This window comes from Quercus lobata, chromosome 7, assembly GCF_001633185.2.
Source record: "Quercus lobata isolate SW786 chromosome 7, ValleyOak3.0 Primary Assembly, whole genome shotgun sequence".
In the NCBI taxonomy this organism is placed as follows: Eukaryota; Viridiplantae; Streptophyta; class Magnoliopsida; order Fagales; family Fagaceae; genus Quercus; species Quercus lobata.
This window is the reverse complement of record NC_044910.1, coordinates 29,343,215-29,469,834: the sequence shown is the minus strand read 5'-3', so window position 1 is coordinate 29,469,834 and position 126,620 is coordinate 29,343,215. Positions and strand designations below refer to the sequence as shown.

The 126,620-nt window shown below is 35.4% G+C and overlaps 6 protein-coding genes and 2 long non-coding RNA genes across 47 annotated transcripts; all 8 read right to left on the bottom strand.

Annotated features, from left to right (window-relative positions):
• Positions 1 to 11,166: 11,166 nt before the first annotated feature.
• Positions 11,167 to 12,521, bottom strand: LOC115952781. The gene is made up of 2 exons (XR_004083572.1): positions 12,357 to 12,521; positions 11,167 to 12,106 (listed from the first exon to the last, which is right to left on the bottom strand). It is a non-coding gene; the product is annotated as an uncharacterized LOC115952781 (long non-coding RNA).
• Positions 12,522 to 14,412: 1,891 nt separating this feature from the next.
• On the bottom strand, positions 14,413 to 15,027 carry LOC115952779. 2 transcript variants are annotated; one of them, XR_004083569.1, is made up of 3 exons: positions 14,798 to 15,027; positions 14,619 to 14,688; positions 14,413 to 14,493 (listed from the first exon to the last, which is right to left on the bottom strand). It is a non-coding gene; the product is annotated as an uncharacterized LOC115952779 (long non-coding RNA). The 2 variants fall into 2 exon arrangements; XR_004083570.1 differs by having other exon boundaries at positions 14,790 to 14,867.
• Positions 15,028 to 15,081: 54 nt separating this feature from the next.
• Positions 15,082 to 125,989, bottom strand: LOC115952777 (putative disease resistance protein RGA4). Of its 33 annotated transcripts, XR_004083556.1 has the most exons (18): positions 122,953 to 125,989; positions 34,152 to 34,210; positions 33,325 to 33,525; positions 32,922 to 33,007; positions 32,363 to 32,434; positions 32,167 to 32,238; positions 31,911 to 31,990; positions 31,448 to 31,530; positions 31,151 to 31,234; positions 30,090 to 30,763; positions 29,583 to 29,672; positions 29,015 to 29,212; positions 27,984 to 28,897; positions 27,777 to 27,854; positions 27,265 to 27,387; positions 27,058 to 27,168; positions 26,829 to 26,879; positions 26,335 to 26,611 (listed from the first exon to the last, which is right to left on the bottom strand). XR_004083556.1 is itself a non-coding variant. In XM_031070045.1 (2 exons), exon 1 carries the CDS (start codon positions 125,779 to 125,781, stop codon positions 122,980 to 122,982), a length of 2,802 nt encoding a protein of 933 aa, XP_030925905.1. In that variant the 5' UTR covers positions 125,782 to 125,989; the 3' UTR covers positions 121,276 to 121,330; positions 122,953 to 122,979. The 33 variants fall into 33 exon arrangements, 4 of the variants coding, with proteins under 4 accessions (XP_030925905.1, XP_030925903.1, XP_030925902.1 ...); XR_004083548.1 differs by lacking the exons at positions 26,335 to 26,611; positions 26,829 to 26,879 and having other exon boundaries at positions 27,090 to 27,168; positions 27,984 to 28,054; positions 28,803 to 28,897; positions 32,152 to 32,238; XR_004083557.1 differs by lacking the exons at positions 26,335 to 26,611; positions 26,829 to 26,879 and having other exon boundaries at positions 27,090 to 27,168; positions 31,903 to 31,990; positions 32,152 to 32,238.
• LOC115952775 (putative disease resistance protein RGA1) lies at positions 17,092 to 25,016 on the bottom strand. 6 transcript variants are annotated; one of them, XM_031070037.1, is made up of 8 exons: positions 21,635 to 25,016; positions 21,146 to 21,235; positions 20,766 to 20,898; positions 20,104 to 20,200; positions 18,287 to 18,367; positions 18,140 to 18,209; positions 17,931 to 18,057; positions 17,092 to 17,611 (listed from the first exon to the last, which is right to left on the bottom strand). In XM_031070037.1, the coding sequence occupies exons 1-2, from the start codon at positions 24,970 to 24,972 to the stop codon at positions 21,211 to 21,213; spliced, it is 3,363 nt and encodes a 1,120-aa protein (XP_030925897.1). In that variant the 5' UTR covers positions 24,973 to 25,016; the 3' UTR covers positions 17,092 to 17,611; positions 17,931 to 18,057; positions 18,140 to 18,209; positions 18,287 to 18,367; positions 20,104 to 20,200; positions 20,766 to 20,898; positions 21,146 to 21,210. The 6 variants fall into 6 exon arrangements, with proteins under 6 accessions (XP_030925897.1, XP_030925898.1, XP_030925895.1 ...); XM_031070038.1 differs by lacking the exon at positions 20,104 to 20,200 and having other exon boundaries at positions 20,766 to 20,977; XM_031070035.1 differs by lacking the exon at positions 20,104 to 20,200.
• Positions 35,404 to 38,041, bottom strand: LOC115952778 (disease resistance protein RGA2-like). 2 transcript variants are annotated; one of them, XM_031070047.1, is made up of 2 exons: positions 37,127 to 38,038; positions 35,404 to 35,487 (listed from the first exon to the last, which is right to left on the bottom strand). In XM_031070047.1, exons 1-2 carry the CDS (start codon positions 37,427 to 37,429, stop codon positions 35,470 to 35,472), a joined length of 321 nt encoding a protein of 106 aa, XP_030925907.1. In that variant the 5' UTR covers positions 37,430 to 38,038; the 3' UTR covers positions 35,404 to 35,469. The 2 variants fall into 2 exon arrangements, with proteins under 2 accessions (XP_030925907.1, XP_030925906.1); XM_031070046.1 differs by lacking the exon at positions 35,404 to 35,487 and adding an exon at positions 36,533 to 36,609 and having other exon boundaries at positions 37,127 to 38,041.
• Positions 65,093 to 66,202, bottom strand: LOC115951866. The gene has a single exon (XM_031068997.1). The coding sequence runs from the start codon at positions 66,200 to 66,202 to the stop codon at positions 65,093 to 65,095; it is 1,110 nt and encodes a 369-aa protein (XP_030924857.1).
• LOC115951865 lies at positions 66,300 to 67,217 on the bottom strand. The gene has a single exon (XM_031068996.1). The coding sequence runs from the start codon at positions 67,215 to 67,217 to the stop codon at positions 66,300 to 66,302; it is 918 nt and encodes a 305-aa protein (XP_030924856.1).
• LOC115951864 (putative disease resistance protein RGA1) lies at positions 89,710 to 92,391 on the bottom strand. The gene is made up of 3 exons (XM_031068994.1): positions 92,145 to 92,391; positions 90,787 to 92,042; positions 89,710 to 90,042 (listed from the first exon to the last, which is right to left on the bottom strand). The coding sequence occupies exons 1-3, from the start codon at positions 92,389 to 92,391 to the stop codon at positions 89,710 to 89,712; spliced, it is 1,836 nt and encodes a 611-aa protein (XP_030924854.1).
• Positions 125,990 to 126,620: the final 631 nt, after the last annotated feature.

Below are 126,620 nucleotides of genomic sequence, written 5' to 3'. Positions count from 1 at the left end.
GTCAATACAAATGCTCTTAGAGATAGGGGTCAATCAAGTTAGGATTGAGTTGGGGTTGACTCGTATTTTTCCACATGAAATTTTTTGTGTAGAAAATATGTATTTGTCACTCGGTAAGAGCACTTATATCTCAATGTATAATTACATAAATGGTAAATTTTGCATATTCAATTCCAAAAATCAACCATGTTAGTTAATGTAAATTTTAATTATTGTTACAATAATCGTATAAATATACATGGTTACTATAATACTATTTACCCTCAAATATATTTTTTAATACTTCTTTACTCATACACACCGATAAGATAATAATAAACTAATAAATATAATATTTTAAAAAAATATAATATAAAATAAATAATTTTATATATATAAGTATTTTTAAAAAGTGACTGTATAAAATAGGAAAAATATATCCTTATATTTACATAAGACATACAAATGCTCTAAATTTTATTTCTTTCTTTTTCAAAAACACATGTTCTAAGTCATATAGCAAATTATTTGGTACCAAATTCATTAGTATGAATTCATTCGTGTCAAGAAAAAAGTGTGAACTATGAAACAACAATTCTAAATTCCAAAAGCACAAAGGTAGTTAAAACCTTTTTTTTTCTTTTTATGGGAAGTTAAAACTTTTTAACCAATTGCTACGCAATTGCTCCTTCCGCCACATATATATATATGTCATGTCATGTCACATCTATATATTTCATAGACTAGCTTTATTTTGGACTTAATCGTTCCTTGTTCTATATAATTTATCATCACTCTAGAACTGTGACTAATGACCCAGTCTCTGTAACTGAAAAAGGCCCAGCCCACTCGTCAGTAATGGGGCCCACTGAGGTTGGTTTTTTTTCTTCATGTGTCATTTTTTTTTACTTGAAAAGCGTGGTGATTTGATGAGACCAACCGCACTGATTTACCGTGAACTTCATTGCTGTTTAAGTAAACAAGTGTTATTCTCTCTTTCTGTCCCTTTTTATCTACAACTTTAGCGTGCTAGGAATTTTTCTAAATAAATATAAGAATCTCTTTGAAATATTATATAATTTGTGTTACGAGGGATCTTCAACCCAAAAAAAAAAGGTAATGATTTATGAGTCATCCTCAAATTGCTCAGCTACTTCAATTCACTTAGCCCACCGCCAGACCTAGCCTTTTGCCTCACAAAAAACAGAGGTGGTATCTAAAGAGAAATAAGATGCCCAAGTCCAAGGGGCATATGTGTCAATTTGACACAATTACTAACGCCTAAATGCCTAAAATTGACCAACTTCTTAAGTCCCCGCAGCAATTCTTTAAGTGAGCGACAACCACCGAGTTTTAAGGTCAATAAATTTAGCACCTCGGTAATAGAATTAGGAAGAAATTTAATTATTTAATATCTTAATTTTAAAAAAAATCAAGATATCTTAAATGTTTTAATTTTTCAATTGAATGTGACATTACACTTAGATTTAACTTACTCAAATCTAATGTTCGTAAATAATTGAGATTTGAAATAAGTGCATCACAAGTGAAGTTACTCAAATTCCCTCCTACACTAGCTATAAGAATTTTTCATATCTTCATTCTTTTAATCTTGAAAATTGAAAGTTTTCTTAATGAATCTTCAAGATCAAATGAGACATGGAAAAAAAAAAAGGGTGGGGGAAGCTGGAAACCAGTACAATCTATTTTTTAAATTTAAAGAAGCCCACCAATATTGAAACTTTTACAATGAGTGTATAGTATATAAGAGTGTGGCTATTATTACTGGATGCTCTCACACTATTTTTTTTTATTAATTCTACTGTTTTTTACTTTCACTCTTTTTTTTTTTTTTTTTTACTCAATGATTGAGATTTAAAATTGTAACTTTAAATCTTAGTCATTCACACCAATTATATTAGGTATAATATTTATTGCAACTGATCTCAATCTCTCTCATCACACACAATAAAAGAAAAAAAGAAAAAAAGAATAAGAAAAAGGAAGAACAGGTATATGTGGTCTGGTTAGTATCAACAAAGCACAAAACCAAGAATTTCACAACAGCTGGCCTCAATGATTGTGCCCAAAGAAAACTTTGTTTTTTATTCCAAAACTTTACACTGCTTTTTCTCTTTTCCTCTTGCTGTGGTCGTGTCAATACTATAGTGTTTAGTATTTACAAGTCACGGTGACTAACGCCCCAGTCTCTGTAACTAAAAAAGGCCAAGCCCACTCGTCAGCAATAGAGGCCCACTGGGATTGGTGTTTTTTCACCATATGCCGTTTTTTGTGGGCTTGGAAAATGGAAAGAGCGGTGATTTGATGAGACCGACTGCACCGATTTGCTGTGAACTTCATTATTGTTTAAGTAAATAAGTGTTATTCTTTCTTTCTGTCCTATTTTACTTGCAACTTTAGTGTTCTAGGAATTTTTCTAAATAAATATAAGGATCTTTTTGAAATATGATATAATTTATATTATAAGTGATATTCAACCAAAATAATAAAAAAAAAATAATGATTTATGAGTGATCTATGGATTTTATTATTATTATTTTGTTGAGAAAATCATGAATTTTAATTAGATGTAAAGTCTATTTTCATTGTTAATTCGTTACCATCGAAGAAACTTCATAAATTTAAATTTATCATATGTAACCAAAACCAATTATGAGTGATAAAGTTTGAATAAAACTTTATTTCATTGTAAAAGAATTATTTTTTTAAATAATTAATAAATTATTATTATTAAATAAAAGATAATTAATGAAAATATATCAGACAAATATAAATTAAATAAACTGATTCAAATATAAAAAATTAAAAATAGGTACAAATTGAAAAGTCATACAACTAATTAAAACATATAAAAAAATTATAACATTTTTGGATAATAAAAATTATAACATTAATAACAAAAGTGGGGTTTTTTTTTATTTATGGGACAGAAGTGATATCACATCAACCCACGTGATTGTTGCAGAGTATGTTGGAATCTAAAAAAGCTATGGACATTATTCTTGATAACACAACAAGATAGGTACGGGTTATGTAGACTGGGTAGTGTAAATGCATGTCAGTGTGTGGACCACTGAGGTGTTGGTATTTGAGAGAGAAAGAGAGAGTCATGGATCTGAAAAGAAAGAAGAAAAACAAAGATACAAACACAAATTGAGCAAGTAATGGATCTGGAAAGAACGAAGAAAAGGAAGTATAAAATGAGTGTGAGAGTGCTGTGCTAGTTTTATTTTAATTTTTTGGGTTTGTGTATTGTGTTTGTTTTCATGTTTAATTCTTTGGTCAGGTTTAATTTTATGTTCTTATTTTTTGGGTTTGTGATTTTTGGATTTTAATTTTGTGTTCTTAGATCTGAGTTTATATTCTTGTTGTTCTTGCTTAAGACACACTTCGATCTCAATTAATGTGATTTTTTTATTTTTATTTATGTTTTTTATTTAGTTAAAATTAATAAATTATTTTTTAAAATTTAAATGCTGACTTGGCATTTTTTAATCAGAAAATAAAATTTTTTATTATTATTTTAATAATTCCGTTTGCCACGTAGGTCAGTGCCCTAACGGCATTAACAGAAATGACTAAAATAGAATGCGTTTTTCTAAATAGGAACTAAAAGCGATGAAAATAAAATATTGGGACCAAAGTGGGAATCATGTGAAAATGTAAAGACAAAAATGTGTTTTTCGCCATAATAAAATTATACAAATCCCAAGATTGCTAACCAAAACAAAATGGCTCAGTCACAAACAAGCCTAGTCTACCATTTGAATTTATAATTAAAACAATCACACAGCTTCCATTTTAACAAAATATCAACATTCTGAATCTAAAAACAACATTACAAATGCCCTATTGGATTACTAATTTGACAAAAGATAAAAACATATAAAAATTTACAATTTTGAAAACTTATTTTAGATTCACGGTCTAATTCTGGATATACTTATTTTAGAGGTATATTGGTTGACACTTAGTTTTATTTTCAAAAATATGCATTAATATTTAGTTGTTTACTTATTTATAAATGATGTAGTAGTTCCATATGAATCAATAAGGGGTATCAGTAAAATTGTTGTTTAATTGATTTTTTTTTTTTTCATTTTTTGAGAAGATTGTTAAAGAGACTATTCATATTAAATAAACTTATATTATCATCATTAAATGGAAAATATTAGGATGGCAACTTTTGCCATAACTCGTAAAAAATGGATTGCTTTATGATTCGACCCACTTTAACTGAGTTAAAAAAAAAAAAAAAAAGATTTGGATTAGGTTGTCAAGTCGGGTTAAACTTTACCATGTCTAAGTAAACGTCCATGGATATTAAAAAAAAAAAAAAAAAAAGGAAATAGAGAGATAAAGTCGCAGATGAGATTGCTATCACAGTTTTACTCTTTTGCATTTAAGAAAAAGAAGGAAGGGAGAATAAATTTAAAGTTAATTATTAGTCATCTGAAGATTGAACCAAGACACACATTGTCCCCCCTAGATGAGCATCTACCACAAGGAAAGCTTAAAAAAAGGAAAAAAGAAAAAGAAAAAAAAAAAAGACTAAGATAAAGAACAATAAGGTCAGCAGTGAGAAAAAAAAACAGGGATTTAATTTTTTTTAATAATTAAGATGAAGTAAGTCTTTTTGTTTTTTCTCTTTTGTTCTTAGAAATATATAGTCTATCTTTTGGCATATTTCTAGATATAATAAATATAGGGATAAAGGCTCAGAATAATATGTTGGGCCTTGATCTTTTGTCTGAGGACGCTGAATGGTCCGAGGAGGGGTGAATAGTTATCAAGGGTTCCCAGCTAAAGTTTCATAAGTAAGAAATGAATGGAAGATGGTCCGAGGAGGAGCTCCTCCTCGGATATGATGAATGCAGCTCAAGTATGTATTCCAGCAACTAGGGTAACCCTCCAAGAGGTTCCAGTGAGAGGGATGTGTCTCATGAACGTGCGAGAATGAAGGAAATTCAAAAATATCTAAGGAAAAACTGCCACCGCCGCATTAAATGAGGGCTCAGATGATCAACAAGTGTAGGATCAAGATGGCCCAAAGAGGACTGTATAATGTGAGAGACCCTTCATGAGGAAGGGGAGAGAGCAAAAAAAAAAACACCATTGCAAACTGGGAACTAGACTTATAACAAAGCTTTAAAAACAAATATTTAAGATCAGTATCCTCGGACCAATCCGAGGATGTTGTTCTTTAATAAACTTCTGTTATCTTTCTCTTTTTGCAATCAAAATTTATTTTTCTGTTATTTGATTCACTAAAACCCAGTTTTCCAACCCATTCTCTACAAATTTATTACTTTGGGCTTTTTTGGGCTTAAGTCCATATACCCGTTGGGCTAGAAGTCTAAATCAAATCCTTACAATAAATTTGTCTACTATTAATTTATATTTTAACAAAATTTAAGAGATAAATGTTAAATTTTATTAATGAATTAGTATTATGCCCGTACAATGCATGACTTAATTAAAAATATATATGTAAAAAATCAAAACTATATTAATAATTAGTAAGTCACATGATCTAAAACCCATTAATATTACGATGTATAATACATATATACATATATTAAGTCATTTTGTATAAACATGGTTTGTAATATATAAATTTTACATATTAAAACATAAAATAATGATATATAATCAAAACAATTAAAATAAATATTATATTTATTTTATATTACTTGAAACTCTTGCTAATCTAATTTTAGGTGAAGTAGAATTTTAAATTTCTTATAATTTAGGATATATATATTTATAGTAAATTATCGGTGAAAGAGTTTGATTAACGGTTACTAATTTAATAATTAACTAGTCGCTAATTCGTGCTATGCATAATAACTTATATATTTGTGAGGTAAACCAAAATAATTTTATAAAATATTAAATTGATTAAGAAACTACGTACACCATTGCATAATTAGCTCTCTTATGACTTCAATTTGTGTTATAATTTGATAAAGAAACTATTACTTGAATGTGTAATAGTTCACAAAAAATTTGGCAGACAATTTTAGATACTGCAAAAAAATAACTCAAAAATTCATATATTAAAACTTTTGAAAAACCAAAAAATATTAAAGATTAGAAATTAGTGAAAAAAAAATATGACTAAACAATTGAGAAATAGAAGAGAAAGATGAGTTACATTCAAAAGAATAATCCATGGCTATAACTATTGAAATGAATCAAAAGATTCAGCGCCTACAAATTATAAATAATATATATGTGTGTGTGTGTATGTTATTACACAAATTCAAATGTTAAAACTTCAAAAATGCCAAAAAATTATATAATTAAGGAGTAAGTTATTGAAACAATTTAAAAAATATATGACTATTAAAAAGAGAAATATAAGAAAAAGAAAAAAGTACACAAACTCATAAAGTAATAAGTTTTAGATTTTAATGGGTCTAAACTTCAAACAAACCTTATCAACATATGACTCACACTAAAAAAATGTTGAGCATGAGCTAACGTTGAAATAATGAAAACCATACCTCCCCTTAATATATCATTTATAAGCTTTCTACCCAATAAATTAATATACTTTCATATCGTATGATAAAAACAAAAACATATGTAGTAACAGCAACCTTAAATTTCAATTATTGCAAACTTTTTTATTTTGTAAAAAACGATTAAAGAGAGTTTGGTAGTTCATATACGAAAATTACTTTTTAAAAAATACATGAAAAACCATAAAATAAATTTATTTATTTATTTATCTATAGTGTTCATGATTAACCTCACAAATTTGGAGATAAATTATCAATATTTTAGTTTGAGTTTAAATTAGATTTAGTAGAGAAATAGTGTTTCACTCCTTGTTAAGTTTGGATTATATAAAAATAATTTTATTTAAAAAAATAATAATAATGTAATGAGCTCCGAAAAAAAAAAAAAAAAAATTAAAAATTTCGATTATATATATATATTTCCTCAACAACCGCGTGACAAAAAAAAAAAAAAAAAAAAAAAGGCTGGCAGTCCACACCCCTACCACATAGGCTACACTACTACTTTCTATCTTCGTATTATTCCAACTACTATGGGTCCCATGCCAATACTAATCCTATTCATAATAAAAATACCGAAATGTTTTTTTTTTTTTTTTCATTCATCAAAAAACATTTCGGTATTTTTCTCAACTCTCAACTTAAAAAAAAAAAAACTATAACCATAAATCACGAAAACTAATCCTAATCCATGCCAATCCTAATCCTATTCACGTACACGTCATGATGTTTGAAACATCAAACCACGGAATCTATCTTTTTTTACCTTTAACCATAAAAAATACATGAAAAATCATAAGATTTTTTTTTTTTAAATAAAATAGTGAAGAAGAAAATAATATAAAAAGAATTCATATCTCTATTCAACTTAAAAAAAAAATATATTGAAATTTTTTTTGCTTTTATAGTGTTTATAATTAATCTTGTAAATTTTGGAATAAATTATCAAAGTTTGAGTTTAACTTTGATTTGCTAGAGGGATAGAGTTTAATTTATTGTTAAGTTTGGATTAAACAAAAATAATTTTATTTTAAAAAAATAATAATAAATTTGAGATTAAGTTAAACTTATAAGAAAATAAAATTTTATTCATTGTTAAGTTTAATTTAAATAAAAATAATTTTATTTAAATATTATGTTGAAAAATTTTGAGACTTTATTAGTTTGATGTTTTGATGAGAGAGAGAGAGAGTCCTAACTATTCTCCATATTTCCGTGTCAGCACCAGATTTGATTTTTGTACCAACCCCGTATTTGCTTTCAGCAAAAGTGATTAGACCCGTGAATCAATCGCTACTAGGACAAACATTATCATCTCAACCTCATCTCTTTGTACTAGAATTATTGAAGCTTTTCAATATTTCATATTCGTCCTACTTTTGACAAATTGGATTCGATCCACTTGCGGGTTAGAATGAATCAGACAACTTAGCACTTATCCCTGTGGGCGGTATTAGGAAATTATTGCCGACATGTCACTATATCAAGAATGACTCAAGTTACAGTTCATCAAACACTATTTTGGATGTATCAGGAAATAATTCATAAATACCAACAGTCATTGTCCAGTCATGGATTGAGATGCAATTAACAATTTAACTCCCTCTCTCACACACTATTTTTTAATTAATTCTACTGTTTTTTTTTTTTTTTTTTACTCAATGGTTGAAATTTAAAATTGCAACTTTAAATATTAGTCATTCACACCAATTGTACCAGCTACAGTATTTATTGTTACTGATCTCAATCCATCTAATCACATAAAATAAAAGAAAAAAGAAAAGAAAAGAAAAAAAAAAACAGTTATATGTGGTTTGGTCAGTATCCACGAAAGCACAAAATCAAGAATTCCACAACAGCTAACCTCAATAATTATGCCCAAAGAAAACGTTGTTTTTTTATTGTAAAACTTTAGACAGCTTTTCCTCTTGCTGGGGTCGTGTCAATATTATAGTATTTACAAAGTGGAAGTGGGAAACTGAGTGTGTCAATATTATAGTGTTTAGTTTTTACAAGTCACGGTGACTAACGGCCCAGTCTCTGTAACTGAAAAGGCCCAGCCCACTCGTCAACTATGGGGGCCACTGGGGTTGGTGTTTTTTCTCCCTATGCCGTTTTTTGTGGGCTTGGAAAGAGCGGTGATTTGATGAGACCAACTACACTGAGCTGCTGTGAATTTCATTGTTATTTAAGTAAACAAGTGTTATTCTCTCTTTCTGTTCCTTTTTATTTGCAATTTTAGCGTGCTAGGAATTTTTCTAAATAAATATAAGGATCTTTTTGAAATATTATATAATTTGTGTTATGAGTGATCTTCAACCAAAAAAATAAAAAAGTAATGATTTATGAGTCATTTGTGGGTTTTAATTTTAATTGAAAAAACTGTGGGTTTTAATTTACTCAGCAATTTAAAATCTATTATCATTGATAATTCGTTATCATTGAAGGAACATCATAAATTCAAATCTATCATGTCTAACCAAAAACAATTACGGGTGATAAAGTTTGATTAAAATTTTATTTCATTTTAAAAAATAATAATAATAGGTAACATAAGGAATTAAATTTTATACTACGGTCCATTTTGGTTCATTAGATCTATATATAAAAAGATGGGTTACACCAAAGTCAGGAAGCCTATTCAGAATCAATACACCCCACCCACCCACCAGGTAAAATTTACTATTGGCGTTGACGATTGGCTGAAAATGGATTGTGTAGTGTGCAAGACAATGAGACAGTCCTTCCCACCTAGTGGCAATGTCGGCCATCAAGGGGAGCATAGGCAGTTGGCCCGAAAAGTATACAGAAGACGCCAAAATACCCAGAAATATTTTTTAATGGTGTTTGAAAACAAGGTTGGGAACTGCAGCCAAGAAGAGTTGGAGAAGTTTGTTGTTCTTGCAAGGCAGCTTTGGTAGTTGATACCCATTGAAACACACGTACACATGAGGTTAGTGAAGTGCCAACGTCTACCATTCTATAGGATTCAACCAGATTCTGTGAGAATTACAGAGCTCACTCCTCAAAGACAAACTAGATACATAGTGATTCTCAAGAAAATGGGTTCCAGTGCAGCCTAACTACTAGTACAAGATCAATTTTGACAAAATTGTGTTCATTAGAAGGATTGATTACCCCAAATTTTGCTTTCTATTGTCAGATGTCCAATAATTTATAGAATAAAAAGCAATTATGCAATTTTTCAAACATAATTTAGATAGATGGATTGCTAGAAACGTCATTGGCAAGATGTTTCACTAGATGGAACAAGAGCTCACAGAATTTGAAAAACAAATACCAAAAACAGAATAAAAATGATTGATTTGCTTAAATTTCTTATGCTTGTAGACATGTAGAATTTCTTTCCAATGTTCATCCCCACAAGAAAAAAAATATATTCAAAACCTTAATTGGCAATGGCATACATGTACAAAGAGCACCTTAGTTATAATCGTAAAGGGAACCCAATAAGTTGATCCACCAAAACCTCACACAAAGTTGACCACCAAATGGGCCAAATCATGAAATTTGAAGACGAAATTATATATTTGATAATCTAGCTGACAAAAGTTTTCAATATGTTGAAAATTGCAAATTCAGCATTTTGGATGAAATGACCTGATCCACTCAATTGTCCTCATTTCTCTACCAAAACATTTGAAGATGACTAATACTTCTTCAACAGGACAAAACTGACCAATCGACATCATTATGTGATCTTAGATATCTTCCTTATTATAGCTAGATCAGGACAAATGTAAATTTCCCTTCGTCAGCTTAGTGTTGTATAGTCTCCACTCGATAACCCTTCTATGGGGAACTACATGTCCATATAATGGCCGACATCCCTAACGAACAATAAGAAAGGAGACTGAGAAATATGTTATTGTCTTCAATTACCTACAGTCTATAGATAGGATTATGCATTAAACCAAAATTTCACTCCACAATGTAAGGAGACATGATAATTAAAAAAATCTAAACGAAAAAACCCAGATACTAAAAAATATAAAGGAATTGCTAAATTTACCACAAAGAAACATGTAGGCTCACCTCTCACAGAAAAAGGAGTTATGAGATGGGTTGTATGCTTAGTGGAACTGTCATTTGCAAAGGAAACAATAGCTAAAATATCACATTAAATATTGACCAATTTTCATATACTTTTATCATTTTGCTCAAAAATATTATAGCCTACCTCTATTTGCCACTCTATTAGTCCAAAACAATGGCTCTCCTTTAGACATTGTGGAAAATAGTCTGAAAAATGAGGATAGAGGCTCTTACTATCTTAACTAAAAAACAAAATGCAGTGGTCATCAACAATGAAGAAAAAGAAATAAAACAACAAGAGCTTCATGAGATAATATATGACTATACTGACCAAAACAAAAACAGTTAAACAGAACCATTCTAATAGTTGAACAACTCCAGTAAAAATATTGCAAAGGAAGAAGCTCTTGCCGTCAAAGTAATGGAAAGTTCAAGAGGGTAAGGTCAGGAGATGAGACAGGCAAGAAAGGAAAAGGAGAGAATTATTCAACACAATTAAATCTCAATGGTAGCAGTAGAGTAAATAGAGAGGAAAATAAGAGGGAATTGTATTGTGGTGATTTCCCTCTTCTCGTTAGATTTCTTTTTTTTTTTTTTTTTAATGGAAGTACACATTTGACATTTCAGAGTTGCACTTGTGAATTTTTCCAGCCTTCTTCAAGGATGTATGAAATAAAACTACTTCAATCTGACAAAAAATAAAGAAGAAGTAAATTTTGCTCTAAAGACAAGGTATCAGTAATTTAGAAATACTATAAACTTAGCAGGTAGGACATTACCAGAAGAATTGCTAACGTTTATATCAAGCTTTAAAATATATAAAATTTGTGAATATTATGCTCTAGGGCCAAATAAATACGTAAAAAAGAATATTTTGAATATAAGAATAAATAACTAAACACAAAGTTGACCTTAAGTGAAGCAGTTAAAACCATACATGGGACAATGGACAACCTACCCTTCAGAAATTTTGAAGGAATACACTCATACTTCAAGTAGTAAGGATCTAAAATTTAGGAAGGGCATAACATCCTAACTAAATGCAGAGTAAAATTCATATGACCCTAGAACATAAGCATTCTCATCAATATAAACAGAGGGGAATAGGGGAGGGAAGTTGAGCTCTTTTGGAATTCTTTTCCTACAGTTGACTTTAACTTCAATTGCTGCGAGGAATATGTAAGTTCTCATGGCTTCTAAAAATTTTCTTTTACAGGGCATATGGAAGGAAGAAGCTTTGGTCACCAACTCTTCATTGATTGATAATTTCACCAAGCGGCTATATCAGCTATAAGGAAATTCCAACGTTCTCCAATAGGAACAAAATTTGATAGGAGAATTCAGGTAAAAAAACAAGGTATTTCATTTGAATGGAAGTCAACTAGGGATGTAATCTCTCTCTCCCTAATTCTAGTCCCTTCCAGAAAATGCTCACTTTCCCTTATCTCCAAAATACACAAAGATATGGATCATCTTCATATTTCACACTTACTTCAAAGACGACACAGTGGCCTCCATCCAAACTACAAAAGAGAACAAATATTATTGGGAAACTGATACTAGAACATGAAACACACCTAGCATCAGCACAAAAGGGAATCCATTGCATGTGTATAAAAGTTTCGGGTTCATGTAAGTGTTTGTGAGTCTCATGTATGTAATTTCCATGGCTTAGAATATTGTGGTATCCTAAGCAGCCTTAAGAAGAATTGAAAGACCACTTCAAAGATGACTAAAACCATGCTAATGTAGAGATAACAGAACTTGTAATACCGAAGAGGTTATTTGTTGTGGAAGTCTCAAACTCCATCAATGGAGCAAGCACGAGTTTTCCCTGCACTTGAAATTATCAACTGAAAACAATTATAAAAATTTGTAAAGACTTTTGCAAATTATGTCAAATGCTCATTCTTTTAATGTAAGATTAAATAGGTTTAGTCACTGACTTCTACACAGCAATGAGCTCCAGACTGCACCAAAAGAGAAAACCACAAAATTAAGAATTCACAAGTTAAAAAATATAATAGTTACAAAAATAATTTTGCAAGCAAATTTTTGAAAAGACAAAAATTATCATAAATATGAAACTAAATTAAGGAAGTGTGAGGCGTATTACTCAATCTGTAGAAAGATGATGCCTGACTTTTGTAGAACCATCTTTGAAAATCCTTTTGGTTTCAATGCCACACTCTCCTCTGTTTTATATACAAAAACACATAATTTAGAAATTCAACATAATTGAAAGCTCTTGAAAGATGTTTATGATAGTTTGAGAAAGAAAAATTGGCAAAGTATTCATCACACATTTTAGAAACATGAAATTCCCACATGATTTGAACTAAATAATTGAATTAAGAATATTAAATCTCTTTTACACATCTGGTGTACCAGGGTTGTGCCCTTTCTTGTGTTTTTTTTTAACAAAATGCGTACTTATTAAAAAAAAATGTAAAAAGCCAAATCAAGTAGTTTTGTCTACCAAATACCAAATGATGTCAAAACCCTCTTTGCCATATTGCTCTTTCTCGCCTATCAAATGCATAAAGTAAAAGTCGTCCCTCTAATTTTGCAACTTTTAACTCTAAAGCATATTGGTGTTTTTGATGCACATTAAGCTTTAGAAAATGAAATTGAGAAAAAGGCATTATTCTATGAAATCTTCTCATGGACTACATACAAGGTGATAATTAGTGACCTTTTTTTAGTAAAATATTAAGATAGTTTACATGGATAATAGCTCCAAGCCATTTCCTCGTGCATTGTAGTTAGGATTCGCCCTCTTGAACAATTGTAACTCATGGTCAAGAAGTGCCAGATTTCACCTGGTCAATGTATTGCTTGATACTGAAACCAAATGCAAAAGCCTGTCAAATAAGTATGAGACACAGTTCAGTAGAAAAGAAGCAAATAAAAGGACATGGAGATATTAGAGAAAAGAACATGTGCAATGTTGCCCAATATTCAAACAGAGTCTGCACAACAAAAAGTAAAGAACCAAAGGGGCTTAGGAGGTAGGCAAATAGAGAAAAAACCAACCACAGAAAATGAAAAGTTCCTAAGCTTGGATGCTGCTTTGTGCATTAATAACCCACCATAAAATAATACATAAAGGAGTAAGAAAAAGAGGGCATTCTAAAATTTGTAAGATAATTTACCATTGGATTTGTGCATGTCCAAACACACTATACAAAATAAACCAACTAGACTCTATCTCATTTTATACTTTTGACTTAAATAAATTCTCCAGAAACATTTGGAAAAAGAAAAAAATATTCAGCCTTATTGTCTCAGCCCATGAACTACATAATTCGTTAGTTGCTTACCAATTACCCAATGACATTGTGGAAATCAATTTCTAGTATGTATAAGAACATGTTTTAACCTTATATATAAAGAAAATAATTGACCAAACAGAATCCCTTAATAAGATAACTCCTGCATTGTTAGTTGGCATGGTAGACACTCCCCTCAAGTAGTAAAAGTTTCTCTATTTCTGCAATTGTCAGCAAAGCAACCAAGTACATCACCATTTAGTCAATTGTAGGTACAAAGATATAAACTCTATCTGTTCTGTGCAACAGCAGGCCTTTGAACATACAGAAAGGAAACAAAACAGAAAGAGATTTGCCTACATTTTAAAGACAGAGAGAAGATGATTACCATTGAGTACACTACTTGTTACACAATTTCAGGGTCAGAAAGTTTTGAACAGGGCAGGTTCTTGAATTTTGTCTCCACAGCCAAAATTCAAGAAGCAAGGGCCACGGCTTTAGCAGAGAGAGAGAGAGAGAGAGAGAGAGAGAGAGAGAGAGAGAGAGAGAGAGAGAGAGAGAGAGAGAGAGTGCCAAATTACCAACCGATGGAAAAACCAAAAGTTCTTAAACTTGGGTTTTGTTTTGAGCAGAACAACCTATTATATAAAAATGGACAGAGTAAGAAAAATAACAGCATCCTCTAATCTTAATTGGTAGTCAAGCAAAAAGAAAAATCTTAATTGGTAATTTTCAATTGAGTAACAAATAAAAATTCAATCACCTTTGAATTTGTGCATGAATGAACAAATTAGACTCATTCAGTCATTCCCTAGTTCTTCTCTGACTTCAAACTTCACATCAACGATTCGACATGTGAGGAAGCAAATAAAGTATTAGTAAGCAAATATACGTTGGAAACTTTTATACCCAAAAAAAAAAAAAATTTAACCACCAAAATACCAGTTTAGTAAGCTCATTCCTGCCATGTTAGCTGCCTGGTCAAGTGCTCCCTTCAAAGCTCTAAAAAATTTGCTATGATTTTGCAATTATGAACAAGCAACAATATATGTCATTTCATTAACACAAGTTTAGATGAAAAAATATAAATCGTTAGAATAAAAGAACAAATGATAGAATAGTTATCCTTTTTTATTCTCCTAATAACTTGAAGAAATCATGTTTCTTATTAAAGTTTTGACCAAAAAAAAGGGAAACAAATGATTGCCACTGAGTTCTTGACCTCAATCTTGTGCCAACACAGATAAATATTATCTCCAGATTTGTGAATGTCTACATCGGTAGACCTCAATCTTTGTTCTGCTTCTGACTAAAACAAAGTCTCCAAAATAAAAAATGAAAAAAATTTAAATAATTCTGAGAAAAGAAAGAATTCATTCAACAATTATCCCATCAAAAACAGTAATTAAACTCTTAGTTATTTTGAAATGAAAAAATAACTATCCTACTTCAGAATGAGTGGTTACAACATTAAAAAGAATTCATTCTCATCAATATATCAATAGTTCAAATGAGAATTTTAAAATTAATCTTAATAGATATATAAACCCCCAAAAAAGAAAAAATAAAAAATAAAAGAGAGTGAAACAACGAAATACCTACAAAATAAGCTAATTCCTGCCATGGTAGTTGCTAGATTAAGGCTTCGCTTGGGAGTTCATAAGGGAATGGAATGAAATGAAATGGAATGAGATGATCATAAGGGAATGGAAAGGAATGAAACGTATTTAAGTAAGGGAAAGGAATGGAAAAGAATGGAATGAGATGGAATTAAGTAACCTTGATTTGATGTTTTAAAATAAAGGAATGGAAATGAATGAAAATGAATGGAATGTAAGGCTCTGCTTAGGAGGAGGAAATGGAATGGAATGGAAAGGAATAAAAAGAATAATTTTAGAATATTCTTCATTTCTCTTGTTTGGGAGTTTTAATGGAGGGAATGGAAAGCTCATTCTCTTATTTAAAAGTTTAAGGGGGAGGGAATGGAATGGGTAGGAAGGAACACTCATTCCTCTCTATTTCCTTAAAACCTCAAATTTTCATTTCTCTCGAAATTGGGAGGAATGGGAGGGAATAGAATTAGATTTAATGATTTTTTTACTAAAACTCCTAAAATACCCCTATATATTCAACCATTTATTTTAAAATAGGGGTCTAATAGTAATATTGTCATGAAACGATTCCATTCAATTCCCTCCATGTTACTCCCAAACAAAATTACTTATGGCTTGTTTGAAAGTTTAGAGAGGGAGGAGAGTAAAGAGGAGTAGAGGGAAGGAAAGTAGTGGAGAGGAGAGTACAGGAGAATGGTTATTCTCCACCTTGTTTGGATGTTTTTAAAATTAGTAAGTGGGAAGGGAGTAATTAGTCATTCCTCTTATTTGGATGTTTTAAAAATTAGAAGAGAGAGGAGAGGAAATGATTTAAATAGAAAAATTTACCCCTATTTGAAAATGGACTTACAATATTGGTCTATGATTAACTTGTTAGATTAAATAATTATGACTATAGCATGCAATATTTTTTTTTATTATTTTTTTTTTCTGATGTGAATTAAATAATCAACATTGGTTTACGATTAAATATTTTTTCTCATTTTTTATTATACTAAAAAAAACCATCCTTAATTGATACTAATTAAAATAAGAAAAATATGTTTGGTTTGTTTGTTTACTGAAAAAACCAACAAAATATTGAATTTTGAGTGTTTCTTTCATTTAAGTGTTTGCCCACTTACTATTCAAAAAAGAAAGCAACTCAAAATTATCAAGAGAATATCCCTGCTAACTACTAAGCAATAGCACACAAATTTCAACCAAAACAAATGACAATAATTTCTCAAAAAAATGCAGAATTTCACACACTGAAACTTTTTTTTTTCATGACCATAGTTATCCGTTTAGGAACCAATGCCACTTTGAATCATGACTTGAGATACTGGAATTTGCCAAACATAGAGCCCATTGAGAATGCCTTGTCCATCTAATTAATAAAGCAAAATCTCACTCAAACCGTTCATAAAAAAAAAAAGCTCACTTGAACCAAGGCAAGTCAAGACAAAACCAGAAAAAATAGCACCAATGAGGTCAACATAGCTTCACTCGGATGTGAAAAGCATAAAAGATGAACGTAAGCAGACAAAGTATAATATTTCCCATTCTATGAACTGAGTTAGGAGAATAATTTACTTTAAAATCAGAGGTTTTTTTTTAATTTTTTATTTATTTTTTATACCAATAAAACAAAGTCAATACACAAGTTCTGGAGTAATCCAGCTATGATTTCCTGGGATGGTAGTAGCTAGATCAGCTATACAATAAACTGAGTTCAAAATGGATTTAGGAACATGCAAGGCTTTACAACTAACACCCTGCTGTTTTAAAGATCTAAGATCTGCAACCATCACTATATCCTGCTAGCTATTAGAGCATAAACAGTTACAAGCCTGTACTACCCTACTGTTGCTACACGAAAACAAAATTCTGCAGAAACCCAATCTCTTAGCTTTTAAGGCTGCCTCCACAAGTGCTTTCTGCAATGCTGCATAAGTATTGACTGCTGCACAACTAATACCACCCTAGAAAATGGCAATTCCTTGGAGATTAATGGCTTCATGGCAACTCTTCTGGATTTCTTTTCCTGATGCTAGCAATTCTGATCAACAAATCCCAAGGTCCTTCAAGGTTCTGGTATGCACAAGGATGCTGTACAGGTCTTCTTCTCTGCATGCTTGAGCTGCTAAAAGCCACCTGAAACCTGCATATGAAATTTTGAACAGTTAGAATAACTTCCATCGGATTAGGATCCTTGCCCTCATGTAAAACAAGGTTCCTGTGATTCCAGATAGTCCAAAGGTAGGTGAAAATAGCTTAGACATAGTTCATCATGTCTTGATCCAAATTCTTGTGACAACTCAGAACATTACAAATCTAGGGCTGCACTGATAAATCTCTTACATCAGAGATTCTTTATAATAATAAAAAAATCCAGAATGATATCTGCCATTATTTATTCTTGCAATATAGAAACATAACCATTTAGGAAAAGTAATTTAGAAAATGAACAAGAAAGTTACACAAAAAAAGGCATTTTGTCATGAGAATCAAGTTCAAATTAGTAGCGTAGCTCCTCAAACACAGGATCAACATTTTTTTCCCACTTTTCATTATACATCTGCACAAGCTTCTCAGCTGGTGTCACACCTACATTAATTAAGAAAATCATGCACGTATAGCGTATTTTCAAACTAGAAAAGAATACATGAATGCTTTACAGATTAGTTACCTGTTGTAACATCCTCTGCTAGCTCATTCAAGTACATTAATTCCCCAATGCCTCTCCTTTCCAAGCCATCCTATAGAATAATAGATTGGTTTTAAGATAGTCAACTACAAGACGGCAATGACATTGATCTTATCTTGCGTAGATTACCTTCGCCCACTTTATAACACTTTCAGCTACATCCTTTAACAAGCCACCTTGAAATGGTGTGTTTAGACCTGTCTTAGGAACCTAGCAAAAAAAAACCCTTAATTTAGATTTGCCATCTTAGCTCCATAGAAAGATGTAATTAAACTAAATCAGCACTGGAACTAAAATCAGCAAAAGACATTGAACTTTTCCTTGCCTACAGCCCCCCATGCTTGGCTCTATCTTTACATTCTTCTCAATACTCCAACATCAACATTTGCAATACAATCCAAACTTTCCAACATGCCAAAAGTATACACACATCATACAAGTGTTAGTTTGTGCTTGGACACGATCCTTTTTGCCAAAATTTGGGATTAGAAGGAGATATTTAAAAATTTCACGAAACTTTTAGGTAGAAATTTTGATGAATAATTTTTTTTTTTTTTTTGACTTTATTTGGAAGAATACTTTAATGTAAAAAAGAAATAATTTTTTCCCTTTTTATTTTTGAAAAGATTGGAAATATACTAACCCTTCCCAGCTGTTGACATTAATTAAAGCCAAAAAGTGAATGACATAATTCAGAAACAGCAGGAATGATATTAGTGTGTGCTAACATAGTCTTAACAAAACTATTTCCCTAATATGTTAGCATCTACCAGTAAAACAAATTGGAGAAACATGGCTAACTTTTGATTTGGTAATTGCTCCTATTAGAACAACACCATATACTAATAGATGACCACAAAATAATCAAAATGTGTATACGCACCAAAACGGTACTATCATCCAAACAAGAACTCTCACAAACAGAAACAGTAGTTGCAAAACAGTAGTACCAATATATACTACTTTCAAAGACAGCCCGATAAGCTAGCAGTTGAAATGCAAACAAAAATATTAATCCACAAAATAATTTGCATATCCTATCAATCAAACAACAGCATAATTATCTCCATAATATATAAAGCCAAAAAGCGAGTAGGAAATGCTGAACCTGGAAGTAAACAGAGTAAGGAACAAAAGAAATTGAATAAGCCTGGCAGATCTCAGGTTGTGTTTTATATGCCATTAATTATATAGAGCAGGGCACAATCTAACCATACGAAAATCTTTCATGATGTTGAGTGAATCCCGACAACTCATTGTTTAGTTTCAATCATTAGATTCCTTCACGATGACATATAAAAAAAATAAAAATAAAAATAAAAAGCAAAGAAAGAGACAAGTACATAGTGAGATGCTGCACAAACTCATATGAGTTTGATCATACACAATCAAACAAGCAATTTATCAAACACATTGTGAGCAACTCTTTGAAACTTTAAAATTCTAGTTAAAAAAAAAAAAGAAAGAAAACCCCCAAATCAGAAACTCATTCACAAAAAACAAGAAATTACCCAATAAAAATCACAAACACAAACCAATAATAAAAAAACTGTCCATCAAATCAAACTTACACAAAATAAACAATCACAAAGCCTAGGTTTAACCATAGTTCATCCATATATCACAAACTAAAAGGATTGCAAGTGTTTAGATAAAAATAAACAAGAAACACAGATCCATATATAGCTACAATATACAAATTTATGCAAGTTCATAATCTAGACTCACTCAAGCACTTTATCAAACACGTTATGAGTAATACTTTGAAACTTTAAAATTTAAGAAAAAAAGCCCTCAGATCTGAAACCCACCCACAAATAACATGTTATTACCCTATAAAATCACAATTAATAAGAAATTACCCAATAAAATCACAATTTTAAGAACATAGTTATTTGATTCAACTTAAAAGAAACCCATGAAATAGAAATTAAAACAGAGTTTACCTCTATGAGAGAATGCAAGGCGTGAGAGAGAAGGGTGAAAGATAGTCCAAGAGTGAAGAAGTCGTAAGAGAGAGAGAGCCAGCGTAAGCTGAGAGAGCTGAGAGAGCTTGAGAGAAATTTGTGGGTTACAGAGCTGAGAGAGCTTGTGGATTACAGATTTTTTTTTTTTTTTTCACGATACAAAACATTGTAATTTTTTTAATATAATAAGGGTAAATTAGGTAATTTACATTTTTAATAATTTATGTGCTCTACTCTCTCTCTAAATCTCTCCAATTTGAAGCAATTAAAAATGAGAGGTTAGAAGTAGTTGAAATCCCTCCAAACCCCTCCCCCTCCTTCCTTAAAAAACTTCAAAATAAGATAATTGAATTACTCTCCCTCCCTCTACTCTACTTCCCCTCCTTTTTTTAACATCCAAATAGGCCATAGGTATCTTCCCTACAATGTAGTAGTCTTACAACAAGGAAAACAATTGAAGAACAAGAATCTATTTTGTCTTATGTCCATCAGAAATAGATTCATGAGAGGCATATTGTATTTAATTCACTATCTAGATGATCTAGAGGAAGATTGTTGATATTGGTTCCTACATAATCTTTTGGCAATTAGCACAAAAATGATAAGGTAAGAATAATTAAATGGCCTGAATTTTCTTTTACCTCTGCATTACTTTGCAGCAAATTACTCCACTTTTGGGACATTTAATCAAACTGCTTCTCTTTGGCCTAAAAACTTTATACACTTCATTCATCCATCACACAATCCTCCATACCCTGTGTGTGCTGGCCCCCTCTGCATTGTTGCCCAATTTTCGTAGAGACAGCACAACCAAATGTTAAGAACCAGCCACATAAAATTGAAGCATCAGAGACTGCATACAATGGAAGTTATGAAGCATCCACCATAAAATGGAACATTTCAACACAAGAACAAAATTTGTGTTATTGTGTTTGCCAAAGAAAGAAAAAGGAACTTTTCTTTTTGGCCAGAAAACAATATATATGAAGCTAAGCACAATAAAATCATGAGAATATTTTACCTCTGATGTATTTGGAGATGAGGTAGAGGCTGCAGCAGTAGAAGGTGCAACTAGGTCCAAAAGATTCAACCATTGGAAAATAAGAAGTTCCTACAGTCATGTTTAAGCATTAGCAACCTGACTTATAAATTCAGTCCAATCTACCTTTGAAATTGTGCATGTACGAACAAATTGTACTCATTCAATCACTCTCTTTCTTATTTGACTATTAAAGTAAGTCTTCACACCAACATGTAGATTCATAAAATAATAAAAAAAAGTACTTAACAGAAATATGTTTGAAACTTTTATAAATGAATGAATTTAAATATCCTTTTTCTTCTAGTATTTTGAAGAAATCATGTATCTAATTAAAGTTTTGATGGATAAAAATGCAAAGAAATTATATATATATATATATATTTAAAAATGATTTACCACTGAGTTCTTGACCCACGATTGCAGTTTTGAATAGGGTTCAAATTTTGGGGTTAAAAGATAGATCCATACCTTAAGAAGCTTTGTGTTGCTTTATTATCCACATACACATATGGGACATGAGCAATGTTGGGCCAATCTTCTCCTGTTTGCCTCTGGCATCTTTGTTGTAAGAGGGGACACTCAGTAATTATTATTTCTTGTAAGACAGTGAGCTTGTGAATCCCTTGAGGTAGTGATGCTAATTCCGGACATTTGTCAATTTCAAGTTTTGTTAGTGATGTGAGGTTGCCTATCCACACTGGTAAAGCCATCAAATTAGGACAATTAATAATTTTGAGATATTTTAGAGTGGTAACATGTTGAAGCCCATCTGGCAGAGACACAAATTTTGGAATTCTCTCTAAATGAAGAAAACGGAGGCTCCTAAGGCCTTGCCATTGCATGCCATCATCTTCATCGTTTAGTAGCGCAAGCTCATTGCAGTACATGATTTCCATCTCTTGAAGTGAGGTGAGATGTTGAATACCTTTACAAGGGAGAGACCTGAGTCCATTACAGTTGTAAATGAAGAGTTTTCGGAGAGAAACGAGGTTCCGTAAACACTTCTCCTCTGGAAGAGATTCTAAATCGTTAACCTCTTCTAATGTTGCGGAGGTTGATGTCGTTGCTGTTGTTGATGGACTCTGTGTTGCTCCCATATTCATTGTCTGCTGAAATGCCTTCAAGCTAGTTGTATCTAATACAAGCCCTTCATTGAGATATGGAAACAGGGGCATGGAACACATGTGAGGGCATTCGGTAATCTTTAAAAAAGAAAGACGAGGAAATGAGGGTAGTAAAAGATGGCCTGGCTCATTACCATCAACTTTCCTCCACCAACCCTTCAAATTTGGGCATTCATACATTATGAGAGAAGATAAGGATGGGAAGAATGTTGTTTTTGAGGAACCAAGTGCTTTACTAATAGTATCTTTTGATATGTATTCAAGTGCTTCCATATACTTAAGGATGACGGACTTTAGAAAAGGTAGTTGATATAATGGTGGGAGGTGTTGCAAGTTTCTGTTTCTATAGAATTCCAAATCAACAATATTAGTGAGCGAAGAAACCCAACTTGGAATTATCACACCCATATAAAACCACAACTTCAAAGCTTTAAGATTTGGATGTGGTTGGAGCTTTTCTAGTGACATTTCATCATAACTTACATTATTTTCAGCCCACCTCGAGTCCCACCATAATTTCAATTGTTGAAGTTGTTGTTTCTCCTTCAGTTTTGCAGCTTTACATTCCAGCTCCAGCATGTCATCTTTTCCATGTCCCAAATTGTTAATACTTAGGCTTCCTCCCAAATTACTTAACTCCTTCAATTCACTCAATCCACCACTACACTTAGCCTTGCTTACAACAAAAAGTGGTAGTATCTCAAGAGAAGTACAAAGTTCAAGTCCAAGGGGCATGTGAGTCAATCTTTGACATTCAAAAATATCTAGATGCCTGAGATTGACAAAATTTTTAATTTCCCTCGGTAATTCTCTAAGCGACTTACAATACTTGAGTTTTAATGTTTGCAAATTCAACAGTTTAGTAATGGAATTAGGGAGAAATTCAATATCTTCATTTTCAGAAAGATCAAGATATCGTAAATGCTTTAATTCTCCAATTGAATTTGGCACTACACATAGCTTTAATTTACTCAAATCTAATGTGCGTAAATAATTGAGATTTGAAATGAGTGCATCACAAGTTAATTTACCCAACTCTTGCCCTACACTAGCTCCAAGAATTGTTCGTATTTTCATTCCTTTAACCATGGGGATTGGGAATTGCCTCAATGAATACCTAAGATCAAATGATACATGACGAAGTTTTTCATCAATATTTTCCTCACTTAAAGTTAACATGGTACTTTCTGCCCCAGCCACAAGATTTGCTAGATCATGCATGAGATCGTGCATTTTGCAAAATACTATATTGCCCAATTCATCTTTTATTACATCCTTAAAAAAAGACCTCCAAAATAACACTATAAAATACTCTTTGCCAACATCCTCAATACGTTGCTTTGAATTTGATAACTTAATAAAACCTTGCGCTGCCCAAAGATGAATAAGTGTTTTTACATCAATTTTGGAATCTTTTGGAAACAATTTACAATAAGCAAAGCATTGCTTTAAATGTGATGGTAGATGATCATAACTCAACTTAAGTGTTAATGAAATATCATATTCTTCTTGTTGTGTTATTTTTGAGAGTTCATAGTTTTTGAAGGATTGCCATTCATTTTCTGAAGGTTTGGAACGTAGCAAGCTTGCTATCGTCCTTACGATGAGAGGTACCCCACCACACTTTTCCACAATCTCTTTTCCTATGCTTATAAAGGCTTGGTGTTCTAGCAATTGGCCTTGTTCAAATGCCATTTTTACAAACAAGCTCCAACTCTTTTCTATAGGTAGGCCTTTTAGAGCATACCATGAAATTGACCCAATTATACATGCTACCCTTTTTGAGCGTGTGGTCACGATTATCCTACTTCCCCTTGCACCAACCATTAGCAAATTTCTCAAGAGAAGCCATTTCTTTTTATCCTCAATCCACAAATTGTCCAGGACAAGCAAGTATTTTTTTCCATTAAATCCTTCTCGAAACTGTTTTTCCAAGATCTCAAAGCTTCCTTCATGCTTCCTCTTTGTCAATTGTTCTAAACTTTCTTTAACAATTCGTTTTACATCAAAGATATCAGAGATAGAAATCCAAAGCTTTAGCTCAAAATTTTTGTCCACATTTTCATCATTATATACTAGCTGAGCTAAGGTTGTCTTCCCCAATCCTCCAATGCCAACTATTGGAATGATAGAAATATTCTCTACAACATTATCATTAAAAAGACGTTCTATTATCACTTCCTTATCATTCTCTCTCCCAACAACTTCTTCAAATACAAAAGAATAAGCTCCCCTTTCCCTATTCATGACTTGTGGCTCAACGAAGCTTTGACTAAAATGAAAATCCTCCTTATCTTTTGCAATGGCATTTAGTCTCTCCCTAATTGCTTTTATTTCATGACCCATCTTAGGACTAAAAGTAAGCCGGTTAGAACTTGAACAGAAAATGCGTACCTTCTTTGTCATCACTTTCTGTCGCAAAACATCAGTGGAGAAATCATCCAGCAAGTCATCTGCATCATGGAGAACATCCTTAAGCTTTCTGAGCCAATCTTTGATCTGATGGTCTTGAGAACTCTGCTTTTCTGCATCTAGAATCACTGCTTGGATTGTGGTAACAGTGTTTGTTAGTTTTTCAATCTCTGTTTTGACACTAGAGGCCAGTTTGACCTCTTGGAGAGTTAAGGAACGCAGCAGTTCAAGGACTTTTTCTGCAAGGTGGAACAAAGCTCCTTCAGCCATTGTTTTTCTTACAGGAGTATTAGATGAGCTTAGAGTAGCCACACACACATTTATCTTCTAATCCAAAATCTTGTAGCTTGTCTTTGAATGGTTGATGGTGGCACACGGTTCTGTTGATGCTGACACTAGGAGAAAAGTTGTGTAAAAGTACAACTATATATCAAGAAAATATAAATAAAAATTAAAAAAACTATATTTATCTAAAATAGACTAAATAAATAAATAAATAAAAATAAGTTGAAACAAGCATTACTGGAATAGAGTCTCATTTAGAGCAAAGGAGTTCATAATGTATTTGTGTTACATAAAGTATAAATCCCAATTTTTATTATTAAACAACAACAAAAAAAAGATGGTAGATGATTCACGCACTTTTTTAAAAAGTAAGCAAACTTCTTATATAATTCTTAAGAGAAATTTAGTATTAGGATTATAATTGCACTTGTGTAGACAAGGGCATAATGTTTTATTAGTATACTTAAAAGTGTGCTATATAAAAAACATGTCCTAAAAAATGTATCACTTATGTGGAAGCATATATTCTTAAGACGTGATTCTCAAAAAAAATTCCAAGTTGAAAAATAATCCTGCTCTCTGTCCTATACTATTGGCCTTATTTGAAAAATCCAACTTTTTAGAAGATTGTTATTTAATACATTATCTTTCAAATGGAAATGTACAAATTTCAAGTCATCATTTTCTTAAGTTTGGTATCATTAAATAATATAGGTTAAAAAAGAAAATAGTACACAACAAAAAATTTTAGGCTAAAATCCAAATAACATTTTAATTGCTCAATTGATATTCTCATCATTCATTTTTATAATTCAGTCCATAAAATTTACATGTTTTGTCACCATTAATCCTACCGTCCAAAAGTGCCTCCATTTCCATTAAAAAAAAAAAAAAACTTTTTCTTAATGCTAATATACTATTAAATTCTCTTTTAAAAAATTTCATAAAAATCCTTTAAAAAAATAAATAAAAAAGTTGAAACAAGGATTGCTACAATAAGGTATCACTTTCAGACGTATAATAGTCTCATTTACAGTGAAGGTGTTCATACATATGTAAAACTTGAGTCATACATGATACAACACATTGTATAAATCTGAATTTTTATTATTAAAAAAAAAAAAAATTCTTTCTGGAATATTCCTTCACCATATAAAAATATTAATACAAAACATAAATTGACATACAAGTATGGACTATGGAGAGCAGCCTAGCTATAATCAAATCCAGGTAGCAAAGAACAGCCTGATAAACTGGTTCACACGAAAGTGCAGAACAAAGCTGGCCACCCAAATCATACAATTTGAAAAAGAAATGAAATATTTGATACTCTAACCAACAGCAACATTAAACAAGTTGAGAATTGCAAAATCAGCATTCCTAATGAAATGAATGAATCTGTTCAACTGTTCTCATTCTCTGGCGCTACTGTTGAAGATGACTAATACTTTTCCAAAGAAGGACAAATGACCAATCCACATTATCATGAGCGATCTTAACCATCTTCCTTGTAATAGGTCAAATTCTAGACTTAATACAAAATTTGCTCTGTATTAATGTTGAATAATCCCCTTTTGATGACCCTCCAATGGTTAACTTTACAACCATATAATGGCTGATATCCCTGACAAAGAATAAGGGAGTTAGAGAAACATTTTGTTTTCTTCAAATAGCTAGAGATATGATCATGCATGCAAACAACTTTCACCCCACAATGAAAGGAAACAAGGGAGTTTTTCCATAATAAACTGGTTAAAGAATAGAGTCTAAAATTTGAATATTAGATATTTAAAAATATAAAGGAACTGTCAATTTTACAAAAAAGAAACATGTAGGCTCACCTCTCATGGAAAAGGAGCTGAGACAAGTTGTGTGCTCAATGGAACCGCCATCTACAGAGGAAACAATGGTTAAAATATCATATTAAATACTAATCAATAACAGCATACTTGTATCATTTACTTAAAATTTTATAGCTACCTCTATTTTGCACTCTAATAACCCAAAAGAACAGCTATCCAACATTGAAACAATTAGTCTGCAAAATGAGAAATATGTAAAGTTGCATACCAGCTTTTATTTGAACTCAAATTTGCCTTTTCTGAAGGCTTCTCAAAACTTGCTTCTAGAGAGAATACAATAGGACAAAGCTTCAATCACCAATTCTTCCTTGATTAATAACTTCACCAAGCAGCAATATTTGTATAAGGAAAATTCCAAGATTATAACTTACAACAACAAAATGTAACAGGAGAATTCAGGTGAAAGACAACGTACTCCTCAAAGTGGAATTCAACCAAAATTCTCCCTTTTCTTTACTCTCTATAGTACACAAAGATAGGATCAACTTCACACTTTGCACTTACTTCAAAGAAATTGTTGAAGTGACCTTCATCCCAACTGCAAAAGAGGGAATATTATTAGAAAACTGAAACTATAACATGAAACAGACACTCCTATCATTAGCACAACTCCAATTAATTGTGTTCTTAGTGGAAAATCGATTTTTTCTAATACGCTTGATGATACTTTTCTGCCCCTTTTTGTTCTTTCTTTGAGTTATTTCTCTTTCAGCTTGAAATCTTCCTAGACTAGACGAACAGGATTCTAGTGCATGTGAATACAAGTTTTCGAGTTCAAGTTTTCAGCATTAATAAACCATCATAAAATAGTAGGTAAAGAAGTAAGAAAAAAGAGGATATTCTACCATTCTGTTTGAAATTTTGGAGAAAAATTTAAACATAAATACATAACAGGGAACACACCCAAAAAAAAATCTGAAAGCATACCTGGAATAACAAGCTAATTCCTACAAGGTAATTGGATGCTCAGTTTTCATTCATACAATAATGGAAGTTATGAAGTATCTGCAAAAATAAAACATTTTCAGCACAAGAACAACAAAAACAATTATTGAATTTACCAAAGAAATAACTTTTTTTGGGAGGACAACAATAAGAAGCTTAGGCACAATAAAAATGATAAGAATATTTTACCTTGATATATTTGGAGATGAGGTAGAGGCTGTAGCAGTGGCAGGTGCCACAAGATCCAAAAGATTAAACCACTAGGGAAAAAAAATTTTAAAGTGACTTGGCTTATAAAAGTATGAAAATAAAAATAAAAAAAAGTAACAAAGTTGACAGATTACCAAGGTTTTATCTGGAATGTTAGAACATGTCCAGAATATAATTGGAAATTTTATATTTTTTCAAATAAAGAGATAAGAAATGGAATGATGGAGAATTGTTTTGTTACATATACCGTAGGATTTGTGAGCATGTATAGGCACGCTAGACTAAATAAACCTATTGGACTCGATCTCATTTTATGCTTTTGACAAAAAACAAATTCTCCAAAAACATTTGGGAAAAGAAGATATTATTCAGCCTTATTATCTCACTGCATAAACTACATAAGTCATTAGTTAGTTACTATTACTAATTACCCAAATGACCATGTGCAAATCAATATTTAGCAAATACAAGAACATGTCAAAAGCTTATAATATAAAGGAAAAAACTTGACCAAACTGAATACATTATAATAAGTTAATTCCTGCAGTCTTAGTTGGCAGGGTAGATACTCCCTTAAAGTGTCAAAAGATTTTCTTCATTTCTACAGTTGTCAGAAATGAAACAAAGAACATCACCTCATGACATCAAAGAAGTTTTACGTACAACGATATAGATGTTATCCTTTCTTCTCCGTTTATGTGATGAGATCATATAAGTAGCAACAGTCCTTTGCACATACAAAAGGGAAACAAAACAGAAAGAAATTTCCCAAATAATATAAAGCAAATAGATGATAACCATTGAGTCCATGACTTGTTGCACAATTTCAGGGCCAGAAAGTTATGAATAGAGTCCAAATTTTGCGCCAGGTTAGTTGTTGCCTTTAATTTGTTCTGCATGAGATATCAATTGATTGAGAAGCTTCAAAATATCAAAACTGAAAATGCAAAGATGAAGAAGAAACAAGAACAAGAAAATTGGTGTTTGGTTCTTCATAAAAAAACAAATACCTGAAGTAGTTAAAGACACCATCAGATTCAACTCTTTCCCTCCAATAATCATGTTTGCTGCCTCATGTTCACATAGGACTCCACGGCCAAATTCAAAACCAAGGGCCACAGCTTTAGAAGAGAGAGAAAGTGCCAAATTACCAACCACTGGAAAAACCAAAAGTTCTAAAACCTGGGTGTTGTTTTGAGCGTGACAACCTATTATATAAAAATGGGTAAAGTAACAGTATCCTCTAATCTTAATTGGGATTCAAGCAAAAAGGAAAACCTTCATTGGTAAATTTTAATCGAGTATCATATAAAATCCAATCCAATCTACATTTGAATTTGTGCATGAATGAACAAATTAGACTCATTCAGTCATTCTCTCATTCTTCTTTGACTTCAAAGTTAGTCTTACATTAACAATTCGACATGTGATTAAGCAAACAAAAATTTTTCATTTAATCACCTCATTAAAATAAAATATGTTACTTCCTCAACAAAAGAGAGAATTTAAGAAACCAAAGAATCGAAGAACAAATGACAGACTTTTAAATGAACAAAAGAGAATCAACCAACGAAATACCTGCAAAATAAGCTAATTCCTACAATGGTAGACCTAGATTATGTCCTCTCTCTAAGCGTTAACAAACTGACTTTGACTTTGATTCTGATTCTGCAATTATTAAGAAGCAACCATACACACACCATATTATGGTCTTATGTACAAAGATACAAATAATTAAAATTTTGACATACATACATACATACACACACACACACACACACACACACACACACACACACATATATATATGTATGTATGTATGTATGAAGGGAAGGATTACATTATCCTAATCTTTCTTGTTCAAATAACTTTGTGAAGAAATCAAGTGTCTAATTAACATTTTATAGATAGGAAAAAGAAAAAGAAGAAAAGAGAGAGTTTTAAAATGGTTTAGTTCTGCATAAGAAAGAAGTTGAATAGTTTTAGAAGTAGTCCAAAATATCAAAACCCTCAAAAACCAGTGGTTGGTTTTTAATTTGGGATGAAAAGATAGATACATAGATAGATAGATAGATAGATGCATACCTAAAGAAATTGTTTCTTCTTGGTTGATTAGACCATCCACATACACGTATGGGACATGAGCTATGATGGCCAATCTTCACCTGTTTGCCTCTCACATCTTTGCCGTAAGAGGGGACAATCAAGAATTTACAACTTTTTTAAAGGTGAGATTGCGACTCCCTCGAGGAAGTGACGTCAGATTGGGACAATTATCAATTCCTAGTTCTTGTAAAGAGGTGAGATTGTGAATCCCTTGAGGAAGTGACGTTAGTTTGGGACATTCCCAAATGTTAAGGCTTAGTAGTGATGTGAGGATGCCTATCCAAGGGAGAGAACCCAGTCCATTGTACCTTTTTATATAGAGTTCCTAGAGAGAAATGAGGTTCTGCAGCCTCTCCTCTATAAGTGATTTTAAATCATTAATCTGATATAATTCTAAATCCTCTAATTGAAAGAGAGGAAAGTAGGTTGATGTGGTTGCTCTCATTTTCATTGTCTGCTCCAATACCTTCCAGTCTGGGACATTTAATCAAATTTCCTCTCTTACCCATCACAGCTTAGCCATCCTTCCTCCTACCTCTCTTTGGCCTAAAAACTCCGTACACTCTATCCATCCATTACACTGCTTGCCCCCTCTGCTTTCCAACGATTATAAAAAAGAAAATGCATCATGTTGCCCATTGTTTGAACAGAGACTGCACAACCAAAAGTTAAGAAGCAAAGGCCATGCTTTCGGAGGTAGTGAAATATACAAAATACCAACTAAAGAGAAATGAAAAGAAAAATGGTGTTATCCTCAAGTCTTAATTGGAATACAAGCAAGATGAAAAACCTTAATTAGTAATATTTAATTGAGTAATAGATAAAAATTCAATCCAATCTTCCTTCAAATTTGCGCACGTACGAAAAATTATACTCGATCAGTCATTCTTGTGCTCTTCTGACTTTAAAAAGTCAGTTTTCACACCAACATGTGAGGAATCAAACAAATATTGTTCTCAAAATATATATATATATATATATATATTAAACAACCCCCCCCCCCCAAAAAAAAAGAAAAAGGAAAGTAACCGCCAAAATACCTTTATAGTAAGCTGATTCCCCATTGAGTTATTGTTGCTTGGTCATGTTCCTCCCTTCAAAATTCTACCAAAGCTGCTACGATTCTGCAATTATTAAGAAGCAACCATATATGTCATTTCATCAACACAAGCTTAGATACAATGATATAAATCATTAAAATAATAGAACAAATGGAAGAATTTACAATTATCCCTTTTTATTATCCTAATAATTTAAAGAAATCAAGAATCTAATTAAAGTTTTGATGTTAAAAAAAAGTAAAGGGATTTATGAAAAAAACAAAAAGAGATAATTACCATTGAGTCCAAGACTGTACTTGGCATAATTTCTGGGGCATAAAGTTTTGAACAAGGTAAGCCAGGTTTGTCCTTAATTTGTTCTGCGTGAGAAGTCAGATGATTGAGGAATTCTTCAAAATATCAAAACCTCAAAAAGCAGAATGAATAAGAACAAAAAAATTGGCTTTCGGTTGAGCATAAAAAGCAAGATACTTGAAGTAGTTAAAACATAATTTGTAATTATATTCTATTAACAGATAAAAATTCAATTCAGACTATCTTTGAACTAGTGCATGTATGAATAGATTAGGCTCATTTAGTCATTCTCTTGTTCTTTTTTGGCTTTTTAAAGCAAGTATACACACAAACATGTGAGGAGTATTTTGGTTTAATCATCTCATGAAAAGCATTTAGTAAATATATGTTGGAAACTTTTATAACCCAAAAAAAATAAATAAATAAAATTTAACTACCAAAATACCGGTTTAGTAAGCTAATTCCTGCAGTGTTAGTTGCCTGGTCAAGTCCTCCCTTCAAAGTTCTAAGAAATTTGCTATGATTCTGGAATTATGAACAAGCAACCATATATGTCATTTCATTAACACAAGTTTAGAGGAAAAGACATAAATCATTAGAATAAAAGAACAAATGATAGAACAAGTTTGAAGAAATCGTGCATCTTATTAAAGTTTTGATGGGAAAAAAGGGAAACAAATGATTACCACCAAGTTCTTGACCTGTTGCACAATTGCAGTTTTTGAATAATGTCTGAATTTGGCACCCAAGCTTGTTCTTTGCCTGAGTTGGTTCTGCATAAGAAGTCAAATGACTAAGAAGTTCTCCAAAATATGACAAACCTCAAAAGGCATCAAGAAGAAGGGCATCTGTATATGATTGTCCATGAAAAATTGGAATTAAAAGATAGATGCATACCTGGAGAAATTGTTTTCGGCAGATTCTGACAATCCACTTGCAATTCTGGGACGTGTTACACAATTGCAAGGCCTGAAAGTTTAGTAAAAGGTCTGAATTTTAAGTTCTGCATGAAAACTGAAAAGTCCAATGCCTGATAAGTTCTCCAAAATTAGAACTTTTCCATTTCTGGCAGGTTGCAGGACAACAATGAGAAGGAAGAACTAAAAAAAAAAAAAAGTTAGAATTTTTCGTTTCAAAATACTTCAAGATGAAAGAAAGGCTGTAAGTGAGGCAGAGCAAGAGCCCAAAAATCACTAGGAAACCAAAAAAATATTATCTCTAGAATTGTGAATGTCTACATCTGTAATTGTTCTGCTTTTGACTAAAACAAAGTCTCTAAAATAAAAAAATTCAGAGAAAAGAAAGAATGCATTAAGCAATTATCCCATCAAACATAGTAACTAAACCATTAGTTATTTTTCTATAGATCAATAGTTCAAATGAGAATTTTAAAATAATCTTCGTAGATATATAGACCCCCCCCCAAAAAAAAAAAGAGGGTGAACCAACAAGATACCTGCAAAATAAGCTAATTCCTGCAATGGTAGTTGCTCGATTAAGTCCTCCTCTCAAATTGTTAACAAACTGAATCTGACTAAGATTCTGCAATTATTAAGAAGCAACCATACACACATCATATTATCAACATGCTCTTAGGTACAAAGACATAAATCATTAGAATTAAAAGAAAAAAAAAAAAAAAAAAGGATGGATTACATTATCCTAATTTTTCTTGTTCAAATAACTTTGTGAAGAAATCGTGCGTCTAATTAACACTTTATAGACAGGAAAAAGGAAAAATACTGAAAAGAAGGAAAGAGAGTTTTAAACTGGTTCAGTTCAGCATAAAAAAGAAGTTGAATAGTTTTAAAAGTTGATTTTTAATTTGGGATTAAAAGATAGATAGATGAGATGCATACCTGAAGAAAATGTTTCTTTTTGCTGGTTCTGCCTATCCGCTAGTACGCGTGGGACATGGGCAATGATGGGCCAATCTTCACCTATTTGCCTCTTGCATCTTTGCCCTAAGAGGGGACAACCAGCAATGTACAACTCTTTTAAAGAGGTGAGATTGCTAATCTCTTGAGGAAGTGACGTCAGATTGCGACATTCCTCAATTTCTTTACACACATGATGGAAGTGTTATGAATCATTTGTTTTAGTACAAGAACTAAAAAATAATGTACATGAAGTGTGCAACTATGCATTGAAAAATTAGAACTTTTCCATTTCTGGCAGATTGCAGGACAACAATGAGAAGGAAGAATTTTTTTTTTTTTTTTTTAAAATGTGTAGGATTTTTCGTTTTGAAATAATTGGAGATGAAAGAAAGGCTGCAAGGGGCTGTTGGAGGTAGAGAAAGAGCCAAAAATCACTAGGAAACCAAAAAAGTTATGATTGTGTGATGCTCTGGCCATTAGAAATCTAACATATAAAAACAAATTAAGAAGAAAGAAAATTGAAAGCACCAAAGGTTTTGTTCAAATGCACAACTTAGATAAATATTATCTCTAGATTTGTGAATGTCTACATTGGTAGACCTCAATCTTTTTTCTGCTTTTGACAAAAACAATGTCTCCAAAATAAATAAATAAAATAAAAAGTCTGAGAAAAGAAAGAATTCATTCAGCAATTATCCCATCAAAAACGGTAATTAAACCATTAGTTATTTTTTATAGATCAATAGTTCAAATGACTCAAAAAATAATAATAAGAAGAAGAAGAAGAGGGTAAACCAATGAAATACCTGCAAAACAAGCTAATTCCTCCTCTGGAAGTGAACAGACTCCGATTCTAAATCAGATTCTGCAACAATTAAGAAGCAACCATGCACTTAGGTACAAAGACATAAATCATTAGAATTAAAAGAAAGAAAGAAAAAAGGGATGGATCACATTATCCTAATTTTTCATGTTCAAATAACTCTGTGACCACTCAGATTCTAACTCAGACTCTGCAATAATTAAGAAGCAACCATACACACATCATATTATCAACATGCTCTTAGGTACAAATTTTTCTTGTTCAATTAACAGTTTATAGACAAGAAAAAGAAAAAAGATTGAAAAGAATGACGTTGAATAGTTTTAGAAGTTGTTCAAAATATAAAAACCCTAAAAAAACCAGTAGTTGAATTTGATTTGGGATTATAAAAGATAGATGGATAGATACATACCTGAAGAAATTGTTTTTTCTTGTTGGATTATTTGGGACAATCTTCCCTGTTTCCTTTGTGTAGCCGTAAGAGGGGATTACCAGAAATACGTCGCACTTTCAAAGAGGTGAGATCGGGAATCAGGGGCATGGAAGTCAGGTTAAGGCAACCCAGAATGTGTAATTCCTCAAGAGAAGGAGGAAATGATGGAAGTAAGAGATGGTGTGGCTCATTCCTCCACCATTCCTTCAGTTTTGGGCAATATCTTATTTCAAGAGAAGATAAGGATGGGAAGAATGGTGTTTTTGAAGAAGAAGAAGAGGAAGCACCCAACACGTTACTAACACTGTCTTCATCTATCCATATGTATTCAAGTGCTTCCATTTCAACAAGCCAAAAGAACTTGAGAAAAGGGAGTTGACTTAACGGTGGGAGGTGCTGCAATCTCCAATTATTATATAATTGAAAATGAACAAGATTAGTGAGAGAAGAGACCCAACTTGGAATTCTCACACCCGTATAATCCTGCAATTTCAACGCTTTAAGATTTGGATGTGGCTGGAGCCCTTCCAGTGACATTTCATCATAACATTCGCTTTCTGCATCCCATTCGGAGACATCCCACTTTAATACCAGATGTTGAAGATGTTGCTTATCCTTTAAATTTGCATCTTTACATTCCCGCACCTCATCTTTTCCATGTCCTAGATTTTCAATTCTTAATTCTCCCCCCAAGTTGTTGTGTAGTAACTTCAATTGACTTGGCCCACCATTGGACTCGGCCTTTTTTTCCTTACAGGAACCACAATGGCCTTTTTTCACTTGGCCCCGGGAACCTTCCATTCTCACAACAACACTAGGTAGTATTGTCTGAAGACAAGTAAGTGTCCAATTTCAAGGGGCATATCAGTCATTTGGCCGCCGCAACCTGTAATATCTAGAAACCTGAGATTGACCAACTTTTTAATGCCCCTAGGTAATTCTCTAAGCGAACCACAATTTCGTAGTATTAGTGTCTGCAAATTCAGCATCTTAGTAATGGAATTAGGGAGAATTTTAATATAATAATTTTTAGAAAGATCAAGGTATCTTAAATGCTTCAATTTACCAATTGAATGTAGCACTACAAGTAATCCTCGATTACTCAAATTCAATGCGCGTAGATACTTAAAATTTGAAATGAATGCATCACAATTTAAGTTACCCAAATTCCCCCATACACTCAATGCTAGAATTGTGTGTATCTTCCTTCCATTAAGCATGGGGATTAAAAGTTGTACTGATGAATCCACAAGATTAAATGATACATGACGTACTTTTTCAATATCATTTTCCCCACTTGAATTTAATATGGCACTTTCCAATCCAGACACAAGAGTTGCAAGATCATGCATGAGATCGTGCATTTTACATGATTTTATATTGCCCCATTCATCATTTCTTACATCTTGAAAAAATGACCTCCAAAGTAATTCCATAAAATATTTTCTACCAATATCTACAAAACATTGCCTTGGACCTTCTAACACAATAAAGCCTTGCGCTGCCCAAAGATTAATAAGTGTAACTACATCAATCAAATAATCTTTTGGAAACAATCTACAATAAGCAAAACATTGCTTCAAATGTGATGGAAGGTGATCATAACTCAACTTAAGAGTTAATGAAATTTTATTTTCTTGCTGGGCTAATTTTGAGAGTTCATCATCTAAAAAAGATTGCCACTCAATTTTAGAGGTTTTACCATACAATAAGCTTCCTATTGTTCTTATAGCCAGAGGCACCCCAATACATTTTCCCATAATCTCTTTTCCTAGGTCTATTATGCCTTGATTCTCTGGCTCTTTGCCTCCTTTAAATGCCATTTTTGTAAACAATGACCAAGCCTTTTCTGGATCTAGGCCTTTAAGCTCATGAGGTGGAGTTGTGCCCGTTATATCTGCTACCTTTATCAAGCGAGTAGTTACTACTATCCTGCTTCCCCTTGCACCACCCATTAGTAAATCTTTTAAGAGAAGCCACTTTTCAATGTCCTCATTCCACAAATCATCTAGGACAAGAAAGTATTTTTTTCCATTAAGTTTTTCTCGAAGGTGATTTTGTAAAATATCAAGACTTTCTTCATCTCTCCCATTTCCCAAAGATTCTAAGATTTGTTTCACAATATGTTTTATATCAAAGTTATCAGATAAACAAATCCAAAACTTCAGCTCAAAATTATTTTTGACAATTTCGTCATTGTATATGAGTTGAGCTAGTGTTGTTTTGCCTAAACCTCCAATCCCAACTATTGGAATAATTGACACATTCTCTACAGTGTTGGCATCCAAAAGAAGTTTTATAATTTCTTTCTTATCATCCTCTCTCCCAACCACATCTTCTTCCAATACAAAAGAATAAGTTTCCCTATCCCTATTCATGACTTGTGGCTCAACAGAGTTTTGAATAAAGTGGAAATTATCCTTATCTTTTGCAATGACATTTAGTCTCTCCCTAATTGCCTTTATTCTATGACCCATCTTAAGACTAAAAGCAAGCTGGTTTGAACTTGAAAAGAAAATGCGTACCACCTTCGTCATCTTACTTCCAGTCATCACTTTGTGCTGCAGAGCTTCAGTGGAGAAATCATCCAGCACGTCATCTGCATCAAGGAAGACATCTCTGAGCTTTTTGAGCCAGTCTTTGACCTCGTTGTTATGAGAGCCCTGCTTTTCTGCATCTAGAAGCACAGCTTGGATTGTTGAAACTGTGCTTTTCAGATTTTCAAGCTCAGCTTTGACACCACAGGCCAACTTGATCTCTTGGAGTGCTAAGGAACCCACCACTTCAAGGACTTTCATGCCAAGGTCGAAGAGAACTCCTTCCGCCATTGTTTTTTTTTTTTTTTTTTCTTTCTTTCAGGAATGCAATATGGGTTTGTGGGATGATGAAAGTGATGAGAGGCAGGTTGTTGTTGTGTCCAGCTTAGAATAACAACATCAATATTTATAAGCCTCAAGGATTATCTTGTTTAAGTACTACTTACCCTGTAACTGTCTTCTAACGATGCTTTGTAAAAGTGTGGTTGGTTCAATACTCTAATATTAATTAGTGGATTTTCAAAGATGACCATATTTTGCAGCATCACATAATTAATTTATTTGTGTATAATTCATGTATTTAATAATTATTTGCCAATGGTAAAATTGAAATTAAAATTGCTAAATAACGTAGCACTTAAACTTTGTCGTTCTGCATGTAATGTTTTAATTTCATTACCTAACAAGATGTCTACTTTTAAAGGCGCGGGTCAGAGCCTAGGGGGGGAAAGGACCAAGTCCTAATAGTCAACATATATGTGTCCTAAGGAAAGTTGGGGTGTCTGCTTATTGGTGGACTAGAGCCATCTGATTTGCAATCATGAATCCGATCAACGAGTGAAAAGTAAAGGAAACAGAAAATATATAGAAGACAGCCAAACAGGGACATTGATGCTCGAATTGTAAGAGCATCCGCACCTGGGCATGGATATGCCAAATGTAAGATGGGTTTAGCATAAAAACCCCAAAAACACCCAGTATTTGGACTTGTAAACATTTGGAATTGTAAAAATTTTTACAATTGTGCTACAGTAGAATCTTATTAGTAAGATGCTACTGTAGCACAATCTTATTTCTAAAAATTATTTTTTAATTGTCTCTTTCCTCTCTCTCTCTCTCTCTCTCTCTCTCTCATTATTTCCTTTTCTTTTCTCTATCTTCCTTCTCTCTCATTCAGCTCTCCTCTCTTCAGACTCAATCCTATAGCCACCACACCATGGCCTGACCCACTGTCACCGGCCATGGCAAGCCACCACCTAGTCATTATTTCTCTTCTCCCTCTCATTGCAGATCAGTGTGGTGGTGTGGAGATCGGCGTTTGGGGTTTGGCGCAGTGATCGGTGTTTGGGTGTGGTGTGGAGATCGGCGTTGGGCGTGGGATGTGGACATCGCCGTTGGGCGTGGGATGTGGACATCGTCGTTGGGCATGGAGATCGCCGTTGGGCGTGGGATGTGGACATCGCCGTTGGGCATGGAGGTCGTGGGATGTGGAGATTGGCGTTGGGCGTTGGGTGTGGAGATCGGCGCAGAGATCGGTTTATGGGTTTGTTCATTTGTGGTGCGAGTTGTTCATTTATGGGTTTGATTTTGCTGGATTTTTGTTGGTCATTTGTGGGTTTTGTTTTGGCGGTGGTGGGATGATGGCCAGTGAAGCAGGGGCAGTTTGTTTGAGTTTTGTAGCCTTTTTGGACGGTGGAGGTGCTGGTGGTTTCAATGGAAGAGAGACAGAGGCCTTTTTGGACGGTGGAGGTGCTGGTGGTTTCAATGGAAGAAAGACAGAGGCCTTTTTGGACGGTGGAGGTGGTGGTTTCAGTGGAAGAGAGACGGAGGAAGAGAATTAAAAATCAAAGAGAGGAGAGAGAAGGGAGAGAATAGATATGGATTTGGGATATATTATTTTATTGGGTAGATATATTATTTTAAAGTGTAGAATAGAAAAATAGAAGTTGGAATGTTGGGTATGTTGTAAAATTGTATGGTATAATTGATAAAGTTGCTTTTTGGAATGATAAAATAGGATAGGATGGGATTTTCGGCTGCGGATGCTCTAATGTATGCTACACTCAAGACGATAAGGATCATTGTTTAAAAACGAAGACTTGATTAGAGCTCAAGAGGATAGGGATCACTATTATAAATTAGGTTTTTTTTTGGGTACTATTAAATACGGATCATATAAATAGTTGCCCTTAGGGAATTTGTTAATGAACGATTTTAGGAAAGTTTTTATATCACTTTTATGAAAAATATAAAAATTTATATAAAAAAATAAAAAATCAATTACTTTTTTTCTTTTCCAATAAAAAATTTCTAAAAATAGTACATAAATCAAAACTTTTAGGACATCCATTTATTTTTCTCATATTAAAAATTAGTACGATCATGGGAACAAATGAATATATATATATATATATATATATATTTATTTATTTATGGGTTGTGTAAGGGGCACCTTACGGTGCCCATTAACAACAATCTTTTGCAGCTTTTTGCTGTATTTATTTTACTTTTTCAACTTTTTGATAATTTTTTAGTAATTTTTTATCTTTTTGACAAATTTTTTAATAATTTTTTATCATTTTTATTAACAAGCACCAATTTGAGAAATCTTAACAAGCACCAATTTGAGAAATCTTAACAAGCACCGCATAGTATTTGTTAACATTTCCCTTTATTTATTTATCTTCTTGCTAATGATAATATATAAAAAAAGAGAATTTTTGCATCCTGCAATTCACTTAATGATGGATTTCACTTATGATTAATTAATAAAAAATACAATTGATGTTCCACTCAATATGCTTTTTAAAATTTATTTTAATTAGTAATTTAGACATGTTATTTTTTTTTTCTAATTACATATTAATTTTATGTATTTTCAAACTTATTTATATATATTTTAAAATTCTCATTTAACCCTACAATTCAGCTGGGAATCCACAAGTTGAACTAGTAATCCAATAACGCGATTTTTACATTAAGTTAAGGTTCAATCTAGATTTAATAATATATGCCTATTGTTAAGAGTATTGTAATTTAATCATCACTTCTTCTTTTTTGTATTTTTAACAAAATCATCTTTCAAAACCTTACTTAAACTTAAACTATGATATTTTTTATAAAAAAAAATCCAAAATCCATTCAGCATTCTTTATTTTTTCCCCTTTAACTGATGGCAAGCCGAATAAATTGGGTAGGTGAAATCAGAAATGCGTACCCAGCGAGGGCAATTAATGTAGTGGGGTGGAAAAACAGTTGCCATTACTTGAGTTAGGTGAAGATTTTATTATGCATTAAATTTTGCATTAAACCCCTTCGTAGACGATTAAACAATTCTGCATTAACTTTTATTATGCATGACAACAAAACGTATTATATACTTTCTTCTTCTTCTTTTTTAGGGGGAACTTTATTCTTTTTAAATGAATTTTTATAGGGATAGTATGTTAAACTTCTTGAAATTAAGAAAAGGGACAAGGTTCAAGTTATCAGGAGAGAGATTCACATACATATATATTTAAATTAAGTTAGAGTAGAATTTTATCTCGTAAAAAAAAAAATCTTGAAATTGGATAAGGTCTATTTAATTAGCTTATTTTTGTTGGGTATTTAAAAAAAAAAAATTTAAAATTTTACAAGAACAAAAAGTCACTTCATTTTGCAATACATCATGTTACGATAATCTAAACGAACAATTTTTATCGTACTATTCTTTTACCCCCTATGATGGTACTATTCTTTTACCCTCTATAATAGCAAACACATTAATTTAAAACACTGGATGAGAGTGCACTAAGTTATAAAAAAAAATACAGATGTACTTTTTTTTTTTTTAGGATCATGTTAACGAGTGTCTTTAGGGCATTTGTTAATAATCCATTTTAAGAAAGTTTTGACATCACTTTTATGGAAAATAAAAAAAGTTGTCAAAACATTAATTGTTTTTTTTTTCTTTTCCGATAAAAAACTTTTTTTAATTGGATTTTTAACAAGTACCCTAAGGACACTCATTAACATTTTCTTTTTTTTTAAATCAGGTTTATTTGATACTAAAGAATCTATAAAAAAAAAAAAAAAAAAAAAATCAGATTTTATATAAAAAATCTAAATCCATTCGGAACTCTTTATATTTCCCCTTAAACCAATGGCAGGCTGAATAAATTGGGTAGGTAAAATCACAAATGCGTACCCATGGCAATAAATGTAGTGGGTGGAAAAACGATTGCCATTGCTTCGGTTTCGTTAAGACTTTAAGTATTCGTTTGGATTCAACTGAATGTGGCATTTATGTTTTGTGTTTTTAGATTTTTTTTTCCATGCTCGTGAACAATAATATCACATGATTTTACTGTGCAAGGGACAAAAAAACATTGTTCACGCACTGTTCATGGGTCCCACGATAGTATTTTCAGTTTCAACAAAAATAAGTTCAATCCAAACAGACCCTAAGAGTCTAAAAGTACCCTTACATAAGGAGAAATTATTATTTACACTTATAGGATTGTTGATGTGGTCTTTTTTGACTAATGAGATAATGTCATTTATGCAAATGTATGTGTGAGCTTCCTAATTAGCATAAAGAATAAAATATAAAAATTATCAGATGATGTCACATTTTCATAAATAACAGCATTTTATTAGTTTTTTTTTTTTTTTTTTTTAGAAGGGACAGCATTCTATTAGTTGGCAAGTCGAGGAGAACCACGTCAACAATCCTTCTGATGGACCTAATAATTTCTCTTTACATAGACGAAACAATTCTACATTAAATTTTGTTATGCATGATAACTAAACATTTTATATACTTTATTCTTTTTAAATGACTTTTTATAGGGATAGTATGTTAAATATCTTAAAATTGGGTCAGGTCTATTTAATTAGCTTATTTTCATTGGATATTTTTAAAAAAAATTAAATAAAAAATTGTTTTTAGAAGAACAAAAAGTCACTTCATCTTGCAATACATCATGTTACAATAATCTAAATAAACAATTTTTATCGTACCATTCTTTTACCCTCTATAATGGTACCATTATTTTACCCTTTATAATAGCATAAACTTTAATTTAGAACACCAGATAAGAGTGCACTAAGTTATATAAAAAATACAGATGTACTTTTCGTTTATTTTTTTAAATCAGGTTTTAAGGTGATGTACACCTAGGCAAGATAAACAAGATAAGTTATAGGTAATTGTTTCAATAATTTTACTTTACTTAGATTATATGATGAAAGTAGATAATACAAATAAAACTCGAGGCACATGGCCCTTTATTATTAAAACTAAAAATTGTGGTAGATGAATAAAATAATTTAAAATAAATAAGCTTCCTTTAAATTGGCGCAAAATTTAAAAAACGGCATTTTATTATAAAATTATTGAAATCTTGATATAGAGGGTTTCACCTAGAATATTATGTTAATATTGTTAATATACTTGCATACGAAGTGTAACACTTATGTTGGATCATATGATACAAACTCGTATAAGACCTTATTTTTACTATATACTATATGGTACTCCCAATCCTATATTATTGGTCCTATTCAAAAAATATACTTTTTAAGAAAATATCATTTAATATGCATTATCTTTCAAATAAAAATGTATTTAGTTTTTCAAAACCATCAATCAAATAAAACTAATATTGAAAAATGAGTTGTGACTTTTCAAGTAAAAAAAATGATAAGTTAAAAGATTTATCAAATAAATTTTTTTTTTTTTGTTAGATGGTTAGAAATACTACTTATTAAATATGCTACCCTGATAGTTTGAATCCATGATAAATATCAAACATGTGCTAAGTGTTTGTGGATTGGTAGCCACTTGAACAACCTTTTTTGGCTCCCTCCTCACCAAGTTATAATTTTCATAATCAGCATTGTCTCTACATTTACAATAAGATCATTAATGAAAATGAAAAGACTTCATTGGTGTTCAGGAAGATGGGGATCACTATTAAAAATGAGTAGGAGCAAGTGAACAAAAAATAACGACTTCAAAAAGTAACATACAACATATAATAAGCACACGAAAGTTGTATTCATTCTTCCTCATGTTGTGATTCTCATTTTCCAAGTTTTTACAATATGATATCAACAACTAGTTGTATGTTGGTACTTCTTATATCTTATCTCCATTCCAAATGGTCCAAAGATAATAAGTAAGTTTCTTAAAGACAATGAGTATAGGTTCTCGCTCGAGAGTGAGTAAAGTGCTACTATAGTGACATATAGGTAAGAAAGCCACACTAATTGTTCCTCTCTATCAATTTTTTGTTTACCAAAAAAAAAATGTAAAAGGTCAAAACATGTACTACTATATTTCTTGTACCACATATTTGAAGGGAATGTTAACCAACACCGCTTGGTGCTGGTTAAGAGCAGAAAAAAAATAAAAAATATTTCTTAGAAAAAGTAAAAAATATCTTAATATAGTATCTGTAAACTGAAAAAGTAACATAAATTAAAAAAAAAACAAAATTTTTTTCAGAAAAATATGTGTTTAATGAGCACCGTGCAGTGGCTGTTAACACAACTCCATATTTGAATAGGTTTCAACTTTTCAACCCTACAGATTCTAAAAAAAAAAAAAAAAAAAAAAAAACTTTTCAACCTCTAAAAAAAAAAAAAAAAAAAAAACACTTTTCAACCCTACAAATATAATACGGTGGCAAGCACATTTGACGAGTCATATGTACGGTTTTGGGTTAAAGAACGATTCATGATAACGACAAAAGCTTTTTAATCCATTAAATGTTCTTTATTTATTTATTTTTCTCTTAAATTGATTGCAACCCGAATAAATTGGGAAGGTTAAATCAGAAATCTGCACCCACGGCAATAAATGTTGTGGGTCAAAAGTTAGTTGCAATTAAATTGCCATTGCTTGGTTAGGTTAAGACAAAGGTTAAGACCCCATCAAAAAAAAAAAAGACAAAGGTTAAGACTTTACGAGTATGGAAGTACTACACCATAGACGAAACTTTTATTTTTTTTTTTGCTAAATAAAAAAGGGGTTTTTGGTGCTCCACATCACGTGACAATAATAGGTAATATCATATGTACCACGCAGGCCTTATTGGAGTTATCGCTTGAACCACTCCTCTCTAAGTGCAGAACGAGAACTCTTACCATCAAGCCATATCCCGCGTGGTATAGACAAAACAATTTTACATAATTTTTTATCATGCATGATAACAATATTGAAACATACTTTACTCTTTTTAAATTTGTTTATATATGGATAATATTTTATAAACTTCTTGAAATTGGGTAAAGTCTATTTAATTAGCTATATATTTTCATTGGATATGGTTTTTTTTTTAGTTTAAAAAGTAAGAGCATTGACATCAATTTTTGTAAAAAATATTATATTTTTACAAGAACAAAAAGTCACTTAATTTTGCAAATACATCATGTAACAATAATTTAATCGGACAATTTTTATATTGCTATTCTTTTACCCTCTATAATAGCAAAAAACTCTAATTTAGAACACTGAATTATTATGCACATAGTTATATAAAAAATACAATTGTACTTTTAAAAAAATCAAGTTGTAAGGTGTACCTAGCGAAAATAAACAAGATAATATAATTGGATTTAAGGTGTACCTAGCCAAAATCAAGTTTCATATTAATTGGATTTTCAAAGCAGATGACCATATTTTGTGGCATGCCATAATTAATAATTTAATAATATATCTCACAGTTCAATTCAAATTTCTTTATGTATAATTCATGTATTTAAAATTAAATTGTCAGCGGTAAAATTGAAATTAAAAATTGCTATATAACGTAGCACTTAAACTTTGCCATTCTGCACGTGACGTTTTAATTTCTTAAGGAAGGTTGGGGAGTCTGCTTATTGGTAAAGGAAACGGAAAAATGAACAGAAACAGAAAATATATAAAAGACAGCCAAACATGAACAATAAAGCTCATATTGTAATTAATCTACACTCAAAGACAACAAAGGATCATTGTTTAAAAATGAAGACTTGATTGGAGCTGTGGGTTCCAGTTAGCTCAACTGGTAAAGTTTTTTATGGTTGTATAAGAGATCTGGGGTTCAATCCCTGCCTACACCAAAAACTGATTAGTGTCTTAATCTGATGATAAAAAGTTATCATCAAGAACGGGCGCCATATGTTGAAACTCTCCAAAAAAAAAAAAAAGACTTGATTGGAGCTCAAGCGACGATAGGGATCACTATTACAAAAGAGTTTTTTCTTTTTTGTCTAAGTACAATTAAAAATGGATCCTGTTGACAAGTACTCTTAACAAATGGACGATTTTAGTAAGGTTTTTATACGACTTTTATGTGAAATATAAAAAGTTATAAAAAAATCAGTTACTTTTTTCTTTTCCTATAAAAAGTTTCTAAAAAAAATTTCTAAACCAATACTTTTATGACATTCATTAACTTTTTCCGTGAAAAATTAGTAGGCTCATGGAACAGGTGAAAAAAATGATAACTTCAATAAGTAACAATTAGCATAAGTGCATATCTTATTATTTTCTTGCAAATTACTATATTTATATATATATATATATATGAGTTTTTTCATCTTGCAGTTCACTTAATCATGGATTTCAATGAAATTAATTAATAAAATACAATTATTGTTTTGCTTAATTATATACATTGAGAAATATTATATTTACAATATTTTCACAAAAAATCATATGTGACAAGTTATTATTGGTGGACAAAAATGTAATTCCAGTGGTAAGTTTAAATGATATACAATAACAACTTACCATTTATAATTTGTTATGAAAATGTTGTGAACGTAACACTTTTTATATAAATTATAAACTTTATTTTAATTAGTAATTTAGGCATGTTATTTTTTTCCTTTCTAATTACATATTAATTTTATGATTTCTCAAACTTATTATATACCTTTTAAATTCTCATTTAACCCTACAATTCATCCAGCAATCCACTAGTTGAACTAGTAACCCAATGACCCGATTCTTACACCGAGTTAAGGTTCAATGAAGGTTTAATGATACATGCCTATTGTTAGGAGTTTGTAATTCAACTGTCAGTTTTTTTATTATCAAGGTAGCTAGAGATGTTTGTTTGAATCTTCTTTAACATATACAACATGATATAACACATCATGTTGCTAATATATTTAACATGGTATCAGAACCAAACTTCATTCTTCGCATTAAACAAACATCTCTACAGTCTACACAGCAAAGAAGTTTCCCACATGCACAACACAAATCCACAGTGCCCTTGCTTGTCTTTAGATCTGAACCTCACCGCATCACATATCTCCCATGGATCACTGTCACTGACATGTGCCAAACACGCGCCAAAGAACTACGTCAGCCTTCTTTTGACATCATCCATGACGTCATTTGCTAACGTCATCAAGAGCCACGTTAGCCCTAGTCACATCACTACCATGCAAGCCTCACCATGTTAGTAAGTCTCCATGTCATCACCACGTCATCTTTGCCAGTTGGCCGGACCAACCCGACCTGGACCACCTGGATCTGACTCATGGGCACTAATCGTTGACTTTGACTTATATGTTGACCATTGACCAAAAGTCAAATTTTTTGAAAAAGGCCTATCTTGCTTAGTTTTTTGCGTAGATTCCGATTTTGGATTTTGTTTTTTCATTTGAAACTCCAAAATTGATCACTTGGCACATTCTCATCGTGGTTTCTTCAAATGCATTTTTCAAGGCATCTCTAAGGGATATTTTCATGCTTATCCAATCTTAAACCTTCATTGAGTTTCAACCTTGAGTTTGAGAGAGGGCGTTAAAGATATATTAGATATATTTACCCAACGTAATAGGCTCAAGCCCGTACCTACTATGTACTAGTAATCTAGACTTTAGTCATCTATATATACTTATGTTATGGTTTATTGTAACAAAAGTTTTGTACTATAATTTTATATAATAAAGATGTAATTCTTAAAAGATTCTTCTGTTAATATAGGCCGACAAGGTTAAACTTCGTAACTCTCATGTTATCGATGTTCCGATTCTATACTTCTCATTCCGCATCCACTATAGCATTACAACATGGTAAAACACATCGCGTTACTAATATATTTAGCAAATTTATTCAAAAGCCCACTTCAATTATCAAAATTTAAAAAAAAAAAAAAAGTCCAAAATCTATTTAGCATCTTTCGCTCCGTTTGTTTCGATGAAAAATCTTGTGTAAAGATAATTTTCTGTGTTTTCCAGTATTTGGTAGCATAAAAAAATATGAATCAAAGGAAAACTATCTTTGGTCAACATAAAAGTATGACTTATTTTTAGACATTGTTTTCCATTAAATTTTTTTGGAAAACAACTTTATCTCACAGCAAGCTAAATAAAGGAAGGTAGAAAATTATTTTTCAACTTATTTAAAATTACTACCAAACATTAGAAAATAAGATAATTTTATAAAATATAATTTTTAAAAAATAACTTATTTTCTAAAAAATATTATTGCTGAAACAAAAGAGTGTTTATTTTTCCTCTTAAACCGATGGCAAGCCGAATAAGTTTGGGTAGGTGAAATCAGAAATGTGTACCCACGGCAATAAATGTAGTGGGTGAAAAAATAGTTGTAAATTGATGGCAAGCCGAATAAATTAAATGTGTACCCACGGCAATAAATCCAAAATCCATTCAGCATCTTTATTTTTCCTCTTAAACTGATGGCAAGCCGAATAAATTTGGGTCGGTGAAATCAGAAATGTGTACCCACGGCAATAAATGTAGGGTCGGTGAAAATTAAAAATGGTTGCAAATTGCCATTAAACTTAAAGACTTTAAGAGTACGAAAGTACTACTCCATAGACTTTATTATTATTTTTTTTTTTTTTGAAGAGCATAGACTTTATTATTTTTAAATGAGTTTTTATGGGGATAGTATTTTAAACGTTCTTGAAATTGAATATGGCCTACTTAATTATCTTATTTTTATAAGTTAAAAAAAAAAAATTAGCTTATTTTTATTGGATATGTTTAAAAAAAAGTTAACTAAGAGTATTGACATCAATTTTTGTTTTAAAAATAAAAAATTTACAAGAACAAAAAGTCACTTCATTTGCAATACACCATGTTACAGTGATCTAAACGAACAATATTTATGGTACTATTCTTTTATACCCTCTATAATAGCAAAAACTATAATTTGGAACACCACGGGAATGAGAATGCACTAAATCATAAATTATACAAAAGTACAGTTGTAATTTTTTCTTTATAAAATCAGGTTTTAAGAAGGTCTAGGCAAAATAAACAAGATCTGTTAGAAAATAATTAAGCTAAAACAAACAAACCAATTATAAAGTCTCACATAGAGCAAATTATTTCAATAATTTAAATTTACTTACATTACATGATGAAAGTAGATAATACAAACAAAACTCAAGGCACATAGACTTTTATTATTAAATCTACAAATTATGGTAGATAAATAAAATAATTTAAAATAAATAAACTTCTTTTAAATTGCTAAAAAAATTTCAGTAATCGGTGATTTATTTTAAAATTATTGAAATCTTCATATAGAGGGTTTCAATTAGAATATTATGTTAATATTGTTAATATACTTCTAGTGCACGCTATATAGAAAAGCATGTCATAGGAAGTGTAACACTTATGTTGAATCATGTGATACAAACTCTTTCAAAAAAAAAAAAAAAATGATACAAACTTTTTTTTTTTGAGAATGAAAAAAAAATGATACAAACTGATCATATAAGACCTAATTTTTTACTATTTTTTATATGGTACCCCATATCCTATATTATTGGTCCTATATAGAAAATCTACTTTTTAAGAAAATACCATTTAATATGCATTATCTTTCAAATAAAAATGTATAATTTTTCAAAGCTACCTGTGGGGCCCAATAATTTATGGGCCAGGCCCACTTGCTCATGGGGAGTCCAAAGGCCCAAACCGAAAAAGGTTAAGGCCCAAGCTCAAAAACATAAGGTAAAAAATGGCCCGGGGATGCAGCCGAGGACAGTCTAGTCCTCGGCAGACCCAAAGCTCCATTGAGAAGAGGGGTAAAAAAGAGATGTAGGAACAAATTTGTAAGAAAATCTAAAATATCTTGGGGAAGTTGTCCTTACTACCCTTCCCAGATAAGATTCTGCACCTAACAGAGCAGTATTCTTCAGCTTTATCAACCATCCCCAACAATTTTGGGATTGGACTGATGGGACAAATGTCAGTCTTGTAAAGGTTGACCCTACATGTGGACGAAGGACAGCGAACGCAGGCTAGTATAAAAGAAGAAGTAAGTGAATCTGGTAAGGGGCTCTGATCCTACTTCAAAAAAAGAAAGACTCCATGGGTGAAAACACCTGAACAACACATGCACATCCCAGAGAAAACCCATCGTCGGGTAACTAGGGTAAGACCTCAATGCTCCTCGGATCAAGTCCGAGGAGCCCAATCTCATAGGATGCGACGCTGCAGGGCTTAAATGTTCAAACCCAACTCCTTTTTCTACAGGAATCCCTCTAAAATCAAGACCAGAACATCGACCCGTGACCAAAGCCAAGCTTTTTAAGCCCATTCTCTACAAATCATATTGTGAGGGATCTTTCATGTGCGAGCCCAACAACATTATTGGGCCTACAATTGGCGCTGTCTGTGGGGAAGCATGCGTGTTGGCGCAGGTGGCGGTGGAGTCAACTCTCTAGCAAGCAAAGGTTCGCGGAGCTTCCTCCGTCTCCGGCGACATGCAGTTGTTGTTCCGACCCAAACTTCTGCTAGGGGCTACGCCTTGCAGTGCCAACGGCGCGGGCAGCCCTAGGGGCTTTTGGCCTCAAGCCAGCTCTCCCCGCCCTGATCTAGGGGCTTACGTTCGAAAAATAAATAAATAAAAAAGAAATCTTACAAGTTTTGGACAGAACCAAGGCCTTGCACGGTCCTCGGACTCAAGCCTATGGGGAAACCAAGTACAAAAAAGAAATCTCATAAGTTTTGGATAGAACCAAGGCCTTGCACGGTCCTCGGACTCAAGCCTATAGGGAAACCAAGTACAAAAAAGAAATCTCATAAGTTTTGGACAGAACCAAGGCCTTGCACGGTCCTCGGACTCAAGCCTATGGGGAAACCAAGTACAAAAAAGAAATCTTACAAGTTTTGGACAGAATCAAGGCCTTGCACGGTCCTCGGACTCAAGCCTATGGGGAAACCAAGTACAAAAAAGAAATCTCATAAGTTTTGGACAGAACCAAGGCCTTGCACGGTCCTCGGACTCAAGCCTATGGGGAAACCAAGTACAAAAAAGAAATCTTACAAGTTTTGGACAGAACCAAGGCCTTGCACGGTCCTCGGACTCAAGCCTATGGGGAAACCAAGTACAAAAAAGAAATCTCATAAGTTTTGGACAGAACCAAGGCCTTGCACGGTCCTCGGACTCAAGCCTATGGGGAAACCAAGTACAAAAAAGAAATCTTATAAGTTTTGGACAGAACCAAGGCCTTGCACGGTCCTCGGACTCAAGCCTATGGGGAAACCAAGTACAAAAAAGAAATCTTACAAGTTTTGGACAGAACCAAGGCCTTGCACGGTCCTCGGACTCAAGCCTATGGGAAACCAGTACAAAAAAGAAATCTATAAGTTTTGGACAGAACCAAGGCCTTGCACGGTCCTCTAAACCAAGTACAAAAAAGAAATCTTACAAGTTTTGGACAGAACCAAAGCCTTGCACGGTCCTCGGACTCAAGCCTATGGGGAAACCAAGTACAAAAAAGAAATCTTACAAGTTTTGGACAGAACCAAGGCTTGCACGGTCCTCGGACTCAAGCCTATGGGAAACCAAGTACAAAAAAGAAATCTTACAAGTTTGGACAGAACCAAGGCCTTGCACGGTCCTCGGACTCAAGCCTATGGGGAAACCAAGTACAAAAGAAATCTTACAAGTTTTGGACAGAACCAAGGCCTTGCACGGTCCTCGGACTCAAGCCTAGGGAAACCAAGTACAAAAAGAAATCTCTGGACAGAACCAAGGCCTTGGTCCTCGGACTCAAGCCTATGGGGAAACCAAGTACAAAAAAGAAATCTCATAAGTTTTGGACAGAACCAAGGCCTTGCACGGTCCTCGGACTCAAGCCTATGGGGAAACCAAGTACAAAAAAGAAATCTTACAAGTTTTGGACAGAACCAAGGCCTTGCACGGTCCTCGGACTCAAGCCTATGGGGAAACCAAGTACAAAAAAGAAATCTTACAAGTTTTGGACGAAACCAAGGCCTTGCATGGTCCTCGGACCCAAGCCTTTGGGGAAACCAACTACTTGTAAGGAAAAACTACATTACATGGAATTGGGGATTTATCCGAGGAAAACTCTCCACTAACAATTGGATTAGTTCCTAAATTGCGAGGATTCTCAAGTCTGCTTTCGGATCTGCAGCACCAAAAGGATCGATGCAATATAGGGCAATATGTCGCCTGAAAAACAATCTGAGTTCTCTACTGCTCAGTCAACTCCTCGGGTGGATTATTTAGAGATTATCATTCTCGGACGGTATTCTCGCACTTATCATAGAATATTCAATTGTTACCTCTGTTAGTTTCCTAAGTTTAACTTACTATGAATTATCGTCGTAATGCTTGGTAGTGTTGGTAAATTAGAATTAGTTGGATTATGTTTCAAGGTTTCCTGCTCTAAGTATCATCGAAGAAACACACACATGGAGCACACCCTTTCACAAAGTAGTGTTGCAAAAAGAATAGTATTCAAACCAAGTAAATAAATTTCCCTTTTTACTAAAACAAAGAAACAGTACAGCATACAATGAAAAGCTGGAATCAACTTATGTCAAAGCTCACTACATAATAGAAAGGAAAGATACAAGAGAATAAGATAAAGCCGAGGAGGTAGCACAGAGGAGAGGTTGGTTACTGCTTCAAGACCTTGTTCTTCCTCAATGCTTTTGCATGCCCATAACTCAGGCAGCAAAAGAACCCAACTTGAGCCTCACACCGCTGAAGGAAAGGTGCAGGGAGCCGGAAGTTGAGGAGCCTTCACCAAAAATTTGCCTGCAAAAAGGCAGAGGCGCTAGTGGCGGAGAATCTTTGTTCTGACACACCGAAATTCTGGCGTGAACAGAACCTGCTTCGGATTTTGACTAAAAGAGGGAGAAACACCCTCTCCCCTCTGTCGAAATGGAATATTCTCTTGAATTTATGCCTCCTTTGCCCGTACATCACTCTTTTGAGTCTCAGGAGGACACGGCGCCTCTGCGGCGGAGAGAGTTCCTTTTCCCCAACCCTCGCCTCAAACATGATTTACTAAGGGAGGAAGCTGAAGGACTTGTGCGTAGGTAAAGCCGTTTTCTCTCCTATTTATTTAAAAAGATAAGGTGGTGGCATTTAATTCATGCAGCGTCCCAAGGAACGCTACAGACAAAATGTCTCCGGCTCGATTTCCAACGTCATCTGCAACCATGAGATTAAAGGAGTCTGGTAAAGGCACACCTCGAACACTGGGACGCCAAAAGGTACCGCGTGACCAAAGACTACGGAAATACCTCTTAATCTGTGGGCCTAGTAAATTCGCGACCCAGGCCCGTTCTGCATGGGGGCCCAGGGACTACGGCCCACGCCGAGGGATAGCCGTTGCCGAGGACAACCCCCTGCTTGGCACCTTGTGAAATACCCGAGGAAAGGGAGAACTGAACTATGGTCCTCAGACTCAAGCCTATACCAAAAAAAAAAAAAAAAAAAAGTTTTGGACATAACCAAGGCCTTGCATGGTCCTCGGACTCAAGCCTATGGGAAACCAACTACCCGGACGGGAAAGTCCTCGGCTCAAATATTGTAATATGTTAAGGCCAGTAAGAGTGCTCGGATGATGGCGAGACACTCCACTATTCGGTAACCTAAGGGGGCTGTTCATTTTTGCGGGTGATATGTCTCCGAATGATTACTTCCTACACCGCATAAAGCATCCAGTTCTAATCTCGGCATTGTTTCGGACAAGTATCGTTATTCACAGGTGCGCGTTGCTATGACAAACAATTTTATTAAAATTATGGTGACATCTTTTATTAGCAAATATTTTGGCCTTAGTCGTCATTGATTCAAATGTTATATTATTGTGCCGAGCAGCACTTGCAAATTTATAAAAATATAGAGACAGAACATGCGAAATAAAATAACAACAATTTTTATTAATATGAAAAATTATTACAATGTACAAAGAGGGGCTCAAACAAGCCTATACAAAAAGTGAACTGCCGAAACAACGATAACACCCGCAGTACAGATAAATAAACAGTCAGGTGTCTTTTAAACTCGTCTTCAAAGTCTCTCCCATCTCTGCCTCGATATTGCTCATATTATGATAAGAACCTTCTTTGGAAAAAGATGAAGGACAAGGAAGAAGAATTGAAGGAGAAGGAAGAAGAGGATGGAGGAGATGCATGAGGAAGATGGAGGAGATGAATGAGGAAGATGGAGGACATGAGTAAAGAAGGAGGAGAAGAAGAGAGAAGAGATGAAAAGAAAGAAAAAGGAGCAAAAGAGGGAGAAGTGAAAGTACCGGGATGGATCTGGTGCTGGGAAGACTAAAAAAGGGAGGCGGAGGGGCCACCAGTGAACAAAGAGAGAAAGAAGCAGAGGCACTTAGTCCCTGCCTCGTTCCTGACTCCTAACACACTGGGGCTATATTAGGTATGCTCGCAAGAGAGCGTTTGGTTACGATGATGGGAATTCTCGACTCAGTCACGCCGAAAATCTGACAAGATGAGCCCCTGCTTCGGATTTTGGTTGAAAGGAAGGGAGGACAAATCTTAAGTTTCCGCCATCCTTGCCCTGACCGAGCCATTTCGAGCTTCGTTAGGACATGGTGTTTCTGGGAGGGGAATAGTTTTTTCATTGCTTACTATTTTGGTGAGTGTATTTCAAGTTAAGGTATAACCGGAGAGTAAAAGTAAACTCCGGAAGAAATCTAAGGGATTCATCTGTGGGAGAAACAACTCTTGTTTCTCCTCTTTATATAGGGGACGAAGGGGAGAGTACTTAATGTGTTCAGATCCCCAAGGAAATCTGCAGGCGAGAATACACCCGTTTCGTTCCCCCACGCCATCGATAACCGTTAAATCTGGGAGGTCTCGTAAAGGGAAGATATTAAAGACGCGCCTCGGATAACCAAACGGTATAGGCGCATCATAAAGAAATTAAGAGGAGCATCTTGTAGACCAGAACACTTCTCGGGCAGGTGAAGAGTCGCCAGCGTCAGTCAAAGGCCGCATTAAGTGAGTCATAATAGAGGCTTGGTATTACCAAAACCCCCCACTCCAACCAGGATGTTGGACAGCAGGGTTTTGAGGGGCTATTGTGGGGCCCAATAATTTATGGGCCAGGCCCACTTGCTCATGGGGAGTCCAAAGGCCCAAACCGAAAAAGGTTAAGGCCCGAACTCAAAAACATAAGGTAAAAAATGGCCCGGGGATGCAGCCGAGGACAGTCTAGTCCTCGACAGACCCAAAGCTCCATTGAGAAGAGGGGTAAAAAAGAGATGTAGGAACAAATTTGTAAGAAGATCTAAAATATCTTGGGGAAGTTGTCCTTACTACCCTTCCCAGATAAGATTCTGCACCTAACAGAGCCGTATTCTTCAGCTTTATCAACCATCCCCAACAATTCTGGGATTGGACTGATGGGACAAATGTCAGTCTTGTAAAGGTTGACCCTACACGTGGACGAAGAACAGTTAACGCAGGCTAGTATAAAAGAAGAAGTAAGTGAATCTGGTAAGGGGCTCTGATCCTACTTCAAAAAAAGAAAGACTCCATGGGTGAAAACACCTGAACAACACATGCACATCCCAGAGAAAACCCACCGTCGGGTAACCAGGGTAAGACCTCAATGCTCTTCGGATCAAGTTCGAGGAGCCCAATCTCATAGGATGCGACGCTGTAGGGTTTAAATGTTCAAACCTAACTCCTTTTTCTACAGGAATCCCTCTAAAATCAGGACCGGAACATCGCCCCGTGACCAAAGCCAAGCTTTTCAAGCCCACTCTCTACAAATCATATTGTGAGGGATCTTTCATGTACGAGCCCAACAACATTATTGGGCCGCGAAAGAATCGTGTCCCTACACTACCATTCTTAATTTAAACTCAAATTAAACTAATGAAAAATGAGTATTGACTTCTCAAGCAAAATAAAATCATAAGTTAAAAGATTTATCAAATAAATTTTTTTTAAATTTTTTTGGAGATGGTTAGAAATATTACTTACTAAATATGCTAACGTGACAGCTTGAATCCATGCTGAGTATCGAATTTGTGCTAAGTGCTTGGGGAGGTACCAATCCACCTAAAGTACTCTATATTAATTGGATTTTCAAAGATAACCATATTTTGCGGCATCCCATAATTAATATATCTCACAAATCAATTCAAATTTCTTTTATGTATAATTCATTTATTTAATAATTAAATTGTCAATGGTAAAATTGAAATTTAAAATTGCTATATAACATATAGGGAAATGCTAAGGGATGCCCTGAGGGCAATGGTTAATAATCCATTTAAATAAAGTTTTTATGGAAAAAAAAATTAATATTTCAACAGCTTTTTCTATTTCTCATAAAAGTGATGTCAAAACTTTCCTAAAATGGATTGTTAACTGTAGGGACACGATTCTTTTGCGGCCCAATAATGTTGTTGGGCTCGCACATGAAAGATCCTTCACAATATGATTTGTAGAGAGTGGGCTTGAAAAGCTTGGCTTTGGTCACAGGACGATGTTCCGGTCTTGATTTCAGAGGAATTCCTGTAGAAAAAGGAGTTGGGTTTGAACATTTAAGCCCTACAGCGTCGCATCCTATGAGATTGGGCTCCTCGGACTTGGTCCGAGGACCATTGAGGTCTTCCCCTGGTTACCCAACGGTGGGTTTTCTCTGTGATGTGCATGTGTTGTTCAGGTGTTTTCACCCATGGAGTCCTTCCTTTTGGAAGTAGGATCAGAGCCCCTTTACCAGATTCACTTACTTCTTCTTTTATACTAGCCTGCGTTCGCTGTCCTTCGTTCACGTGTAGGGTCAACCTTTACAAGACTGACATTTGTCCCATCAGTCCAATCCCAGAATTGTTGGGGATGGTTGATAAAGCTGAAGAATACGGCTCTGTTAGGTGCAGAATCTTATCTGGGAAGGGTAGTAAGGACAACTTCCCCAAGGTATTTTAGATCTCCTTACAAATTTATTCCTATATCTCTTTTTTACCCCTCTTCTCAATGGAACTTTGGGTCTGCCGAGGACTAGACTGTCCTCGGCTGCATCTCCGGGCCATTTTTTACCTTATGTTTTTGAGCTCGGGCCTTAACCTTTTTCGGTTTGGGCCTTTGGACTTCCCATGAGCAAGTGGACCTGGCCCATAAATTATTGGGCCCCACAATAGCCCCTCAAAACCCTGCTGTCCAACATCCTGGTTGGAGTGGGGGGTTTTGGTAATACCAAGCCTCTATTATGACTCACTTAATGCGGCCTTTGACTGACGCTGGCGACTCTTCACCTGCCTGAGAAGTGTACCGGTCTACAAGATGCTCCTCTTAATTTCTTCATGATGCGCCTATGCCGTTTGGTTATCCGAGGCGCGTCTTTAATATCTTCCCTTTACGAGACCTCCCAGATTTAACGGTTATCGATGGCGTGGGGGAACGAAACGGGTGTATTCTTGTCTGCAGATTTCTTTGGGGATCTGAACACATTAAGTGCTCTCCCCTTCGTCCCCTATATAAAGAGGAGAAACAAGAGTTGTTTCTCTCACAGATGAATCCCTTAGATTTCTTCCGGAGTTTACTTTTACTCTTTGGTTATACCTTAACCTGAAATACACTCACCAAAGTAGTAAGCAATGAAAAAACTATTCCCCTCCCAGAAACACCATGTCCTAACGAAGCTCGAAATGGCTCGGTCAAAGCAAGGATGGCGGAGACTTAAGATTTGTCCTCCCTTCCTTTCAGCCAAAATCCGAAGCAGGGGCTCATCTTGTCAGATTTTCGGCGCGACTGAGTCGAGAATTCCCATCATCGTAACCAACCGCTCTCTTGCGAGCATACCTAATATGGCCCTAGTGTGTTAGGAGTCAGGAACGAGGCAGGGACTAAGTGTCTCTGCTTCTTCCTCTCTTTGTTCATTGGTGGCCCCCTCGACCTCCCTTTCTTAGTCTTCCCAGCACCAGATCCATCCTGGTGCTTTCACTTCTCCCTCTTTTGCTCCTTTTTCTTTCTTTTCATCTCTTCTCTCTTCTTCTCCTCCTTCTTTACTCATGTCCTCCATCATCCTCATTCATCTCCTCCATCTTCCTCATGCATCTCCTCCATCCTCTTCTTCCTTCTCCTTCAATTCTTCTTCCTTGTCCTTCATCTTTTTCCAAAGAAGGTTCTTATCATAATATGAGCAATATTGAGGCAGAGATTGGAGAGACTTTGAATACGAGTTTAAAAGACACCTGACTGTTTACTTATCTGTATTGCGGGTGTTATTGTTGCTTCGGCAGTTCACCTTTTGTATAGGCTTGTTTGAGCCCCTCTTTGTACGTTGTAATAATTTTTCATATTAATAAAAATTGTTGTTATTTTATTTTGCGTGTTCTGTCTCTATGTTTTTTCAAATTTGCAAACGCTGCTCGGCACAATAATATAGCATTTGAATCGATGACAAATAAGGCCAAAATACTTGCTAATAAAAAGATGTTACCATAACTTTAACAGAATTGCTTGACATAGCAATGCGTACCTGTGAATAACGATACTTGCCCGAAACAATGCTGAGATTAGAACTGGATGCTCTATGCGGTGTAGGAAGTAATCATTCGAAGACATATCACCCGCCAAAATGAACAGCCCCCTTAGGCTACCGACTAGTGGAGTGCCCCACCATCATCCTAACACTTTTATTGGCCTTAACATTTTACAGTATTTGAGCCGGGGACTTTCCCCATCCGAGCAGTTGGTTTTCCCATAGGCTTGAATCCGAGGACCATGCAAGGCCTTGGTTCTGTACAAAACTTGTAATTTTTCTTTTCTGTATTTGGTTTCCCCATAGGCTTGAGTCCGAGGACCATGCAAGGCCTTGGTTCTGTCCAAAACTCGTAAGATTTCTTTTCTGTACTTGGTTTCCCCATAGGCTTGAGTCTGAGGACTATGCAAGGCTTTGGTTCTGTCCAAAACTCATAATTTTTCTTTTCTGTACTTGGTTTCCCCATAGGCTTGAGTCCGAGGACCATGCAAGGCCTTGGTTCTGTCCAAAACTCGTAATTTTTCTTCTCTGTACTTGGTTTCCCCATAGGCTTGAGTCCGAGGACCATAAAACTCGTAATTTTTCTTCTCTGTACTTGGTTTCCCATAGGCTGAGTCCGAGGACCTGCAAGGCCTGGTTCTGTCCAAAACTCGTAATTTTTCTTCTCTGTACTTGGTTTCCCCATAGGCTTGAGTCCGAGGACCATGCAAGGCCTTGGTTCTGTCCAAAACTCGTAATTTTTCTTTTCTTTACTGGGTTTCCCCATAGGCTTGAGTCCGAGGACCATGCAAGGCCTTGGTTCTGTCCAAAACTCGTAAGATTTCTTTTCTGTACTTGGTTTCCCCATAGGCTTGAGTCCGAGGACTATGCAAGGCCTTGGTTCTGTCCAAAACTCGTAATTTTTCTTTTCTGTACTTGGTTTCCCCATAGGCTTGAGTCCGAGGACCATGCAAGGCCTTGGTTCTGTCCAAAACTTGTAAGATTTCTTTTTTGTACTTGGTTTCCCCCATAGGCTTAAGTCCGAGGACCATGCAAGGCCTTGGTTCTGTCCAAAACTTATAAGATTTCTTTTTTGATTGGATTTTCTATCGGATCGAAGTGTCGCTTCGTCTTCCGTGCACTTCAGATATATATATGACACTTCTCAATCCTCATTTCTTCATTTTACAGCCAAAACACATTGTCAGAGCGCCATCGTCATCCTTGTCAGAGCAATCCGTCGTCCATACAAACCTGCCGACCATACAACCGTCGACCTTTAGTTACTTCAAAGAACGATGAGTATCGCTATTCTTATTTACAAGTCTTGTATTTGGCAATTATATTTAGCTTGATCTACACAACCGTTAATACTCTTAGACTCGTCAGTCTTAGGTTTTATCATCAATTGTAGGAAATGTCTAGTGCGTCAAGTAATCAGTTAATGGTTCGTGACGGGACAGAATACGAGGAAGTATACCTGTCTGGTCATAAAGACCAAAAGAGTCCTGGCGAAGAGAGGAGTCCGTCCGCCTCTTCCTCGTCCTCAATAAATGAGGGTATGGAGATGGTCGAAGTAGAAGAAACGTCTGATGACGGCGAGGATCTACCGTCGGGACCCGTCGTCTATGCTGATGGACTTAGGGAGTTCATCATACTACCAGAGTGGACGGTGCATAAATTCAATTCTGTCATTAAGGAGAAACACTTCAGCACCTTTAGAGTTAATTTTCAAAGTCCAGACTACATTCCAATCCGTCTACCCTATGTATCAGAGAAATGCTATTATGATGGGGTAGAAGGTGTTAGAGTGTATGAACAGATGCTGAAGGCGGGACTTAGGTTTCCGCTAAGTACATTGCATAGAGAGCTTTTAAAATATCTGGGTTTGTTCGTCAACCAGATATCCCCAAATGCTTGGAGGGTCTTCATAGCCATGGAGATTCTCTATGGTGCAATGACAGACGGTGCACGGAGGCTGACGGTGCGTGAATTCCTTCATTACTACCGTCCAGATGAGATTGACAGGTCAAGGGGAATTTATAGTTTTGCCAGTAGGAGCCCGTTGCTGAAGGTCATTTTTGAAACAACTGACTCAAATAGAGGCTGGAAGAGTCGTTATTTCTTCCTAGAGGGTGACGGATGGATGAGCCGTCCAGGACAGACAGAGTTTATGCCCGTTGACATGACTTGGGGTGTTTTACATTCATCTCGTATGCATCCGTCATATCCTGCTTAATATTTAGTCGTTTTCTTTAACCGTCTATATCCTCTGCAGGTAGACGGCGCCCCCAAGTCAATGTTGAGGAGTTTAGCTTCCCAGAAAGAATTTTTTAGAGGACGAAGCATGAAGAACGGACTTGGGCGAAGTTGGTAAATCCGAGAACAATACATTGGTATTGTGACAGTCCCGAACCTACCCGTGAAGCCATCAAATACGACGAAAGAGTTCATAGACGTAAGTCCATCATCTTTTACTTCGCGTAAATAGTTTTAATTTATGTAGATAACTTCATCCGTCTTGTATTACAGAGATGGACGACGCAAAGAGGAAGGCACTGATAAAGTCACAGGCCGCCAGGCAAAAGGAGTCAAGCGAGGTTGTGGTTCCTAAGGGGACGGTGTCGTCGACAAAGAGGAAACAGCAGTCCAAATCTGACTGTCCACATAAGCAGCAGAAGGTCCCTTTGGAACCTGTCATAGGGTTGATGGCTGAGGGTGCGAAGACTGTCACCCCAACAAAATAAGGGTCTGGCAAGGGCTTAATGAAGGCCCCGTCTACTAGCCAGGAGAAGCCTCCTCCTCTTCTCCATGACGACTCCAAATTTTTCTTGGAGAAACTTTCATCAATTATTTCCTCGGAGGACTACGAGGACCTCGGCAATCATTCAACGGAGGCAATGGGGGAGACGGGTCTCTTTGCTGTTGCACAGGTAACTTTATCCGTTGATTTGAATCCGTCTATTTTGCTTAGCTTTTAGTTTAACACCTTTTAACTTGTTTATTTCAGTCCTTGGTTATGATGAATCGCCTAATGGACCGGTGTCTAAATCGTGAGGCAGCTCTGGAATGTGTATGAGCAAAGGCAGAGCAGACGGAGGATGAACTTGGTCAACTTCATAAGTGGAAGTCTACAATGGAGAAGAAGTTTGACCTGTCAAAGCAGGCGAGAAAAGAGCTTGAGCAGAGGACGGAGGAAGCTGGGAAGGCTTTGGAAGCCAAAGACAAGGAAGTTCAGGACTTGAAGGAAAAGCTCCATCAAGCAAAGGAGGTTGCGGTCCGTGAATACCGAGACTCCGACGCTTTGTTAAGAGAGCTGGGGGGATCGTTCCTTCAAGGCTTCTATGATGCACTCCGTCAACTTAAGAAAGCCTACCCTGAACTGGACGTGTCGATGATAAATGTCAATGATCAAGATCAGACGTTTGCTTTGCCCGTCGCTTCAGAGAATACAGGTGACCTTTTTGGTGATGATGCGGTTCAGGGTGATGGAGAATCAGTCCCATCGAAGGATGTCCAAGATGCCGACCCAAAAATGTAGATCGATATTACATATCTTTTTTTTTTTTTTTGTATTTGTTTTGAGAACAATCCGTCCTTTATTTTTGTATTAAACAGTTGGCCCCTGGGGGTTTTATCCGTTATTAATGCTTTATTTTATTTTTATGCTGTCTAATACTTTTTGTTTGAAACTTTCTTAAATGTCCATCCTCTTTATGAAGGGGAGATTGAGAAAATACTCGTCTATCCGTTATCTGTCTAACACGAGTATTTCTAAACAACGCTTGATCCATCCACTTTGTGGAGTTTAATTAAATTTCAACATTGATTGATCTGTCCACTCAGTGGACTGTAAAAAGTTTTCACCCTTGGATGATTCGTCCTCATTGTGGACTAAGTTATTTCACCATCTTGGTGATCCGTCCACTTTGTGGACAGTTATTTCACCCTTTGGATGATCCATCCATTTTGTGGACTAAGTTATTTCACCATCTTAGTGATCTATCCACTTTGTGGACAGTTATTTCACCCTTTGGATGATCTGTCCATTTTGTGGACTTGTAAATTAGTTCAACGTTTTGGTGATCCGTCCACTTTGTGGACAGTTTTTTCACCATCATGGTGATCCGTCCACTTTGTGGACAGTTATTTCACCATTTAGGTGATCCGTCCACTTTGTGGACTATGTTATTTCACCATCTTGGTGATCCGTCCATTTTGTGGACTTGTAAATTAGTTCACCGTTTTGGTTATCCGTCCACTTTGGGGATAGTTTTTTCACCATCATGGTGATCCGTCCACTTTGTGGACAGTTATTTCACCTTCTGGGTGATCCGTCCACTTTGTGGACTTTGTTTCCTGTAGCATATCCATTTGTAATAAACATCCATGTGGAAAATCAAAGTTGTGTCTGAATATTCTTCTTTAAAGAAAATGTGTTTGTAGAAAAAGTACCTGCCCCCTTGGGCTTAAAAAGGCACAAAAAGATTGTAGCAAAATTCAAAGAAAAACTAGTAAATTGTAGCTAAAAGAATAGAATAAAATAAACTGGGAAATCGCTGGTTCCTCATATTCTCTCTACTGGTAGTATTTTCGAAGATGCTCCGTGTTCCAAGGGTGCTGCAGCTTTTGTCCGTCCATTGTCTCGAGGTGGTAGGTGCCCTTCCTTTGCCATGACGCGACCTTGTAGGGTCCTTCCCAGTTAGGGCTGAGTTTTCCTTGTGAAGGATCTTTAGCGGCACCCATTACTTTCCGTAGTACAAGGTCCCCGACCTGGAAGTCCCTACGCCTCACTTTGTTGTTGTAGTGTTTCGCCATGAGATTCTGATAGCGCCCCAACCTCTGCTCTGCTGTCGCTCTGACTTCGTCCACTAGATCGAGCTAGAGGCGCATAGCCTCTTTGTTCTTATCTTCGTCGTAGCTCTCCACCCGGTAGCTCATGAGCCCCACTTCTGTGGGAATGACAGCTTCAGTTCCATATGCAAGTCGGAATGGTGTTTCTCCAGTGGGTGCTCTTGTTGTGGTCCTGTATGCCCATAGGACGCTAGGTAGTTCGTCCGGCCAGATACCCTTTGCCCCCTCAAGACAGGTCTTGATTATTTTGAGCAGGGACTGGTTCGTGACTTCAACTTGCCCGTTCGCCTGTGGGTGTGCGGGTGATGAGTAGTGATTCTTGATCCCTAACTCCGATCAGAAGTTTCTGAACGCGCTGTTGTCGAATTGCTTACCGTTGTCAGAGACCAGTACCCTGGGTATCCCATACCTGTATACGATATTTCTCCAGACAAAACTCTGAATGTTTTTCTCTGTGATGGTGGCTAAAACTTCCGCCTCGACCCACTTAGTGAAGTAGTCTATGCCGACGACCAAAAATTTCAGCTGTCGAATCGCCGTCGGGAATGAGCCCATAATATCAAGTCCCCATTGTACGAACGGCCAGGGTGCCGTCATAGGTGTCAGTTCTTCGGACGGCTGCCTGATAAGATTGCTGAACCTCTGGCATTTGTTGCAAGACTGGACATAGGCTTGTGCATCCTTCATCATTGTAGGCCAGTAGTATCCTGCTCGAATCAACTTGTGTACAAGTGATCGTGCGCCCGAGTGGTTCCCGCAGATACCTTTGTGTACTTCTCTCATCACGTAATCTGCTTCCTCTTGGCACAAACACCTCAGGTACGGTCGAGAGAAACCTCTTTTATATAGGATGTCCTTTATCAGTACGAACCGTGATGCCTGGATTTTCAACTTTCTTGCGGCGCCCTTCTCCTCTGGTAACACCCTAGCCTTTAGGTAAGAGATCAATAGTGTGGTCTAGTTATATTTAGAGTTCACCACCTGCATATTTGTTCCGTCATCGATAAGTGAAGATATTTGGATGAATGATAATACCTATTCGGGAACCAGTATGAATTCGGCTGATGCAGCTTTTGTTAGGTGGTCAGCCCATTCGTTCTCTTCTCTTGGGATCTGAATGAATTCGACTTCGAGGTTGTTGATTCGGTACTTCACTTCTTCTAAATACCTCTTCATTCTATCGTTCTTGCACTCATAGTCGCCATTGATCTGACTCGTTACCACTTGTGAATCGCAGTGAACAATTATGTTTTCTGCTCCCGCGGCCTTAGCAAGGTCTAGCCCTGCGACCAAGGCTTCATACTCTGCCTCGTTGTTGGTTGTTGGGAAATCCAGTAGGATCATGCATTGTATCTTGTCCCCTGTGAAGTTTGGATCACTACTCCGGCTCCTCCGGCTCGTCTGTTTGAGGATCCGTCTGTATAGATATTCCACTGTTCCTTCTCTTCTACCAACTAGTCTTCCTCGAGTGTGAACTCGGCGATGAAGTCAGCTACTGCCTGCCCTTTTATGGCCGTCTGCGGGCGGTACTGGATGTCGAATTCGCTTAGCTTTATTGCCCACAAGGCCATTCTTCCTGCTGCTTCTAGGCTATTCATGGCTTTTCTCAGTGGCTTGTCCGTTGAGACAATGATTGTATTCGCCTGGAAGTATGGCTTAAGTCTTCGCGCAGCGATTACTAAAGCAAAAGCCAACTTCTCCATTTGAGGGTACCTCTCTTTTGCTCCACGGAGTGCACGGCTGGTAAAGTAGACGGGTTTCAGTATTCCATCCTCCTCCTTCACCAAAGCTGCGTTTACTGCGGCATGCGAGACTTCCAAATAAAGGTAGAGTTCCTTGCCTTGCACGGACGGACTGAGTAGTGGTGGAGACGAGAGATATGTCTTTAAGTCGTTGAAGGCCGTTTGGCATTCATCTGTCCACTCAAATGATTTTCTTAGAGTGTGGAAGAATGGTAAACACCTGTCCGTCGCCCTTGAGATGAACCTGTTTAGAGCTGCGATCTTTCCATTTAGACTTTGGACCTCCTTAACCGTCCTTGGTGGTTCCAACTCCATTATGGCCCGCACCTTCTCCGGGTTGACCTCTATTCCTTTTTGGGATACCATGAAACCCAAGAATTTTCCCATCGTTACTCCGAATGCGCACTTGTTCGGATTCAGCTTCATGTTGAACAATCGGAGTGTATCGAATGTTTCTCTGAGGTTGTCTAGGTGATCTTCTTCGTGCATGCTTTTAACCAACATGTCGTCAACATAAACCTGAACGTTCCTGCAGATCTGATGTGTAAACATCTTGTTCATTAGCCTTTGGTATGTTGCTCCAGCATTTTTTAGTCCAAAAGGCATCACCTTGTAGCAGAATTATCCCTAGCTTGTGACGAAAAAGGTCTTCTCTTGATCAGATTCGTCTATCCTGATCTGGTTGTAGCCAGAGAAAGCGTCCATGAAGCTTAGGAGCTGGTGTCTTGCAATCGAATCCACCAGGGTATCTATCCGTGGGAGCGGGTAGCTGTCTTTGGGGCAAGCCTTGTTGAGGTCTGTGAAATCTACGCACATCCTCCAGTTTTCGTTGGCCTTTTTAACCATAACGACGTTCGCCAACCAGTCGGGATAGGATACTTCCCGGATGAAACCTGCCCCCAGTAACTTCCAAACCTCCTCGGCTATGGCCTTGTCCCACTCCTGGGCGAAGACCCGTTTCTTTTGCCGGAATGGAGGGAAGGAGGGCGACACATTTAGCCTGTAGACCATGACCGAGGGGTCGATTCCTGGCATGTCTTCATGACTCCTGGCGAAGACGTCTTGGTTATTTCTTAGGAAAGTCGTGATCGTCTGGCGTACTGGCCAACTGGCTAGTGTGCCAATTTTAGTCATTCGTTCCGGCTGTGTGTCGTCAAGTCTTACTTCTTCTAGCTCTTCAACTGGCTCTGCTAATGCTCGTTGCTTCCCGATACACATCGTCTGCTGCTGATCCTCCATCTCTAACATGGAAATATAGCATTCTCGTGCTGCTACTTGATTTCCCCGCAGTTCTCCCACCCCATATTCCGTCGGGAATTTGATCATAAAGTGGTATGTTGAAGTTACCGCCTTCCGGGAATTGAGAGTGGGTCGCCCGAGGATGACGTTGTAGGCGGACGAGCAGTTGACTACGAGAAACGTTATCTCCTTAGTGATCTGCTGAGGATAGTCACCCACCGTCACAGCTAGTGTTATTGCGCCTAAAGGGAACACCTTTGTACCCCTAAATCCCATGAATGGGGCGTTCGTTGGGGACAACCGTTCCCTGTCAATCCTCATCTGCTGGAATGCTGGATAGTACAGGATGTCTGCTGAGCTACCGTTGTCGACGAGGACCCGGTGCATATTATAATCCCCTATTTGCAGGCTGACCACTAGCGCGTCGTCATGAGGATGGTGAAGTCTCCGAGCGTCATCCTCTGAAAAGTTTATGACGAGGTTATCTATTCGCGGCATCTTTGGTACGGATCCTGTGAGTTAGACATTATGGACCATCCTGAGGTAGGTTTGCGGGCTTTCTTGGAAGATCCGGCTGCAGCTGTGCCCCCTACGATCATTCGTATGTCATGGGTAATCTAGGGCGCTCGTTCTCCCGTTGTGGGGCTTGTTCCTCCGGTGTATCAATTCTTTCCCTGCTGACGAACCTCTGTAGCTTCCCCTGCATGATTAGGGCCTCAATCTGCTGTTTCAGGTCATAGCAGTTGGCTGTGTCGTGCCCGTGGTCCCGGTGAAAGCGACAATACTTGTCTCTTGGTCTTTTGTTGGGGTCTCCCTTCAACTTTCCAAGGAAAGTCAATGCTCCTTCATTTTTGATTTGCATCAATACTTGGTCGATTGGGGCGGTTAATGGGGTGAAATTGGTGAATCTTCCAGTGGGGGGTCTGGAGCGCTTTTCATCACGTTGATCCCCGGTTCTAGCGACCTTTCGCCCCCTATCTTGACGCGTGTCCTCCTGCCTCTCCCTCTTCTTAGGCTTTTCCTCGCGAGCCAGCAATGCATCTTCTGCATTCATGTACTTGGTAGCCCTGTAGAGAACGTTCGTCATGGTCTTTGGGTCATTCTTGTACAAGGAAAACAAGAACTTATCCTTCCGTAGCCTGCTAGTAAACGAGGCTACGAGTATTTTATCATCAACTTCGTTAATCGAAAGGGTTTCTTTATTGAAACGAGTTATGTAGGCCCGCAACGTCTCGTCTTCTCGCTGCTTGATGCTCATTAAGCACGCGGTGGACCTTTTGTATCGATGTCCGCCTATGAAGTGTGAGGTGAACTGGGCGCTCAACTCCTTGAAAGTATTGATGGAGTTTGGTGTCAACCTACTGAACCAAACCCTTGCAGGCCCCTTCAGTGTGGTCGGGAATGCCTTACACATGATCTCGTCTGGTAACCCCTGAAGATGCATCAGGGTCTTGAAGGTCTCTAGAGGATCGAGGGGGTCCTTGACCCCGTTGTAACTTTCGATCTGGGGCATCCGGAACTTTGGTGGCAAGGGGAATGAGTTGATGGACGTGGTGAATGGTGAGTCGGTTTTGTTCACTAAATCGTCGAGATCAGAAGATACTCATCCTTTGAAGGCATTCATCATGACCTCCATCTGCTCCTTCATCGCCTGCATCTTTGCGATGATAGGCGGAAGGGTAAAATCCATGAGAGACGGAAGGCTCACGTTTTGCTGCTCCGGTCGGCTTGGGGCGTTGCTGCCCTCTGGCTTCTCCTGCTCCCTTCGCTCGGCACTGTTACCTTCTTGGTTTTGCTCTTGAAGGTTAGGTCCTGCATCCCTTTGGCGTAGCTGCTCCTCCAAATCATGGTTTTGCTTTGTGAGTCGTTCTACTACTGTCATGAGAGTCTAGACCTGCCTTTCTAATGCAGTAGATCTCGGTGGCTCGTCTTCTTGAGTGTTGTTAGTGGTAGCCATCGAGCGAGTGAGTACCATGCGACTCTTATGTCCGGGAGGCGATAATCTGGCTTAAATTCTTCGCGTTCCCACAGACGATGCCAACTGATGATATCGTAAGATCACTAGTGAGCTACACGATCCACGCTCGCTCAAGCTAACAAGCTGCAAGAAGAAAGAAGTGATCTCGCCGAGAGCACCGGTGTGGTGTTGGCCAAATACCCTCTGACGGTCAAGTTAGAATTGTTCTCAACTCTAGAGTGCTAGAGATGGTAAATTATGCGTACCTTGATTTGCGAGGATATTGAAACTTTTATGGTAGTAGGTTGACCTCTCCTCCTTGATGTGGAAGTCTTTTCCTTATAGGAATCCTCTTGAGTAATTCCAAACGTGATGGACAAGACATTTCCTTGTAGAGGGGATTAACACGCGTATTTTCCGGAATGCTCTTTGCGCTAGGTTTCTGATTTCCTTGGAGACTCTATGTGTGCGACAAGAACATGGAACTGCTCTAGGCCCCTGGGCTCTACTGTTGTCGGCCCATGGGCTCGGATCCGTCAGGCCTAATATGGTGAAAGTCCATTGTGCTAGATTTTGACCCTTCAATAACTACAATAAGTAAAAGCTAACATATCTTCTTATCAACTTCTTGAAATATTAAAATAAAAATAAAAATAAAAACATATCTTTTTATCTTCATACTAATTATTAATTTATTATATATAAAAAGAGAGAGGTTTTGCTTCTTGTTTGTATTATGTATTATAGCAGTTCACTTAATCATGGATTTCACTAAAGAATAGTTAATAAGATACATTGCTAGTTGTTCCGCTTAATATAATCGAAACGGAACACCTTACACTCGTAACCATAACCTACAATAGAAGAAAAACTGAATTCTAACAAACTAATTAAACAGACCCAACGTTCTGTAATAACAAACCATGACAAGCTTAATTGTCAGATTGTTCACTTTATTAATTTTATCTGTATTGAAGGCTTAAAACTGGGTTTATGGAAATCTCCAATTACCTCAATATGTTTGCCACCAAGAATAGATTCAAACAAAAGACTTTCAATTTGTAAGAAACAAGTCCACTCCTCTGTGCCTGTTCTTGAATGAGACATTGGTCTCTGAAACAGTTTCTTAAAAGCAATTTGTAGATTTTAGTGGTGGTGAACTTGTGTTAAGTGAATTTAGGTACTGTGAATGTTATTGCTTCTGGGAATTATACATGTATATGAAAGTCATGAACATGAGTTATTTATTCACATGCCTACGCAGAGTGGTCTGTAGCGAGTGGGAAGTATTGTAGATAATGTGTTTATAGAGAGAGTGACAATCCCTCTTAGTAATGGCAGGGTCTAGAATAGATTTGACTGTTGTTTTAATCATTAGATAGTGGATTGATGAGTCTTGTGAGTTTGTTTTAAACACAAGACTCATCAATCTAGCTAGCTTGATTCAGATGCTTGGTTTGTTTGTTAGGTTATGGCTGTGTTTCGACTTTCAATATCTATTTGCTTGTTGCAGCCATTGGAGCATGCTTATCATCATCATGGCTGACACACATACATGCATGAATTAGCCAATGGATATCTAACACGACATGGAGGTTTGAAGGTTAGGTTTTTTTTTTTTTTTTTTTTTTTTTTTTTTTTTTTTTGGGCTTGAAGTTGATGAAGCCAAGAATAGTGTGGGGAACAGAAAAACTGGGCCAGCTAAATCGTGGTGAATGGGGCCCACTAGGTTGGTGTTATTGTCGGACTACCATATGTATTATATAATTTAAGTTACAAGCTAGTGATACTTGGTTTCAGTTAGCTCTGCTTAATATATGTATTATTATTGTTATCGTAGAGTAAGCAACATAGATTTAAATCTACCATACCTAGCAAGCCAAAAAAAAAAAAAAAAGTGTTGAGTGATTTGATTTTCGATTAAAATTTTATTACATTTTAAAATAAAATAATAATAGGTAATATAAGAAATTTAGATTTGATACTTCTGAAAAGTTTTAATATTGTTAACTTTACTTCTCATTTTAATATTGTCAATTTTTTTTAGCTATTTCAAGATGGTTTTTTAAAAAATAAAATAAAATACATGTTGGAAAAAAAAATACAATAATAATGCATTTTACATGAAAATGATCATCAGCAATTAAAAGGGAGTTATTTCATACTTCAGATTTTGATAATTTGATAGTTCAAATTAAGTTTTACAAATTTAACATCATTTAAAATTTCAAATAATGTGGTAATCTATATATTGTTAACTCTCTCTCTTTCTATATAAAATTATATATAGGTAATAGGTAATTATTATTTACCAACAAAAATAAATTTTAGAAAAATTAATATTCACCATATATTCTAGGCACGAGAAAGACTCCAAATCTTCTATCTCACTCTTCATGCTCTAATATATTTTCCACAAATAAAAACATGACACATGTCCATCTATTTTATTAAATGCTAAATTTATGTCTTTTATTATTTCAATGTCCTAAAATAAATAAATAAATAACCCATCATATTTAGGTAATTGAAATAATAGAAGGCATAAATTTAGCATTTAATAAAATAAATGGAACAAAAAGAGTGGGATAGAAGATTTGGATTCCATGAGAAAGGTGTACAAAGTGACTTTAGATTTATTGCAATACTATCAACCTTAATGACACATTTAGTTCTCTACTTTTCCATGTTATATAAAAAGGTGCTTACTATTTATCAAAAAAATAAAAGGTGCTTATTGATTAAACGAGGGAGTCCTCCCACAAAAGATATTTCAGCCAAAGTGGAGAAATTTCCAACCAAATATAATCTACAAATTAGCTAACAAACATAGCTAATAGAACGTCTTGCTATTAAATAAAAAATAAATAAATAAATAAAAACATAGCTAATAGAACTTCTTGCTATAAATAAAATACTTGAGTTAAAGCTAATGACAATGCCACACGGAGCGTTTTTTTTTTGTTGAGAATGACGGAGCTAAGCAAAGGGAAATAAGCATTACAAAATATAAAACATAGGATAATTCCATGTTTTAATAGTATATCATGAAGGTTGTATCCATAATTTGCCCCTTGAAACTGGTGAAGGGTCGGATCCAGGAAAGGGCAGAAAATTTTGGAAGTTCCTCTGGCAGATGCAATGTCCTAGTAAGATAAAGCAATTTTTGTGGAGGGCGTGTAAGAATATTCTCCCTACGAACTACTGTTTAAAGCTTAGGAAAATTCCTATTGAGGAGGCGTGCGGGGTATGTGGAATGGTTGAGTCATCAGGGCATGCCTTATGGGACTGTGAGGCGGCGGGGGTTGTGTGGAGAGAGTCAAATCTGCTGCTGCCAAAACTCAGAAGTGCACACCGTGACTTCATGGAGGTTGTGTGGAAGCTTTGGGAAGGGAGTAGGGAGGTGAATTGGGAGTGCTTTGCGACCACGGCTTGGTGCATTTGGAAAAATAGGAACTCTTTAAAATTTGAAGGGAGGGGCAAGGCAGGAAAGGTGATTGTCAAGAAGGCTGAGCTGCTGGTGGAGGAATTCAGAATAGGGAATTCAAGGGAAAAGCCTCCTGTGGCGTTGAGATCTCAAGCCTGGAGGTCGCCTAGGGAGGGGTGGTATAAAGCTAATGTGGATGGGGCAGTGTTTAAGGAGACTAATAGCTGTGGTATTGGAGTTGTGATTAGAAATGACCAAGGCCAAATCATGGGAGTTATGAGTAAGAAGCTGAATATTCCCTTAGGAGCTGTGGAAGTTGAAGCGAAGCGTTTGAAGAAGGCCTATTACTAGCAGGGGACCTCGGCTTGAAGAAGATAATTCTGGAAGGAGATGCTCAGATTGTTACAAATGCTTTGCTGGGTAAGTGCTTGCCGCCAAGCTCAATACAAATGCTGATTTCTGGTGCCAGCCGCTGGAAGAATTGGGTTCCGGATTGGGAAGTAAGCTATGTCCGTAGAACAGAAAATTGGGCTGCTCATGTAATGGCTCAAAATGCCAAATTTACTAATGATTGTGTAGTGTGGGTAGAAGACACCCCACCGATGATTCAATGCCAAGTGCATAGAGATGTTCTTTTGATGAACAATTGTTCAAGTTAATGAAAGCTATTTGTGTTGACTATCAAAAATAATAATAATTTGCCCCTTAAATTTTGAACTTTTTTTTTTTTTTTTCCACCATTAAAGACCAAATTTGCCTCCAAAAGACGACTGCATGCAATGCACCAAGTTCATTTTATACAAATTAGCAAGATGCATCATCGGCAAGATTCTTTACTAGATGGAATACGTAGAAGCTTACTGGATTAAAAAAAAAAAAAAAAAACCAAAAAAAAAAGAAAGAAAAATAGCGAATGATTTGCTTAAATTTCTTAAGTTTATAGATATGCTACATTTCTTTCCAAAGTTTCCATCTGCAGAAGATAAAAAAGAAAAAACTCCAAACATTAATTCGCAAACAAGTACAAAGACCACGCTAATTATAATTGAAGAGCAGAAAACAGTAGAGGAAGCCATTTCTGGTGATGAAGAACCTTCAGCTGCTGGAACATCTCTCAGACTTGCAAGAGGGAAGATGAAAACGGTGTCGTGTTGAGAAGCTAAACGCACCGTATCTCACTAAAACCAAAACATTGTCGTTTTATCTCTGTCTGTTTATGATTCAAGGCCAAAACGCAGCGTTTGAGTTAGTCAGATATTTAGCTCCTAAATGTAGTTATTTCACACTTGTTAATAGTGGTTAATTAGTTGTAACTACCTCCGTGATTTAAGCGCTCTCTCTCTCTCTCTGATTATGTATATAAGCATAGCAGAGTTCAGTGATGTAACTGAATTAGTCATTTTGCAGAAATAATAGAATTCCTTTTCTGTTTTTCCTCTCAATCAATTTCTCCCAGTTTTTTGCTTCTTTGTTCAATAATTGCATGAACCCAGTAAGTTAGCCACCCAAATCATACAATTTGAAGAAGAAATAAAATATTTGATAGTTTAGCTGACAACATTTTTCAACAAGTTGAGAATTATGATTTCAACATTCCTCCTTTATCTACCAAATCTGTTGAAGATGATTGATACTTCACCAAAAGGGAAAACATGACCAGCCCACATCATTAAACATCTTCTTTGTGATAGCTAGATTCAAGAATGATGTAAATTTCCGTAAGTCTTTTTAGTGCTGAATAGTCTTCATTCGATAACCATTCAATGGGGAACTTCACAGCCATATAATATAGCTGACATCCCTACCAACGATAAGAGAGGAAATAGAGAAATATGTTATTGTCTTTAAATACCTATAAATATGGTTATGCATTAGAGCAACTTTTCACCCCACAATGTAAGGAGACATAATAATTTTTTTTATATAATCTTAATTAAAAAACCCAGATACTTAAAAATATAAAAGAATTGCCAAATTTACCACAAAGAAGCATGTAGGCTCACCTCTCACAGAAAAAGGAGTTATGAGACAGGCTACATGCTTAGTGGAACCGTCATCTGCAGAGCAAACAATAGTTAAAATATCATATCAAATACTGACAAATTTTCATAGGCTTTTATCATTTTGCTCAAAGATATTATAGCTTACCTCTCTATTTCCCACTCTATTAACCCAAAACAATGGCTCTCCTCAAGGCATAGAGGCAAATAATCTGCAAAATGAGAATAGAGGCTTTACTATCTTAACTACAAAACATAATGAAGCAGTCATCAAGAAGGAAGAAAAAGAAAGAAATCAACTATAGCTTCATGAGATAAACTGGCTATGCTGACTAAAACAAGAACCATTAACAAAACCATTCTAATAAGTTTACAACTCCAGCAAGCATATATGCAAAGGATGAAGCTATTGCTTCAGACAAAACAATAATTAGTTCATGAGAGTAAGGTCAGGAGGTGAGACAGGCAAGAAGGGAAGTATCCAACACAATTAAAACACAATGGAAGTAGTAGAGTAAATAAAGAGGAAAATAAAGGAGGAAATTTTATTATGGTGTTTTCCCTCTCCTCACTAGATTTTGTTGTAAAAAGAAATATACATTTGACAAGTCAGCATTGCACTTGTGAATTTTTCCTGCCTTGTTCAATGAAGTACAAAAAAGGGTAAATTTTGCACTAAAGCCTTACATATGCATTCTCATCAATATAACCCCCATAGCAGGAAGTAGGGGAGGGGAGTTGAACTCTTCCGGAGTTCTGTTTCTTACAGTAAAATTTAACTTCAATTGCTGTAAGGAATATGTAAGTTCCATACCCGCTTTTATTTTAACCCAAATACATGTTCTCATGGCTTCCAAAAATTTGCTTGTACAGGGCATATGGTAGGACGAAGCTTTAATCACCCACTCTTCATTGATTAATAGTTTCACTGAGTGGCAATATCACCTATGAAGGAAATTCCAAGATTCTCCAATAAGAACAAAAATTAATAGGAGAATTCAGGTTTTAAAAAAAAGGTATTTCATTTGAATGGAAGTCAACCAGGGACATAATCTCTCTCCCTAATTCTAGTCCCTCCAGGAAAATGCTCCTTTTCTAGAATACACAAAGATATGGATCATCTTCACATTTCACACTAACTTCAAAGACGACACAGTGATCTCCATCCAAACTGCAAAAGAGAACAAATATTATTGGGAAACTGATACTAGAACATGAAACACACACCTAGCATCTACACAAAAGGGAATCCATTGCATGTGTATAAAAGTTTCAGGTACATCTAAGTGAATAGCATCAATACCTAAGCCCTATAATTTAGTGCCGCAATCCATTCTACAAATGAAATGACGTAGATAGAACAAAATTACATTTGATAGCTTGTGAAGTGTGCAACTTAATTAGTATACTACAGAATCACATGTATATTTCCTCTGCGAAAATATGTTAATCTCATGGCACCTGTACCCTTCCTTTGCATTGATTAATCATTTAGTGGTCCTTAATTTTAGCTTTCAGATCACAAAAAAGGCTGACATACAGAACTAGTCAAAAATGCGTAATTGCCACACAATATGGATCTCTAAATATAATTAAAGAAGAAACTACCTTCAATTCAAACAACAACATCTTTAAAAAACTATCAAAAATTAGAAACAACTTCCGCTAATTTTTGTAACAAAATGCATGTCTTTTAGTGTTAAAAAAGAGTATACTTGAGGGCAAGTTCTAAAGAGTAGGACTATATCAAGCTACCCCTTCCTTGGTAAGATCAGTACTAGATAATAACCCTTAAATATTTCAAAATCCCAAAACATATAGAACCAGCCAATTAAACCATTAATTTATTAAATGTGTGGCACAATGTATTTAATTCACCATTCTAAATGATCTACAAGAAGAATTTTCATATTGGTTCCCATATAATCTTCTGGCAGTTGGAACAAAAATGATAAGGTAAGAATAGTTCAAAGGCTAGAATTTGCTTACCTCTGCATCGCTTTGCAGTGAATTACTCCATTTTTGGGATATTTAATCAAACTGCTTCTCTTACCTATCACATCTCAACCATCCTTACTCGTTCTACCTCTCTATGGCTTAAAAATTCCACAAACTCTATCCCTCATACTCATGTGGGGGGCCTACATGTTGGCCTCCTCTTCTTCGCAGTGATTAGAGAAAAGAACATGTGCAATGCTGCCCAATATTCAAACAACATCTGCACAACAAAATTTTAAGAACCAAATGGGCATTAGGAGGTAGACAAATAAACAAAACACCAACCACATAGATAATGAAAAGTTCCTATGTTATTAACCAAAGTTATTAATGTTTCTTTGAGCATTAATAATCCACAATAAAATAAAACTTAAAGAAGTAAGAAAAAGAGGGTATTCTGAAATCTGTTAGATAATTTACCATTGGATTTGTGCATGTCCAGACACACTAGATTAAATAAACCAACTAGACTCTATCTCATTTTATAGTTTTGACTTAAATGAATTCTCAGAAAACATTTGGAAAAAGAACAAATTATTCAGCTTTTTTGTCTCGACCCAGAAACTACATAATTCATTAGTTGTTTACCAATTACCCAATCACATTGTGCAAATCAATTTCTAGTATACATAAGAACATGTTTTAAGCTTATATCCATTTAAAAAAGATAACTCCTGCAATGTTAGTTGGCATGGTAGATACTCCCCTCAAGTGGTATAAGTTTTTCTCTATTTCTACAATTGTCCGCAATGCAACCAAGTACATCACCATAACATAAAGTCAAATGTAGGTACAAAGATATAAAGGCTATCCTTTCTTCTCCAAATATGTGAAGTCATATATGCAATAGCAGCCTTTGAACATACAGAAACGAAACAAAACAAAAAGAGATTTCCAGAAATCTTTTTTAAGAGAAAGAAGATGATTACCATCGAGTTCACTACTTGTTACACAATTTCCAGGCCAAAAAGTTTTGAACAGGGCAGGATTGTCACTGGCTTAATTTGTTTTGTGTGAGAAGTCAAATGATTGAGAAGTTAAATATGTAGTTGGATTCCACTCTTATTTTCTTTCCCTCCTATTCTCGTGTTTTTGCTGCCTCCTGTTCACACAGGGACTCCACGGCCAAAATTCAAGAAGCAAGGGCCATAGCTTTAGCAGAGAGAGAAAGTGCCACATTACCAACCATTGGAAAAACCAAAAGTTCATAAACTTGGATTTTGTTTTGAGCAGAACAACCTATATTATAAAAATGGGTAAAGTAAGAAAAATAACAGTATCCTCTAATCTTAATTGGTATTCAAGCAAAAAGAAAAATCTTAATTGGTAATTTTCAATTGAGTAATAGATAAAAATGCAATCCAATCTACCTTTGAATCTGTGCATTAATGAACAAATTAGATTCATTCAGTCATTGACTCATTCTCTCATTCTTCTTTGACTTCAAAGTCAGTCTTCTCATCAATGATTCAACATGTAAATAAAGGATTATGTGTGTACTGAAAGAAAGAATTTTGTTTTAGTAGGACAACAATAAGAAGCATATCACAATCAAATGATGGAAATCTTTTACCTTCCAAATATTTGGAGATGAGGAACAGGCTCCAGCAGTAGAAGGCCGCAGCAAGATCCAAGCAAATTAAAAAACTTGCAAATAAGAAGATCCAGAAGTCAGGTGGTTTGAGCATTAGTAGCCTGACTTATAAAAAAAGAGGTGGGGGGAAAGGTATGAAAAATGATAGATACCTAAAAATCTTATTGGTTTATATATATAAAATTGAGACAAGAAATGCAATTTGGATGGAGATTTTTATATATTAGATCATTGACCTTGGAATTGTGCATGTCTTGATACACTAGACTCAAAATCATTTATGCTTTTGACTTAGACGAATTCTCAAAACAAAATTTGAGAAAAAGAGGAATTTATTCAACCAAATTATATATTATTACATTGTATAACCTATGTAAGCCATTAGTTATTAGTATTACTAGTTACTAAAATGACATTGTGCAATAAGAACATGTCGAAAGCTTATATATAAGGGACAACTGTGACTGAACATAATACCTTAATATAAGCAAAGTCTTGTAGTGTTAGACTGTTAGTTGGTATGGTACTCCAAGTGTTAAAAATATCTTCTCCATTTTTGTAATTATCAGCAAAGCAACCAAATACATCACCTTCTTAACTAATTTTTAGGTACAAAGATGTAAATTTTTAGGAGAAGAAAATCAAGTTACATTATCCTTTTCTTCTCCATATATATGAAGAAACCATGCACTCAACTAAAGTCCTTTGGAAATACAGTAAAAAAACAGAATATAAGGAGAATTACTAAATGCAAATAAAAAAGAAAAAATGATTACAACTGAGTTTACAAATTTGGCACAATTTGAACAAGGTCTGAATTTTAAGTTATGTTTGTTCCTTGCCGTAATCCATAATAATTAAAAAAAAACTAATAAAAACCCCTAGATACTTAAAAATATAAAGGAATTTCGAAATTTACCACAAACAAATGTGTAAGCTCAAGTCACACAGATTAGGAGTTATAAGAAAGATTGCATGCTTAGATGAACTGTCATCTACAGAGGAAACAATAGCTAAAATATCATATTAAATATTGACCAATTTCCATAGAATTTTATCATTTTGCTCAAAAGTCTTACAACTTACCTCTATTTGCTTTGCCATTAAACCCAAAACAATGGCTCTCTGTAAGACATTGAGGCAAATAGTCTCCAAACTGAGGATAGAGGCCCTTACCATGTTAACTACAAAACATAATGCAACAGTCATCAACAGGGAAGAAAAAGAAATAAATCAATAAGAGATGTATGAGATTATCTATGGCTATGCTGACCAAAATAAGAGTAGTTAAACAAAACCATTCTAATACATGAACAACTCCAGTAAATATATATGCAAAGGATGAAGCTCCTGCTTAAGACAAATTAATAGAAAGTTCATGACAGTAAGGTCAGGGGGGAAGACAGGCAAGAAGGGAAAAGGAGTGAACTATTAAACACAATTAAATAACAAAGGGAGTAGTAGAGTAGAGAGAGGAAAGTAAATGAAGTTGTATTATGGTGTTTGCCCTCTTCTCATTAGATATTAATGTTAAATAGAAATAAAAATTTGACATTTTGGCATTGCACTAATGAATTTTTCTTGCCTTCTTCAAGGAAGTATGAAATGCTTGAATCTGAAAAATAATAAGACAAAAAAAAGACTAGATTTTACTCTAAAGACAAAGTATCAGCGATTTAAAAAATACTATAAGCCTAGCTAGCTGGTAGAACTTTACCAGAAGAATTAGCATGGATTATATTAAGCTTTAAAATATGTAAAACTTGAGAATATCAAGCTCTAAGGCCAAAAATAATATGAAAAAAAAAAAAATTTGAATACAAGAATAAATAACTATATGCACAAAGTTGACCTAAAGTAAAGTCATTAAAATAAGGAACAACTTCCACTAATTTTTGTAAGAATATGCATGTCATCTAGTATTAAAAAAGATTATACTCAAGGGCAGCAGCTAAAGAGTAGGATTGCATACAAGCCACCCCTCCAGAGGTGAGATCAACATATAGAATCAGCCAATTAAACCATTAGTTTATTAAATGTGTGACATTGCCTCCATCAGAAATGGATTCATGAGTGTGGGGCATATTGTATTTAATTTCCTATCTAAATGACCTACGGAAGAATGCTGAGATTGATACCTATATAATCTTTTGGCAGTTGGCACAAAAATAATATGGTAAGAATAATTATAAGGCTAGAATTTGCTCACCTTTGCATCACTTTGCAGCAAATTACTCCACCTTTGGGAAATTTAATCAAACTGCCTCTCTTACCCTTCACAGCTCAACCATTCTTACCCCTTTTACCTCTCTTTGGACTAAAACCTCCATACACTCTATCCATCCATTATGCAGATCGCCCCCTCTGCTTTCCAGTGATTACAAAAAAGAACAAGCGTAATGTTGCCCAATGTTCGAACAGAGACTGCACAACCAAAAGTTAAGAAGCAAAGGCTATTTCTTTAGGAGGTAGAGAAATAGAAAAAATTTCAAAGACATAGAAAATGAAAAGAACAAAGATGTCATTATCAAGTCTTCATTAGAATTCTAGTGAAATGACAAACCTTAATTGGTAATATTTAATTAACTAACAGATAAGAATTCAATTCAATCCAATCTACTTTAAGATTTGTGCATGTACGAAAAATTAGACTTTGTTAAGTCATTCTTGTGTTCTTCTGACTTTTCTTTTTTTTTTAATAAATATTCTTGTGTTCTTCTGACTTAAAAAAGTCAAGTCTTCACACCAACATGTGAGGAAGCAAACAAATATTCTCCCAAAAAAAAAAAAAAAAAAAAAAACCCAAAATACCTTTATAGTAAGCTGATTCCCTGGAGTGTTAGTTTCCTGGTCATATTCCTCCCTTCAAAATTCTACCAAATTTACTACGATTCTGCAATTAGCAACTATATATGTCATTTCACTAGCACAAGCTTAGATACAATGATAAAAATCATTAGAATAAAAGAACAAATAGAAGAATTTACTGTTATTCCTTTATATTCTCCTAATAATTTGAAGAAATCATGCATCTAAATAATTTTTCCTACCAGTGACAACATGTAAAATTTTAAGCCAGAATTTTTTGAATTATCCTTATAAGAAAACACTCAAACTTTGACTTTGAAATTGGATAATACTTTTTGCGTCACTGAAAAGCACTAGATTATTCCCACCCACTCTTATATGTAAGATGTTAAGGCAAACATAAAAGTCCTTGCGATCATTTTCAACAATTTCCTTTTTACCAACTGCATCCTTGAGTTGGTTTGAAAAAAAAAAAAAAAAAAAAGAGGGCCCCCTGACACTAGCATCCTTCCTTTGAAATTTTAGATTCCAAAGCACAAAAAGGGCTGAAATATAGAGCTAGTCTAAAGTGCAAAATTACATACTACATGCATTTTTGGTTAAAATTACAAAAGAAACTACCTTCAAAACAGTAATTTCTATATGAAACTAATAAAAATGAGGAACAATTTCCACTCATTTTTGTAAGAAAATGCATGTCATTTAGTGTTAGAAAAGATTATACTCAACGGCAAGTGCTAAAGAGTAGGACTGCATACAAGCCACCCCGCCATAGGTGAGATCAACATTTAGAATCAGACAATTAAACCATCAATTTATTAATGTGTGACCTTACCTCCATCAGAAATGGATTCATGAGTCTGGGGCATATCGTATTTAATTCATTATCTAAATGATCTACAGGAAAAATGTTGATGTTGATACCTATATTATCTTTTGGCAGTTGGCACAAAAATGATATGGTAAGAATGATTAAAATGCAAGAATTTGCTTACCACTGCATCAGTTTGCTGCAAATTACACTTGCCTTTGGGACATTTAATCAAACTGCCTCTCTCATCCATCATAGCTCAACCATCCTTACTCCTTTTACCTCTCTTTGGCCTAAAAACTCCATACACTCTATCCATCCATTATGCTAATTGCCCCCTATGCTTTCTAGTGATTACAAAAAAGAAACGTGTGTATGGTTGCCCAATGTTCGAACAGAGACTGCAAAACCAGAAGTTAAGAAGCAAAGGCTGTGTCTTTAGCAGGTAGAGAAATAGAAAAAAATTTCAACAACATAGAAAATGAAAATATGCTCAACTCTTAATTGGTATTAAAATGAAATGTAAAACCTTAATTAGTAATTTTAAATTGAGTAACAGATAAAAATTCAATCCAGTCTACCTTAAAATTTGTGCATGTACGAAAAATTAGACTTGTTCAATCATTCTTGTGTTCTTCTGACTTTAAAAAGTCAGTCTTCACACCAACATTTGAGGAAGCAAACAAATATTCCCCCCAAAAAAACAAACAAATTAACCACTAAAATACCTTTATTGTAAGCTGATTCCATGTGTTGTTAGTTGCCTGGTCACGCTCCTCCCTTCAAAATTCTATCAAATTTGCTATGATTCTGCAATTATTAAGAAGCAACAATATATGTCATTTCATCAACACAAGCTTAGATACAACAATATAAATCATTAGAATAAAAGAACAAATGAAAAAATTTACAATTATCCCTTTTTATTCTCAAATAATTTGAAGAAATCATGCATCTAATAAAAGTTTTGAGGAAAAAAAAAAAGGTAAAGGGAAATTTTTATTTTATTTTTTTAAAAGGATGATTAACATTGAGTCCAAGACTCTGCTTGCCTTAATTTTGAGGCCATATAGTTATTTTCTATAGATTAGTCGTTCAAAATGAGGATTTTTAAATCAATCTTATAGACCCAGAAAAAGAGAGCGAACCAACAAAATACCTGTCAAATAAGCTGATTCCTGTTGTGGTATTTGCTAGGTTAAGTCCTCATCTTCACAAACTGACTCAGATTCTGTAATAATTAAGAAGCAACCATGCAAACATCATATTATCAACATGCTCTTAGGTACAAAGATATAAATCATTAGAATTAAAAGAAAGAAAAAAAAAAGGATGGATTACATTATCCTAATTTTTCTTGTTCAAATTACATTGTGAAGAAATCATGTGTCTAATCAACATTTTATAGACAGAAAAAAGAAAAAGAAGACCGAAAAGAAAGAAAGAAAGTTTTAAATTGGCTCGGTTCTGCATAAGAAAAGAAGTTGAATAGTTTTAGAAGTTGTCCAAAATATAAAAACCTTGAAAAACCAGTAGTTGATTTTAAATTTGGGATTAAAAGATAGATAAAATGCATACCTGAAGAAATTGTTACTTCTTGCTGGTTCCGCCAATCCATAATTACGCTTGGGACATTGGCAATGATGGGCCAATCTTCACCTATTTGCCTCTCGCATCTTTGCCGTAAAAGGAGACAATCATAAATTCGCAACTCTTTTAAAGAGGTGAGATTGCGAATCTCTTGAGGAAGTGATGTCAGATTGGGACATCCCCAGATTTCAAGGGTTTGTAGTGATGTGAGGCTGCCTATCCAATGGAGAGAACCCAGTCCATAGCACCATCTTATATCGAGTTGCCGTAGAGAAATGAGGTTCCGCAGCCCCTTCACTGGAAGAGATTCAAAATCGTTAATCTTCTCTAATTCCAAAACCTGTAATTGAGAGAGAGGAAAGTAGGTTGATGTGGTTGCTGCTCCCATTTTCATTCTCTGCTCCAATACCTCCTCAATATCAGGCTTTCTTTCAAATATGGAAACGGGGGCATGGAAGTTACGTTAGGGTATCTGTTAACTTAAGAGAAGATAAGGATGGGAAGAATGGTGTTTTTGAAGAAGAAGAAGAAGAAGAAGAAGAGGAACCACCCAACACGTTCCTAACACTGTCTTCATCTATCCATATGTATTCAAGTGCTTCCATATATTGAAGAGTGACAGACTTGAGAAAAGGGAGTTGATTTAACGGTGGGAGGTGCTGCAACTTTTATTATTATATAACTGAAAATGAACAAGATTAGTGAGAGAAGAGACCCAACTTGGAATTCTCCCACCCATATAATACACCAATTCCAACGTTTTAAGATTTGGATGTGGCTGGAGCCTTATCCTTTAAATTTGCTTCTTTACATTCCCGCACCTCATCTTTCCCATATCCTAGATTTTCAATTCTTAAATTTCCTCCCAGGTTGCGGAGTTCATTCAATTGACTTGGCCCATTGGATTCGGCCTTTTTTTTCTTATACAAACCTCAATAGCCTTTTTCCACTTGGCCCCTGGAACCTTCCATTCTCACAACAACCCCTGGTAGTATTGTCTCAAGATAAGTATGGTGTTCGATTTTAAAGGGCATTATTTGTCATTTGGTCGCTGCAACCTGTAATATCAACAAACCTGAGATTGACCAACTTTTTAGTGCCCCTGGGTAATCCTCTAAGCGAACCACAATCTTGTAGTATTAGCGTTTGCAAATTCAGCATCTTAGTAATGGAATTAGGAAGAATTTTAATATGTTCTCAAAAAAAAAAAAAAAAGAATTTTAATATTATAATTTCTAGAAAGATTAAGGTATCTTAAATGCTTTAATTTTCCAATTGAATGTGGCACTATAAGTAATCCTAGATTACTCAAATCCAACACGCGTAAATACTTAAAATTTGAAATGAGTGCATCACAAGTTAAGTTACCTAAGTTCCCACCTACACTAGATGCTAAAATTGTGTATCTTCCTTCCATTAGGTATGGGAATTCAAAAGTGCATTGATGAATTCACAAGATTAGATGATACATGAAGAAATTTTTCGATAATATTTTCTCCACTTGAATTTAATATGGCACTTTCCGATCTAGACACAAGACTTGTAAGATCGTGCATGAGATCATGCATCTTACACGATTCTATATTACCCAATTTATCATTTTTTACATCGTGGAAAAGTGACCTTCAAAGTAATTCCATAAAATATTTTCTACCAACATCCTCAAAACGCCGCCTTAGACCTACTAACACAATAAATCCTTGTGCTGCCCAAAGATTAATAAGTGTATATACACTAATCCTATTATCTTTTGGAAATAATTGACAATAAGCAAAACATTGTTTCAAGTGTGATGGAAGATAATCATAACTCAACCTAAGAGTTGATGAGATCTTATTTTCTTGTTGACCTATTTTTAAGAGTTCATTATCTAAAAAGGATTGCCACTCAATCTCAGAAGTATTAAGGTACAATAGGCTTCCTATTGTTCTTATAGCGAGAGGCAATCCATCACACTTTTCAACAATCTTCCTTCCAATTGCTACTAAGGCTTTATTTTTTTGTTCTTGACCTTGTTCAAATGCCACTTCTACAAACAAACTCCAAGCCTTTTCTTCAGGTAGGCCTCTTAGAGCATGCCACGAAGTCGCACCTATTATCCTCGCCACACTTTCTGAGCGAGTAGTTACCAGTATCCTACTTCCCCTTGTACCAACCATTAACAAATTTCTCAAGAGAAGCCATTCGCTACTGTCCTCATTCCACAAATCGTCCAAGACAATCAAGTATTTTTTTTCCATTAAGTTTTTCTCGAAGCTTATTTTGCAAGATCTCAAGGCTTTCTTCATGCTTCCTCAGCTGTTCTAGAATTTCTCTCTCAAGGCTTTCTTCATGTTTCCTCTCTGGCAACAGTTCTAAAATTTCTTTAACAATTCGTTTTACGTCAAAGATATCAGAGATACAAACCCAAAGTTTTATCTCAAATTTTTTTTGAACATTGTCATCATTTTATACTAGTTGAGCTAGTGTTGTCTTGCCCATTCCTCCGATACCAACAATTGGAACGATAGAAATATTCTTTACAAAATTGTCATCAAAAAGACGTTCCATAATCTCTTTCCTATCATTCTCTCTCCCAATAACTTCATCTTCGAGTACAAAAGAGTAAGTTTCTCTACTCCTATTCATGACTTGTGGCTCAACCAAGCTTTGACTAAAGTGAAAATCATCTTTATCTTTTGCAATGGCATTTAGTCTCTCCCTAATTGCTTTTATTTCATGACCCATCTTGGGACTAAAAGCAAGCAGGTTTGAACATGAAGAGAAAAGGCGTACCTTCTTTGTCATCACTTTGTAGTGCAATACTTGGGTGGAGAAATCATCCAGCAAGTCATCAGCATCATGGAGGAGATCTTTGAGCTTACTGAGCCAGTCTTTGATCTGATGGCTATGAGAACTCTGCTTTTCTGCATCTAGAATCACAGCATGGATTGTGGAGACTGTGTTGGTCAGATATTCAATCTCAGTTTCGACACTAGAGGCCAGTTTGACCTCTTGGACAATGAGAGAGCCCAGTGCATTAATGACTTTCCCTGCAAGATCGAACAAAGCTCCTTCCGTCATAGTTTCTCTTTCTTTCAGGAATAGTAGATGAGTTTGTGGAATAATGGTAAAAGTGATGAGAGATAGCTGTAGCTGTGCCCAGCTTTTAGAGCAGCCATTGAAGACCAAGTCCACGCGGTTTTCCATACCGGCGTACGAGTCCAAATCTTCTGTCTCATCAATTGTGCTCCACTTTATACTCCACCAATAAAATTTGGACAACTGACCTCTCTCATTAAATGAGATAACTCTGACTTTAACACTCACGTTAACGTTAAAACCCCTTTCTTTTTCTCTCTTTTTTTTTTTTTTTTCTCTTTCGCAGTTTTTCTTCTTCTCTCTGTTTCCAGCTTTTGGCTTCTTCTTTTTTCTTCTTCTCCATGTGGTTGACGTTAACAAGGAGTCCAATGAGTTTTGTCTATTGAGAAGCAAAACCCATGTCACTTGCTTTGCATTCTTGCCTCTACTTTTCTTTACAAGCCTGAAGGCAGAGAGACTGGACCATCAATCTCCACAACTGAGAAATTTGGGTTCTCCATTGTGACTACCACTGGGTTTCCTTTGCAGGTATCTTTTGCCCACCAGTTAGAAAAGTCCAATCTTGAAGCCATTAAAGTTTGGAACTTGGAACCTCAAACTGAAAAAGTAACACAAAAATTAAAAACCTTTGAAGAAAAAAAATTTCAGAATCCAGATCTCAAAATTGAGAAATGAGCAAAACCCATTTGAGAAACCAACTAAGAATATAGAAACCAATAGGAGCAGATGAACACTTGAAGATGAAGATGACGTGAGGATGTGTCTGTAAGTCTGTAACTGGGGTGAAGAGGATGAAGATGAATGTATGAGACGTCAACCACATAGAGAATAGAAAAAAAGAACCCTTGAAAGCCTTGAAGGTTGTGAAGAGTCCAAATCAAAAACAAAAGCTGGGGCAAGAGACAAAACTCATTGGACTCCTTTGTTAACGTCAACCACATGGAGAAAGAGGAAAAAAAAAGATACCAAAAGCTAGAGAAAGAGAGAAGAACAAAAGCTGTGGAGAAAAAAAAAAAAAAAAAAAGAGAAAATAAAAGGATTTTAACGTTAACGTTAATAACGTGAGTATTAAAGTCAGAGTTATCTCATTTAATGAGAGAGGTCAGTTGTCCAAATTTTATTGGTGGAGCATAAAGTGGAGCACAATGATAGAAGATTTGGACTCCCGACGTACCAACATATCAAGATTTGACTACAAAAAATAAGGTTTTTGCGGCATAGTTTTTGCAGCAACAAAAAAATTTTGTCACAATAAATCCATATAAGAAGAAGCTGGAAACCGGCCCAATCTACTTTTTTAAAATTTAAAGAAGCCCAATAATATAGTAATAATACTATGGAGAAAAGAAATTATTTGATTCCGTAAACATTCATTATATATGCCTACATTTTCTCAACCAAAAAAAAAACAAAAAATTATATATGCCTATATTTTTTATAACAAACTTTCTTTTTGGTTGAGATTTTTTTTATATATTGGAGTATTCTTTTATTTTATTTTTTAAAAAAAGGCTGTTTAGAAGCACAACTATATGTCTATAAAAAAAATGTGAGTTTTTCAGAGTTTTATTTATCCAAAATAAATAAATTAACTAGCTAATAATTCATAAAATACACTATAAATACTTTATCTAAGTTTTACCCTATAAAAATATACCTATATTCTTTAGATTTGATTGTGTAAGTTTATAATAAATTCAGTAGAAATTAAATTATTACTTTTTATTTATTAGTAATATAAATAGTAAAAAGACCCCAATGTTTTAAAAAATAATCAATTTATATGTGTATAATAGATGCAAAAAGAATTTGCAATTAGATGATCACATAACATGCCGCTTGAGGCTAGATCCATTTACAACTTAACTTTGAAACTGACATCAAAACTGAGAAACTTCAACTATGATTTCAAGAAAATTTCTTCACATTTGTTTAACCCACCAAAAACAGGGGAAATAAGAAAGAAAGAAAGAAATTTTCTCCATCAGCTGAGACATGTATTATATTTGATATCACAGTTCACTTAACCATGGGTTTCACTGATGATTAATATAGATACAATGGGAGCTCTGCTTTATTATATACTCAAAATAGAGCATCTTACAGTTGACAACAGAGGCAAAAATGAAATCTAACCAACGGTCAGAAATAAAAAACAGTAACAAAAACTATACTGTCAACAGTTCAATTTTGGGTTAGTTGTAGTGTTTTAGGGGCATAGAGAGAAAGCATAATATTATTAATATAAATTGGGGGCTAGGGTTTGGATACTTTGGAATTAGAATCGCGCCAAACAGGCTTTGATTCAAAATAGATCCTTGGCTTAAAAAAGCAGAAGGTGTGGATTTCGTTATTTCTCATTTTCTTCATCTTGCTCTGCATTTCCTGGTTCATTTGTGTTTTAGGTCTAGTCACAAGCTTTAGCATGATTCAATTTTGTGTATAATTTTTTTTTTTTTTATATATATATATATATTAAAATTGATGCAGTGGAATTGAATGACATTGAAATAGTTTTCATTTGGCAATGTGTGGTTTTCAGTATTCTTAGGTTTTTGAGTATTATTTAGATGGGTGGTTGTGAATTTTGCTTTTATAGAACTTGCTTGTATTATAATATTGAGATGTGTTGTTGTAAAATTGTGAACTTGGTAGTTTGTATTATGTTGTGGAGATTTGAATTGGCTTATTATCTTCTGTCTTTGGATAAATTATGTGTTTATTGTCTTTTTTTTTTGGGTTGAATAGGCCCTGTTAAGTAAGGGGGTGTTTGGTAGAGTAGTTTGAGAAAAGTTGTTTGTAGTTTTTTGAAAAACGTGTGAGTGAAAAAGTATGAGGAAATATGTGTAATATTGTTTAAAATGTAAAAATGTGAGTTTGAGATGCAAGACCAAACAGGCCCTAAATGATTGGGTGGTTGAGGGTGAGACAATTGTGTTGGTAACCCATCAAATGCAAGTAATGTAACAAAGCCTTGATCATTTTTTCTATATGCTTGTATGATGTTTGAGAAACAGAGTTATTGAGGTTAAAAGACGTGATAATTAGTGACGTTCAATGTGTGACCTGCATTTATTTACATGGGTTTCATATATCTACATGTATAGAGATCTTCTACTCTTAATTGTAAGTTTTGGTTTTGGGAAAGAACCACTTTAAGCAGTCCAAGAATGCAATTGTTTTATTCAAAAGAATGATAGATGTTGTGCTGTTGTTGGAGGCGTGACGGATGCTTTGATTGATTTGGTGTGTCATTACCAAGCTCAAATATACATCATAGATTCAAATTAGTTTCGTTATAGTTATCATTGAGGGAACACCATAGATTCAAATAAGTTTTCTTTTCAAAGTTTCCATCTCCTTAAGTAAAAATAAATAAATATAAAAAAGAACCTCCAAGCATAAATCTATATCTATATATTACTAAAAACTGAAGCGTAGCAATTAATGTTGTCACGCTCATGTTGAGCCACATCAGCAGCCACATCATCATTTTCTGTTTCCAATTTTTCTTATATATTTTTTTAAAACATTTTCTCATTTTAGTTGACTTAAAAACTCCATTATTTAAAAATTAAAATATCTTTTAACCATTATTTTTATTATTAATTTTCCAAAACTCTTTCTCCCTTTTACCTCTTCATCTCTCCACTACTTTCTACCTTAATGTCATTCTTTCTTTACCTTTTTATTTTCCTTTATTTTGATTCTTCTTATTCTCAACATCTTACTATAAATTTGACATTTTCTTTTTCATTCTATGCATATTTTTCTCACACAAAAAAGGTTACTTCTCTCTCTCTCTCTCTCTCTTTCTCTCTCTCTCTCTCTCTCTCTCTCTCTCAATTCGTTTTTCATTTTTTGTTTGATTTTTATTTTTATTTTTATTGCATCAATTCTTTAGGTTGATGAATTTTTGTGCTAATTAGAATTCCCCTAGTCAGGTTAGGGCATCCTTCAATATCTAATTTGTTAAATATAAATATATTAGCAACGTGATGTGTTATATCATGTTGTGAATCGTAGAGTGGATGCGGAAGGAGAAGTATAGAAGAGAAACACTGAGAACACGAGGGTTACGTGGTTCAGTCTTGACGGCTTACATCCACGGAGGAATCCCTTAAGGGCTACATCTTTATTGTATGAGAGTGTAGTACAATAACCTGTGTTACAATGAACCCTAACATGAGTATATATAAGTGACTAAACCCTAGACTACTAGTACAAGCAGGAATGGGCTTGGGCTTATTACATTGGGTTAATATGTCTAATATATATCTCTAACACCCTCCCTCAAACTCAAGGCGGAAGCTCGATGAAGGCTTGAGGTTGGATAAGCATGAGAAGATCACTTAGAGATGCCTTGAAGAATGCCTTTGAAGAAACCATAATGAAGAATGTGCCAATTGAACAATTTCGAAGTCTCAAATGCAGAAACGGAGCCCAAAATCGAAATCTACGCGAAAAACTGAGCAAGATAGGCCATTTTGGAAATTTTGACTTTTGGTCAAAGGTCAACACAAAAAGTCAAAGTCAACTGGTCCAGAGTCAAAGTCAATAGTCAAAGTGCTCACGCGTCAGATCCGGGTGGTTCGGGTCGGGTCAGTCCGGGTCAACGGTCAGCTAGGTGACATGGTGCTAACAAGAAGACACTGCTGACGTGGTTGATGACGTGTCGCTGACGTGGACTAGGGCTGATGTGGAGGTGCTTGCATGGCTGCTGACGTGGAGTGATGACGTCATTCGGTGACGTCAGATGACATTAGCAATAGTTTTCTACCACTGGCAGGAGCGTGCGATGTCACCGGCGCGTGGAGGAGAAGCCAGAAACTTAGGAGGCGCGTGGAGGCACGTGTAAGCTCGGTTGAGGCCCATAATTTCAGGTTCTGTAGATCGGTGGACAAGGAGGCCGTCACTGTGGCGCATGTACCAAGAAGACGATTTGAAAGTGATGAATCTGAGGCGGCGAGTGGGAATTTTCCGGAGCTCGTTTTGGCGCGTAGGGGCGCGTGATAATTCAGGTGGAGACCAGCTTCCTGGGTTTGGATCGCGAGGGGCCGTGGATCACGTATCTGTGGTTGGTTTCATTAGGTGAAGCGTCAATTTGCACAGATCTGAAAAGTTAAATCACGGCTTTGCTTGAGTTTGTGGATCTTGGACACAGCATTGCGCCACGGTGGCTGCGAGATGCCGTAGAGTCTAGATCCAGCAAAGAAGCATGCGTGACTTCCGATGGTGGTGTGCATGTAATATTCTTCTTTGCTTGCTAGAGATGTTTTGTTTGATGCCAAGAACGAATTTTGGCTCTGATACCATGTTAAATATTAGCATCGCAATGTGTTATACCATGTTGTGTATGCTAGAATGGATGCGGAAAAGGGAAGCATAGAATAGAAACACTGAGAACACGAGGGTTACGTGGTTTAGCCTTGACGGCTTATATCCACGGAGAAATCCCTTTAGGGCTACATCTTTATTGTATGAGAGTGTAGTATAATAACCTGTGTTACAATGAACCCTAACATGAGTATATATAGGCGACTAAACCCTATACTACTTGTACAAGCAGGAATGGGCTTGGGCCTATCACATTGGGCTAATATGTCTAATATATATCTCAAACATAATTCAGAAAGACAAGGAGGAAACGATGGAAGTAAGAGATGGTGTGGCTCACTATCATCATCATCATCATTTGAATTCCTCCACCATCCCTTTAGATTTGGGCAATCCAAAATATGTAGAAAAGATAAGGATGGGAAGAATGGTGTTTTTGAAGAAGAAGAAAAAGAGGAACTACCCAACACATTACTAACACTGTCTTCATCTGATATGTATTCAAGTGCATCCATTCCCCAAAGAGAGATAGACTTGAGAAAAGAGAGTTGATTTAACGATGGGATGTGCTGCAATCTCCTATTTTGATTTAATTCAAACTTAACAAGATTAGTGAGAGGAGAGACCCAACTTGGAATTCTCACACCCACATAATACCACAATTCCAAAGCTTTAAGATTTGGATGTGGGTAGAGCCCTTCCAACATTTCATCATAACCTTTGCTTTCTCCATTCCACAAATCCCACCATAATATAAGTTCTTGAAGATGTTGTTTATCCTTTAAATTTGTATCATTACATTCCTGAACCTCATCTTTTCCATGTCCCAACTTTTCAATTCTTAAGTTTCCTCCCAAGTTGCGTAGTCCCTTCAAGTCACTTAGCCCACCATTGGACTTGGCCTTTTTTTTCTTATCCGAACCACAATTGCTAGCCCCAGAACTTTCCTTTCTCACAACAACGAATGGTAGTATTGTCTCAAGATAAGTATGGTGTCCAATTTCAAGGGGCATATATGTCAATTCCTTGTAAGCTATAATTTTTGTGATTGTGTGCATATTAATTAATTGTCTGCAATTTGTAATATCTAGAAACCAGAGATTGACCAACTTTTTAATGCCCTTGGGTAATTCTCTAAGCGAATCACAATTTCGTAGTATTAGTGTCTGCAAATTCAGCATCTTAGTAATGGAATTAGGGAGATTTTTAATTTCATAATTTCTAGAAAGATCAAGGTATCTTAAATGCTTCAATTTCCCATTTGAACGCGGCCCTACATGTAGTCCTAGATAACTCAAATCCAATGTGCGTAAATACTTAAAATTTGAAATGAGTGCATCACGAGTTAAGTTACCCAAGTTCCCACCTACACTAGATACTAGAACTGTGTGTATCTTCCTTCCATTAAGCATGGGTATTGAAAATTGCATTGATAAATCTACAAGATTAAATGAAACATGACGTAATTTTTCAATATCATTTTCCTTACTTGAATTTAATATGGCACATTCCAATCCAGACACAAGACCTACAAGATTATGCATGAGATCATGCATCTTACACGATTCTATATTGCCTAATTCATCATTTTCTACATCTTGGAAAAATGACCTCCAAAGTAATTCCATAAAATATTTTCTACCAACATCCTCAAAACACTGCTTTGGACCTACTAACACAATAAATCCTTGTGCTGCCCAAAGATTAATAAGTGTATATACATTAATCTTATGATCTTTTGGAAACAATCAACAATAAGCAAAACATTGCTTTAAGTGTGATGAAAGATGATCATAACTCAACTTAAGAGTTGATGAAATCTTATTTTCTAGTTGACCTATTTTTGAGAGTTCATTATCTAAGAAGGATTGCCACTTTTTCTCAGAAGTATTAGGGTACAATATGCTTCCTATTGTTCTTATAGCGAGAGGCAATCCATCACAATCTTCAACAATCTTTTCTCCTATTGCTACTAAGGCCTTATTTTTTGGTTCTTGACCTCGTTCAAATGCAATTTTTACAAACAAACTCCAAGCCTTTTCTTTAGGTAGGCCTCTTAGAGCATAACATGAAGTTGCCCCCATCATTCTCGCTACCCTTTCGAAGCGTGTGGTCACTATTATTCTACTTCCTGTTGTAGCACCCATTAACAAATTCCTCATTCCACAAATTGTCCAAGACTATTAAGCATTTTTTTCCATTTAGTTTTTCTCGAAGCTTATTTTGCATCACCTCAAAGCTTTCTTCACGATTCCACTCTTTCATCTATTCTAAAACTTCTTTAATAATTCCCTTTATGTCAAGATTATCAGAGATACAAATAGAGATAATTAGGGGTATTTTTTACATTAAAAAAATGCAATAACTAACTTTCCAAATCCTTTTAATAAATAGAGATAATTATATTTCCCTAAATTTTTATTTACAATTTATTTAGCTTTTTGTTGAAACTGTACTAAAATATACTTGTACTTTGAAAAAGTAAGAAAAAAGTGAGGTTTTAACAAATTGTATATAAAGAAAAATTATTGTATACTCCATCTCACAAAGGGTTGGGTCCCACCCACCGTAGGATCCACCCATCTGTGCCAAGGAGTGAGCATACTCTCGAAGTATGCAATAGCAGCTCGTAAATAAAAGTTAAAAAACAAAGTTGTCTTTTCAATTTAATTAGACACTCTCAGAGTTATTCATTTTTTAATGTCGTTTGTGGTGATATATTTTACTGATTTTTTTTTATATAAAAAAAATTGGTTTGCTAGCTTGTCAAAAAGTATGGTACCATACTTCATAGCATTCATAAATATTCATTTTAGATATGATTTGTTTTATCTTTTTATATATAAATTGATCTTCTTATTACAATGCATATGTTTAAGATTAATTATTGAATATTTAAAATGAATATATTTTTTTATAATTAAGAGAATATAGTAGTAGTTTAGAAGAAAGAGATGGCTTGTTAGAAAAGGAAAATTCATGACTTGATAATTCTCTTTGTTAATAGTAAAGATATGGAGGTTTTGTGTCAAAGTTTGTTGACATTGTTTCCAAATCATCATAATTGTTATCAAATAAGTAGTGGCAAAGTCAAGAATTTTTATTTTGGATTCATAATTATTATTGTGAGGCCGGGGAGCTTATGATCCGGCCCACGTTCTATTAGGGCTCAGGGCCCATGCCGAGGAGGGTGTGTGCCGAGGACGAATGATCAAAGGCCGAGGTGTCATGGGGAACAGCTGAGGACGACCCTATCCTCGGCACCCCAGGACTTCAATGGGAAGAGCAACGTCTCGATAAAGGCTATCCCCAAACAGCCCCCTGAAGGGGATGTGAGTGGAATAGGGCCCACGTGGAGGTACGGTGCAAAATTGGATCAAGGAAAATACGTCCCCTCCGCATTAAATGCATTCGCCAGCATCCTGATCGTGTTAATGAGAAAAGACGCTTGGATGGTGTAATTTCGATCATCACAACTAACAGAAAGTAAGAGGGGACAGCTGATGGGACGGGTACAGAAGTAAGCACCTGCCTGACCAACAAGTGGAGGGCTAAGATCAACCAAGAAGGACTATATAATGTAAAAGTTAGTGCACTAAGAGGCTGGCTGGGAAAAATGGCCAAAACCCAGAGCCACCCAGCCCGCCTCCAGGAGAAAAACTCCTAGGGCGAACACGATTTAACTATGTTTGAACACCACGACAAACCCACCGTCTGTTGTCTAAGGCCTAGCCTTTCAAACCCACGCTCTATAAATGATATTGTTTGGGCTTCTTTATGTGCGAACCCAACGTTGCTACGGGTCGTTACAAATCGTGTCCTCACAATTGGCGCCGTCTATGGGAAGGCTTGTGTGTTGGCATAGGCGGTAGGTCGAGACAGTTCCCTTGTCATTTCTAACAGCCGGTTGTAGTGTTCTAGCGTAAAGTTCCACTAGGGGCTATGTTTCTTTACTAGGGGCTACGCTTCATAGCGTCAGTCGCACAGATGGTTCTAGGGGCTTTGCCGAGGATCTAACTCCCCTAAAACCAAGGTTTCATGCCATAGTCGAGGGGTTAATTCCCCCAACTACTAATCAAAAACTGAGTTTTGGACAGAACCAAGGTATTGCATGGTCCTCGGACTCAAACCTATGGGGAAACCAACTACTTAAATATCTATCAAGTTTTGGACAGAACCAAGGTATTGCATGTTTCTTGGACTCAAACCTATGGGGAAACCAACTACTTAAATATCTATCAAGTTTTGGACAGAACCAAGGTATTGCATGGTTCTCGGACTCAAACCTATGGGGATCCAACTACTTTAAAGAAACCTGGGTACTAAGTAGGACCTTACACTACACATGACATCTCGGATAATGCCTATATCTCCATTGAATGAGGGTCAGACATGAGTTCAAGACTCTACAGGTACAGGTAAGCTAACGTTCTGAAACATGATTCTAAGTATATCGCATGCCCAATTATTCATACGTGTTAAGATAATTAGTTCAAAACTCATAAACAATAGTTAGCATCGGCAAGGGCAATTAACAAGTAACCAAAAGGAAAAAGGAAGAAAAGAATTTCAATTTCATATACGTGTTCAACAAGTGCAATCTACTAGCAGATTACAAAGTTTTCAAAATAACAAAGAAACAAGTTAATCGTTAAACTAAAAACAAGTACGAAGCCTGGCCGGGGTTTCTACTTCTTTAATTTTGCCTCGGCCACGTCCTGGGAAGGGGGAACGGGATCAGCTTCAGTGCCTTGGAGGGCAGTTTCTTCTGGGGAAGGCTGAGCAGGATCGGCGTCGGTGCTCTGTGGGACCACAACAAGGGGAATTGCCTGTAGGGGCTGGGCCGGTATGGCTGGCTCTTCGACATTAGGCATCTGAGTGCCAACCACGGGCTCAGCAGCCTCTTTGGGTACCTCGGGATCCGTACGCTGAGATGCTTCAATCACATCCTGAAGCTCTCCCTCTTTAAGCGGCTCGCCAGATGAGGCGCCAACTTGTACGGTTTCCGACTGAGTGACCTCTTCCTCGGGTTGATAGCTCATAGCCGCGGAGCTGGTGGAGGTGGCCTCCCGAATGGTTGTAAGGTAGAATATGTTCTCCGCTTTCCACAAATCGGATGAAACATTCACCCCAGCTCGCTTCAAGGCTTCTTCCCAAACCTGGGAGTAGTAAAGCCTGCATACTCCAAGAATCTGGGCTTTAAGGATGGCTTGGGTTTCAGCTACCCCCGCATTATAACCATCATCCTTGGCCGTTTCCTTGGCAGCCTCAGCCTTGTTTCTGGCAAACTCGGCCTCCCGCTTGGCCCTTATGGCTTCGTCACGGGCATACTCCGCCACACCCTTATCATGTTCTACTGTGACCATTCTTTTATTTAAATCCTCGATCAGCTCCTTGGCTATTCACAACTGATCCTCGGCTTCTAGCAGACGTTTTGTTTGATCCTCGGCTTGCTTTTGAGCGCCAGCCAAACCCGCTGAGGCGTTGTCCCTCTCTCGGATAGCATCTGTTAGGGCAGCCTTGGCCTTGGCGAGGTCCTCCTCAAAAGACTGGAGAGTCCGCGTGGCCATTAAGCGTTTGGAGCATTCATCCTCGGCCGTCTTACTCTTCTTGTTCACTTCTTCCTCCATCCTATAAGTGGCCTGGAGAGCCTGTCAAGGGAAATAAATACATCGTGAATGACAAACAGGGAGTGAGAGTTAATAAAGTTTTAGGTTTCAAAGAGCCTTACCATGCCCAGGTACCTCTTCGTACTGAGGAAGACCTCCTGCATCCTCATTTTCTTCAACCCATCCATGTCAGTGGGGAGTAGCATGGTTCTCCCTAATGCGTCTGCCACGTAACCACCCTCGCCATCTCCAAGGTCCCTCATGGACGCGGTTTCCAGCAGTGGACCCCCGTGGAGCATTGGGGCGGGAAGCCAGGCGCTTGGCAAGGATTGGGCCTCGATCCCCTTCCCCTTGCCTTGGGAAGGTTGGACTTCGGTCTCCTTACCCTTGCTTTGGTGCCCAATCTTTAACTGCTTCACACGCGGGGCTTTCTCCCTCTCCTTAGAAGGTTGGGACTTTCCCCCATCCACGGTCTCCTTACCCTTGGGACTCCTCTTCCTCTTTGAATCAGTGCTCTCCGGCCGAAGAGGCAGAGCTGGTGGGGGAGAAGCAGGAAGTTTGGGGCGAGGGGATTGTGGCTGTGACTTTGAGGAGGATGACCTAGTCTGGATAGCCTGGGGCGGAGGTGGTAGGGAGGGAGCATTGGGTTGTATCGTTTCCTGCGCATCCTTCCCTGTTTGACCCTCGAGGAGTTCAAGCAGGGTGGTCAGGGGCTTTCTCTTGAGTCCCATCTCGGCTTGAGAAGATGTGCCTGCTGATGACAATTCCGCCTCGGACAAGGCTGGGTCACCTATATCACCAGGAGGATCCTCGGATTGGTTGGCTAGGTCGAACACCCTAAACCCTTCCTCGGGCTGATCTAACTCGCCTTCGTCCTCCGCTATTTGATGAGACAAGGAGGGGCCCACCAATGGGATGCTCCTTGGGACAGATGGTGCTTCGGAGATTAGGAATCCTGTCTCGACCATGGTAATTTTTGGAAGATGAGGGCGGCTCTTGTTGATCACGTGCCTAGGGTCGGCGAATGACTTCTGAATGGGAGCGTACCCTAATATTTTGTGAGCGGCTCGGACTTGACCACCTCCGTCATTTACAAAAACTACGGTCTCCAAGTCCACCTAGTTAACTAAATGAAAATGCCGTTGATAAGCGTGTGGATCTGCAAAAGAAAAAAACATATGCATGATTAGTTACCGAACCACGTCAGATTGGAATGGCGCAAAGGGTTAGCACCCTTCCATTCCCTATACCCCACCTAGCTTTCCTTCTACTATGGGGCATGGATTGCCATCATGCCATTCACCGGAGACGATCAGGAAATCCTTGTTTAACCCCTTGTTGGAATCAGGGAGGCATTGAATTAGTCGAACCCTTTCATCTCTCGTCTTTATGTAGTAGGATTTCCCTTTCAAATCTTGGAGATTATAGCATCAGTTCACGTCATGGTGGGTCAGACTTAACCCCATCTTTTCGTTTAAAGCATCCACGCAACCCAGAATCCTAAACATGTTGCCGGTACACTGGGTGGGGGCTAATCGAAAGTGCCTGAGGTAACCCCTCGTTACCGGCCCCATAGGGATTCTCATACCCCTCTCTACAAAGGCGAGGACGGGAATTACTACCTCACTCGTTTCCCTCTTATAGTGCCAATCCCCCATCTTACAATGCCTCAGACTTACGTTGGGAGGAATCTTGTAATCGGCAATGAACTTATTCATCGCCTCCTCAGTATCAACTAATTTCCTCAGTCTCGATTTGGCCATCTCTATGATTTAGTAAATAAACTCAACCAGCGACGGGAGAAGAAAGAGAACCAGAGAAAAATAAACCCAGAAAAGAAAAAGCACGAGTCAATGAAAGCAGGAAACTTACCTAAAAGAGGAAAGACGCTTCAGATAGGCTTTTTGTGCTGGAGATAGACTTGAGTTTGGACGAAAGTTCAGATGAACCCAAGGTGTACACGTTAGAACTCGTAAGTATAAAACTGAAGAGGCGGATCTGTTCCAAAAAATCTTTTATACTTTCTAGGGTAAACTGCACAAATTTTCCCGCCCATAAAGACCAAGGGATCACCACCGTTCGATCTTCATCATGCCGTAGAACGTGGGAGACACATAGCCGCCCATATTTAATGAGGCCATGTTTCGCCTTCCAAAGGCTGGCTCCAGGAACGTGTCTCGGGCAGATGAAAAGTCTCGAGAACCGATAGGTAACAAGGATTGACAGGCATTGGCAGATGTCTGATGTCATCAAAACCCTCTTATCCACCCGAGGAGTCGAATAGCAGGATTTTGAGGGGCTATTGTAAGGCCGGGGAGCTTATGATCCGGCCCACGTCCTATTGTGAGGCCGGGGAGCTTATGATCCGACCTACGTTCTATTAGGGCTCAGGGCCCATACCGAGGAGGGTGTGTGCCGAGGACGAATGATCAAAGGCCGAGGTGTCATGGGGAACCGTTGAGGACGACCCTATCCTCGGCACCCCAGGACTTCAATGGGAAGAGCAACGTCTCGATGAAGGCTATCCCCGAACAGCCCCTTGAAGGGGATGTGAGTGGAGTGGGGCTCACGTGGAGGTACGGTGCAAAATTGGATCAAGGAAAATACGTCCCCTCCGCATTAAATGCACTCGCCAGCATCTTGATCATGTTAATGAGAAAAGACGCTTGGACGGTGTAACTTCGATCATCACAACTAACAGAAAGTAAGAGGGGACAGCTGATGGGACGGGTACAGAAGTAAGCACCTGCCTGACCAACAAGTGGAGGGCTAAAATCAACCAAGAAGGACTATATAATGTAAAAGTTAGTGCACCAAGAGGCTGGCTGGGAAAAATGGCCAAAAACCAGAGCCACCCAGCCCGCCTCCAGGAGAAAAACTCCTAGGGCGAACACGATTTAACTATGTTTGAATACCACGAAAAACCCACCGTCTGTTGACTAAGGCCTAGCCTTTCAAACCCACGCTCTATAAATGATATTGTTTGGGCCTTTTTACGTGCGAACCCAACGTTGCTACAGGTCGTTACAAATCGGGTCCTCACAATTATAGTGATAAAAAAATTAAAATAAGCTAAAAATATATTCATGCACTAATATATATATGTGTGTGTAAATAAAAATTTTTATATTTATTTTTTGAAGCCAAAAATCTTAATTTCTTAATACTAAAATAAGTTAGTCTTTACGCGTATATTACGCGAAATATTCGCGAGCGTACGTGACAAACAAAATGACTTCCGTTTCATGTTTTCATTCCAAAGTTACGGTAAATAACGTGTTTTATTGAAATGAGGAGTTTAGTTGCCGTGAAATACAGACTACGTAAGAAACGTAGACTAAAACACTGACATAAAAAAGACGGAATAATTACAAAACTAAAGTAAAGGATAAAAGCTGTTAAAATTAGTGATAAAGTGATAATTACTTCCCCGGACTCATGTCAATCTATTAACAGATTGAAGAGACTAATATATGAATATATCTGATAAACTGATAAGTGATAACAATAAAGCTGCCAAAACCTAAGGTGTAATGAACGTCACTTTCAGCCATGCGAAACAGAAACCTACACAGTAAGCAAGCCATAGGAGTTTTGAGATCAGACCCATCTTGTTCAACCAAAATCTATTTTAGATAAATTTGTTCAACCCAATTCTTTAGAGTTTTTCATTGTATCTTTATATAAGATTAATTAGATCATAATGAGAAACACATATCCATGGACTGAATTGTTAGCTGGGAGTTCTTTCGTTAAAGAGGGTGACTTCTTGTTACCAGCCTCAATATCTTTCTTTTTTTCTTTTTTTTTTTCCCTTTTTTTTTTATTAACAGGAAAATTTCATTGAAAAGACAACAAACAAAAAGCTAAGCCTGCTTAGTACTTACAGTAGATTACTTCATATTAAATCCTTTATAATCTTCTATTAAACATAATAGAACAACTATTGTATTTATCTATAAAATAAAATACTTGACAAATATTTCCGTATTTTTTGTAGCGTTTTTTTAAAATATAAACGTATTATACACGTACTATACATGTACTGTTATTTATCCGTTCTCGTATTTTTTTGCCGAATTTTTGAAATGTATTTTTCTTAAAATGACCGAATTATACACGTCCGTATATTTTCTGTATCGTACACGTACCATATTTTACTAATTTTAGTAAAATTAGTTATAACTCATAAATATATTGTATACAAAATTATTGACTTTGATATATAATTTTTCCTAATACAAGGTTAGTGAATGTAATATTCTGTAAGTTTTTAAACAAAAATCATTATAACTATGTAACTCAAATAATATAATTTAAATTATAATTTATTTATTAATTATCAACATATATTTGTGAAGGAACACAAAATTTTAGTCATTGTAACTTGTAAATAAGTTCAAAATTTTTTTTTAATAATAAAATAAATCAAGCTTAAACATGTAATTTAGTTCGTTGAAAAATTCAAACTCGACTTGTGCTCGTAATAAAATTAAATAAATAATTTTGAAAATTAAATACTTCATTTATAGCAGTAAGTTTTGTTAGAGGAGTGCCCTGGTTTTATTCAACCCTTTTTGATGCTTCTAGTGCATTAATAAATTGTTCTATCACTTTTTATTCTTTTTTTTTTTTAATCGACCATTTTTTCCCTCTTTAATTTTAAATATTGTGCCTCTTGGATTGTATTGGTAAAGAATGGTGAAGAATATTAAGAAAAATAACCACCAAAAAAAAAAAAATAGTTTAGAGAAAAGTTTCTCTACACCAATATGTAACCATCAATACCTACTCACATATAGTTTTAACCTTTAACTATATGACTTATTTCACTGTTATGTGATTTGTTTAACTCACTTGATAAATTATATAGTTTTTTTGTTATGAAATCAATTATTTTTTTTAGGGGAAAAATAAATTATATAGTTAAATATGTGTGGATAATCGATTGATTGTTATTTATTAGTTTTAAGCCGGAAAACTTGGTTAAAAAAACTGTTGGCCTAAGAGATATTATCCATAATGAAAATTGAAAAGGGTGACGTGTTGCTATGCTTAGACATTTAAATGATAACTCAATATTTAGAATTTTTATCCAAGTAATAATTAGTTAAGCAATAATAATTTTTAAAGCTAAATTACAAAGTATATCCTCTAACTTTGGGGACAAGCTTAGCTCCAATTGCATTGGACCTGATGGGATGTTGCCAAATGGCAATTCCTAGAAACATGGCTACATCCTATCGGGCCCAATGTATAGGACACTAGACCCAAAAACGAACCCCTAACTTTGATATATTTTCAATTTAATCATATAATTTTTTTCCCATTTTAGTCATTTTATTTTATCTTATTTTCAATGTACTTCTTTATGCTAGTTCTATCTAATGCATACCATTAAGTCTATCAAAATGACAAAAACAAGTGAGCTAATGATTTTATCATCACATTTTGGGGTGTCCGATCACATTAAACCACTAGTTAAGTTATTTATTTATTAAATTTTCTATTTTGTGTAATGTATCTTTATCGAGTGCCTCCTTAACAAAAGCCAAAAAAGAAAGAAAATGATAAAAAAAAATTTATATATAATTTTTTTTCTCTAAAAAGGTTTGTTGGAGTGGCTCATATCCGATATTGGGTCACTGAATTTGGGGCCATATGGGCCGACACTAACTGATTCGAGTTCAGATATTGGGCCAGGCCGGACCATCGATTAACCATGGTCATCTACCTCTACTGTATGAGTATGAGTAATGCTATTCTTTCTCTCTAGCTCTCTGCCATTCTTTCCGTCGATTCCAGATTGGAGAGCATTCATTGCTTTCTTTGAGGTTTTGCTTGAAATTCTTCGACAAATCAACATGGTAAGCCTTCTTATTTTGTACCGTCGATTCCAGTTGAAATTGCATACAACTATTTGTTTTTTTCTTCCCTTAAATTGTTTTTGGTTTACCATTTGATTTTTATTATTTTCCCAAATTTCATACATGGGTACGGCCTAGTTGTTAACAATTTGTAAAATTTTCATCACTGTATTGTTTAAGAGTTCCATTAATCTCCACCCATTTATTTAAAATTGCTAGATGTAAACTCTGATTTCTATGTTTATCTTTGCTTTATTTACTTTAAAAAAAAAGCCTAACCAATATCCTTTGTGGAATGCTAAAGTTGCCCAGTTTAACCATCGTTACCCGGGTTGAGGTTTTGAGTATTAACACTTAAACCCTTGTGATAAAGTTAATTGTGTAAATATTAAAACCTTCTGGGGGGTTTTGAGTGTAACAGAAGACCCCCCTGTGGTACTATTTTATATGCAGGTTAAGTGTTCAACTCAAAACTCAAAACTCTGAGCGGCTTGTGTTTTTTAGGGAAACCACATAGGGGTTATTATGGTATTAATGTTAGTATCATGGCATGTGTTGTTTATTATTCTCAGGGAGTGTTTAGGAAGTTATAAAACCTTAAGTATTTCACACATCATATATCAACATGCATCAGCTTTGTTTCCTTTTATGTTTGGTGTGATTATGGTTATTTAAACAAATGTTGATTATCCCTTTGTTGTGCTGTTCATTTTAATTTTGTTTAGTATATGAGAGGTTGTAAGTTCAAGACCCACCGGGTTCATGCGCAACTCACCCAGAAAAAAAAAAAAAATATATATATATATATATATTTATGTTGTTATTTGTAAAATAAATTGAATGTTTGAGAGAGATCTATGATTTGAAGGGCAATGTATCTTCGGTGGATACGGTTTTGGATAGAATTAATTTAGAAGTTTTACCTTTATGTCCTGTAGTTTCTCTGCTCTCTAACTTCAAATGATTGTTTTAATGGCCTTTGTCTTATTTGGCTCTCAATTTACAAGGTAGGCCTTCAGCTCTACTGTTAAGGAAAGTATTTCCATTCATGACAGTGCTGATCTTTTGGGCAAGATAGCTAGCTCATTTCCTATTATAATCCCAATAGCTACTGCAGAAACTAAGTCAACAAGCACCTCTGTTATGGAAAGCTAAAACAGAGGAAATCAATCAAAGGAGCGTGACCCACGTACAGACAAACTCCACTAATCTGTCACTGCCTTTCCTGTGCTAATACATTCCTTAATATATGTATATTCCTTGTATATGCATTGTAGTATATATATTCTGGTTGTATCTCATATTTTCAATATAGAGAAATAATTACCTCTTGTATCTTTGAGCTTTCACATGGTATCAGAGCCCTCTGGTTCACACCAAACTTCTCCAATGGCCGACTCAAACTCCTCTGCCAATCTTTTCCAAACACCCAATATAACTCCCTTGATTTCCATAAAATTAGATGGAACAAATTACCTGCAATGGGTCTCTCAATTCTTGCCCATCTTGTGAAGCTATGACTTGTTGAGCATTGTTGATGGCTTAGAGGTGTGTCCTGACAAGCACACAATTGCTGGGGAAAAACAAGTTAAGAACCCAGAATATGTGCTTTGGTACAAAAAGGACCAACTTGTCTTGAGTTGGATAATTGCAACTCTCACTCCTAATGTTCTTTCCACTGTTTATGGACTGAACACATCTTGCCAAGTCTGGAGTTCTTTGGCAACTAGATATGCTTCCCAATCAAAATCTCGCATTGCTCACTTAAAACGCCAATTGCAGACTCTGCGACAAGAATCTCGATCTTGTTCGGAGTATCTCCAATTGGCTAAGTCATGGGCAGATCAACTTGCTGCCGCAAATAAGCCAGTGGATGACGATTATCTGATTTCATACATAGTCAGTGGTCTAAATCCATCATTCAATGCCTTCATCACAACATTTCACCTTGCAACCCGAGAAGCCTCCTAGACATATGTTGACTTCGAAGCTGAGTTGTTGAATCATGAAACTCTTCTCATAAATCAAGGTGTCATGACTTCGACAGACTCAAGTAGCTTTGCCTTGTACTTAAATAGACAACACAACAGAGATCGCAAACCAAAGTTCAACGGAGCACGGAAAACCAATGGCCCATCCAAGTCCCAATTGCCATTTCAAAACCAGAAATCACACCACATCAATCTTCCAAACAGGGCCGGCTCAATGAATTTGGGGGCCCTAGGCGAAATCTTTAAATGGGGTCTTTTATTATATTTAATTATAAATTCATATATTTTTTTTCAATTAAAATTTATTTTTCTTGCTTTTTGAGAGGCAAAATTACTAATTAAATTTTTGCATTCAAGTTCCGCTAACATTTCATTTTCAATTGGTAATATGGCGAATCCACTTAATCTTTCTTGTGACATAGTTGATCTTAAATAGGATTTTATTAGTTTTAATTTTGAAAAACTTATTTATACGGAAGCAACTGTAACAAGTATAGTTAATAATATTCTGAAAGCAATACATGCATTTGGAAAAGATTCTAGCCTCTTTATATAATTTAGTACATTAATTGGAGAGTTTTCATTTATTTGCAAAACTTCTTTTAAAACTTTTAGTTTTGAAAATAAATCTAAACCATCAATATTGGAATAAGTTTCATGTGTGAGAAAATATTCAAGATTAAGACAATTTTTTTTCAAACTATACAATTTTTTGATGGGATATTACATAATATTATATAATATATTATTACTATTTGGGGCCTCTCTATCAGTGGGGGCCTTAGGCCACTGCCTAAGTGGCCTATAGCTTCAGCCAACCCTCCTTCCAAAGCAGAGGCCAAATCAACCTTCATCCTCACCCTTCAACTCCTCTCGATCACCTTGCCAAATATGTGGTAAATCAAATCACCAAGCACTTGACTGTTATCATCGAATGGACTACTCTTACCAAGGTCGACATCCTCCAACCCAATTGGCTGCTATGGTTGCTTAAAGCAACACTCTGTTTGCAGAAGAAGAAGAACAGCCATGGTATGCAGATAGTGGAGCCAATCAACACATCACTACTAACTTGGAGAACCTCAATCTATCACAAGAACCATATCAAGGCAGTGCCGATGTGGCTGTGGGCAATGGTTCTGGTCTTCCAATAGCTAATACTAGTTCTACCACTCTCACTGCTCAAAATTCTACCTTTCATTTAAAAACTGTACTTCATTGTCCTGATGTACCTATTAACTTGCTATCTACACAAAAGTTTTGTGCAGAAAATGATTGCTTCTTTATACTAACAGCAACTTATTTTTTGGTGAAGGAAATTCGAACAAGTCGAGTTCTCTTGCACGGGCATAGTAGAGATGGACTCTATCCCATTCCCTTGCACCGCCTCTCCTTCCATAAATTTCGTGGGCTCACTGCCTTCCTTGGAGTTCAAACCTCTACCTTGGTATGGCACCAACGGTTAGGCCATCCCACCATGTCTGCAGTTCATCAAGTCATTCATAAAAATAAGCTTCCAATAAGTGACTCAAATAATAAACAATCTTTTTGTGACTCATGTCAACTAGCCAAATGCAAACGTCTACCTTTTTTCAATTCAGATAGAGTGTCTAGTCTTCCCCTTCAATTAGTGCATTCAGATGTATGGTAGTCACCAGTTGTCTCTCTTAGTGGTTGTCGCTATTATGTAATTTTCATTGATGATTATTCAAGATTTTCTTGGTTATTTCCTTTAAAATCCAAATCTGATGTTTACACTTGCTTCATTAAGTTTAAATGTATGGTGGAAAACTTATTTTCTACAAAAATTAAGAGCCTACAATCTGATGGTGGTGGAGAGTATTCCTCCACTCACTTTAAAAAATTTTTGGCTCAAAGTGGCATTTTACATCGGATTTCCTACCCACACACCTCTCAACAAAACGGTGTTGCTGAAAGAAAACATAGACATTTAATGGACACAGTTTTGGCCTTACTTGCACATTCGGGACTCCAAACAAAATATTGGGTTGATGCCTTTCTCACTGCCATATATCTTATCAATCGCCTACCCACTCCCACTTTGTCTAATCAAACACCCTATTTTAAATTGTTTAACCATGCTCCTGACTACAACTTTTTGCGCACCTTTCGATGTGCATGCTTCCCTTTGATGAGACCATACAATCCTCACAAACTCACCTTTAGGAGCAAAAAATGTATTTTTTTGGGTTATAGTTCAAATCACCATGGCTATCGATGTCTAGACCCCTCAACAAATAGAGTCTATATCTCTCGCGATGTGGTGTTTAATGAACAAGATTTTCCTGCCAAGAATGCACCATCTCTTCGTCCTCATGCAAAGAACTCTCGCCTTGATGAATCACTTCCTCTACCTATGCCTCCACATCCAGGTATTTCTCTTTTTCCCTTAGACCCTCATTCCTCCTCATCTCCTATGGACACCTCAACCTACTCTCCATTACTATCTTCTTCATCTTCCTCTCCTCACCAACAATTGTCTCCACCTCAATCACCTTCTCCATATTCCTTATTTTCCACATCTGACAACCCTTCCCAACCTAACCCCCCTAAGACTTCTCAACCACCTTTTCCCTCCACCCGAATGGTAACTCGTTCCATGACTGGTGCTTCTCGCCCTAAAAACTTCCCTGACCATAAGCTCTATTACTCCACATGCCACCCTCTTAAGGCCTTTCATGCCAACTCACTTCCTACCGAACCCACCACCTTTAACCAAGCTTTCAAACTCCCTGAATGGTGAGCAGCCATGGAGGTAAAATTTGGTGCCTTGTTAGCTAATGGAACCTGGTCCCTTTGTCCTCAACCACCCAACAAAAAAATTATTCGAAATAAATGGGCTTTTCGTCTTAAACAAAAGGCTGATGGTTCCATTGATCGTTATAAGGCAAGACTTGTTGCTAAAGGGTTTGATCAAGAGGATGGAGTTGATTACACTGAGACATTTAGCCCTGTTATCAAACCCACCACAATTCGTGTTATCCTTGCACTAGCTGTGCATTTTAATTGGTCCATTCGCCAATTGGATGTCTCAAATGCTTTTTTGCATGGCTCTCTTCTTGAAGAAGTATATATGGAACAGCCAAGGGGATTTGTTGATCCTAAGCTTCCTCATCATGTCTGTCGGTTGCACAAGGCTTTATATGGGCTTAAGCAAGCCCCTCGTGCATGGTTCACTCATCTTCGACAATCTCTTATCCATTTGGGGTTCCTTGAATCATTGGTTGATGCCTCATTATTTACCTTTCATCATTCTACTATTCACATTTATGTCCTTATTTATGTTGATGATATATTGGTCACTGGCACTCATACATCACATATGTTGCACTTGATTAAGCAACTTCAATCTGACTTTCCATTGAAAGACTTGGGTGAGCTATCTTATTTTTTAGGTGTTCATGCAGTTTGAGATTCCCATGGTCTCCACTTGTCGCAATCCAAGTACATTTCAGAGCTCCTCCATCGTGCTCGCATGGTTGGCGCTAGACCATCCTCCACCCCCACTGCCTCTGGTTCTAAACTCTCGCATTTTGATGGTGCACCTTTACCCAATGGCACTGAGTACAGGCAAATTGTTGGTGCTCTCCAATATTGCACTCTTACCCGTCCTGACATTGCATTCTCAGTAAATCAGTTATGTCAATTTATGCACTCACTTACATCTGATCACTGGACTGCTGCTAAACGGGTGTTGCGCTACTTAAAAGGGACCATAGATCATGGCTTGTCTTTCCCCAAAAGCTCACTTAAGCTTCATGCCTTTTATGACTCTGATTGGGCTGGCAATCCTGATGACCAATGATCAACCACTGGATTTGGCATCTTTCGTGGCCCTTGTCTTGTTTCCTGGAGTGCCAAGAAGCAACCCATTGTGGCTTGTTCAAGTATAGAAGCTGAATATCGGGCCATGGCTATTACCATTGCTGACTTCTATCGGATACGAATGATCCTCAAGGATCTCCATGTCCCTTTGGTCTCACCTCCCACTTTGTGGTGTGACAATGTTGGTGCGTTGGCCCCTGCTTCAAACCCGGCTTTTCATGCTAGAACCAAACATATCGAGGTCGATTACCACTTCATTCGTGAAAAAGTTGTTAATAAAGATATGGTGCTTCGCTTTATTTCGACTGATGATCAAGTTGCTGATATTTTTACAAAGGGTCTATCTACTCCACGCTTCTCATTGTTACGGTCCAAGCTTTTGGTTACGCCTTGTCCCATCAGCTTGCGGGGGGGATGTTAAGGAAAGTATTTCTATTCATGACAGTGCTGATCTTGTGGGCAAGACAGCTAGCTCATTTCCTATTATAATCCCAACAGCTACTGCAGAAACTAAGTCAACAAGCACCTTTGTTATGGAAAGCTAAAACAGAGGAAATCAATCAAAGGAGCGTGACCCACGTGCAGACAAACTCCACTAATCTGTCACTACCTTTCCTGTGCTAATACATTCCTTAATATATGTATATTCCTTGTGTATGCATTGTAGTATATATATTCTGGTTGTATCTCATATTTTCAATATAGAGAAATAATTACCTCTTGTATCTTTGAGCTTTCACATCTACCTTGGTTAATTTGAGCATTTGGAGTGCGTGAAAAAGTTGGTGTGTGAAAACCTTCTCACAAGCATTACTTAAAAATGAAAAAAAGAAAGAAAAAAAAAAGGAACAAGTAAAAAGCTTGAACCTTTATATGGGAGTTGTTTTCTTGTGTCTCCCAAATGAAATTACCTATGTTTCAACTGGGATCAATGCTTGATCCTCAGTGTGATTTCTGATCATATGTCTTTAACATATTTACTGTCGATGACTTTACTCCACAAGGACTTCCTCTCCAAAACCATACCTCCATAGCCATTTAAGCAGTAGAGCACCATTAAAACACAGCATACTTGATACTTCTCATACCTAAGCCCCTTTGTTGTATTGGCTTACACAGTGTAGACCAATTAACCAGGTGGAATTTGTGTTCTCCACTATGAACACCCTCCAAGATGAGGACCCAGTTACTTTATAGGAAGAGTGGAAATCTGAAATCCTACGTCCCGAAGTACCAGTCAGAATTTCCATAACATCCCCACCAGTTGATGAAACCGAAAAACCATCTATTGACCACCCTCCTTTGCACTTAACATTAGTTTACTAAATGCCTCCATTACCAAAACAAACAGCAAAGGTGAAAGAGGATCACCTTGCCGCAGACCACGAGGACTACGAATGAGTCCTTTAGGAGTACCATTAATAATGAATTAATGATAAGAGAATCTTATCTTAGGAATACAAAATCGAATCCAGCCCCTAATTTTCATTGGACACAGTGTCACTTCATTGGCAATAATTTACCAAGCCAAATTCTTTATGTCCTTTTATGGTCTCCATGACACCAAACTTGTGGCAGATCTGCTTGAATTAATTATTTCTTTGTAGTTACTCCTTTTATACACTCCATGTAGTAGGATAGCACTTTTGTAATAAAATTTATTACTTATTAGCAATAAGATCTGCTTGTATTGATTCTATTATTTACATTTTTGGGTACTTCTTTAGGTTCCTTTTAAATGTTCTCCTGTAAATTTTTTTTTCTTTTTTTCATATTTGATTGTTGAAAAGATGCAGATGTTAAAAAAAAAAAAAAAAAAAAAAACCAATGTTTGCTTGTATATTTGATTCAGGAAATATTTGCAATTTGGTGATCTGATTGCTTGCTGCTTACACACTTTAAGGCTAGTTTTATGTTCAGATTAATTTTGAACTGACATAAAAACTGAGAGACTTCAATTTTCTAGAAAATAAATTAGGTTAATATGCTGTGTTCATCGTGTTTAAACTATGCTGCTGGGGATTTTTTTTCTTAACCTTTGGTTAATAGAGCTGAAAAACCCACAAAAAAGTAGGAATTTTCTCCACAGCTAGAGCATGTATTGTATTTGTCCTATTGAAGTTCACTTCTATTATTAATTGAATTTTGTCTGCGATTGAATTAAGTTTTCTTGTATATTGTGCAGTCTTCTACAGTACAGTTGGGAGCAAATAATGCAGTATGAGCAATCGATTGATGATGGTGAAACTACCAGGTTCATATTCCTTGTCTTCTTGGTCTGTACAAGTTTCTTCTTACCAAAAGTTAATCACATGAAAGCATAGTTTCTTCTTACCAAAAGTTAATCACATGAAAGCATATGATAGTCTATAACGGGGCTTCATATTCTCACTGCAATTGCATTTCCAAAGCCATTTCAAAGATTGCAGGCTAAATAACGTCCCCAAAATGATAGTTCTTTGAATAGTCTATAATAAAAGTATTTACATCGTTCCAAGTGTTGAAAGTAGAAATTAGCCTATTTATGCTTTCTTAATGAAATTAGCCTGTGTTGATATAGAACGTAATGGATAAGTTTCACCAATGGTCTAGGCTTCAAGTTAATCCAACCAAGTGCAAGATCTTTTACATGCAGAACAATTTGTTAGCATTTTGTGATACAATCATGCTCCCAATAAGATATTTAGGAGTACCTTGGACAATTGGACGAGTACTTGCTGAATGCAAAACTCTAAATGAGAAAATTTTCAAAAAGAATTATTCCTTTAAAGCATCTCTTTTCTTTTAATTCTTCTTGGCCGCTGTCCATATTGAAGCACATAGAAATAAATTGTTAACCTCTTCTAAGCACAACCACTCTAATTGTGAGAGGGGAAAGTAGCTTGAGAAGGAATTTGATGTTATTACTCCCATTTTCATTGTTTGCTTCAATACCTTCAAGCTAGCTCCATCCAATTGTAGCCCTTCCTTGAGAAACATGTGTTAAAAATAGGTTTTTTTTTTCATTGAGCAAGGGAAAAACCTTGAAGATTGCAGTCAACTCAAAGAGAAATCACTTTCTTTTGCTAGAGACTTCTTTGTTACAAAACCTAACTCAAATGTTAAATGGCTAAATCTCAAAAACCTTTCTTTTTACTCGGGGGAAATTAAAGAAACTTTCCTTTTTAGTCAAAATATGCTGAAGCTCCATAACCACAAGGTGATGATTAACATGGCTTGCATTCTCAAAGCTACTAAGGCCGAAGTAGGCAAATATATCACTCATGCAATGCCCTCTTCCTTCCATTCTAGTGAAGTAGGAAGTAAATGCAATAACGATAATACTGGTTCATTATAAGGGTCCTAGTCCATCAAAGATGAGTGAGCGAGGTCAATATCACGTTGTAATACTTCGTACAGACTGCAAAGGCATATAACAACAACAAAGCTACTACTAGTTGATATAGCAAAGCTACAATGGCAGAAACATATTCTTGGCTCAAGAGACTAAAGAATTATAACAAAACCTCTTTGATCCCAAGATGTGCAATTGAAATATCCTAAAAAATGAAGGCACATGACAAACTATAATGGGTCTGGGGAATTAAACACTCGTTGCAATTGGTATTCCCAAATCCTTTTCAAAGATTGAGGGTAGAGTGAATAGCTTCCCATCAAATTATTGTTGCCTTAATGGTTTTTTGAGCAGCTAATTTGAAAGGATTAAAATGGACTAAAGAAGGGAAATCAAGTCCCTATTCTTGTTTATGCAAGTAATGGAAGTATTAAAATTGTTCTGGGTGTTTAATGCTGAACTTATCCTGTTATGCTTTGTTAATAACTACAATGCAGTTCAAAGCTGCTAATTCTGAATCATGTTTTGGCCAAGGTTTACTTCTGGTCCAGGTTTCAAGCTAATCTGAGTCTTACATGCTAACCTCTCAATCAGATTATTTAGAAGTGCCTCTGATCATTGAAAGATCACTTGAAGAATGTAAAGCATTGATTGGGAAAATTTAAGAACTAGTTCTATCAGTAACGTTTGTCCATATGGTATTGTAACAAATCAATTAGAAATAATCAAGCCAACGATAGAGCGAATCGATTCTATGCATGTTCCAGCATTATCAAGTCAAAAGAGATACTTTAACAGCATTTTGGCATACGTACATAAGGTGTAACTTATAAGCAAATCCAGATAGCAAAAAAAGAACCCAATAAATCGATACACCCAAAAACATTACTTAAAGTTGGACACCCAAATCATAAAATTGAAAGAAGAAATGAAATGTTCGATAAGTCGACTATGCAGCACACATACACGTGCAACATTCCTGATGAAATGAATGAATAGATCTGTTAAAATGTCCTCATTTTTTTTGGTACAGCCTTAATTGGAAGATGAGTGACTGAGACTTATTGAAGGAGAAAAATAACTGTTCCAGTCATTGTAATGTGACCTTAACCATCTTTGATATATTTTGACAGCTCAATTAATAGCGAATTGCACATCCTTATAATAGCTAATACTAATTAATATCTCTAACAACTAATAAGAAATGAGTGAAACATGTTTTCTTCAAATCAAGAGTAAATATACGATGATGTTTTTGTGCAAATCCAATCGAGAAATAGTTTATGAACCCTATCTATCTTCGTTTATTTTTAGGAGCTAAGCAGCTGGGTAAGTAAAAAAGGGGGCCCAGCCCAGCGATGTGTGAGAGCAATGGGGCCCAATGGGTTGTTATCTTTTTGTTCTACAGGCTTTGAAAGAGTGGTGATTTGATGGGACCATCTACATTGCCTTGTTGTGCACCCAACTTTTCTCTCTCTTCTTCTTCTCTTTATTTTTTATTTTTAAAATTTTTTTTATATAGCTATACAATTACACCCAAATTTATGCTCTTTCCGTCTCTTTTACCCAAAGAAAGAACTTGCTAATAATTCTTAATTTGAGTAAAAGATACAAATTCAATCCAATCAAACATTAAAGTTTTGAATGTATGAAGAAAAAAAAAGTTAGAAACTTTCTTTTGACTTTAAATAGTCAGTGTTTCACACCATCATGTGAGGAAACAAACAAATATTTGGTTTTAATAAACATATGTTGGGAACTTTTATAACCACCAAAATAGCAACATACTAAGCTAAATTCTCTGCAGTATTAGTTGCCCAGTCATGTCCTCCCTTCAAAATTCTACCAAATTTGTTATAATTCTGCAATTATTAAGAAGCAACCATATATGTCATATTTCATCAACTCAAGTTTTGATACAACAATATAAATTATTAGAACAAAATAACAAATGAAAGAATTTACATTTTATACTTTTTTATTCTCCTAATAATTTGACGAAATCATGCATGTGATTAAAGTTTTGACGGGAAAACAAAAGTAAAGGGAATTGTTTTTTTTTTTTTTTTTAATTTAATATATATATATATATATATTTACCATTGAGTCCATGACTATACTTGCATTCAACGTCTAACCATTGGAAAATTATATGCAATATGGTAAACCCTAATCAAGAAATTTTAAAAAACAATTCGTTTGTCAAGATTATCCACATTAAATGTACGGTAGCACATTGAACTAGAAACAGGGCCAAGCTAATGACATTGTTTCAATCCTATGCATGTTAATTCTCAAATCAAAAAAAGATAATTAAACCAAATTGGAATTTGAAAATTTGCACTTTTATGCTTGGCGCCATGCAACCCTAACTGGACTAGTTCTGCCTCTAAAGTTAGACACATGAACATAATGCACATAACTTATTTAATACAAATTAGCAATATTTTGCAAATTCCATTTGTATTGACCAGAAACAGGAAACATCATTAGTAATAATATGTTACATTAGATGGAACATTTCACAAGCAAACACTCACTAAATTAAAAATAATAATAATAATAGAATTAAAAGTAAAAATATAACGTAACTATATTTAAAAAAAGAAAAAGAAATAGAAAACTCAAAATATAACATTAATTGGCATATTAGTATAGACTTGCTTAAAATTCTTGTGTTTGTAGACATGTAGAATTTTTTTTTTTTTTTTTTCATAAAGAATTCCCTCGTGGCATAAAAAATAACACAAAATATTAATTAGAATACAAATATAGAAAACACCTTATAAATAATAATCAAATTCATACAAAATAGCAAAGAGCCCAATAAACTGTTCCATGGAAATGTCACACTAGTCTAGACACCCATATAATAATATTTGGAGAAGAAATGAAACTTTTGATAGTCTAATCGACAGCAACATTAACCATTTGAGAATTACGAACTCAACATTCTGAATTAAATGAATAGATCCATTCAATTGTGTTCATTCTCTTTGGCAAGGGTCCAAATTAGGTCTAGTACTTTCAGTGCATTGGATCCGGTCGGATGATGACACGTGTCCCAAAATGAACACGTGTAACAATCTCAATGGGTCCTATGCCACTGGACACTGGAGCCAAACCTCCCCCCTTTGGCAACTATTGAAGATGAATAAAACTTTTCCAAAATTATAATGATGACCAAATCCAAATCATTACGTGATAGCTATATAGTAATATAAAAAAACTAAAGTGTAACATTTATTATTGCTACGCTCTTGAGCCACATCAACGTAGTAGTTTGGTTCATTCAATCCACTTAGATCCTTTTAGGTCCATTCGGTCTACTTCAACCCATTTTGGTCCACTTTGCTCTATTTGGTTTATATATAAAAAGATGAGTTACACCAAAGTTTGGAGGGCTGTTCAAAACACCCCACCCACCCAGGAAAATTTACTATTGGCATCAACAATGTGCTGAAAATGGGTTGTGTAGTTGTGTGCAACAATGAGACAGTCCTACCCTCCCACATTGTGGCAATGTTCTCCATCAAGGGGAGGATAGGTGGTTGGTCCAATAAAAGTATACAAAAGACGGCAAAATACCTAGAAATATTTTTAAACGGTATTTGAAAACGAGGTTGGGAACTGAAACCAATAAGAGTTGAAGAGGATTGTTTTTCACTTGTTCTTGCATGGCAGCTTTGGTAGTTGATACCATTGAAACACACTTACACATGGGGTTAGTGAAGTGCTAACATCTACCATTCTATAGGATGCAACCAAATTCCATGAGGAATACAAAGCTCATTCCTTGACAACAACCTAGATACATAGTCATTCTAAAGAAAATGGGTTCCAGTGCAATTTGTCAGGTACAAGCTTAATTTTTGACAACACTGTATTCTTTAGAAAGATCAATTACCCCAAATTTTGCTTTCTATTGTTATGTCAGATGTCCAATAAAATTATGGGATAAAATGAAATTATGCAATATTTCAAACATATTTAGATGGATGGATTGCAAGAAACATCATTGGTAAGATGTTCCACTAAATGGAACAGGTAAAAGCTCAAAGAATTTGAAAAACAAATACCAAAAACAGAATAAAAATGATTGATTTACTTAAATTTCTTAGACTTGTAGACATGTAGAATTTCTTTCCAATATTTCCATCCCCACAAGGAAAAAAAAAATTCAAAACATTAATTGGCAATGGCATATAAGTACAAAGAGCACCCTAGTTATAATGCAAAAGAAACCCAATAAGCTGATCCACCAAAACCTCACACAACCTTGGCCACCCAAATCATAAAATGTGAAGAAGTAAAATATTTGATAGACTAGTTGGCAACAGTATTCAACAAGTTGAGAACAACAATTTCCGCATTTCAGTTGAAATCACAGATCTACTCAATTGTCTTCATTTTTCTGCCAAAATTGTTAAAGATGACTAATACTTCTCCAAATGGACAAATATGACCAGTCCACATCATTATGTGATCTTAAACATCTTCTTTGTGATAGATAGATTCAAGACTGATGTAATTTCCCTTTTTTTGCTTAGTGCTGTATAGTCTCCATTTGATAACCATTCAATGAGGAACTACACGGCCATATAATGGCTGACATACCTAGGGAACAATAAGAAAGGAGAGAGAGAAATATGTTAGTCATCAAATACCTACAGATATGGTTATGCATGGAAGCAACTATTCACCCTCAAATGTGAGGCATAATAATTAAAAAATATCTAATGAAAATCCCAGACTTAAAAACATACAAAGAAATTTTGAAATTTACCACAAAGAAACATGTAGGCTCGAGTCCATAGATTAGGAGTTATGAGACAGATTGCATGCTTAGTGAAACTCTCATATGCAGAGGAAACAATAGCTAAAATATCATATTAAATATTCACCAATTTCCACAGACTTTTATCATTTTGCTCAAAAATCTTACAGCTTACCTCTATTTGCCTCTCTATTGAACCCAAAACAATGGCTCTCCTTAAGACATTGAGGCAAATAGTCTGCAAAATGAGGAGAGAGGCTCTTACCATCTTAGCTACAAAACATAATGCAGCAATCATCAACAAGGAAGAAAAAGAAATAAATCAATAAGAAAAGCATGAGATAATCTATGGCTATGCTGACCAAAATAAGAGCAGTTAGACAAAACCATTCTAATAAGTGAACAACTCCAGTAAACATATATGCAAAGAATAAATCTCTCGCTTAAGACAAATTAATGGTAAGTTCATGAGAGTAAGGTCAGGGGGTGAGACAGGCAAGAAGGGAAAAGGAGTGAAATATGAAACACAATTAAATAACAAAGGGAGTAGTAGAGTAGATAGAGAGGGAAGTTAAAGGGGGAGATTGTACTATGGTGTTTTCCCTCTTCTCAGTAGATATTGATGTTAAACAGAAATACACATTTGACATTTTAGTGTTGAATTTATGAATTTTTCCTGCCTTCTTCAAGGAAGTGTGAAACAGAACTACTTGAATCTGAAAAAAAAAAAAAAAAATGTATCTGTGATTTAAAAATGCTATAAGCCTAGTAGCAGGCAGAACTTTACCAGAAGAATTATTGTGGATTATATCAAGCTTTAAAATATTGTAAAATTTGTGAATATCAAGCTCTAGGACCCAAAAAAATTGTGAATAAAAAAATAAATAACTATGCACAAAGTTGACCTTAATCTATAAAACTGTTAAAACCATATACATGGGACAATAGACAACCTACCCTTCAGAAATTTTGCAGGCAATCTAAAATCTAGGAAGGGCATACATCCTGACTAAATTCAGGGAAAAATTCATATGACCTTAGAACATAAGAATTCTCATCAATATAACCCCCACCAGCAGAGGGCAGGGGAGGGAAGTTGAGCTCTTCCAGCATTCTGTTTCTTATAGATGAATTTAATTTCAATTGTTGTGAGGGATATGAAAGTACCATACCAGCTTTTATTTTAATCCAAATGCGTGTTCTCATGGCTTCTGAATACTAGCTTGTAAAGAGCACATGGTAGGACAAAGCTTTGGTGGCCAAATCTTCACTGATAAATAATTTCACCAAGCAACTTTTTTACTTATGAGTGAGATCCCAAGATTGTGCAATAAGAACAAAATCAATAGGAGAATTCAGGTTATAAAAAACAGGTACTTTATCTAACCTGGGACATAATTGTTCTCTCCCAAATTATAGTCTCTTTCAGGAGAATTGGTGTCTTCCCTTTTCTGTAAAATACTCAAAGGAATGGATCACCTTCACACTTCACACCTACTTCAAAGACTTGCCAATACAGTGACCTCCACCAAACTGCAAAAGAGAAATAATACAATTTGGAAAATGATACTATAACATGAAAGTGAAACAGACACACATAGCATCTAAGTAAAAGGGAATCCATTGCACATGCATACAAGCTTCTGAGTTCATGTAAGTGTTTCCCAGTCTCACATGCCCATTGATTGGAGTACTGTGGTATCCTAAGCAGCCTTAAGAAGACTTGAAATACTACTTCAAGGATGACTAGTACCATGCTAATGTAGAGATAACAGTAGTTATCGAAGAGGTATTTTGTTGTGGAAGTCTCAAAAGCCATCTCAATGGAGCAAGCACAAATTTGCCCTGCACCTGAAATTGTCAACCTAAAAACAAATACTAAAATTTGTAAGTCTTTCGCAGGTACGTCACATATATTTTAATGTAAGATGAAATCGTTTGTCACCTACTTAGTCACCTACTTGCACACATACAGGAACCTCCAGACTGCACAAAAAGCAAAGCTACAAAATTACAAATTCACAACCTGTTAAAAATTATTATTGCTATAAAAATTAAAAGTTCATAGACCAAGCTGTCTCTACACAAGTATTGATGCATGTGACATGTTGCAATAAATATTCTGAAAATTCAAAACTGTTTGTTACTAAAATTATCATAAATATAATTAAAAAAAAGAAAAGAAAGTGACAGGCGTATTACTCAATTTATTTCAAGATGATGCTTGATTTTTGTTGAACCATCTCTAAAATATTTTTGGTATCAATGCCACTCTCCTCTGATTTTTATAAAAATATAATTTAGAAATTCAACGACATTGAAAGCTCTTGAAATGAAAAGAGAGAACTGATCAATATAGGTGGCTCACTAACATACGAGGCAGAGTTTGAAGGATTTGAGAACCCGTGCAGCAAAAGGGATGGCTACTAAACCATTGATATCGAAACTATTTTTTATTTATTTATTTATTTATTTTTCTGTTATTACTCTTTCTTGGTAATCAAATGAAGCTTAAAGTTAAAGTTGTCCATAAAATTTTGTGACTTTAAACTAATAAAGCATATTGGTGTGACTTTAAACTAATAAAGCAAATTGGTGCTTTTGATGCACACTAGACCATAGAAAATAAAATTGAGAAAAAAGTTGTTCGGTGAAATCTTGTCAAATACTACATACAAGGAGATAATTGGTGACATTTTTCTAGTAAAATATTAGTGATAGCTTATACAGATTGTTAAATTACCAATTGTATCAAAAGCTTAAACTGTTTGGAAATGATGAACTTAATTACTAAACCATAATTCTAACACTCCCCCTCACTTGCGGGCTTAAACTCCCCCCTAATTACTCAAACAACTAGAAATTCACAATCTCATTAAAGTGGTGAGAGTGAGGTAGCTATATTCCTTTCAAGTAGCAATATCATACTAGGCCATCTGAAATTACAAGGACTTCAAGTAGCTATATTCCTTTCAAGTAGCAATATCATACCGGTGACAACATGTATAATTTTGAGCCAGAATTTTTAGAATTATCCTTATAAAAAAAAACTGAGACTTTGGCGTTGGATAACACTTTTTGCATCACTAAAAAACACTAGATTATTCCCACCCACTCCTATATATAAGATGTTAAGGCAAACATAAAAGTCCTTGGGATCATTTTCAACAATTTCCTTTTTACCAACTGTATCCTTGAGTTGGTTTGACAAAATAAACCTAAAAAAGGAGGGCGCCGATGGCACTAGCGTCCTTCCTTTGAAATTTTAGCTTCCAAAGCACAAAAAGGGCCAACATATAGAACTAGTCTAAAGTGCAAAATAACATACACTGCATGCATTTTTGGTTATAATTACAAAAGGAACTACCTTCAAACGGTAATTTCTATACAAAACTAATAAAAATGAGGAACAATTTCCACTCATTTTTGTAAGAAAATGCATGTCATTTAGCATTAGAAAATATGCATGGTAATATCTATACAGAACTAATAAGGGCAAGTGCTAAAGAGTAGGACTGCATTCAAGCCACCCGTCCATAGGTGAGATCAACATATAGAATCAGCCAATTAAGCCATTAATTTATTAAATGTGTGGCATTACCTCCATCAGAAATGGAATCATTAGTGTGGGGCATATTGTATTTAATTCACTATCTAAATGACCTACGGAAGAATGCTGATATTGATACCTATAAAATCTTTTGGCAGTTGGCACAAGAATGATATGGTAAGAATAATTAAAAGGCTAGAATTTGCTCACCTCTGCATCTCTTTGCAGCAAATTACTCTTCCTTTGGGAAATTTAATCAAACTGCCTCTCTTACCCTTCACTGCTCAACCATCCTTACCCCTTTTACCTCTCTTTGGCCTAAAAACTCCATACACTCTATCCATCCATTACACAGATCACCCCCTCTGCTTTCCAGTGATTATAAAAAAGAACATGTGTAATGTAGCCCAAAGTTCAAACAGAGACTGCACAACCAAAGTTAAGAAGCAAACGCTATTTCTTTAGGAGGTAGAGAAATAAACAAAATTTCAAATGAAAAGAACAATGATCTTCTCCTCAGCCTTAATTGGAATTCAAGTGAAATGAAAAACCTTAATTAGTAATATTTAATTGAGTAACAGATAAGAATTCAAATCAATCCAATCCAACTTAAAATTTGTGCATGTATGAAAAATTAGACTCTATGATCTTCTCCTCAGCCTTAATTGGAATTCAAGTGAAATGAAAAACCTTAATTAGTAATATTTAATTGAGTAACAGATAAGAATTCAAATCAATCCAATCTAACTTAAATTTGTGCATGTATGAAAAATTAGACTCTATTCAATCATTCTTGTGTTCTTTTGACTTAGAAATACAAAGTCTTCACACCAACATGTGAGGAAGCAAACAAATATTCTCCACCTAAATATCATTATAGTAAGCTGATTCCTTGGTGTGTTAGTTGCTTGGTCATGCTACTCCCTTCAAAATTTGCTAGGATTCTGCAATTATTAGGAAGCAACTACATATGTCATTTCGCCAACGCAAGCTTAGATACAATGATAAAAATCATTAAAATAAAAGAACAAATGGAAGAATTTACAGTTATTCCTTTTTATTCTCCTAATAATTTGAAGAAATCATGCATCTAATTAAAGTTTTGATGGGAAAAAAAAAACTGGTACTTCTTTCTCCTTTTTTTAAAGAAGATTAACTTTTGAGTCCAAGACTGTACTTGCCGTAATAGAAAAACCTCAAAAAGCAGAATGAAAAAGAACAAAAAAATTGGTTTTCAGTTCTACATAAAAAGCAAGATACCTGAAGTAGTAATCCACAATTTGTAATTATATTCTATTAACAGATAAAATTCAATTCAAACTATCTTTGAACTAGTGCTTGTATGAACAGATTAGGCTCATTCAATCATTTTCTTGTTCTTTTTTACTTTTTAAAGCCAGCATACACACAAACATGTGAGGAGTATTTTGGTTGAATCATCTCATGAAAAGGATTTAGTAGATATACGTTGGAAACTTTTATAACCAAAAACATATATATATATATATATATATATTTAACTACCAAAATACCGGTTTAGTAAGCTAATTCCTGCAGTGTTTGTTGCCTGATCAAGTCCTCCCTTCAAAGTTCTAAGAAATTTGCTTTGATTCTGCAATTATAAACAAGTAACAATATATGTTATTTCATTAACACAAGTTTAGATGAAAAGTTATAAATCATTAGAATAAAATAACAAAAGATAGAACAGTTATCCTTTTTTATTCTCCTAATAAATTGAAGAAATTATGCGTCTTATAACGTTTTGATGGGAAATGATTACCACTGAGTTCTTGACCTGTTGCACAACTGCAGTTTTTGGATAGGGCTGAATTTTGTACCCCAAGCTTGTTCTTTGCCTTAGTTGGTTCTGCATAAGAAGTCAAATGACTAAAAATTTCTCCAAAATATGACGAACCTCAAAAGGCATCAAGAAGAAGGGCATATGTATATGATTGTCCATAAAAAATTGGAATTATAAGATAGAAACATGCCTGAATATATTATTTTCAGCAGATTCCGATAATCCACTTGCAATTCTGGGACATGTGGCACAATTGCAAGGCCTGAAAGTTTTTAAAAAAGTCTGAATTTTAAGTGCTGCATGAAAACTGAAAAGTCCAATGCCTGATAAGTTCTCCAAGATATATCAAAACAAGAATATTGGTGTAAGTTTCTTCATTAAAAGTCAAATACCTGAAGTGGTTAAAGATGCCATCAGATTCCAACTTCTATCCAATATTCTCTCCTACTCATGTTTGTTTGGACCCCACTGATTAAAAAACAACAGACGTTCTGCAGCCTCAAGTTTACAGGGACTTCACAACCAAATGCAGCAAGGACAATGGCTTCAGAAGGCAGAGAAAGTGACAAAATAACAAGCACTTGAAAAACCAAAAGTTCTTAAACTTGAGTGTAGCTCAGTAATTAAACAACCTATTATTCAAGTAATAAAAAAATTAATTAGTAATTTTTATTGGCAATAATATGTATAATAAAATATCAATCCAATCTAACAATAAATTGTACACAACTAAACAAATTAGACCCTTCTCTAGTACTTGGATACACAGTATTATTTACATACATGATGGAAGTGTTATGAATCGTTTGTTTTAGCACAAGAACCAAAAAGTAAAATACATGAAGTGTGCAACTATGCATTGAAAAATTAGAACTTTTCCATTTCTGGCAGGTTGCAGGACAACAATGAGAAGGAAGAATTTTTTTTTTAAAAGGTGCAGGATTTTTTGTTTTGAAATACTTGGAGATTAAAGAAAGGCTGTAAGGGGCTGTTGGAGGTAGAGGAAGAGCCAAAAATCACCAAAAAAGTTATGATTGTGTGATGCTCTGGCCATTAGAAATCTAACATATAAAAACAGATTAAGAAGAAAGAAAATTGAAAGCACCAAAGGTTTTGTTCAAATGCACAACTTAGATAAATATTATCTCTAGATTTGTGAATGTCTATATTGGTAGACCTCAATCTTTGTTCTGCTTTTGACTTAAACGATGTCTCCAAAATAAAAAATTTAAAAAAAAATTCTGAGAAAAGAAAGAATTCATTCAGCAATTATCCCATAAAAAAAAGTAATTAAACTATTAGTTATTTTTTATAGATCAATAGTTCAAATGACCAAAAAAAGGGGGAGAGTGAACCAATGAAATACTGCAAAACAAGCTAATTCCCCCTCTGGAAGGGAACAGACCGACTCTAATTCTAAATCAGATTCTGCAACAATTAAGAAGCAACCATGCACTTAGGTACAAAGATATAAACCATTAGAATGAAAAGAAAGAGAGAAAAATGGGATGGATTACATTATCCTAATTATTCTTGTTAAAATAACTCTGTGAACAAACCCACTCAGATTCTAACTCAGACTCTGCAATAATTAAGAAGCAACCATACACACATCATATTATCAACATGCTCTTAGGTGCAAAGATATAAATTATTAAAATTAAAAGAAATATTTTTTTTTTTTTAAAAAGGGATGGATTACATTATCCAAATTTTTCTTGTTCAATTAACAGTTTATAGACAAGAATAAGAAAAAAAGATTGAAAAGAATGAAGTTGAATAGTTTTAGAAGTTGTTGAAAATATAAAAACCCTAAAAAAACCAGTAGTTGATTTTGAATTTGGGATTATAAAAGATAGATGCATACCTGAATAAATTGTTTTTTCTTGTTGGATTATTTGGGACAATCTTCACTGTTTCCTTCGTGTAGCCGTAAGAGGGGACAACCATAAATATTTGTCTCTTTCAAAGAGGTGAGATCGGGAATCAGGGGCATGGAAGTCAGGTTAGGGCAACCCCAAATCACTAATTGCGCAAGAGAAGGAGGAAATGATGGAAGTAAGAGATGGTGTGGCTCATTCCTCCACCATCCCTTCAGTTTTCGGCACGACACTAATACAAGAGAAGACAAGGATGGGAAGAATGGTGTTTTTGAAGAAGAAGAAGAAGAAGAAGAAGAGGAAGAGGAAGCACCCAACACGTTACTAACACTGTCTTCATCTGAAATGTATTCAAGTGCTTTCATTACCACAAGACGGACAGACTTGAGAAAAGGGAGTTGATTTAACGGTGGGAGGTGCTGCAATCTGTAATTACGATATAATTGAAAATGAACAAGATTAGTGAGAGAAGAGACCCAACTTGGAATTCTCACACCCATATAATAAATCAATTCCAACGCTTTAAGATTTGGATGTGGCTGGAGCCCTTCCAGGGACATGTCATCATAACATTCAGTTTCTCCATCATCATAACTCCACTCTAATTCCAGGTCTTGAAGATGTTGTTTCTGCTTCATATTTGTGGCTTTACATTCCACCATGTCATCTTCTCCATGTCCCAATTTTCTAATGACTAGACTTCCTCCCAAATTGCTCAGCTCCTTCAATTCACTTAGCCCACCACCAGACTTAGCCTGTTTTTTCTCATACCAACCACACGAGCTTGCCTTCACACCCTTTTGCCTCAGCACAAAATTTGTTAGTATCTCAAGAGAAGTAAGATGCCCAAGTCCAAGGGGCATATGCGTCAATTTGCCACACCAACTAACGTCTAAATGCCTAAGATTGACCAACTTCTTAATGCCCCTGGGTAATTCTTTAAGTGAGTAACAACGGTTAAGATTTAGCGTCAACAAATTTAACAGCTTGGTAATGGAATTAGGGAGAAATTTAATATCACTATTTTTAGAAAGATCAAGATATCTTAAATGTTTTAATTCCCCAATTGAATGTGGCACTACACGTAGATTTAATTCACTTAAATCTAATGTTCGTAAATAATTGAGATTTGAAACAAGTGCATTGCAATTTAAGTTCCTCAATTCCCCCCCTACACTAGCTATAAGAATTGTTCGTATCTTCATTCCTTTAACCTTGAAAATTGAAAGTTTCCTTGATGAATCTTCAAGATCAAATGATACATGACGAACTTTTTTACCATTATACTCCCCACTCGAAGTTAGCATGGTACTCTCCATCCCAGCCACAAGAGCTGCAAGATCATGCATGAGATCATGCATTTTGCAATATGATATAATGTCATATTCATCTTTTTCTACGTCTTGAAAAAAACATCTCCGAAGTAATACCATAAAGTACTCTCGCCCTAGATCCTCAACACGTTGCTTTGAATCTGATAACTTAATAAAACCTTGTGCTGCCCAAAGATTAATCAATGTTGCTACATCAATCTTGTAATCTTTTGGAAACAATCTACAATAAGCAAAGCATTGTTTTAAGTACGATGGTAGATGATTATAACTCAACTTAAGCGTTGATAAAATAACATTTTCTTCTTCTTGAGTTATTTTTGAGAGTTCATAATCTTTGAAGGATCGCCACTCATTTTCTGTAGCTTTGGTGCATAGCAAGCTTGCTATCGCCCTTATGGCTAGAGGTACCCCACCACACTTCCGCATAATCTCCCTACCCAAACTTTCAAAGGCTTCATTCTTTGGCAGTTGACCATTTTCAAATGCTACTTTCACAAACAAACTCCAAGCCTTTTCTTCAGGTAGGCCTCTTAGAGCATGCCATGAAGTTGCCCCTATTATCCTCGCTACACTTTCTGAGCGTGTGGTCACTATTATCCTACTTCCCCTTGCACCACCCATTAACAAATTTCTCAAGAGAAGCCATTTATTACTCTCCTCGTTCCACAAATCATCCAAGACAATCAAGTATTTTTTTCCATTAAGCTCTTCTCGAAGCTGAGTTTGCAACATCTCAATGCTTCCTTCATGCTTCCTTTTTGTCAAATGTTCTAAAATTTCTTTAACAATCCGCTGCACATCAAAGACATCAGAGATACAAACCCAAAGTTTTATCTCAAATTTTGTTTGGACATTTTTATCATTGTATACCAGTTGAGCTAGTGTTGTCTTGCCCAATCCTCCGAAACCAACAATTGGAACGATAGAAATATTCTCTACGACATTGTCATCAAAAAGACGTTTCATAATCTCTTTCTTATCATCCTCTCTCCCAATAACTTCATCTTCGAGTACAAAAGAATAAGTTTCTCTGTCCCCCCTATTCATGACTTGTGGCTCAACCAAGCTTTGACTAAAGTGAAAAGCCTCCTTATCTTCTGCAATGGCCTTTAGTTTCTTCCTAATTGACTTTATTTTATGACCCATCTTAGGACTAAAAGCAAGCGGCATTGAACTTGAAGAGAAAAGGCGTACCTTCTTTGTCATCACTTTGCGGCGCATAACTTGGGTGGAGAAATCATCCAGCAAATCATCAGCATCATGGAGGACATCTTTGAGCTTACTGAGCCAGTCTTTGATCTGATGGTTATGAGAACTCTGCATTTCTGCATCCAGAAGCACAGCGCGGATTGTGGTGACTGTGTCGGTTAGATTTTCAATCTCAGTTTCAACACTAGAGGCCAGTTTGACCTCTTCAACAATGACAGAGCCCAGCAGTTGAAGGACGTTCCCTGCAAGATCGAACAAAGCTCCTTCCGCCATAGTTTTTTCTTTCTTTCAGGAATTGTAGATGGGTTTGTGGAGTAATGAAAGTGATAAGAGATAGCTGTAGAATTGTCTTGCTTAGAACGGTGGTAGCATCAACAAGTGCGGAACAGCTAGCCTCAATAATTATGCCCAAAGAAAATGTTGTTTTTTATTCTAAAACTTTAGACTGCTTTTTCTACCTTTTTCTCTTTTCTGTTTTATGGTGTCCTGTCAGTATTAATCATTTAAAAAGTGTGAGTGTGGACGCAGTTAGAATTATATATAGTGTGAAACACCATTTCTAAATTCCAAAAAGCATAATTGTAGTTAAAACTTTTTAAAAAAATTTATTTTACGAGAAATTAAAGATTTGTTTGGTATATCAACTTAAACACATGTTTTTAACTTTTAAATAATATTACACATATTTTTATATATTTTTTCATTCATATATATTTTCAAAAAAACTAAAAACTGTTATTTTAAACACACGTATCAAACAGATCTAAAACTTTTATCATTTAAATGAATAGAAATATTTTTCTTTTTATCAGAAATGAATCAAGCTGTTGAGTGTAGCTCAAACTTAAGCTTATTATCAACAGTTAAACAGAGTTCAATATAATAACATGTTCATGAATAAAATTAACATCATGCTCGATTTTTTCTTTTTTATTAGAATATGATGCTTGATTTTAAGTATATATTTATGTATATGGGTTTCTCAAAAAAACAAAAAAAAACAAATATTTATGTATATGCAAACATAAAACTCTTCTTAAATATATTTAAGATTTAATTGTGTTAATTAAGTTTGTAAACAAGTTTATGTGGTCGAGCAAAATTCTTTTAGC

Excerpts from the sequence above, each read along its gene's own strand:
- LOC115952775 (XM_031070038.1), bottom strand. The coding sequence starts at position 24,972 with ATGGCTGAAGGAGCTTTGTTCCACCTTGCAGAAAAAGTCCTTGAACTG. Across the intron at positions 21,236-21,634 it reads GCAACACAAAGCTTCTTAAG|GAACTTCTTATTTTCCAATG; the intron begins GTATGGATCTAT and ends ACATGACTGTAG.
- LOC115952778 (XM_031070046.1), bottom strand. The coding sequence starts at position 37,429 with ATGGCGGAAGGAGTTCTCTTCGACCTTGGCATGAAAGTCCTTGAAGTG. Across the intron at positions 36,610-37,126 it reads GAAGTAAGATGACGAAGGTG|ATGATTTGTGGAATGAGGAC; the intron begins GTACGCATTTTC and ends TTCTTGTCCTAG.
- LOC115951866 (XM_031068997.1), bottom strand. The coding sequence starts at position 66,202 with ATGCCGCGAATAGATAACCTCGTCATAAACTTTTCAGAGGATGACGCT.
- LOC115951865 (XM_031068996.1), bottom strand. The coding sequence starts at position 67,217 with ATGCCCCAGATCGAAAGTTACAACGGGGTCAAGGACCCCCTCGATCCT.
- LOC115951864 (XM_031068994.1), bottom strand. The coding sequence starts at position 92,391 with ATGGGGGCAACTTCATGTTATGCTCTAAGAGGCCTACCTAAAGAAAAG. Across the intron at positions 92,043-92,144 it reads TAATGAACTCTCAAAAATAG|ATCATAAGATTAATGTATAT; the intron begins GTCAACTAGAAA and ends TGTTTCCAAAAG. Across the intron at positions 90,043-90,786 it reads ACATATCAGATGAAGACAGT|ATACGTGATCCACGGCCCCT; the intron begins GTTAGTAATGTG and ends AACCAACCACAG.
- LOC115952777 (XM_031070045.1), bottom strand. The coding sequence starts at position 125,781 with ATGGCGGAAGGAGCTTTGTTCGATCTTGCAGGGAACGTCCTTCAACTG.